This window comes from Notamacropus eugenii, chromosome 2, assembly GCF_028372415.1.
Source record: "Notamacropus eugenii isolate mMacEug1 chromosome 2, mMacEug1.pri_v2, whole genome shotgun sequence".
In the NCBI taxonomy this organism is placed as follows: domain Eukaryota; kingdom Metazoa; phylum Chordata; class Mammalia; order Diprotodontia; family Macropodidae; genus Notamacropus; species Notamacropus eugenii.
This window is the reverse complement of record NC_092873.1, coordinates 132,204,123-132,348,301: the sequence shown is the minus strand read 5'-3', so window position 1 is coordinate 132,348,301 and position 144,179 is coordinate 132,204,123.

Here is a 144,179-nt window from a genome sequence, read left to right as displayed (position 1 = left end):
AAATGTAAAAATCATAAGCTATACTTTTTTACCAGGAAAAGTGATCAAGGAATGAGATAATCTGCCTAAAATATGGAATTAATATTTAAGAACTAGAGCATGAAAATTCCTTCTCAACTTCATTTGTTCTGTGCCAAAAATTAGACAGAAAATAAAGATAATTCTGAGATTATGCAATTTACCTTGATTTTGAATACACTTTTATTTTTTTATATATATTTCCTTTGTAGCTTGGCACTAACCTGAGTCAGAGAATAGTCTGCAAAATAATTAAGATATTTAGAATTCTTTTTGGAAGGAGCATTTAATTAGATAACATGGTAACACATAAAGTATTTATGTTTCAAAATGTTATGGAATATTGCTCACTTACATGATGCCTTTTGCTATCTTTTCTTGAGTTCAGTTAGATAGCCTGTGAAAGATATTTAAAACCTTCAGATACTAAAGGATATTCTACAGCACAAAAAAGCATCCTTAAAGATTATTGATAGATTGTAAAATCCTTGAGACTAAAGCACATCATTAAATATACCTCATTCACTGAAATACAGTAGATAATCATTTATAATTGTTGAATCAATATGAATAGGAGATAAAAAAAACTCTGAATTGAGAATTGAAATTCATTTTATGTGCTAAGAAGTATGTAAATTTAAGTTATCAAGAAAACAGAAGGAACCTATTATTTTTACATAGAACATTAGCAATGAAAAAGATTTTAAAGATTATCAAGTCTAGAAAGATTCTAAAATGCTACCCCTTATGTAGAGAGATTTCAGTATACTGATAAAATCTCATATTCTTTCTGTAATCACATTTACTTTGCAAGTGAAAATAAGGCTAGTGTTTTTTGGGTAAAAGTGTCTATCAGAGAGGGGTGTTTTTATGCCTATTTATTCCTTTGCAAAGTTTAAATATATATTCCACCAGTATCCCAAGCATTTAAATATTCCTAACCAGTTTTTAAGTTTTTCTTTTAAATAATAGTTTTCCTTAAGTTGTTCTTCTTTGGTACTAAACCAAAACATCATTATTTCTGCAGTTGAAAAAAAGGTGAGGCAGCATGATTCCCTCACCCTCCCCTCTAGAGATCCCTCCTTTGTCTTCATCCCCCTACCTATCCCCTTACCATTTTATTTTTTTTCTGAATTTAGAAGACTTTTATGGTCTTCTAGGTGTATGTGTGGTGTTCCCTCTTAAACCAATTCCTGATGAAAGTAGGTTACCAGAGCTACTAGCCCTCCTTGCCTATCTAGTTAATTAGTATCAGTTCTTTCTCTTGAACTTTATTTGTATAAAAGAAATACTCTTTTTACCTGTTCTTTAATGGTTTTACTTTTTTAAAGTCATATCATACTCCATTCTACCTAAATCCTTCTAATGAACTACCCAATTGCTAATGACAATCTTAAACACACATTTTACATATATAAAAAGCAAATGGTCTGTCTTTATTGAATCCCTTGCTACAGTTAGCAACAGTAACTGTGAAGCAAGTTTCTCTGATAAAGATCTCATTTCTCAAACATATAGAGGATAGAGTCAAATTTGTAAAAAGAAATGAGGGTCATTTGCTAATGGATAAATGATCAAAAGACATTATCAGCTTTCAGATGATCAAAACTATCTATGGCAATGTGAAAAAATACTCTAACTCACAAGTGATAAATAAATGCAAAATAAAACAATTCTGAGGTACTACCTCATACCCATTATATTGACGAATAGGACAGAAAAGGTAAATAACAAATTTTGGAGAGGATGGGGAACAAATAAGACATTAATGAACTGTTGGTTGAGTTACAAACTGATTCAACCATTCTTCAGAGAAATTTGGAACTCTGTCCAAAGGGTTATAAAAACATGCATACCAATTAACATACCAATTAACATAGCAATCCCACTGCTTGGTCTGTTTCCAAAAGGAGATTTTTGAAAAAGGACCTATAGGTACAAAATATCCATAGCAGATCTTTTCTGGGATCAAAGAATTAGAAATTTTCTCTTACCCAAGAGAAAAGTGGGGGAGAGGGAATACAGGGGAGGAGGATGATAAAAGGGAGGGCAAATGAGAGAAGGGGTCAATGAGAAGCAAACACTTTTGAAGAAGGACAGGGTCAAAGGAAAGAATAGAATAAATGGGGCATGGGATAGGATGAAGGGAAATATAGTTAGTCTCTCACAATATGACTTATGGAAGTTTTTTGCCTGACTACAAATGTATAACCTATATCATATTACTTGCCTTCTCAATAGGGGTGGGTGGAGAGGGAGGAAGGGAGAGAATTTGGAACTAAATGCTTTAAAAATAAATGTTAAAATTTATTTTTGCATGCAACTGGGAAATAAGACATACAAGCAATGAGGCAGAGAAATCTAGCTTGCCCTACAAGAAAATAGAGGGGAAGGAGGTAAGAGAAGGGGAGGTTATAGAAGGGAGAGTAGATTGGGGGTGGGGGTAATCAGAATGCATGACATCTCAGAGTGTGGGTGAGAGATGGGGAGAAAATTTGGAATTGTAATTCTTGTGGAAGTGAATGTTTAAAATTAAAAATAAATTGATAAAAAATTAAAATAAATGAATAAATACAAATAATTTTTTAAAAATAATTCAAAATTGATCATCAATTGGGGAATGGCTGAACAGGTTGTGGTATGTGATTATGACAGAATACAATTTAACTATAAGAAATAGTGAGCAGAATGTTCTCAGAAAAACCTGATAATAATTACATGAGCTGATGCAAAGTGAAATGTACTGTGTACAAAGTAACATTAATATTATAAGATGATCAGCTGTGAACAGCTTAGCTCTTCTCAGCAATACAATGACCTAAAACAACTTTGAAGGAAGTAGGATGAAAAAATCTCTCCTTCCCAAGAGACAGAACTAATGGTGTCTTAGTACATATTGAAGCAAAATGTTTTAATTTTATTTTTATTGAGTACCTTTTTTGTCTATGTTTTCTTTTACAACATGACTATTATGGATATATTTTGCATGACCACACATGTATAGCCTTTATAAAATTGCTTGTTTTATCCATGGGATGGGGTGGGGTAGAGGAAGGGGGAGAATTTGAAACTCAAAGTTTTAAAAAATAAGTATTAAAATTGTTTTTATATGTAACTGGAGAAAAATAAAATACTGAATAAATTGAAGAAAAGAGCTTTACACAAATTAAGATGGAATAGTTCTATAGAGAAAATGTAATGGAAATAGAAAGGAACAGATTTTCTTTTGGTAGTATACGGCACCTTTAAGCCTAGAGGTTTAAAAACCTCTAACCAAACGAAAAAAGAGGAAATATTAAATGAATCTTTCTCAGATCATAACATAATAAAAATTCAACAAGTCACCAAAGAAATATAGACAGAAAATCAATTGAAAACTAAATAATTAAATCATGGTGAGTGAGTGGGCCAAATAGCATTTCATTTCAAACAACAATTTCAACAACAATTAAAGAGAATGAAAACAATGAGATAACATATCAAAACTTATGGGAAGCAGTCATTTATGGGAAAATTGTATCTCTTAATGCCTACATCAATAAAACAGGATAAGAACAAATTTATCTATTTGGTGTACAATGAAAAAAACGAGGGAAAAAAAGCATTAACATTTCCTAACTAAGTCACAAATGAAAAATTCTGAATATCAAATGAGAGATTAATAAAATTGAAAGAAAGAAATGAATAAATAATAATAGCAATTGGTTTTACAAAAAAAATAAAATAGATCATCTATAGGTTATTTTGATTTATAAAAAGAAAACCAAATGATGAGTATGAAAAATTAAGTGGATTATTATATCAACACAAAAGAAATTAAAGCTATTACTAAGAGCTATTTGTCTAATTTTATGCAAATAAATCTGAAAATCTACAAAACTTAGGTAAATATATATGAAAATATAAACTGCACATGTAAAGAGGAAATACAATACTTAAATAGCTCCATCTTAGTTTAAAAAAAAAAACTGAACAAACCATCAATGACCAACTAAGAAAAAAATCTCTTGAGCCAGATGTGAATTCTACTAAAAGATTTTTAAAAATGCATTTCTGTAGTACATAATATATTTAGAATAAAAGACAAGAAGGAATTCTACTAAATTCATTTCATGACACAAATGTGTTTCTGATCCCTAAATCAGAAAGAATGGGAACAGAGAGAAAATCACAGACAAATTTCTCTAATAATTGTTGATACAAAATGTGAATATAATAGCACCAGGGAAATTATAATAATATGTCACCATTACTGTATAGTATGATCAGGTGGGATTTATAAAAGGAATGCAGAGCTGATTTAACATTAGGAAAAGTATTAGTATAATTAAATATATCCATAACTAAACCAACAGGAATCATATTATCTCATGTAGAAACTACGTTTAATAAAATACTGTAGCCATTCCTATTAAAAACACTAGACAGCATACAAATGAATGAAGCTTTCCATAAAGAAGTAACCTCTGTCTAAAACCATCAATAATGGGGATAGTCTAGAAGTCTTCCAATAGCAGTAGAATTGAAGTAAGTATGATTATTATCACCACTAATATTCAATATTTAACTTAAAAATAATAGTTCAAGGAATAAGAAAAGAAAAAGAAATGAAAGGAATTAGAATAAACAACAAGGAAAAAAGCCTATCACTCTTTGCAGAGGATGTGATGATATAATTAGAGAGTCCTAGAGAATCAACTAAAACTCTAGGTCAAATAATTAACAACCTTAGAAAAGTTGTACAATATGAAATAAGCCCCATAACTAATTCATATTTTTATATATTGGCAACAGAGTCCATCAGCTAGGGTTAGAAAGACAAATTCCATTTCAAAACTGTAATCAAAATAAAATACTTTGAAATCAACCTATTTCGACAAATCCTATAACTATATGGGCACAATTGCAAAAGATTTTTAACATAAATAAAGTCATATATGAACAACAGGAGAAATGCTAATTGATCATGGGTAGGATAAACAATGTAATAAAAATAACAATTTTGCCTATGTTAGTTACCTATTCAGTGCCATACTAATCGAAGTTTCAAAAGATTATGGTATAGAGTTAGGCAATATAATAATAAAGTTTATCTGGAAGAACAAAATATCAATAATACCAAAGAGAATACTTGAAGAAAAAATGTGAAGCAAAGTGGCCTAGCCATATCAGATTCCAAAATGTTTTCTAAATTATTAATCATCAAAATAATCTAGTACTGGCTAAGAGATAACAGTGGTAGATCAGTGCAATAGATTAGGTACACAATACACAGTAGGAAGTGATCATAGTCACCAAATGTTTGATAAATCCAAAAATTGATGCTTTTAGGACAAGAACTCACTATTTAAAGGAAAAAAAAAACTTCTTGGAAAACTAGAAAACAGTTTGGCAGAAACTAGGTATAGACAAACATCTCATACCATATATAAAGATTAGGTCAAAATGAGTACATATTTTAGACATAAAGTGATATTATTAGTAAGTTAGAGGAGCATGAAATATTTACCTGTCAGATCTACGAAAAACAGAAGAATTTAGGATCAACCATGGGACAGAGAGCATTAGATGTAAAACGGATAATTTTCATTATATGAAAATGCTTTGCACAAACAAAACTAATGCAGCGAAGATTAGAAGGAAAACAGAAAGCTAGGGGAAACAATTAAAGCAAGTGTCTGATGAAAGCCATATTTCTTAAACATACAAAGAACTTAGTAAAGATTACAGGAATGTAAGTCATCTTCAATTGATAAAAAAAAATATGAGAAGGCATCATTAAGATGAAGAAATCAAAACTATCTATAGCCATATTAAAATGCTGTGAATAACTATTGATTAGAGAAATGCAAATTAAAACAACCCTGAGGTATTACCTCAACTTTATGAGACTGGCTATTATTTCAGAAAACTTAAAAGATAAATATTGAAGAAAATGTGGAAAATTAGGGATACTAATTCACTGTTGGTAGAGTTATGAACTATTCCAAATATTCTGGAGAGCAATTTGAAACTATGTCTAAAAGACTATAATATTCTACATACTCCTGGATCCAGCAATACCACTGCAACTGAAAAACATAAGAAAGTGGATGTGGTGGGGGAAGGACCTATTTGTACAAAAATATTTATAACAGCTTTTCTGGTGGTGTTAAAGAATTGGAAATTGAAGGGAGATCAATCAACTGGAGAATTGTTGAACTATTTGTGGCATATGGTTATAAAAGAATGTTATTGTGTTATAAGAAAAGAAAATCAGGGCCATTTCAGAAAGACCTGGAAAGACTTACATGAACTAACACAAAGTGAAGTGAGCAGAACTAGGAGAACATTGTACACAGTAACAGTAACATTGTACAATGATCAATTGATCAATTCACAAGTGACATCTATTTTCATCCATTCAAAAATCTGAGACAATTCTAAGGAAATTATGGTGATAATTAATGCCCACTTCCAGAGAAAGAACTGTTGGGGCCTGAATATAGATAGAAGCATACTATCTTTCATTTTTAATATAATTTTTAAATTGTTTGGTCTTTCTTAATTTTTTATCACATGAATAATATGAAAATAGATTTCTCCTATTCACACATATATGACCTACCTAAAATTGCTTAATATCTTTGCGGGGAGGAGAGAAAGGAAGAAAATAATTTGGTACTGAAAAGATTTTTAAATTCGCTTTAAATTGTTTCTTAAATGCAATTGGGGAAAAAAGTGTTATTTTAAAAAGTAGTGATGAGTTTATGATGAGGGAGCCATCTTGTTCTTTGGATTTGAAACTAAGCAGGGAAGCAGAAAATGGTAATGAGTCACTCAATTATATTGTCTCACATGTATCTATAAATGTTTCTGTATGTACTTTTAAAATTATGTATATATGCACATTTATACACATATATGTATGTGTAGATATGTATGCATACAAATATAAATACACATATTTTTAAACTTATTCAGGCTGCCCCCCCATATCTGAAGTGATCTCCATTTTTACCTCATTCTCATGGAATCTATAGATCCTTTTAAGGTTCAGCTCAAATGTCAATGAATCCAGGATATATTTCCTTACTTCCCCATTCTTTTGTGTTCATAGACATTTACTATGTGCTTCCTCTTCTTCTCCCTTATCATCTCACAACTTCTTTATTCCTTCCTTACCTACTTTTTCTTTTACACTAGTAGCTGATTAAGAGATATTCCTCTTCTTTTTTAAGACTAATACCTCTATATGTGCCCTTAATTACATTTACTTTCATCTTCTCCATCATATTGTTCTTTTAACTAGGACCTCCTGATTCTCATACTATACTCGCTTTAGTTACATGTATTTCCTTTGAAAAACTATCTAAAATGCTGTCCTATATCCTCTTCAAGTAAACTTCTGTAATTGGCTTCAGAACTCAATATTCAACTGAAACTGATCTCTCTAAAATCACCAATTAGTTTTTATTTCTATATCTTATGGCTTTTTGTCAGCACTCATCCTTTACAATCTCTTTGCCACATTTGACACTATTTGGACAATTTTTCATCATAGACATCTTTTCCTTTCTAGGTTTTTATGGCACTGCTCTCTTGGTTCATCTTCTACCTATCTGACTCTTCCTTCTCAGACTCCATTACTTGGTTATTATCCATGTCTTGCCCACTAAGAATAGGCATAACTGAATTCTTTGATGGAGCCTTTTATTTTTATTTTTATGCCTTCTCATTTGGTGACCTTACCATCTCATTTGATTCAATTATTTCTATCTAAATACCTTTCAAGTGCATATATCCAGCCATATTTCAAGTTCAAGTCCTACATCACAAACTGTATATAGACTATTTTAACCCAGATGTTCCGGTACTATCTCAAAATCAACACATTTAAAACAGAATTCATTTTCTTTCCCCACAAAGTCATCCCTATTCTAAACTTCAATGTTATTTTTAATAGTATCAATATTCTTTCAGGTATTCAGACCCACCAACTTAGGGATATCCTCAATTCTACACTCCCACTGATATCACATAACCAATTACTTGAAAAAAAATGTTTTATTTAGCTCTAATTTATCCCATATACATTTCACCTCTCCACTGACACAACCACTTTTATAGAGGAGCACATAAACACTTCTTACTTGTATAACCTTAATAATTGCCTATTTTGATCTCTGTTCTTCAAGGCTCTATGCATTTCAATTTATCCTTCATACAGCCACCAAAAAAAAAAAAAAAAACTTTTCTAAATAGGAGGTCAGACCACATATTCCTAACACATATCCCTACCACCATGCACCAGTGTGTGTTACTTAATGAAGACCTACTGAATAATCTCATTTATTACACAAAATTCTATTAGTTTGAAAAAAATAATTCAAGTATTTTTATACTTAAGTTAGTTTAAAATTATTTGCTTAAAATTGCATGAAAAAACATGGACAATCTTTAGCACAATTCATGTAACATTAAAAATTCTCTATTTAAAAATGCTGTATAAGACAGTGGAAGACAATGATCTACCATGCTTTGGCAGGCAAATATAAAAGGGTGACCTGATAGGTCTTTTTTTCCAACTCAGTGATCCTATAAAACAAAAGTTCCTTTTGTCTGCACCAGTGAATATTAAGATGGAAGTTAAAGATCTTTTGTATTATTCAAAATGACTGACCTTGGTCTCCTGCCCAACATCTACTTTCTCATTAGAAACATCTGAGGCAAATATTCAGAGCTGCCAAAAATATGTCAAGCTAGTATTTAAAAAAAAAAAAAAGCACTGCAGTCTTCATTTGTTTATTCTAGTGACACTATGACCATGTCATGACAAACAGATAAGTTATAACTATCTTCTACATACCTGCAAAAAAATTAAATACATAATGGCTTGTCATGAAAGGCAGTGTAGTTCTTGGTTTGCTTAGTATTTGAACAACTGATTTTTTTTTCTCAATTGGTATTCTTATAAATGATATTGTAATCTTGAAATCATCAGATGTTAACCTTTTGTTGAAACACAATCCCTGTGGTTATGAAGTTGCATTAGTAAAGTCTCTGCAAAGTGGGTGGTGACATAAGTTAATAAAAAGAATCCATTAATAATGATAAAGGATGAAAGAAATTATTAATGATAACTAGTATAACATGTGGCCATTTTTTAAAATAAAAAGTGAAAATAGTTTGGAAACATTTCATTCAACAAATGTCTTTTAGAAAAGGGTGATGCTGCATAGAAATGTCTACAGTTTCACCAAAGAGAATGTGATTAACTTCTACAACAAAAATGATTCTCCTCAGATCTTATATCATGCAAATAACATGGCTTTTGAGATTAAAAATTAGTTTTTTTCTATAATTTGAAGTTTAAAAGACACCTTTGTTTATAAAAACATTGCCCATAAAAGTCCTCTTTTTCCTTTACTTGAAGCAAAAAATTCAATTTTATCCATCCAAATCCTGTGTCATACGTTTTGGGGATTATCTCAAGAACAATGAAGGGAGTTTTCATTTTTAAAAACCAAAGTGAGTTGAGGTTTTTCAGGTCATTTTTATTTATCATTGACTTATGCAAGTCTGATAACTCAAGAGAGAGGTGACAAAATGAGCAGAAAAATTCAAAAGTATTCAAGATACCTGAAACGCAACTGAAAGAAAAATGTATTGTCCTCATTTTTCATTTTAACAAGTTATGATAATCAACATTTGTTCACAATTAGAGTGATAACAGGAAAATCAATGTCTCAGGTGTATTTATAATTATTAATAATTTCTTTCGATTGTACTTTTGAAATCTTTTAAAGCACATCTTTCTTAAGCTAATGAGGAATTCATGTTAAGTGCATTTTTAGAGCAAGATGACTTTTGTAGTAAGCTTTATTCCATGGCACGCATTACAATATTCACATAGTCATAAGTGCTTGAGTGACACATTGATGCTGAATATGACACTCTATGTATAAGCCATTATTCAATAGGTCTAACAGTGATCATCTGTGTGTTTGATTTACTAATCTTCTGAAACTGTTTTTTATACAAAATTAGTAAATGCTAACAATACAGCACTGAAAAGCTTATAACTATGCATTTGCTTATTTGATGTAAGTGGGCTTTTCATTGAAATTTTATTTTCTTTTTATAATAAAAAAATAAACTCTCTTTTCCCCCTTTTTGTGAATTCTTAGTGGATAACTTGGTGTGGGGTACTCAGAGTTCAAGAAACAACTAATCTAAATGGTGAAAGGAAAATGAATGAGGAAATGATAAAACTAGGGCTGGGAACCAACAACAAACATATATCACCACAGACATGAAATCATCATGTTATTCCATCCATCTCAGTCACTACCTGTCAGCATGCACAGTGTGGAATAAATCTTTCCCTTAGCAACAGTTTATAGGGTGAGATCACATTTCCAGAACCTATAAATCAAGCAAAAGTGTGACATTTAAAGGAGGATACACTGCTACAATTAATATTAGAGAAAGTGAGTAGCACATAGGCTCTATTATATACAGAATTTTGTTTAGGGAATTATTAGTGATATCTACTTATTAAACAAATAAGTTAATATTTATGTGGTATAAGATGAACTTCTATTTTGTGGAACAGAGTGGAGATGAGAGGGTTAGGTAGTTTGAAAAAAAATTTCAGATAGCATTTGGAAAAATCAGTTTCCCAGGTAAAGGCCTAATTTTGTTCACAGGAGAATAGATTGCTTTAGTAGCAGTTTTGAATAAGGAAATAAATGTTAATCTAATGGATTTCTAAAGGAATTTGACTGCATTTAATGCAATTTTTAATATTGAAGAAATGAGCAATTTTAAAAGAATACAAGGAAAGTACAGATTGGTAAGTAGAATAAATGGCTGTTCCCTGTTTCCCTATAATAACGAGAACATAGATTTTGATTTACTTGAGTATTACTTATTAAATGGGCCTCTAAAATATTATTTTCAAAAAAATACTGAAAGTTTATACAACGATAATCTGCTTAGATGGTGTAATTACATACCAGTTCTTTATTAGTAAATACACTAAAGTTCTGATGCAAAATAATTAGAGCTATTATTTGATTGAGAGGAGGCAGTAGAGATTGTTGGGTGGAGAGCTAGGCGTTAGAGCAGGAAGAACTGATTTCAAATCTTGCCCTTGACATTTGTTAGCTGTGTGACTTTGGGTAGGTTTCTTAACCTCTGCGTGCTCAGTATAATAATGTAGAACTTCTCTAATAAATGTAGGTGATGGAATCTTTCTTAATGGAGCAATCTGCATAATAAGTAACTAGTTGGTGGAATTGATAAAGTACTGGGTCTGGAGTCTGGAAAATCTGAGAGAGTTCAAGTTCAGACTCAGACACTTACTATCTGTGTGATACTAGGAAAGTTACTTTATCTCTGTCACTCTTAGTTTCTTCAAATGTAAAATGGGAAAAATAACAGTGCTACCTCCCAGGTTGTTTTGAAGATGAAGTGAGATAATACATGAAGTACTTTGAACTATATACCTGCCACATTCTTGTTCCCTTCCCCATTATCATGATGAGAAGATTGATTTTGATTTACCTAATTATGTATTACTTACTTATTATTACTTTAAAAAAGAACTTTGCAGCAAAGAAAACCTCTTCTACCCCAAATAGTAACAACAAATAATCACATGACCAAAAAGAATTCATAGAATAACTTTAAAAAGACTTCAAAAATCAAATGAGAGATGGTAGTAAAACTAAAAAGACAAATAGAATAATCCAAGAAAAATTAGACTATAAAGAGAAAATTAACCAATTAGAAAAGGAGATCCAGAATCTTAAAAAAGAATATGACACATTGAAAATTATAATTGGGCAAGCTAATGTCAGCAACATTATGAGATTAAGAAATAATTAAACAATACATGAAGAATGAAAAAAAGAAGAGAAAGTGGAACATTTTATAAGAAAAACAACTTATCTGAGGAACAGATCAAGAAGAGAAAATATAAGAATAATTGAACTACCTGAAAGTTTTGATAAAAGAAGAATCTTGATACAATATTAGAAGAAATAATCAAAAAAATTTGTCCTTAAGCAATAGGATAAGAAAGAAAAAATCATCAGTCATGACTTTAAAGAGATACAACGAGGAAAACTCATTAGGAATATGATAGCCAAAAGCTGAAAACTCCACTTCAAGGATAAAATACTAAATGCAAAAAGAAAAAAAAAAAGCAATTTAAATATGATGCTGCCACAATTAGATTTTCGCAACACCTAGCAGTGGAGAAGCTGAAGAACTGCAGATCTTAGAACACTACGTACTGAGGAGTAAAACCACTGGGGCTTCTGGCCAACAATATCACACCCAGAAAAGTAAAACATAATTCTGAATGAAAAAATATGGAAATTTGATAAACTGCCAGATTTTCAGGACTTTGTTTAAAACAAACAAACAAACAAAAAAACCTGAACTTAATAGAAGATTTAGCATACAACATCAAAAGAGAAATATATGGTATATAATGTATTTCTCTCCATCCTATCCCCCCCATTTATTCTATTCTTTCTCTCTCTCTCTCTCTCTCTCTCTCTCTCTCTCTCTCTCTCTCTCTCTCTCTCTCTCTCTCTCTTTCTCTTTTCCTTTTGACTGTCCTCAAAAGTGTTTTCCTTAGGACTACCACATCCCATCCCCCAATCTGCCCTGGCTTTTATCTCACACTCCCTTCTCTTACTCCCTTCTCCTTCTACTTTCCTGTAGGCTAAAATAGATTTCTATAGCCAACTGTGTGTGTGTTTGACATTCCCTCCTTAGGCCAATTCCAATGAGAGTAAGGTTCACTCACTTCCCTTTATCTCCTCCCTTATCCACTCTAGTGTAAAAGTTTTTTCCCCCTCTTTTATGTCAGATAATTTATTTCTTTCTACCTTTCCCTTTCTCTTTGTCCCAGAACATTTCTCTCTCACCCCTTACTTTTATTTATTAGATATCATCCCTTCATATTTAACTCATGCCTGTATCCTTTTTCTACATTACCTCCTTCTAACTATTCTAATAATGAGAAAGGGTTTATGATTTACAAATATCATCTTACCATGTAGGAATGTAAACAGTTTAAATTTATTAACTCCCTTATTATTTCCCTTTCCTCTTTACCTTTTTATGCTTCTCTTGAGTCTTGCTTGCTGTCCTGGGAGTGGGGACTTAAGGGCAGGAATAACTCAAGATGCTATAAAAAATGAATGTTAAAAATTATCTTTATGTGTAATTAGAAAAAATAAAATACTATGAATGTGAAAATGTAGGGACCACCGTATTTTTCATTAATATTATCCTTACCCTTAGCACACTACCTGCCACCTAGTAGGTGTTTAGTAATGAATTTATGGGATATGCCAAATTTAAAATGTGAAAGCCTTCAATGAGACAACAAAAGCTAGTTAAAATCTCCTTGTAGCCTTTTTTGTGGTGGTTTTTGCAAGGACCCACAGATATAAAGAATGGATTGAGTATTCACTAGGGATATTCAATACAAATGTAAACTGAGTCCATAATGGTCATTACCAACTATATAAGCTAGGAATTTTCTGCTAAGCTTAGAGATAATTATATTCCTTTCAAAGGAGACATCCTGGATAATGATGGATCCCAATCCTTTGGTCCTCTCCATATTCCCTCTTTCCCTCCCTGTAAAGAACCCTTTCTTTGGAGCCAGAACTTTAGCCCTTCATCAACTCATTATAATGATAGTAATGATAAAAGTAATAGTGCTATAAATTTCTTCATTTATCCATTAATGAAACAATGAAAATAACAAAATTTAGTGGCATATATAATTAGCTTTAATTTGCTATAGAAAATATTAAAATCATAGAATCATAAATTTCATCTGTTCAAGTATCATTGAAATTGAATTCCAGGAGGTGGAGCCAAGAAGGCTTTAAGACAGATCTGCTGTAGCTCTCCCACCATAGCCCATAAAATAGATATAAAAATAACACTAAACAAATTCTAGAGCAGCAGAAGCCACAAAAAGACAGAATGAAAGAGAATTCCAGCCCAAGTTAAGCTGGAAGGCAGACAGGAAAGGTCTAATGCACAGGGTTCAGGGTGCAGTGCATTCCAGCTTTGGCCACGTGGCAGGGCACACAAACAGGACAGAAGCAGGTTTCAGGGCACAGAATCATGGATATCAACTTCAGTTCCCCAATTTCTCAACCCAAAACCACCAAAGACAGCTTCCAAGGTCAGCAAGAGAGCTCCTTCACCTCGGAGAAGGATGTGAGGTCTGGCCTCAGCCCCAACCCCAGGGCGGTAGAAGCAGCAGTAGCATCCACTTTTGGAACACTCTCCCTAAAGTCCCTGGGGGAATTGAGCAGCTGAGAGGAGTCTCAGTTCTGAGTGGTAGTCCTGGGATAAGGAGGAGCATTGGTGTAGTGGAGCTGGTGGAGACTCTGGAGCAGCAATCCTACTCACAGATCCTGGAGAGAAAAGTATGTTGTTGCTCCCAGACCAGTGCACTGGCCAGGAGAGGAGTAAACTCCTCTTCCTTAATTGTGCCACCTTGGAGGAACTGAGACCTTACAGTTCCCTAGAGTATACCCTCCACTTGACAAAGGACTCAAAAGTCAAGTAACTGACTGGGGAAAATGCTCAAAAAAGTGAGAAAAATAAAACTATAGAAGGTTACTTTCTTGGTGAAAAGGTGTTTTCTTCCATCCTTTCAGATAAGGAAGAATAAAGCAGACCATCAGAGGAAGACATAAAAGTCAAGCTTTCTCCATCCAAAAATCTCCAAAAAAATATGTAACGGTCTCAGGCCATGGAAAAGCTCAAAAAGGATTTTGAAAATCCAGTAAGAGAGGTGAAGGAAAAATTAGAAAGAGAAATGATAGTGATGCAAGAAAATCACGAAAAGTGAGTCAACATCTTGCTAGAGGAGACCCAAAAAATGCTGAAGAAAATAACACCTTTAAAAACAGACAAACTCAAATGGCAAAAAAGGTCCAAAAGTCAATTTGGGAAAGAATGCTTTTAGAAAGCAGAATTAGCCAAGTGGAAAAGGAGTCTCAAAAGCTCACTGAAGAAAATAGTTCTTTAAAAATTAGAATGGAGCAGATGGATGGTAATGACTTTATGAGAAATCAAGAAATAATAAAACAAAACTAAAAGAATGAACAAAAAGAAAACACAGAGAAATACCTCATTGGAAAAACCACTGATCTGGAAAATATATCCAGTAGAGATGATTTAAAAACTATTGAAATTGAATCCAACTTTCTTGTCTTGTAAAGGAGAAAATTAAGGTCAAGTAAAAAAATCATGGTGACATAGAGAGGCAAAATTTAAACTTAGGTTAAATTACCCCAAATCCAGTACTCTTTGGAGATATCTTGCCTCAGGTCATATAGTATCAAGAACTGTAGTAGGAAGAACTAGGTTCTAATCCCAGAAAGGCTTAAGACCATGATCATATCATTTAACTTCTCTAAGGCTTAATTGCTTTATCCATGAAAATAGAGTAATGATTCCACAAGGGATGTTTTCATCATTGAATGAAATGTTAAAAGTACAAAATCCTCTATAAGGCTTAAAACTGAAGTTGTTTGCACTAATTTTAGTGCATAGAAGGGATATTTCTCACTTCCCAAATGGACCAAGAAATAGAAGACAACGGTAATTGCTTAATCTTCCTTGAAGTAAAATAAGATTTTTTTTTTAATTTTTATTTCTTTATTTTTAATTTTTAATTTCTTTATTTAACTTTTAACATTCATTTCCATAAAAATTTTGGGTTCCAAATTTTCTCACCATTTCTCCATTCCCCCCACCCCAAAACAACGATCATTCTAATTGCCACTATCACCAGTCTGCCCTCTCTTCTAACATCCCTCCCTTCCCTTATCCCCATCTTCTGTTTTCTCCTGTAGGGCCAGATACCTTTCTATACCCCATTCCCTGTATTTCTTATTTCCTAGTAGCAAGAACAATACTCGACAGTTGTTCCCAAAACTTTGAGTTCCAATGTTTCTTCATCCCTCCCTCCCCACCCATTCCCTTTGGGAAAGCAAGCAATTCAGTATATCTGTATAATTTTGCAAATGACTTCCATGAGAGTCGTGTTGTGTAAGACTAACAATATTTCCCTCCATCCTATCCTGCCCCCCATTGCTTCTATTCTCTCTTTTGATCCTGTCCTTCCCCAAGAGTGTTGACTTCAAATTGCTCCAGCCTCCCATTGCCCTCCCTTCCATCATCCCCCCCTCCCTGCTTATACTCTTCTCCCCCACTCTCCTGTATTGTAAGACAGGTTTTCATACAAAAATGAGTGTTATTCCTTCTGTTAGTCAAATTGATGAGAGTAAACTTCATGTTTTTCTCTCACCTCCCCTCTTTTTCCCTCTACTAAAAAGTCATTTGCCTGTCTCTTTTATGAGAAATAATTTGCCCCATTCCATTTCTCCTTTTCTCCTCCCAATATATTTCTCCCTCACTGCTTAATTTCATTTTTTAAAGATATGATCCCATCCTATTCCATTCACTCTGTGCTTTCTATCTCTGTGTGTGTGTGTGTGGGTGTGTGTGTATGTAATCCCACCAACTACCCAGATACTGAGAAGTTTCAAGAGTTACAAATATTGTCTTTCCATGTAGGAATGTGAACAGTTCAACTTTAGCAAAGTCCCTTATGACTTCTCTTTGCTGTTTACTTTTTCATGCTTCTCTTCATTCTTGTGTTTGGAAGTCAAATTTTCTTTTCAGCTCTGGTCTTTTCATCAAGAATGCTTGAAAGTCCTCTATGTCATTGAAAGACCAATTTTTCCCCTGAACTATTATACTCAGCCTTGCTGGGTAGGTGATTCTTGGTTTTAGTCCTACTTCCTTTGACTTCTGGAATATCCTATTCCACGCCCTTTGATCCCTTAATGTAGAAGCTGCTAGATCTTGTGTTATCCTGATTGTATTTCCACAGTACTTGAATTGTTTCTTTCTAGCTGCTTGCAATATTTTCTCTGGAATTTGGCCACAATGTTATACAGAAGCCTTGACTTCTGTGTCGTTCCCTGATGGTAAGCATTATTCTTCCTCATCAGAAAGGAAGGGAGGAAATATCTTTTCACCAAGAAAGTAACCTTCTATGGTCTTATATTTTTTCCCTTTTCTGGGCATTTTCCCAGCCAGTGATTTAACTTCTGAGTGTCCTCTTCACACCCACCTTGCCTCCAGATCTGCCCAGCCAGCACTTGAGGTCTGAGATTCAAATGCTGCTTCCCAGACTCAGGGATTTGGGTGGAGGCAGGGCTGCTAATCAGTGTGAGATTAAATTCAGGTGCTCAGGTGGGGGCAGGACTGCCAGGTGAGGCTCAGTTCCCTCAGGGGGTTTGTGCAGAAACCTTCAACAATGGATCCAAGCCCCTGCCTGCTTTGGGAGCCCCTGTTTGCTGCTGCCTCTGGAAGGGGCCTGAGTTATGGGGACACCCTGCTCCCCTCTTGGCTGGCCAAAAAGACCCTCTCACTGACCTGTGTTTGGAGGGACCTTTGCGCTGCTGGAGATTCTGTCCCTGAGGCCTGCTCGGATCTGCTCCTCTTGGTGCTGCGGGACCAAGGCAGGGCTGGGCTCCGCTCCAGATCCAGGGGGTGACTGACCTTTATGGTCAGTTTTTCAGGTCTCTCTGGAACAGAAATCTCCTCTGCTCTGTTATTCTGTGGCTTCTGCTACTCCAGAATTTGTTGGGAGTTCTTTACAGGTATTTTATGGGCTGTGGGTTTGGAGCTAGCATATGTGTATCTTTCTACTCTGCCATCTTGGCTCCTCCCCCAAGTTAGATTTTTATTGGTCGATTTGGAGGGCATTGGGCACATCCCACTTATGGCTGCTTGAAGAATACCAAAAGATTTGAAAATATGTAATCACATACATTATCCCATCTAACCTCTTGTCAAAGGAAGCTTTAGATTTGTAAGAGTCAGACAATGCTTTATTAGTATGGATATTTTTATCAGTAACTCATTTAAATAGTGGGATTTTAGGGAGATTTCAAAGCTTAGTCAGTTTAAGATTCAAAGGATTCTTAGTCTATCATCTTGCTGCCACATTTAGCCATATAGTTGTTCCATGAGAATATATCTGCTACCATTTAAAGGAGTCATGAGTTTCCTACATTTTTGGCCTCCTTTACAGATCCATGGTCTTTGATGTCAGGGAAAGTCCGGCTATATGTCAACTTCAGAGTTCTAGAAGTACCCCCAGAGTGGTTGCATGTGCCTTTCTCTAATGTTTTCATCTTGACCCCCCCTTTTAATGTATTCACCTACTGTTAACTGCCAGTTATTAGTATGCCAATTCTATTAATACAACTTACATTAATTAGTTCTTACAAGGGAAATTTAATTCAAAGATAGAGCAAGAACATTTTTAATCAATTCTTGGGCATACTCTGTGGTCTATATCTCTTTAGTCACATAGGAGAGAAATTTCTGGTATAATACAGTCTCAACAAAACATTCAACCTGACAAGTTCACTTCTAAATGTGGAATGGGCAAATGAGTTAATTTCTCTGCTATTGACCAGCTAGGATAGGCAGATTATTCTGAGATTTTTTCCTTAACATCTGGCTTCCAGAAAATGTTTGTATGTACTCTAACTCCTAAACTCCTGTGACACACTCTTCTAACCTTCCAAAGTTCCTAAGTAGTAATGATTTCCATTCTCCTTTACATAGTAAAAGTTGGAGGGGGAAAATAAAAGAACAAAGACCTGTATTTACAGGTCATACCCTATATTCAGATTCAGATGGCCCAAGGCATATCCCTCACCAAAATACATTCAGGAAAGAAAAAGACTGACTAAGGAACTGGCTCTGGCTGAGAAGTATTTTTTGAATGCATTCCTTTTCTTTTACAGGATGTCATTGTATCATGTGGTTACCAGACAAGATACAGTTACAGAATTTCTTCAGACACTCAGAGAGTAAGGTGTTTACACTTACATGCAAACATAAACACTTATGCATACATATACACACATATATATCTATCTGCATATACCCATATAACGATAGATGTGTGTGTTTGTGTATGTGTGTGCACATATATATATATGTGTGTGTGTGTGTGTGTGTGTGTGTATGTGTGTGTATGTGTGTGTTTGTGCATCTATATATGTATTATAGAAGCAGGCTCCCTATATTCTCATACATGGAGGACTGTGCAAGCCTTTCATTATATTCACTTGCAGAAGGATACAAGAAATATAAAAATAAGAATATTGAGCCTCCAACTTAGTGCCTGTATTTAAACCAGGATATGAAAAAGGGATGGATGAAATCAACATGAAAAGTTTGATGTTTTGGGGAGATATTACAAAACAAAATTGAAAGAAGTTTATGGTACATGAAACAAATGCTTCTACTTTTATTACCTTTCAGCTACTTCAATTAAACTGTTTACTAAGATGCTTGAGAGTTGTAAAAGGAAATAAATGATTAGTTAACTAGAACGCATGAATCCAATGGCTTTATTGGTGAACACATATGCACATATCCTCCAACTTAAACATAGGTTAATCAGGAGGCAAAATCAAATTGATAAGTGACCACTATTTTTTTCTGAAAATCCTGATTGAGAGAAAGAGCTACTTGACTAATACAGTACTTACTGATTTCTGAATGCCCAATTGTATGACATAAAGACTTCATTGTATACCTTGTCCTTCTATATCTTATTTCCTTTGTGGAGTTCAGCAAAATCCCCTTCTGTGATAATGCATTATTTTTGTAAATATCAATGGTAGAAGACAAAATTAGTGGAAACATGTTGCAACTCATATTGTAAATCTAGTGGTCTTCATGATGATCACTGAAGTGGTCTGAATTATTCAAAACACTATTTCCATATAAAGAAAAGCAACAGATGGTAGTACACAGAATATCAACCAAGAACATAAGTTCTTCAGAAATTTAACATAACTTAAAAGTTTCATTTTAAATGAACATATATAGCTAAGTGCTTATAAACTGATTAAGAGGGAAGAAAATGCACATGTTCACTAGAAAATAAGAAGAGTGTAAAAGTTAGTTTAAAATAAAATGGGACAAAAAATGCAAGGTTTCAGTGTCTCCAAGATACCTTGATTTTCAAACGCAATACGCATCCTTTTACCTACCTGACAAAATGAGGAACAACAGAGAAATGATTTAGTTTGTTTAAAATAATCTCAAAATATTAAAAGACATATAAAAGATGCGATTCTACACTCATTTCCTAATAAATGAGATGTTATTTCCCCTTATATCCATGTTGGAAGAAATAACTCTTATTTCATTACCAAGCCAATCAGTCAATCAATGATAATGTGTTGTAAAAAAGATTGCCTATACATTAAGGTAAAAATGTCTTTGAATAGCTTGTGATATGGCCAATATCCATGACAGCTGTCTACTCAAACTCCGCCTCGCACTACCCAACATAGTTAATAAGAAAGATGACAAAATCAGGGTTTCACTGACTTACAAGTATGGCAACATTCAAAATGCCTTGCTTAATGCATTAAAATCTAATATGTTCTATTTGTGTTGATATGACTTCCTGGTCACCTATTCCATCTACTTGGGTCAAGGGTGCTCTAATTTTTGGATTCCTGAAGATATCCAACATGAGGAATCATGCCCTGCACTACCCACTAGATGCATGTCCATGTGGTGATGGTAGTGGTGATAGGAGTATCCATAGAAGCTAAGTGCCACTCTATCTTCCTTGTATAACATTCCTAATGTTTGGGCTAAGTAAACCTGTTGTTAACTGAGCAATAATTAGCTATTGGTTCATATCAATCCAACATCAACCTGAACAAACAGGTTGCTAACAATGTGGATCAAGAAGAGGAGAATTGTGTTCATTAAGCAAATAAGTTAATCGTGACTCTGGGTGCTTTAAAAATCAATAGAAATTCAGTAATTCCTCAGTATAGAGCAGTGGAGACTAGCTATGGAAGATGTCAGCTCAGGAGTTGAAGCTTCCAGTTTTGGCCAACTTCATCAAAGGTAAATGCCCATATGCCCATTAACTACATCATCTGTGAGACTGCACAGTGTGTCTGACTGAGTTGAGACAAATATGAAACATTGACAGAAAACACATACAAAAAAAGAGAAAGGAGAAACACTCTGGGGACAAACATGTACCACAAAAGACATAAATGGTTACAGAAACACAGGTACTTGAAGAAAGAAACAACTTCAAGTAGTGTGAACACATCTATTAATGAATGGTGACCATGGCAACAAGTAAGGACTTTCAGGTGATAAAATTCTAGGAGCTGTCAGTTGCACTTTTGCCATATAGATATGCCTATATATATGCCTCATAAATGAAGGACAAACAACCACAAACAAGTTCCAGGCCAAGCCCCACTTAGTCATTGTTTGGGTCTTGATTGGCTCAGAATGAATGTAAATAGCAATTTAGCAATTGCTTCTACTGAATAGGCATTGCCTCAATCAAACTGGGAAATATCTCAGCTTCAAAAAGCTAAGGTTTCCCTCTGCATTCAGGGCCATTTCCAGTCCTCTTAATCTATATCTTGCCACTGGATTCAGATATTTATGGAGGGAAAAGTGAGATTAGTGACTTTGTACAACCCACCCTCACTTAAATACAATTCACTTGCATATCGTGGCATCACCTTCCTGATGTCATGATCTTCTTCCAGAATGAAAAAGAAATAATAACAAACAACACCATTGTACTCAAATTTTGAACTCACTCATCTCATGAACCTGTATGTATTTTTGGAAGGGTATGCCTCATTTATTTCAGGGATGTTTTATACTCATTTCTCTTTTTACATCAATTCAGTAATTATGTTTGCTAAAACTAAATTTTATCTGATCAGCAAATTGTTAATGTGGAGCATATCAATGGATGAGTAAAAGTAACACTACTAGAAATCAAGCACTTCAGGTTTTTTTTTTTTCCGATAAAACACTGAGTATAAATATTTATCACCCTCTCAAGATATAACCTGCCACTCTTAATGAGATTGGGGAGGTAAGCCAGAGATGGCATCACACACATTTTTTTTTCCAAATTGTTTCCAAATTGTTATCCAACATGTTATACCCACCTACTTTTTAAATTTGGAAGTTTTAATTTTATTTAGATCACTATTGAATGGGAAGATGAGATAAAGGGATTTCAGTCTGATAAGGAGGTAAATATTACAATGAGTTCTAATTTCCCAGTAAAAATTAGCTTATACATATATGTATATGTATACATATGTGTCTGTTTTGATTATTTATGTATTTTGGGTACTGAATGCTTATCAGATAAATTTAATACAAACACATAGCTAGATATTACTTATGTATATATATGCACGTCTTATAGTTGTGAATGTATCTTACGTTACAGAATTAGTTGAGAAATTTGATAAAAAAATTTTCCACAAATGTTACTACTTCCCTTTTTACCCCACACACATTATTTTTTTTGAAGAAGTATTTCAGTTTAACGATTATTGATGCTATTTTTCATATTTTATCTGTCACTTGTTTGATTAAGACCTCTAATATCCAGAGTTGTGAAAGGTATAACATGTGCTTATTTCATTTTGTATTATAGCTTAATACATTAATATTGTTGCTATAAATTCTGTAAGCTGTTAATTGCTATAATTTGCATGTTTGCAAATTCTCTAGAATTTTTAAGTAAACTGTCATGATTCCAGGAGGTAGGGATTTTTTTTTTTTTGGTCTTGTACCTTTACACTTTTAATTTCTCTCTCTCTCTTTTTTTTTTTTGCTCTTGATAGTATTTCTCCAAATATATAATTATAGGGAGAGTAAATATCCTCTCTTTATTATCACAGCTCTTGAGAAAACTACTAGTTGTATCCATATTAGACATGATGTTTGCTAGTGGTATTAGATAGATTTAAAATACATATAAGCATATGTTGTACATTTTGAAATGCTTCTTTTTGCATCATATAATTTGGGATGTTTTCATTTTTAATATGATTAGTTATGTCAGTTACATTCCTAATGTTGACCAGTCCTTGAATCTCTAGCATAAATCAAACATACTCATAAGAAATATGTTCTTGTATGAATTTTCACATTAGGTTTGACATAATTTCATATAAAATTTTGAATATTAATTAATGCTGTTGGGTATAGTTCTTTGTTTTATTCTTTTGTAGGTATTGGAAACTAATACTATATTTCCTCCCTTACTGGTATCTAGTAAAGTGTTTTCTTTCTCAATTTACAAAAAAAAAAAAATTGGTATAGCACTGATATTAACTGTTGTTTAAAAGTTCTCAGAATACATTAGGACCTGATTTTTTTTTTTTATTCAAATGTAAGTGTTCCTTTACAGGTAACATAATTTCTTTTCTGAAACCAAAATAAGATCTTTACGTGATATTTTATTAGCTTGTTATTTATTTAAAATATATTTTGCAAGGCAATAATATAATCATCTTGTACTGAATTTTATTAGCTTATAAATAAATAGGAAGTATTCATAATATTTTATATTCTCTACTTTATTGAGATTTCAACAGGTTAATTTCCTTTTCTTTATTTTTTTCTTCCTTTTTAATAAGTTTGACCAAGTCATTACCATTTTGTAGTCTTTTCAATGTGCCAAATTTAGGCAATATTTATCTTTTTATAGTGTTTGTTCCTAATTTATCAGTTTTATTTTCTGGTTTTTCACATTTTCTCTCAATTCTTCTGGCCTTAATTACTTGTTGAATTTTGGGTTTGTTTGTTTGTTTGTTTGTTTTTGAAATATATATTCAGCTCACTAACCTTTCCTTTTTTATTTTTAATGTCATGACTGATAAAATTTCCTCCTGTTTTAAAAGCTGCGTCTTAGAAATTCTATTCTTTCTTCTGTCGTTATCTCTATTTTGTACTTAGCCCCACTCATTATTTAAGATTTCACAGTTAATCTCAATTTGTATTTGGGTCTATGTGTGTGTTGTGTGTGTGTGTGTGTGTGTGTGTGTGTGTGTGTGTGTGTGTGCTCATTGAACTGATTACTACTTTTTGTTGTCTGTAAACGTTGTGTTTGTTTTGTCAGCCTTCTTCACATTTATTTACATTCCTATTACAATTTAGTCCTATAAACAAAACATTGATTCACTTGTAGGCAGGTTGTTTTGTGGTTTAGTCTGATATTTAAACTGAGGATTAGTGATATTTAATACCTGTTTTCCACCATCATTTTTACTTGACTTATGCTTTCACTTTTGTCTCCTTGTCAACATTTTGAAAGAAACCTTTGGATGGTCTCTCTGTTGTTATTGTTTTATTTTATTCTGTTTTCAAACATTTAGGGCAGGTTGATTGCATTATTTCTTGAATTTTTGTTCAGGTAGCATTCTTCTCTGAAAGTGTCTAGTACTCCATCTTGATGGTCACATGCCACAACAGGTCTTTGGTCTTTAGGGGAGTGTTAGGATCTGAGAAAAATATCTGTCCTTCCTTTTTAATTTTCTTTTCCCTTTATTTCCAGTTCTTGCTACCTGGCTTCCTAAAAGTAGAAGTTGAAGACAGGCCAGTGTCTCCAGCTGAGTGCATTTACAGACAATTTTACCTTCCCTTCCTACCTCACAAATCTAACTAGATGTAGGTGAAAAGTCTTTGTAGTGATTGAAAGAGGAGGAAAAAAAGAACTCAGCTCAATACTACTAGTCAAAGATTCAACATTTATAGATCAGTACAAAAATTATCCCAGAGACTTCTGGAGCACAGTTAACTTTTCTCACTCATATTCTATTGGGTTGATTTTGGGTGACTTAATAGAAGACTAGTTGCAGACCCCTCAAATCTATTCTCATGAGACAAACACAAGAGAAGAATCCAAATCACCTGGTCTAATAACATCTTCTGAATGCAGAACAAAGTACTTCCTTCTCGATAGTCAAGTCTGTAAATCCCTGTTTAACAGAGTAGATCACTACTACATCATATCTGATGGCAGTGAAAGTATTTTTCTTTAACAAGCTACATAACTACATACTTATTTACTATTTTACTAGAATATTTTATAGGTTTTGGGCAGAGTACAGACCATGGCTATACTTAGTTAAGCCTTAAGAAAAATAGAAGCTAGAGAGTATAGAGCAGAGAAGAGGAATTATATTGTTCTCATTTATACCTTACACAGTTGTCCTGTTTTTTACTACTGATAAAAACATTGAATACCTCCGGATCTGTGAGGTCTGTGTTTTTTTTTTTCCTTCAAGGAATAATCAAACAAAGAATTTGCAACCATTAATGATTATTCATTTCTGCTTTCTCACTGCTATTCTGCACATTTTTCATACTTCATTATTAAAGATTTTATTTGCTATAAAATATGTTTGTTATAACATTGAACTCCAGTTTTAACATATCCTTAACAACCATGGATTCCCAAATAGTATAATTTATTTGATCTTACTAATGCATTAGTTTTTGCAGTTTGACTCTGAAAGTACTGTTTGTCCATGGTCGGTGCAGAGTTATGATCTTCTGCAATACTAAAACTGATCTTGTAAAAAAATACATATTTTTGAGCATGAATCAGCAATTGGCTTATACTTAGTTTTAAATTAATCATGATTTCAGTAGTATCATATCTAAAGCCATGCTATTCCTACTGAAGTAACCCAACAATAAAGGAAAATAAAAGAGATGCAATATAAATGTGTGTGAGTGTAGGGTTTTTTTTTGTTTTTGTTTTTTGTCGTTTTTTTGACCTCATTCTCAAAGAGGACCATGAAATCAGGGAGGTAATGTCATGGCATGCAAGTGAATTGGGTTTAAGTGACAGAGGGTTGTACAAGTCACCAGTCTCACTTTCTCTTCAAGAGCCATCTGGGTCCACCGCAAAATATAGAGCAGTACAACTGGAGATGATCCTGGATCCAATGAGAGATCTTAGCCTTTTAAAGCTAAGGTATTTCCAAACTCTCAGTTTGACTGAGGCAATGCCCATTCAATGATTAAGGCTAGGTAAGAAATTAGGCAGAAAATGCCCTTTTTATCTGCTCAAAATATCAATCTGGGAGGGAAAGGTTTTCTGGGATTTTGGTCAAATCCACTTTGAATCAATCAGGGTCCAAACAATGACCAAAGAGGGGATTATCCTGAGACCTATTATTAGCCAATCTATGAGAACCACAGTGAATTGGTACACACATACATAGACAGAGAAGGAAGAGGAAGAGAAAGAGAGAGAGGGAGGGAGAGAGAGAGAGAGAGAGAGAGAGAGAGAGAGAGAGAGAGAGAGAGAGAGAGAGAGAGAGAGAGAGAGAGAGAATCATCATTAGGGTAAATATCCATATGCAAACTATGTCAAGTCCTGTTCTGCTTATAGATGAGCTAGATTCATTCTTCATTCAGGGGTTGTTTTATATTAATAATCACTACGACTCATTTTCCCATCCATTCACCCAGGATAATTTTTGAGGACATCAGAGTCTGGCTCATAGTGTTCTTTTGTTTTACTCAGCCCCTGAAAATGTCAGGTTAACAAAGATATTAATTATATTAAAGACGGAAAAAACAGAAAAAAATATATTTATAGCAGAGATAAAGTATACCTCTCACTTTAAGGCCACAAAATTCCATAAGCTAAAACCTCATAGATAACAGCACATTTACTACAAACTCAGTTGCTCCAATAACAGGTATTAAGTGCTTACTCTGTGCTAGGCACTAGTAATGTAGACTGTAGATTGTCTTCTAGGAGTTCATAATCTATTGGAGATTATGAACAGATACCCACATATACACACATACACACTACACACACAGGCGTAACATATTTCTTTTAGAAAGAAGAAGGAATTAGCAACTAGGGGAAGAGGATAAGTGCAGGGCTTAGGTATAGTGCAGAGTAGCAATCAGCAAAATCTCTGCTTTTTCAGTGGCATCAGACATGCATTGCAAGTAGATGTTTAGAGTTTTTGGTCTGAGTATCAATTTGGCACTTCACAGGCTGCAGTGATTTGATAATATTCCAGCAGGCTGTGGAACTGTCCTCACTACACCATCTATAACTCCCAACTCAGTTCCCTTCCTCTACTTTCTTGGCATAGCACACCAGCTAACTATGCAGGGCTCTGTTGATGCTCAATTTTGTCCTGGAACTTCTTAACATTCATCAGAAAGCATGGCCACTGACCAGTTGGATCTCTTTCCTTATGTTTGTTTCAACTTGAATGTTCTTCTTTGGATTTTCCTCAACTTCTCCTTCTATTCTTTTACTGTTTCACTCAGGAAAAGGGAAAGTATCACTTGAAATCTTCCTGAGATGATCAGGTACTTTTAGGGTCAGTAATTTTGGTGCTTCTTATTTTAATAAGAGTGATCAAGACAACACTCTATTTGCTGGACTGAGGTAACTCTTGTTCAGTTTGATGGAATCCCAAGCTTCTTAATGAGGAAATGCAACTTACTAAGATAACATAGAGGAATGTATATTTTTTTCTCATGGACTAGGGACCTACTCCAGTTGAATTTTTGTAGGGGAACCATTTGCTCTACTATGTATAAACTGAATATTATTTTGCTCTCTTTGCTTGGATTCTTCTCATTGTATAAAGAAAAGAGTTTTCATAGTCTCCCTTCAATAAATCTATCACTCAACAGAAAAAATTAAAGCTTTAAAATGAGGATATACAATCATTCTTGTGTATTTATGAGATCCCTTAATGTAATATGAGCCTTGCTGATAGGATACAAATCAAATAGCACAATTCAGTTCCAAAACAGTTCAATGGTGTATGACTTCAGGTTCATGAATGACTTGAGGAAGTGCACTTTTGCATCAGTACTTTAAAACATTAAAGCAGAAGGGAAAAGAAAGGGAGTATTTCATTATGTACTTTCCACCTCATTTAACTTGTTATTAGAGGAGAGTAGCCAACAGAACCAGAGAAGAGCAGAGAAAATCACAAAAAGGAAAGACAAACACATATAGAATGGTGGTTACCTAAGGGAAGAAGCAGCTTTAAGGACCAAGATTCCTTAAGCGAAGAAAAGAAACAATGAGCTCTACAGAGGCACCAACCCTCAGAGTTACATATAAGAGGATTTGTAGGGGTTATATGAAGGGAGAAAAGGATAGTTTGCAACCAAGACTTGAATTATCACTTTTTAACATGTGTCCTCTACAAGTATACTTCAGTAAATTATTATTTTTATAAATTTTGAATCTAAGGATCTTATATTTGCAAGGGAAGTTGCACCGCCACCTTGGAGAGAGTGTTTCATACAAACTGGACTAAAGCACTTTAGTTATTATATGTCTCTATAAATATATATCTATATCTCCATCTATGTATATACCTATGTATCTATATCTGTCTGTCTGTCTGTCTCTCAATATACATATACATATATATATACATATATGTATATATGTGTGTACATATGTATATACATATATACACACACATATCTTTCTGGTTACCAAATAATTATATGCTACAGATACTCATATAGTTGGTTGCTGCCCTTCATCTTGGAAGAGGACCAAAAAGACATCACCATTGTAAAGTGAAATTTCAGTGTGTTTGACTGTGGCTGATCAGAGCAATATGAGCTCAAAATGCTCTACCACAGGTTGGGCACAGATAGTCTGTGTGAATATTTGGGGTGGATATCCCAAGTTTCCACATTCTGAGTTTACTTTGTGCTGTATCAATTCTACTTTGCTCAAAGAGCATAGCACCTTTTCTTATGTGGGCATGTCATGCTGAGTGGTCCTGTGCCAGTGTTTCCCATGCTGCACAGTCATATCCAAAGTTATTGAGAGAGACCTTGAGAGTGTCCTTGAATTGTTTCTTCTGGCCATCATGTGATCACCTGCCCCTTGTAAGTTTTCCATAAAATAGTCTCTTTGGCAAGTGTACATTTTTCATTCAAACGACATGGGCAGCCCATTGGATTTGCACTCTCTGAGGCACAGCTTGGACACTTGGCAGTTCAACTTGAGCAAGGACTTCAGTGTCTGGTACCTTATCATGTCAGGTGATCCTCAGAATCTTCCTAAGGCAGTTCAAGTGGAAGTGATTCACTTTCCTGGCATGGCACTGGTAGACTGACCATATTACACAAGAATATAACAATGAGGTCAGCACAACGGCTTTGTAGACCTTCAGGTTGGTAGTCAGTCTAATACCCCTTTTCCTCCAAACCTTTCTTCCAAGCTGCCTAAACACTGAGCTAAGTCTGAAAATGCATGCATCAACCTCATTGTCAATGTGTACATCCCTGGAAAGTACACAACCAAGGTAAGTGAACTTATCCACAGCATTCAAAACTTCTCCATTTCTTATGACTGATGGTTCCACATGGTTGGTGTGGTGGTGGCTGGTGGAGGATCTGTGTTTTTTAGTGTTAATTATTAGGCCAAAATTAGCACAGACAGCAGAGAATTGATCCACACTTTATTGTATCTCAGCTTCAGAGGCTGCATTGAGTGCACAGTCATCTACAAACAGAAAATCATGTACCGACACTCTCTCCACTTCAGGGGAAAAATGGTCTTTCAGTGAAATAGAAGACTTTCAAGCATTCTTGATGAAAGACCAGAGTTGAAAAGAAAATTTGACTTTCAAGCACAAGAATCAAAAGAAGCATGAAAATATAAACAGGAAAGAGAAATCATAAGGGACTTACTAAAGTTGAACTGTTTATATTCCTACATGGAAAGACAATATTTGTGACTCTTGAAACTTTTTTTCAGTATCTGGGTAGTTGGTGAGATTACACACACACACACACACACACACACACACACACACACACAGAAAGAGAAAGAAAGAGAGAGAGACAGAGAGACAGAGAGACAGAGACAGAGAGAGAGAGACAGAGAGCACAGGGTGAGTTGGATAGGATGGGATCATACCTAAATAACTGAAATAAAGGGATGAGAGAGAAATGGAATAGGACAAATTATTTCTCATAAAAGAGGCAAGTAAAAAACTTTTCAGTGAAGAGAAAATGGGGGAAGTGAGAGAGAAAACATGAAGCTTACTCTTGTCACATTCGACTCAAGGAAGGAATAAAATGCACACTCATTTTGGTATGAAAACCTATTTTACAATAGAGGAAAATGGGGACTAAGGGGATAAGCATTGTGGGAGGGAGATGGAAAGGAGGGCAATGGGAGGAGGGAGCAATTAGAAGTCAACACTCTTGGGGAGGGACAAGGTCAAAAGAGAGAATAGAAAAAATGAGGGGCAGGATAGGTTGGAGGGAAATATAGTTAGTCTTACACAGCACAACTATTATGGAAGTCATTTGCAAAACTACACAGATATGGCCTATATTGAATTGTTTGCCTTCCCAATGGGGATGGGTGGGGAGGGAGAGAGGAAGAGAAGTTGGAACTCAAAGTTTTAGGAACAATTGTTGAATATTGTTCTTGCATACAAATAGGAAATAAGAAATACAGGTAATAGGGTATAGAAATTTATCTTGCCCTACAGGACAAAGGAGAAGATGGGGATAAGGGAAGGGAAGGATGTTATAAGGGAGGGAAGAGTGGTGATAGGAGTCATTAGAATGCTCAGCGTTTTGGGGTGGGGGAGGGGAGAAATGGAGAGAAAATTTGGAACTCAAAATTGTGTGAAAATGAATGTTGAAAACTTAAATTAATAAAAAAAGAAGAAAAGAGAAAAAAAAAGAATTTACCAGCATGACAAAAATTTGAAGATTGTCCCTAAAATCAAGCATTCTCAATGACAATCTAGTATATATTTTGTTTGTTTTAAATGAGCTTTTTCAACATTACACTTTGAGATAACTTAGACAGATAAAAAACTTATATAAAATGGTGAAAAGAGATCTAAGATTTGGCCCTGCATCAGACACTTATTAGTTGAGTGACTATGAACAAGCCAATTGATCTCTTTGAGTCTCAGTTTCCTCAACAGAAAAATGGGCACAGTAATATTTATTTCAGAGAGCTTTTGGGGAGGAAACTCCTTTGCAACATAACCTCAAAGTTTTATGCAAATAGGACTACTTAATTAAAATCTCACAGTTATCTCAGCTATGTAAAGACTATCTCTACTCTTTCCTATCCATCATATTTTATCTAAATTTTATAGTGAATAAAATTTACTCATTTTTTCAAACAAAACAGATAAAATTGAACACAGTTTGTTTTTAAATGAGAATCTCTTTTAAACTCTGTTTAAAAATTGAAATATTCTTTTAAATGAAAATAATTGTTTGCCCTTAATATAGCATTCACAACCAATATGATTTTTACATTGTGTATAAGCTTCTATTTAGCCTCCTTTTTTGCATCTAACAATTATTATGCTTATTGATACATAATTTGCCTTTAATCAGCAGGATGACTTTCAAAGTATGTCATAGATACTCATGCCCATATTTATTGGGGCCTACTTTTAGATTCACAATTCTTACCCTCTTCATCTCCCCAGAGTTTGATATCAAAACCAGTTTTCCACTAACTTTCTTCTGTTATTAGGAAACAGGCTTTGATAATCTACCTTTCTCTCCTCCTTAGCATCATTCACTAGGTCTCCTTCCAAGTGCTTACTTTTTCTTGTCTCATAATTATTACCATTACATTTCACTGTCCTCCATTTCAATTTATTTAATGCTCTTCTGCATGCTGCATTTCTCAGCAGTAGACTTATAAAAGGGAGGAAAATTTGCACTACATAAGATATGATTGTTCTGTCCAGGGTTCCATAAAAGTATATTTTAAAATATTCTTGCCTATTGGAAATATATGGAAAAGATTTTTTTTATTGTTGTTTTGAAATAGACTTTGTGCCTTTACTTCCTTCAAACACTTTTTAGCACACAATGAATTTATAAATATCTAAATTCCTTCTTTATATAAAAGCCAAGCACAACTTATAAACATATTTTATAATGTGGCTTTAAGTCTCTACAGAATTCAATACCTTCATTTTGTTATAAACTCTTACATGTTCTCAAAGCACTGAATAATCTTACTCTTTTCAATTATTTTGCAATCTTCTGTAGGAAAACAGAAATATTAGAGTCTGATTCAATACAAAACCAAACCTTTGTTCTGGATTTTATCCTTGCATGAACTCTACTATATTCCATCAGCATGAGAGCAGAGAAAAAAATAACAAAATAAAACTCTACTTTCTGATTACACATGGTTATGGATTAGAAAGAATATAACTTTGGCCAAAAAAATGTTCAGCTTCCCAAAAGATCTAAAATTTCCATGGGAGATAATCTTCCGTGTGTGCATATTAGGTTTTCATTTCCTTTCCCTCCCCTTTTAATAACTAATGGAGAATTTAATGTTCACTCTACCTGCAGAAGGAAGAAAGAAATGCATTTAGAGACCTATTAAAGTGTGATCCATTTAAGTGTAAGAGTGTTAAAATGTAAATGTTGATATGTCTTGCAGTAGTAGATAGAGTGTAGAAATAATACCCATAGCAAATATGTGCCTTGAAGGCAGAAATTTTGGTCTTTGCATCCCTTATCCCAGTGACTGACATAGTAATTTTTTAATTAAATATGAATGGTGTGTTGATTGATTAATTGATTGTCTTGACATCAGGAAGATCTGGGCCAAATCTTACTTCAGATTCTTACCTCACATACCTTTGGTAAGTCACCCAACCTCTAGGAAACTCCTTTTCCTCATTTGCAAAATGGAGATAAAATTGGGATTATTTCAATCACTGGTGGTAATGTGAATCAAAACAAAACACACTTCATGTGCATTTTAAGGCTTTTTTCCTTAATATTTTACTTTTACATGTTAAATGTAAAAGCAACTTTGACATTCTCTTTCTCAAATTTTGAGTTCCAAATGACCTCCCTCCCTCTGTTGCCCCCTCCTCACTGAGAAAGCAAGTAACTTGACAAAAGTTATACATGTGTTGTCATGCAAAACACATTTCCATGTAAATCATTCTGTGAAAGAAAACAGATTAAAAAAAGAAAAGAAAGAAAGTAAAGGAAAATGTTTTTGATATGTATTCAGGTTCTTCCAATTCTTTTGCTGGTGATGGACACCACCTTTCATTGTAAGTCCTACAGAACTATCTTGGATCATTGTATTGCTGAGAACAGCTAAGTTGTTCATAGTAGATTATCATAAAATATTGCTGTTACTGTGTGAAATGTTTTACTGGTTCTGCTGATTTCACTTTGCCTCAGTTCATGTAAGCCTTTCCATATATTTTTTTATGAGAGCATCCTGCTCATCATTTCATAAAGTACAATAGCATTCCATCACAATTATACACACCAACTTGTTCTTCCATTGACCAACTGATGGACTCTCAATTTCCATTTCTTTGAGAACACTGAAAGAGCTGTTATAAATATTTTTGTACACATATATCTTTTTCCTTTTTTTTAAATTTCTTTGGGATGCAGACTTGCTAGTGGTATTACTTGGTCAAAGAGTATGCATGGTTTTATAGCTGTTTGGCGATAGTTCCAAATTTCTCTCCAGAATGGTTGAATTAGTATACAGCTTCACCAATAGTACATTAATATTTTAATTTCCCTACATCCCTTCCAACAACTGGCATTTCTTTTTCTATCATAATAGTCAATCCTCCAGGTGTGAGATAGAAGTTCATAGTTGTTTTAATTTATATTTCTCTCAGTAGTGGTTTACAGCATTTTTCACATAAGTATAGAAAAAGTGCTGCTTTATATTTTTTGACCATTTATCAATTGAAGAATGACTTTTATTTCGATAAATTTCGCTCAGTTATATTTTTGCTTGAGAAATGAAGTCTTTATCAAAGTAACTGACTGTAAAAATAAAAAAAAAATTTCCCAGTAATGATTACCCACTATCTATTTCTCTCTATCCTTTTTCCACTTATTTATCTTACTCTCTCTGTCCTTCTAACTTGTGCATTCTCAAAGGTGTCTTTCTTCTGACTTTTACCTCCCCAAAACTGCCCTCCCTTCTATTGGCTCCACTCCAACACTTTTCTTACCCCCTTCCCTTCCTACTTTTCATTACGATAAGATGAATTTGCACACCCAACTGAGTATGTATTATTCCCTTTTTGAATTAATTCCTATGAGAATAAGTCTCAGGTGCTCTCCTGTCTTTCCATGCTTAGAATCTGCTCATTTTCTAACCTATTTCTTGACTTTTAACTCTCTACAAAGTGAGGTTCTGCTTCCAAAGTGGAGGTGTACTTTCCCAACCTTCCCGGTTTTTGTGTAGCTGTTCTCAGAGTTAATCTAGAGAATTTATGAGTTTTAGACTCATCTAAGGTGCTACGATCTAGGAAGAGGTATATTTACTACTTTCCTGTGCTGTTGACTGGTTTATGAGCAGCCACAAGTGCTATTTTCAACCATGAAATTCTGAAAAGGGTTCCTACTTCCCTGTGGCTGCAGGCTCTTCTGTGCTAATGCTCTTCCTTGCACGGGAAGGACAAAGACTGAAAACTTCAACCCAAATCCAAGTATTGGCAATGCAACAGAGTCCAATCTCTGGTGCCAGCAAAAGTATCCCTGTAAATCTCCTTTTGACCCAGTGTCCAATACTCTTACCATCTGTGCCTGAGAGTTTTGGAAGCAGCACCACCACTGCAGAATCAGTAGTTTCCAAGACCTGCTCCTGGTTTGCTGGGGCCAGATGTCTACTGGGATGTGGCTTTAGTTGGACTGTGTTCCATTCTCACCCTGATGCAACAGACTTTTCCTGTTCACCTTCTAAATTGTCATGGGCTGGAAAATTGTTTCACCCCATCTTTATGGAGGTCCTGCCAGTCTAGAATCTTCTTAGATTTATTACTGAAATGCATGTTTAGGGGTTGGGTGGAAGATTTAAGCAAGTCCCTGCCTTTATTTTGCCATCTTGACTTTACCTTTCTTTGTAAGTCTTAAAATGCTGTTGCAATGATAACTATAACTACTGCTACCAACATTTGATGTTCCTCTATAAAACTCATGTTTGATAGTATTATAATTAGAAAAAAGTTATAAATTAAAATTTCTTGTTGTAAAATGTATTGAAATGTAATACTAAAATACTAATGGAGGTAATCAAGGTGAAGCCCCTGACCAAATATTTATTTCCCTGTCAAACTGATAGAATTTCAGGGACTTACGGAAGTACAAGTCTTCTCTAGCAACTTCTTCAGAAGACACAAGGACCCATTTTCAACAGTTCCCAGTGACTTCTGTTGCCTCCAAGATAACTGACAATGGAAATGTGGATTTTGGAGGATCACTGAGATCCAGAAATGTGAACTGCGAAATGATAACCTCTTTCCTTTTATTTTCTCTCCTTCAGACTAAATAATGGAAAAGGGGGAGGGAGGGAATAATCCCCAATCTCATACTTAACACCACCAAGACCAACCAAAAAATTAAATTCTACTAGGAAAGGGAAAGACACAGTGAACTGTCAATTTTTGTTCAGGTGGTTTGAAAGGGTTAATGGACCTCAAATCCATGTTTTTCTACTGCCTTTTTTATTCTTTTTCTGAAAACAAGACGTAACATTTCCTGAATATAGTCTTCTCATACAAATTGTAAGGTTCTAGAAAAATTAAAAATTCATAAATTCAAGGTGCAAAACTATCCTCCTAGAGGGAGATTTCTTCAATAATAACCTTCAAAGAGGAAGAGGATGCTCATAAGATACTCACCTTTCAGTTGAAGAGTTTGAACCTCTAACCCTAGCCAACTCTGCTATTGCTCAGAGTAATTCTTTTGCTGTAAGTATAAGGTTAATGGGGAATATTTATTCAATAGCTTCCCAAGATCTTTTAAGGGGAAATGTAATGGGCTATTTAAGTGCTGTATGTTTCTGCATTTGTTTGTAGGTTCCTGTGAGCTGTTGCATTTTAGACATTTTCAGTGGAGAAATTAAGGCTGTATTTTAGCTGATACTCATACATTGATTGTTTTAGATATCCTGAAAGATATTTGGGGAATTCTAGATATAAACCATGCCAAGGTTTATATCTAAAATTTTCCAAACTGTGAGATGAGCCCAATAAGTCAAATATAGAGAGATTAACCTTTGTGGAGATAGTGCCCATGGTCAAAACCTATTTTATGACCCACAGCTTTTCAGGACCACTGAAAAATGGGTAATGGCCAATTAACATTAAGTGAGTTTGCCTAATCATCCTTTTTATGAAGTCAGTGTTTTATTTTAAAGTTATTTGTTTTTTATTTGTACTATCCTGACCATTTTCTCACACTGTAAAAATGGTGATATATTAATATAGTTGTTTAGAGTTGTTCTGAAGGCTAAGAGATTCATTCACATTCTGGGTTCTTTTAGTATATATAAAATTTTCATTTTTATGCCTTGTGTGCATAACCTGACTTCTGATGTTTTTAAGAAGTTGTTTTCCAATTGTGTCTCTGTTTTCATTTTAAGCAGTTTCAGAGCTGCTACTAATAAATTATTCAACTGCAGGTTTTATACTTTATAGTTGTGTAAATTTAAATCAGCCTCTTCTGCAGTTCCTAAAAGATGAGAACAACAATAAGGAGGTTAATGCATCTTTTCTCACTGCAGTTCAGGTATCACTCTGCATACAAGTATATGACTAAAGAATAAATTATCACTTTCATATCTGTGGTATAAATACATTTATGATTTCTCAAAATTAAAAATAATGAATTTGCCTTTCATAATATTCAGTTTTCTAATCTGCTCAATACTTTGGCATCTACTTAATAAAGAGGTTATAGCATTGTTATGCATAATTAGAAATGTGAAGGTGATAGTTGCTATAGAGTGGATTCCCAGGAATGGTAATGGGAATAAGAGTGTGATCTCTTTCAAGTCTATTTTTTTAACTCAAGATGTCCCAAAAACACATACTGAAAAAAAAAAATCCTTGAAGTATATGTGGTTTCCTTTTCTTCAGCTTTACAAAGTTTAAGTTCAATGACTCTTCAGTAAGAATCACTTCAGGATATTAAATTAAGAGATATTAACATTCAATATTAAGTTTTTAACCTAAGTTGTTATTTAATATTAAGTTTCTATTGAATGTTAACTTAAGATATTAATATTTAGCAAATGCAGAAATCTTTGTCTGACTTTACATTTTGTCTGTATCAGTGGTGTTCTCTCAAATATTTACCTGTCTTTCTGAGGAGCTATATACATATATTACATTTTAAGTTTGCCCTGTATTATTTACATTTTCTCAGTCACTTTTTAAAGTCTAAACAGTCAACAACACAATAAACAAACAATAAACGATCAATCAATAAACAAAAAAATAAATAAATTTTAGCACTTGCTGATTTCTGAGGTATAAATGAACACTACAAATTTCCTAATTGACACTCCAGAGCCCATACTAACTGGCTGTAGCACACCATTGGTATATCTCTATCTAAACCTTACTTCCTTGCAGATGAAGAATACTCATGTTACTGGAAATGTTTGTGTAGCAAAAGATCAGATCATAGTGTCTATGGATAGATAAACAATGGGAGGGGAATTTAGGGAAAGAGATTTCCCTCAGCCTGACTCTTTGTAACATCAATTCCCAGGACCTACTGTGGCCATGAATATACTGGTGCAATTCTGAATCACGATATACCACAGACTCCCCACGTGGAAGGCAGAACCAAACTATTTATTCAGACACCAGAAAGTCAAATCCATTATAGTAAGAAAAATCTATACACAACAATGCAGAGAACAACATCATCCCCAAGTCTTCCCCCTGCTAAGCTTCCCACAAACCAGGTCCATTAAATAAATCACAAGCAGGCTTCCTTAAACAAAATCACAAACAAGCTCTTTCACTCATGCTGCCTGTACTCTTCCTAGCTCTGACTGCTCTCCAGACTAACTTCCTCTCAGCTCTGCTCTAGCCCCATGTCTTCCTATTCCACCCATTCAGCAAACTCCTCCCACCACTGGTTCCATGTGACTCAGACGCATGTAACCCAGGCAGGTCACATGGGCTCATTAATGAATGAGAAAGATCTCCCCATTTTAAATTACCATTGTATTCTTATGATCAGAGATGTCAAGAACAGATGGCCACCTGGATTTCTCCCTTCTCTGTTGCAACTTACTCTTATATTTACTCCTAATGGACATGCTGGAATGCCACAATAGTGCCAATTTCAGAATTATTCCTGTCCAACTTACCTAATAGTTTTTGGACTATCCCTGGGCCATTGCTATTCCCTTGGAACATTTGCAATATTTATATAGTCTTTTTAAGGTTTTCAAAGTGCTTTACAAATATTTCACTTTTCCTTCCCAAAAATCAGTAGGGGTAGGCCTTATTATTATACTTATTTTATAGTTGGGGAACTGTAGCAGACAGGTTAAATGACTTGCCCAAAGGCATATAGCTATGCCTTTCTGTATCCATATGAAGCTCTCTATCTAGTGTGCCGCCTAGAAACCTAAGCTGAGGAAATCAGTATCTCCAACCTTGCATAGTCATCAACCTCCTCTCCCCCAGAAAAGATTAAAAATTAGCTTGAAAACATAACTGTCTTTCAGAATAACTGGAATACATGGAGGGTCATAGACTTGGAACTTTGAGAAACCTTAAACATTTGCTAGCGCAACCCACTCATTTGACAGAAAATAAAATTGAGGTCCAGAGGAGTTAGGAACATAGGATAATAGTTCTGTAACTGAAACAGACCCCACAGGTCATGTAGTCTTAATCCTTTATTTTACATATTTAAATAAAAAGAGAGCTCCAAAAGAGGTTATGTGCTTTTTTTTCAAGGTGACACAGGGTAAACGTGGAAGAGCCAGAATTTGAACCCAGGTTCCCTGATTATAGACTCAGCATTCTTTCTACTGTACCAATTCCTCCTCTACCAATTCCTCCTCATTCTGTATCATAGTTTTATTCTAATAAAAAATATATTTTCTGGAACATTTTGTTCCATTATGGGTACAAAATTTTCAGAAGAACATTGAAAAACTGGAGTGTCTAAAGAAGGACAAGGGCAGTGAAAAGCTTTAAGATACAGAGATCAGCTGAACCAACTCAAGATATTTAATATGGAGAAAAGACAATTTAGGGAGCTAGACTAGTGTGCTTCAAATATTTGAAGAGGTTTCATGTGAAAGATATATTGGAAATGATCTAATTTTTTGGGACAAAAAATCCCAGAAATAATAGGATGAAGTTACAGAAAGACAGATAAAATTGAAATCTGTTTTTTCTTAACAGTTTGAGTTATTCAATTATAAGTAGTCTATCATGGGTCATAGTGGATTCCCCCATCTACAAGTGTTTAGCAATCTGTGAATGGTTCCTTTTTGTTAGATTGTTTAGAGGGTACTTCTACAGACACAAGTTCATTCCTAAACCTCTTCCAACTGAGATTTTGTGATTCTGTTAAATTCATTTATACAGACATTCAAGCAGAGGATATTCTGACCACCATGAGTCTCAAAGAATGAATGCCAGCTCTAATGAAAAATCTCATACCTACAATAAAAAAGTAAAGCATCAACACATCACCCCCTCCCCCTTCCTTTAGGAACTTCTATTCCCCTTGCCTGCAATCTCAGAGCAATTATATTTAAATAGTAAATAAGAATAGCATAGGAAAACAAGGTCCTAGAAAACCCTCAGCTCTTACAAGTTGTGCCTCTACAAATGAACACAGCTTGAGTCAAACTAATAGAGTAGCAGGTGTCTGTCCTTTGGTTTCCATTCTTCCTACTCTCTTGCATCCTTCTGAGAGTTAAGTATTTGCAAAATAACATATTTGATTTACCCAATTCATACATGATTCCCCTCAGTCCTCTGGTTTCCAAAGCCATATACAACTTCAGCATGACAGACATCCTATCACTCTCTAATTTTATGATGTGCTTATGGTAAGACAAGTATTTTTCCTATACAACTTCTTTTTCTTCAGCTTTCCTAATGCAGCTCATTTCCCCCTTACAACTTGACTGACCCTAGCTTCCCAGCTACTTGGTCTAGGGGCCTAAAACCTCTACATCATACAAAGTCAGGGCCTCTCAGCTTTGGTAGGTGCCAAGACCACATGACTCACCATATCCTAATGACTTACTGGTCAGATGTATTTCCAGGTGGAGGTGAGGTTTTGTGTTATGATGTCCAGTGTGATATTCTTCTCAAGGGCAAGGCTAACTGAGAAAAGATAGAACCTGTCCTGATAGCAGCCAAAAACAACCTCTCCAGTTAAGCTTTAAAAGTCATTTGTTGGGACCTTGACTTTGGTGGAATCTCCTCTAATATGGTTTTCCCATCAATCAGTTACAAAAAAGCAAGATTTTCTATTTTATTGCTTGTCAAAACAAAACATTTAGCTAGACTGCTGAAAACTTGTATTACTCTTTACTGCCCATTCATGGTTTTTACTTACTCTTTTATACAGTCATAAACCATTGCACCTAAATCTTTTCACCATTTATCAATTATATAAAAGTATATCAATTATTAGATAAGTTTTACTGTGAGATAGGACTTCAACAGAAATTTGTATGTATGCTGGCCATGGCTTATGGCTGATGTCTGGAGTAGTCAGTCAGTCTCTGGTCTGTTTCCAGGATGTGAACTGAACTTTAGAGTCTTACAGGAAGGGGTAACACGGGAATTGCAATAAAAATTGGGTTTAGGAAAGCTGAACAGAATGCTCATACCAAGAATTGAGTGCTCAGGATTATTTGTCAGAAAGAGCAAGAAGTAGAAGGCAACGCCTGTGATGGAAGCTAGATCAAAACCCAAAATTCTGAACTCAATTTGAGAGGACGGTAGATAAGAATCAAGTTCCAGATATAAGACCGTATGTGTTTAGAGACTAATGACACAAGCTGAAAAGTATGGATTTACATTGTCGTAATTACAACCCTATTTTAATACACTCATCTCTTTTAATCTGTCTGTATGACATAGGCTACTCATCTATGCAGTTGTTGTCTTAACCTATTTTGATATACGGTGTAGTGGCTTCCTAAAACCTTTCTCTACACTATCCTCTATATTAATATTCATATAATATTAAATTTGAAATAATCTAGTGAATATGATCCTACTTTAAAGATATTTTAAAATATTAATTCTTGCCTATGACACTAGTATTCCTAAAATAAGGTTAACTTGGTGAGATACAACCTGTGGCAGCTTATTTGACTGCTGTTAGTAAAAGTTTAGGGAAAAAATAACACTCCATGTGAACCATGTATCACTTCATTGCTCACTGCTCTTATTTTACTTTACCACAACCTGTTCCATACTTGTTGTTTTTAAATTTCCATATAATTTCTATTTTATTTTTTTCTGAATTACATGTAAATAAAATTTGAACATTCTTTTTAAAAAAAATTACAAGTGCCATATTATCTCTGTCCCTTCCTGCTTTTACTCTCTCCTTCTTCAAAAAGGTAAATATTTGCTATAGATTATACATGTCCAGTCATACAACAAATTTTCGTATTTGCTCTGTAGCAAAATCAAGTGCAGAACAAAAAGAAAAATAGCAAAGAAATTTTGAAAAGTATATTTCAATTTGCATTCAGACTCCATCACTTATTTCTCTGGAGGTGGATAACATTTTTAATCATAAATATTTTAGAACTCTCTTATGTCTTTGTATTGCTGAGAAAAAAATGTTATTCATAGTTGATAATCATACAATATTTCTGTGTTTTTATATTATTATTTGGATTCTGCTTATTTCCCTTTGCATCAGTTCATGCTCATCATTTTTCATGCCACAATAATACTCTTTTGTAATCACATACCACAACTTGTTCAGTCAATACCCAAATGATTATCTTCCTTTCAATTATCAATGATTTGCCAACCTCCCCCACCACCACCAAGAAAAGAGCCACTCCAAATATTTGTGTACATATAGGTCCTTTTCATTTTTACATGATATCTTTGAGGAATAGACCTAGTAGTGGTATTGTTTTGTCAAAGGCTATACACAGTTTCGAGCATAGTTCCAAACTACTCTTCAGGGCATTAGTGGCCCTATTTTTCTACAACCCATGGAATATTTATCATTTTCCTTTTCTTTTATATTAGCCCATCTGATAGGTCTGATGTGGTACCTTAGAGAATCAATAGTGCTTAAGAGCACTTTTACATGACTATAGTTTACTTTGATTTCTTCATCTGATATCTTCATGTTCGTAATTTTTGACAATTTATCAATTATGGAATGAATTTCTCTATTTATTTTACAGGTGAAGCCTTTATCAGACAGACTTAATGAAAAAGATTTTACAGTTTCCTGCTTTTCTTCTAATCTTGGTTGCATTGGTTTTGTTTATGCAAAACCTTTTCAATTTGATATGATCAAAATTATCCATTTTGCATCCTATAATGCTCTTTATATCTTCTTTGGTAATACATTATTCCCTTATACATAAATCTTACAGGTAAAATGTCCCATCTGCCTCTCATTTGTTTAAGGTATCACCCTTTATGTCTAAATCATATCCATTTTGACCTTATCTTAGCATGTAGAGCCAGGTGTTGGTTTATACTTAATTTCTGCCAAACTACTTTCCAATTGTTCCACCGATTTTTGTTAAACAATGAATTCTTGTCCCAAAAGTTTGGATCTTTGGATTTGTCAAAAACTAGATTACTATGGCCACTTACTTCTGAACAATGTATATTATTCCATTGACCTATCACTGTATTTCTTAGACTATACCAGATTATTTTAATGATTACTGCTCTATAATAGAATTTTAGATTTGGTATTATTAAGCTACCTTCCTTTTCTTCTATACTTCTTGAAATGCTGACAAAATTACCATCTCTTCTCAACTTATACTCTAGCTAGTATGGGTGAGTCGCCAGATCTCTTGTATCTTTTGTCTTCACTCTATAGGCTTACTTAAATTCCCATTGTGTTCCCATTCACCCTTTATAAATACTTCTATGTTGAAGAATGAGATCTAGCTCATGAAATATTAATTTCTATCTTTTTTCCCTTCTGTTTTTATCTGATCCTCTTAAATCTTTAGCTCATTAAATCTCTTTGGTTCCTTGAGGGCAACTGTTTTTAAATCTGTTGATTTCTTTCAAAACTACAGTAGCCTAGAATCACAGTTTCCCAATTTTGGACTATATACTTATACCAGGGAGGTCATGACTTCACTAGATTCAGTAAAACAATTAAACAGTTGGAAGGTGGATTGGATCTCAACATCCCCATGATGATCCATCTTGAGGTTTATCTTTATCTTGCACATAATCTCCCTTACCCTCATGTGCCATTGCTTCAATATTCAGACCACTTCCTCCAGCAGGAAATTTCATAACTCCTCATTTCTTCCCTGGGCATCACTATTCAGATTGGTTCTGAGCCTCTTTGTCAGGTTTCTCATGGAGGTTGCATAGGGAGAGAAGAGAAGAGGGACTTGAATAGAACCTGTTGGAATACTTGAAGTTGGGGTCATTGTAAGATGATGAAATAGGATAGGAGAATAGTCAGACAAATATGGGGAGAACAAAGACAGATGTGTCATGGAAACCCAGAGAGGAAGAGTACCAGTATAAGGTTATACAAGAAAACTGGAAACAAGAAGATTGATACAGGTTTAAGAAGCTTACAATGATACAGTTGTGGTATTCATGGATCTTTCAGTCATGACCTTTTTGATGTTACTTTGTCTCATACCAGCAACTAAGTAACACAGCTGAGTGACTGCTATTCCTGGAGTCAGGAAGACTTAAATTCAAATTCAACCTTTGAATACTAGCTTTATAACCCTGAGTAAGTAAGTTAAATATTATTTATCTCAATATTGTTGTTGTTGTTGTTAATCATTTCAGTGGTGTCCATCTCTCTGTGACCCCATTTAGGGTCTTCTTAGAAAAGATACTGCAGTAGCTTGCCTTTTCTTTCTCTGACTCATTTTAATGATGAGGAAACTGAGGCAAACATGGTTAAGTGATTTGTTCATAATAGCACCTATGTCACAGTGTTGTGAGTTTCAAATGAGATAACATTTGCAAATTACTTTGTACTGTGCCTGACATAAGGAGATTCCATGTAATTGCTGATTCGCTTATTCAACTGAGAGGACAATCATTGAAGATCCTATATGAGGGCCATATTTTCCTGGGGAAATTGTATGATCCTGAAGACCTTAAGGGTCATAGAGGAAAGTTTAAAGGAAGTGATCATACAGTAAAAAGAATAATGACTTTGCAACCAAAGGATGCATGTCATAATCCTATCTCTGCAACTTATCACTATGTGAACTTAAGCAACTCTTTTGACATATTTGGCCATCAGATTTCTATTCCTTCAGAGAAAAGCTGTTAGTTAGAAAAGCTGAGCACTAAATTGCTTTCTACTCTTATCCTATTGTCCTAAAATAGTATGATCAATTTACAGAATAGAATCAAAGTAATTTTGGGTAATAATAATAAACTTGGAAAATTTAACTTCAGAGCTTTATTTTTTTATATGATTATTCTTATCATTTGTCACAACTAAATTTAATTCCCCATCATTGGCGTATCTGCCCCAATCAAAGCTATTGTTGTAGCCAATTGATACCTTGCTTAACCAACTATTATATAAATTATCTAAGGGCAGACATTGAAAATACACTACTTCGCAATCTTATAAAACATAATATAACATTATAAGGACAACCAAAAGTACAATTTTTTTTTGATTCAATTATGTGATTTTTGGAATTTAGTAATGATGAGTTATAAAGAGTAAGATGAACAATCAATATTGTGAACTCTCAATAAGATAGCTTTAGTTTTGGTTTTATTATAATATGCATTGTAAAGACATTGTAAAGACAACTGGAAATCTACTTCAATTTTCAATAATTTAGAAGACATCCAAAATAAAGATTCAATGTACTGTCTCTTAAAAGTCATTATACCATTTAGTCAGACCTTTCCTGTACCATGAAAGGTCACTATGTCTTACTAACACTTAAAATCAGATCACATCTTGTTACAGGTAATGATTATCCAAATGGGAATTCAGAATACAATGCAGTGCAATCTTTCCAATTGTTTCTGACAAAAAAGAAAAAAAAAAAGCTTTACCAAGATAGGAAAAGGGGTGTGAGACTGAAGAATTCAAAAAATTCTATTGTCACTGGAGGGAGAGTAGGGATCATAAGCTTTTCACACTAATTATACAAAGAAGGGTAATTTTTTTCAATGCCTTGGTCATCAAATCTCGAGGAACACTTCTATCATCTTAATCTTTGCTACTTGGTATTTTAATCCAATAAGGGTTCTCAGAGATAATCAGCAGGGTCTTTCTTTATGCCTATAATTGCTTGACTTGAATATTTATAATTATATGGTAAGTAAAGCTCACAGCATAGAGAACAATGGGATACTTGTGTATAAAACGCATTTTATCAGCAGGACAGAAATGAAACTAGCTTGTCAGTAGCTTTATTTCCTATTACAATTAAACTACTTTTTCTATGAATAAAATTCAAAAACAAATTTTAAAAGGCATAAAACAAAATTGGTGCTATAGTTCTATTTTATTTTCTCCTTAAGCATACTGAAAGAGTCAATTTTAATTTATATTAATTTCATATAAATTAAATAAATATTTACTCTAAGAAGTCAGCAGTTATGTTGAAAGATGAAGTAAATCAACTTTCATTTGGAATTGACTGCACTATTACTATGCTTTTAGAAGCATCGAGATGATAAGTCATCTCAAGTTTATTTGAGGAATGTTACTAACTATTGGACCAAATATTCATTATAAGCTGAGAAATGAAACAAGATTGTTGCTGTGGAATTACCTTTTTTTCTGATTATAACTGTTCGAACAACTATCCATCAATATCTAGTTTCATGATATATTGATCTTAAAAAAAAAAAAAAAAACAGTTATACAGGGACAGAGCCAAGAGGGCAGAGTAAAAGCAAGGAATTCTAGAGCTCTCCACCCAAATAGCCAGAAAAAAACGACTGTAAAAAAATTCCAGGTCTGCACAACTCACAGTATGATGAAGTGAAGCGAAATTCGTTGGGCTCTTGTGTCATTTTGGGATCAAAGAGCAATCTAGCGTGGTCCATGCCTACAAAGGCAGGACCTAAACAAGCATGGGAGGGAACATAATCTCTGACACCTGTGGCAGTTTCCAGACTTCACAACTGCAAAATTCTAAGGACAAATTGGAACTTCAGTGGAAAAAACTTGTCAGACCTGTGGGACAGTAGGGTGGTTCAGTCCTAGCCTCAGGGCAGTGGAGGGGGTGGAGGAAGCCACAGTGACCACAGGAACAGCAGGGACTGTTTCTGGAGTGCTAGGCCAATAGATTATGGGGGGAAATGAGTGGCTGATTGTACATGCCCCAACCCCACTGGAAGCAGAGGCAAAGAGCTAAAAAATCAAGTTAAATGGATGGGAAAATGAGGAAAAACCAGAAAAAGAGTCAAACTACAAATTCTTTCTTTAGTGACAAGGAAAACCAAAATATATAAAGTGAAGAAGACAACAAAGTCAAAGCTCCTATGTCACAATCCTCCAAGAAAAATATAAACTGTCTTGGGCCATGGAAGAGCTCAAAATGGATTTTGAAAATCAATTAAGAGAAATAGAGCAAAAATTGGGAAGAGGAATGAGAATGAGGCAAGAAAATCATGTAAACTGAGTCAACTGCTTGCCTCAAAATGCTGGGCCTCAAAAGGGGCCTCAAAAATGCTGAAGAAAATAACCTCTTGTAGCACCAATGCAATATTCATAGCACCTACAGCAGCCTTGAATATTCCAGCCTAATTCTGAATCAAGAAATAACAATCACAGCATGTGAGGATTTTTTTCTGGTAGACTTAGAACTTAATTGCAATGCAAGGACTTAAAAAAATTCCCAGTGGTCTCTTAAGGCAAAATGACTTCCACATCCAGAGAAAGAACCATGGAATTCAATCCCAGAAGGTAGCAGATCATTTTCCTTTGTCTTATGTTTTGGTTTGTTATATTATTTCTCCCACTCCTTTTAATTCTTCTAGGCAACATGGCTGTGGTGAAAATGTATTTCAAAGAAATGTATGTGTAGAACCTATATAAAATTGTATGCCACCTCAGGGAGGGAGGGAGGAGGGAGAGGGGAAGGAAGTGGAGGGAAGGGAAAAAAAATCTAAGTTGTATGGCAGTAATTGTAAAAAATAAAAAGCTTGTGGAATTAAAAAAAGAGATTAGAATCAAGCAGATGGAAGCTAAACACTTTATGAAAAAATCAACAAATTATAAAACAAAACCAAACAAAGGAAAAAATAGCAGACAATGTGAAATAATTCATTGGAAAATCAACTGACCTGGAAAATAGATCTAGAGGAATCAATTTAAAAATTGATCAAAAAAAAAAGATTCTAGATATCATTTTCAAGAAATTGTCAAGGAAAACTGTCCAGATATTCTAGAATCAGGGAGTAAAAGAGATACTGTAGGAATCCACCCATCACCTCCTGAAAGACATCCCAAAAGGAAAATTCCTAGGAATATTGTAGCCAAATTCCAGAGCTCCCAGGTCAAGGAGAAAATACTGTAAGCATCCAGAATGAAACAATTTCAGTATTGTGGAAACACAATCAGGACAACACAAGATCCAGCAGCTTCTACATTAAGGGACTGGAGAGTTTGATATATGATATTTCTGATGTAAAAGGAACTAGAATTAAAACCAAAAATCATCTACTCAGAAAAACTGAGTATAATACTTCAGGAGAAAAATGGTCATTAAATGAAGTAGAGGTTTTTCAAGCATTCTTGAGGAAAAGACTAGAGCTGAACAGAAAAGTTTATTTCAGAAACAAGAATCAAGAGAAGCATGAAAAAGTAAATAGGAAAGAGAAATCATAAGGAACTCACTAAAGTTGAACTGTTTACCTTCCTACATGGGAAGACAATATTTATAACTTTTGAGACTTCTCAGTATCAGGATAGTTGGGATTATTTATATGGACAGAGGGTACAGGATAAGTTGAATATGAAAGGATGATATGCAAAAAAAAATATTAAGGAGTGACAGAGCAATATATTGAGAGGAGAATGGAAGAAATAGAATGAGGTAAAATATTTTTCCCATAAAAGAGTCAAGAAAATGCTTTTTCAATGGAAGAGAAGAGGGGAAAAGCAAGAGGGAAAGAGTGAATCTTACTCTCATCAGATTTGGCTTAAGGGAGGAATAACATGCACACTCAATGTGGTATGAAAATCTATTTTACACTACAGGAAAATAGGAGGGAAGGAGATAAGTGGGGGTGTAGGTGAATGATAGAGGGAGGGCAAATCAGAGGAGGAGGAAATTAGAAGTCAACACTTTTGAAGAAGGACAGGGTCAAAAGAGAGAATAGAATAAATGGGGGACAGGATAGGATGGAGGGAAATATAATCTTTCACAATATCCCTGTTTTGGAAGCATTTTGCATGACTATACATGTGCAACCTGTATCAAATTGCTTGCCTTCTCAATGAGGGTGGGTTTGGTGGGAGGAAGGGAGAGAATCTGGATCTTATACTTTTAAAAACGAATGTAAAAATCATTTTTACATGCAACTGGGAAAAAAGATATACAGGCAATGGGGTATAAAAATCTTTCTTTCCCTACAAGAAAATAGAGGGTAAGGGAATAAGATGAGGGAGGGGTATAATAGAATGGAGTGCAGATTGGAGAATGGGGTAAGCAGAATGCATGCTCTCTTGGGGTGAGCAGAGGGGAGAGATGGGGAGGAAATTTGGAACTTAAAATTTTATGAAAGTGAATGTTAAACATTATAAATAATAAATAATTACACAGTCATTAAAATTTTCCCCTAAAAATTCTATCTGGAAATATTTGACTTTTTTTCATCTTAATTGTTTGAGAAAACTGAATTCTTGAGATGACTTGCATTTTCAACTTCCTGTGGGGCATTACAACCTGGATGTAGCAGGATAACCCTTCATATTCTAACGACTATCTAGCCACCTGCACAACTCTGCAATTCACACTAAATATATAAAATACTGAATAAAAATCCTGGGTGAATAAGGATTGCACCTGTATAGAAAATGTGTTTTAAAGTCTGATGCTTTAGACAACTTGTCAGGAATCCAGGACATAAATTAAAAAAAGGAACATTTCTTTCTCTAACCCTGAATTTACTGAACCATGGAAACTCACTAACACCCAATGAGGCAATACACACACACACACACACACACACATATACACATACATATCAATGTGAAAGAGTAACAGGAGTAACAGGTAATATATTTTGGGAAATTTATAATTTCTCATCCTACTCAAGAGCATGAGATTAGATAGACAGATTTATCAATAGATGAAAAGGAAGAGAGAGACAGAGAGACAGAGACAGAGAGAACTGGAGACAGAAAGAAAGAAACAGAGAGACAGAGAAAAAGATAGAATGAGAATTTTAAAAATATCACTAGAATTAATTGCTCACTTTATGTCAGTCAGTGAATGTTATACTAACTACTAGAGATCTATATGAAAGCAAATAAGAAAATTCCTAACTCACAAGGCCTACATTTCTATTCTGGAAAGCAGTGATATGATGGGTAGGATGCATATTTGGGAAGAGGCATAGTGAAAAGATTATTAATAGTAAGGTAGCAGCCTTGTTCTTACATAAATAAGGCAATAGACTCATTTTTCAGTACTAAAGAAACCAATAGCGTCTTCCTAGTTTCTGGTAGAGTGGAAGTGGTTGGATTGTAGGGACAAGGTGATTACACTTCAGGAGGAGCAAAGGGCCAATAAAAAAGAATAGAATTAATAAACATGCAAAGTCAATTATCAGTAGTCAGTAAATGATCCCTCCCACTCATTTTCTACTAGCTTTGTCTCTTTAACTCATTAAAATGTTTAATGATTTTAAAGTGAAAATCTTCTTTGATTACAGCAGTATCTTCTATTAGCAAAGATCACTGTCTTAGAAATAATGAGAACAAAGGAGAACTTTCACCAACATGCATCAAAAATGCGTGTTGGCCCATATCAAAATGGGAAGGGAAACTGAGAAGCCATATCATACCTCATACAGTGCTGGAATGCACAGATTAAAGCAAAAAAGAATCTAGAAGAATTACACTTGCCATATCTTTAACCATTTCCTGTTAGCATCAATTATTTCAATTGACGGTAAAAATTTCCTTCAATAAAACTAATTAGCCAAGTTCTAACATTTTGTGAATGAGTAATCTTTAATCCCTTTGTCACAGTCAGTTAATAACTAGGAAACCATCTATTTAGAGATGATTTATAACTAAAAGTTAGAGAAAATTGCTAGAAGAATTCTATCAGCTCTGTTTTATTCAAAAGCTCTATGAATCCCGAATAAACTAATTCTCATCTTATACATTAAACTCAATTCAAATATTTGTGTAGAACATGAAACTTTTAAGCCATATATAACTATTTTCATAGGTATTGTTGAATGTACCTGATAAAAATTCATTCTACCCAGTGTGTCTTCTTTACTGAAATAGTTACCAAATATTGCCAAATTGTTTTTTAAGTAGTTCTCAAATATATTGTCAAATATATTTGCTCACAAATGCCATGTTATTAATAAGCTAAATATCACAACCTTGGAATATCATTTTAGAACAATCTCATTTTTCAGATATTCATCCTGGAATTTGTTTACCCATTCCCCAACTGATAGACATCCTCTCAATTTCCAATTCTTTGCCACCATAGAAAAAACTGCTATATATAAGTTTAGTGACCTTTCTGCTAAACCACAGTGGTGTTCAGCAATTTCTGTAAGCTCCAAAAGTATATAGAATTCATTATATATTTAATAATGTTTAGTTTATTTTAAATTGAATAGCCAAAAATATCAACTCTGTTTTTATATAACAAAGAAAATAATATCAACATTTAAAATTTTTATTGAAGAAATATATATATATATACATATATATTATGTGTGTATAGATATGAATGTATATATTTGCATATAGATCATTTCCAATTTACTTTTCTCTCTTACATATATGGATCTAGTAGTGGAATTGGCTGCATCAAAACATGCAGTTTTATTGATCATTTGCCATAGTTCCTAATTGTTCACCAGATTGATTAGACAAGTTTATAAATTCACCAGCACTGCATTTTTTCCCAATCTTTCTACACATCCTCCAATATTTTTCATTCTCTTTTTCTGTCATGTTAACCAAGAGGGTATCTCAGATTTGCTTTAATTTGCATTTTTCTACTCAATATTGATTCAGATGATTTTATCATGTCATTATTGATAGTTTTGATTTCTTCTTCCAAAACCTGCCTGTTCATATCCTTTCATCATTTGTCAACCTGGAATTGCAACAATCTTCTAGACTTCACACTTCCATATCTCTTAATTACTTATCTTTCTGCAACTATTCCTAACATAAAATTTATTGACATATAAACTATGGAATGTTACCCTTATCCTCAAAACTGTTCAATGAGTTCATATTGCCTATTCAAAAATTCCAACTTTTTAACCTTAATTTTAGCTCCATCTACTACGGTGAAGCCAATATACCTTTCCATTTTGTAAGTATATGAATCTCCTCAATGTTCCAGTCACCTCAGACAAATTAGCACCATTGAATATCATATCTCACATTTTCCTTCCTTTGTTATTTTTTATCATATAACTAGCAAATGGAAGAGTCAAAATTTTGAACCAGGTCCAGTGATCTTTCCGATCACTGTTTTCTGTTCACCAGTTGCTGTGAACTCCAAAAGTATTTGGAACTCTTTGTGTGTTTAATGATATTTAATTTACTTTAAATTGCATGGATTAAAAATTAACCAACCTTACTTTTACATAACAAAGAAAATAATATCAACATTTAACATTTTTATTGAAAGTATTAAAAAGTATGTCTTCTATCAAGTAGGTACACATTTGGAAATATGGACATTTTTATTTGAGACCATTGAAATGTAGTAACACGCACAAGAAGAGGAAAGCTCTCATTATGAAAAAAATAAATAAATTTATGCTCTTGTCACATATCCAACCTTAACACTTTTGGGAAATTCTTATAATTATCAGACCTAGAGTGTCTAAGAACTTCTATGTTTCAGTGATTAGATTGTGAGGACTTATAATGTTAATATAAGGTTAATGGTGAGTGGGGGAAGATTTTAAGATCTTCCCAGCCCATTAATAATCCTCAGATACCTTTTGCTAATTTGTAATGAGGCACTGGATTAAAAGGGGTCATGCCTTTCAGCTCTGAAAAGTACACACACACACACACACACACACACACACACACACACACACACTCAGAGGTGAGGTTATACTTTGAGGCTTATTTTTTTAAGAAAGTTTGTGTACCAGATGAGACTCCAGGGAGACACTAAGGAGTCCCTTGGCTTTGAACACCCAGACGTTGGTGCTTCTCTCTCTGGTAATGATCTATATGTTGTCTATGGTCAGACAGATAGAAGCCCTGTTTATTGGTCTTTCTTTTTGCAATTTCTGCTTGTAATTTCTTTTTGTATTTTCCCTGAAGTTCAGAATATTGACTTCTTCCCCTGAACTAAGTGAATGATATATGTGCTTGATTAAAGTAGATTGCTGACCCCTCAAACATGGCTTTCCTTTCAGAAAAGTATATCTAAGAACCTGTACAACAGGCCCTCCTGTGTATGCCAGGGTCTGTACTGTCACAGGGCTTCAAGTATTAACAATACTATTAAACATATTACTAATAACCTAACATGTGAGATGGAATGTAACAACAGGCCAAAGCTTTCCTTCCTAATATGATCATGGGAATCTCTATATGTTCAAATGATCTGTGAAGCCATCTAATCTTATATATATATATATATATATATATATATATATATATATATATATATATATATATATATATATATATATATATATATATATATATATATATGTGTGTGTGTGTGTGTGTGTGTGTGTGTGTGTGTGTGTGTGTGTGTGTGTGTTTGTGAGTGATTTCTGACCCTAGATAAGCAAGTTAATCTATGTGATTCTAAGTTTATTAGTCTCTAAAGCTGAGGTCTTGTTGCTCTCTAATACCCCTTCCATCCTGAAATCCATGTTCCTTTGCCTATACTCTTGTCATTATTTTCACAGGCTTTCCAAATGGATAATTTCCTTGTATGAAAAAAGTTAACTCCTTGGGCTACAATTTCCCTGTCTGTAAAAAGAGGACTAAATGGACTAAATGATTTCAAGTGCCCCTTCTACCTCTAATACACTATGATTTTATTACATTCACAATATTAACAAATAGCTTTTCTGCACATCATTAATTAACTGTGTAAACTATTAGAAGTAACTTTTCTTCTATAAGTTTCAGCTTCTAATCTGTAAAAATATGTCTGTTAGACTAAATGATCAATATGTTAATTTTTATTCTCATCTTATTATTTCAATACATTTTTTGTCACAGAAAGCAAAAGTTCAAGCAACGTGATAAAATATTTGTAAATAATGTTCCTCTACCTGGCAAATTGAACTGCTTTAGTTCACTAACTAAGACAGTCATTAACATACTGATGCTTTGTTCTTGTGTGAAAGAGAGAAATTACAATACAAAATAAAGTATCAGAACATTAGGGGGAAGTTATCTGACCAAAACACATAGATGGAAATGATTGGAATTCAAATCACTCTAACTGCCATCTGGCATTTACAATTTTACAATTCCCCACAGATGCTACAGAGAGTGGGAGGATGAAAAGTAAAAGCAAAAACTAGTACCAAAATGTCCAAATATAACACAGATTAGAAACTCAAACCTAATACATTGACTGTGACAGGCAATGTTAACAGAAAGACAAAGGCACTTTTTTATTTGGCTGGACTATCATTGATTCCTTCAAATCAAAGTTGGATTTATCAAGATATGGTACATTTTTGTGCATCTTTGGTAGAGATAAAATTGGGAAATATGACTTCAGAAAAAGATGTTAAAGATTTTCTTACTGTGATATATATATGTGTGTGTGTATGCACGTAAATATATATGTGCATATATACACACATGTATATGTGTATATGTGTACACATATACACATATGCACATCTATGTGTGTATATGTATATATGCATGCATTATGTTCACATGTAAGTATAGGTACATATCTGTATGTTTATTACATAAACACATATATATTTATATTATTATATTATTTGGATAATATAATGTGTGTATATATTTATATGCATGTATGTATGTATGTACACACATATAAAGAGCTTTGGACTTTGAGTTACAAAGAGTGAATTATGTGTCCCAGTCCTACCATATTATTTGTTTTACATTAGTTACAAAAGTTGCCTTTTGTAGGCTAAGTTTCCTTTTTTACAAAATTAGCATAATTATACTAGTATAGTAGTACAATCTATTTCACAATGTTGTTGTTAGAATCAGTTTTGATAATGAATATAAAATACAGAGTAACTATTGTTTATTATCATTAATATTATGTTTTCTATGATGACTTCCTACTACCAAAGACTACATATTCATTTGTGTTCCCTGATTATTTACTAGTACAAAAAATTATATTTTCTGCAAAATAATGAGAAATACATATGAGATTGGAGAGTACAACAAGATTATAATATGTGTTATCTAAAGCCAAAGGGTTAAATTTCATCCAAAACTCTCCCATAGATGATACAGTTGAGGCCCAGGGAGTTTAAGTGATTTATCCAAGATCAAACACTTAGTAGACATCAAAAGCAAGATTTTATCTAACATCATCTAATTCGATCAACAGTTTTCATTTGATGGAATGTGGGTAGTAAAGTCATGGTAAATAAGGAGAACATTATGAGCTAGGAGACTGAAATAAATATCTTCTTTCTGAATCTGCCCTATGTAAACTTAACTCTTCTCAAATATCACTACGTGTCTCAGTCACATGATCAAAAATCTTAAATGGTTGCTGTAGCTCCAATGTAGTATTAACAGCACCTATGTTGGCCATGAATATACCAATGCAATTCTGATTCCTGAAATACAACAGACTGTCCACATGGAAAACTGTAACAGCAAGGAACCTGACATGCACAGCAGGGACTACTATACAGTTCCTTAAATCTGCTCTTCTAGAAGAAAAGTAACTTTTGAGGGGTTAACAGTCCACTTTAATAAAGTGCATATATCATTCACTTAGTACAGGGGGAAAAGCCAACACCCTGAACTTCAGAGAAAATACAAACAGAAATAAAGACCAAAAGACAGGGCTTCCAACTATCTGACCATAAGCAATCCATACATCACAGATCAACAGAAAAATCCAACTGTCTGACCATTACATACATGCATACATACATACATAGTTACCAGAGGAAGAAACACCAGCATCTGTGTTTTCAAAACCAGGGAATTCCTTAGCAGCTATCCAGAGTCTCATCTTGCCAAACAAATACTTCCCATGAGTAAACCCCCAAACTAAAACCTCACCTCAGAGTACACATACACTTTTCAGAGGCAGAGGGCATCAGAACCCTTGAGAATCAGTGAAAACAAATCTCCTCTAAGCTTCCCTTAATGTTCAGGCCCAATAATGGGTAGGGAAGATCTTTAACTCTCATTAACATAATTAACATTACAACCATGGAACCAAAACATTTATTCAGACATCAGAAAGCAAAATCCATGATAGTCTATACACAATAACAATGACAGAACAACACCACCCCTAAGCCTTCCCCTGCTAAGTTAACCATAGAACAACTACATTAAACAAATCACAAACAGGTTCCCTTAAATAAAATCACAAAGAAGCTCTTTCACTGGTGCCAGCCAGCTGCCTGCTTGCCTGCATGCTTCCTAGCACTGACTGAAGTGTCACTAATTTCCCCTCAGCTTTGTTCTAGCTCTGTCTCCGCATGTTCCACCCCTCCTGTTTCATTCATTCACCAAACTCCTTCCACCACAGACTCCATGTACCTTAGTCTTCCATGTGACCAGGAAGGTCACAAGGGCCTATTAGTGAATGGAAAATATCTTCCCATTTAAATTACCTTTACAGTTGCCAATTGACAGAAGAATAAAATTCAATTAAGTAAGCCTAGCAGCCAAGGCCCTCCAAAATTTACTTCCTATATAATCTCTTCAAAGTTATGTTGTTCTCCTCAGTGAATTCTTTTTTCATTTTGTCAATTGTATTTTAAAAATCATTGGCCAATTTTTCTTATACCTCTCTAATCTGGTTTTTAAAATTCTCCTTCAGCTCTCACAAGAATGCTTTTTGGGTTTGAAACCAGTTCATAAACCTAACTAGGAAATTTTGACAAATGGAAAAGGAAGTACAAAAGATAACTGAGGAAAACAAATTATTAAAAATTAGAATTGAGCAATTAGAAATTACTGACTCTGTGAAACATCAACAATCATTCAAAGAAAATATAAAGAATGAAAAATAGAAAAAAATGTAAAATATCTCATTGTAAAAATAACTGAACTAGAAAATCAATCCAGGAAAGAAAATCTAAGAATTATTGGTCTACCCAGAAAGTCTTGATGAAAAAAAAAGCCTGCACAATATCCTCAAAGAAATAATCTAGGAAAACTCTCCTAGGGTCCTAAATTCAGGTGACAAAAGAGTCATTGAAAGTATTCACCAATCACTTCCAGAAAGAAATCCAAAATGAAAATGGTAAGGAATATTGTTGCCAAATTTCAGAACTGTCATGTTAATGAGAAAATACTGCAAGCAGCCAGAAAGAAACAATTCAAATACTGAGGAACTACAGTCAGGATGACACAGGACCTTGCAACTTATACATTAAAAGATCAGAGTGATAGGAATATGATATTCTGTAAGGCAAAGTAACTTGGACTACAACCAAGAATGAATTACCCAGCAAAACTGAGCATGTTCTTTCAGGCAAGGAGATGGGCATTCAGTGATAAAATGGATTTCCAGAACTTCCTGATGAAAATTTGATCTTCAAATAAAAGTCGCAAGAGAGACATAAAAAGGTAAACAGGAAAAAAAGAAAAAAAATTGTTATTCAATGTGGGCAAACTGTTTTCATCCTATATGGGAAGATGATACTTGTTAATCTTGAAAATTATATATTTATTATGGCATTTTAAATAGACATACATAAATGGAGTAGGTATAAATTAACAGATGTGATGATAAAAAAAACATAATGAAAGATTGTGAAGGGATTGTAACAGTACAAGGGAAAAGGAGTAAGAATAAAAACTATATTACATCACAGGATGAGGCAAAAAAACATATTATAATAAAAGCAAGAGGGGAGAGAGATGAGTATTGTTTGAGTTTTACTCTCTTGAGATTTGGTTCAAGGAAGGAGCACCATACCCGGTAAAGAACAGAAATCTTACTTGCCCTGCAGGAAGTAGAAAGGGAAAGGAAAAAGAAAAGTGAGTGTGGTGATAGAAGAGAGGGAAGACTAAGGGAGGCAGTGGTCAAAAGTAAACCTCTTTTGATGAGTGAAAGAAAGAAGGGAGAAATAAAAGCATAAACAAAGGGAAAATAGAATGAAGAGAAAAACACAGTAGTGATCACAACTGTGAATGTGAATAGGATGAATTACACCAAAAACTAGAAGCAGATAGCAAAATGGATTAAAAATCACAGTCCTACAATATGTTGTTTACAAGAAAAGCACTTGAAAGTGGGGAATACACATAGGGTAAACCTAAAAAGTTGGAGCAGAATATATTATGCTTCTGGTAATATATTAAAAAAGCAGGGGTAGCAATCCTAATCTTAGACAAGGTAAAAGCAAAAAGAGATCTAATCAAAAGAGGTAGGAAGTGAAACTACATCCTGCTAAAAGCCACCACATACAATGAAGTAATATTGTTACTAAACACCCATGCAACAAGTGGTATAGCATCCAAATTCATAGAGGATAAACCAAAGGAGTTACAGTAAGAAATAGACAGCAAACCTATACTAATGGGGTCATTCAAACTTCCTCTCTCTGTACCTGATAAATCTAATCCCAAAATAGACAAGAAAGAAGTTAAGGAGATAAATAGAATTCTGGATAAGATAGATATGATAGACCTCTAGAGAAAATTGAATGAGGAAAGAAAGGAATATGACGTTTTCTTAGAGGTACAGGGCACATACACAAAAATTGACAGTGTACTAGGGCATAAAAACCTCACTATTCAGTGCAGTCAGGTAGACATAATCAATGCATCCTTTTCATAGTATGATACAATAAAAATTAAATGTAATAAAGAGTGATGGAAAGATAGACAAAAATTAATCAGAAACTAAATAATATAATACTAAAAAATGAGTGTGCTAAACAATAAATCACAGAAACAATTATTACCTTCATTCAAGAAAATGACAATAATGAGACCAGCTACCAAAACTTATGGGATGTAACTAAAGCAGTTCTTAGGGGAAACTTTATGTCATTGAATGCTTACCTAAATAAAACAGAGAAAGAGGAGATCAATGAATTGGGCATACAGCTGAAAAAGAAAAATTTAAAACAAAACCTGGAAATCCCCAATCAAATATCAAATTACAAATACTAAAAACAAAAGGAGAGACTAATAAAATTCAAATTAAAAAAAAAACTTTTGAATAAATAAAACTAAGATTTGACTATATTAAAAACACCAACAAAATTGAAAAGCCGTTGGTCAATATGATTTTAGAAAAAGAAGAAAACCAAATTAGTAATATTAGAAATAAAAAGGGGGAAATTCACCTCCATTGAAGTGTAAATTAAAATATTAAATTTAATAAAATTAATTAATTAATAAAATAAGCAAAAAACTGGATAATAGTGTGGTGAAAACTCTGCATAGACCAGTCCCTGACAATGTAAATTCTGTGCCCCTAAATTTGACAGCCTAAGGGAAATGAATGAATATTACGAAAAATATAAATTGCTCAGATTAACAGAAAGGAAAGTAAAATATTTCAATAACACCATATCAGAAAAAAAAGAAATGGAACAACCCATCCATGAACTCCTTAGGAAGAAGTCTCCAGGGCCAGATGGATTTACAAGTGAATTATATCAAACATTTAAAGAAGACTTAATTCCAATATTATGTAGATGATTTGGGAAAATTAGTGAAGGACTTGTACCAGATCCTTTTTATGATATAAACATGGTACTTATATATAAACTGGGAATAACCAAAATGAAGAAAGAAAATTATAGATCAACTTGCCTAATGAATGTGGATGTAAAATTTTTAAAGAAGATATTTGCAAAAAAGAATACAGGAACTTATCATGAGAATAAAATACTATGATCAAGTAGGATTCATACCTGGAATGCAGGTCTGGTTCAATATTAAGAAAACTATCAGCATAGTTGAACATATTTAAAACAAAACTAACAGAAACCACATAATTATCTCATTAAATGCAGTTTTTTTTTTCCAAAATACAACACCCATTCCTATTTAAAACACTGAGGTGCATAGGAATAAATGAGTCTTCCCTTACAATAATAAGTAGTATCTAAAGAAAACCATCAGCAAGCATTATATGTAGTAGGAATAAGGTAGATCTATTTCTAATAAGATCAGGGGCTAAACAAGTTGTCCTTTATCACCATTTTTATTCAGTATGGTACTAGAAATGATAGCTTTAGCAATAGGAGAAGAAAAAGAAATCAAAGGAATTAGAATAAGCAAAGAAGAAACTAAGTTATCATTCTTTAAAGACAATATGGCCATAATGCTTAGAGAATCCTAGAGAATCAAGTAAAAAAAATAGTAATAAACAAATAATAAAGAACTGTGGCAAAGTTGTAGGATTAAAAATAAACCCACACAAACCATCTGTGTATATACACACGCACTCATATATGTATGTATGTATGTATATGTATGTATACATATACATACATATACATACATACATACATATTACTGACAAGGCCCACCAGCAAGAGATAGAAAGAGAAATACAATTATGGTAGATGCTATAAAATGTTTGGAATCTTCCTGACAAAACATACCCAGGGATTATAGGAACATAATTACAATATACTTTTCACACAAATAAAGACAGATCTAAGTAAGAAGAAAAACATCAGTTGCTCATGCTTAGGCAGATATAATAAAAATATCAATTATTCCTAAATTAATTTACTTATTCAGTGCAATACCAACTAAACTACCAGAAAATTATTTTCTTGATCTAGAAAAAAATATCAAAATTCATCTGGAAGAACAAATGGTCCAAAATATCAGGGGAATTAATGAAAAACAATGCCAGGGAATGTGGCTTACCTATACTAGATATTAAACTGTATTCTAAAGCAATAATCATTAAATAAATTGTTACTGGCTAAGAAATTGTGGGGCAGATCAGTGGAATAGTTTAGGTACACAAGACACAATAGTCAGTTATCATAGCAGTCAACTGTTTGATAATTCCAAAGACCCCAGTTTTTGGCATAAGAGCTCACTGTTTGACAAAACTTATGGGGAAACTGAATAATAGTGCAGTGGAAACTCAGCATAGACCAATGGCTGACAATGTAAATCACAATTCCAAATGGGCACAGAATCAATTTACAAAGGTTGATAATGTAATTAAATTAAGGGAACAAGAAATAGTTAATTTGTCAGATTTATGGAGATTGGATAAATTTATGACCAATCAAGACATAGAGAATATTATGAAATTTAAAATGGATAATTTTGATTACATCAAATTGAAAAGGCTTTGCCCAAACAAAAATAATGCAACGAAGTTTAGGACGGAAGGAGGAAACTGGGATAATTTTTCCAACTAATGTCTGTGAAAAAGTCCTCATTTTTAAAACATATAGAAAACTCAGTCAAACGTACAAGAATATAAGTCATTCCTCAATTTATAAATGGTCAAAAGATAAGAACAGGCAGTTTTCCAAGGAAGAAATTAAAGCTATCTCTAGTCATATGAAATAAGGCTCTGAATCACAATTGATTAGGGAGATGCAAATCAAAACAACTCTGAGGTTCCACATCATCCCTATCAGATTGGCTAACATGACAAAACAGGAAAATGATAAACGTTGGAGAAGATGTGGGAGAGTTGGAACACTAATTCATTGTTAGTGAAGCTGTGAGCTGATCCAACCATTCTGGAGGGCAACGTGGAACTGTAACCAAAGGGCTGTAAAAATGTGCATATCCTATGACCTAGCAATACCATTTCTAGGGCTGAATCCCAAAGAGATCAAAAATGTGGGAATGGAATCTCTTTTTGCAGTGGCCATGATCTGGAAATTGAGGGGATGCCCATCAATTGGGGAATGACTGAAGAAGTTGTGGTATTTGAATGCTATGGAATGTAATTTTGCTATAAGAAATGACAGAAAGGCAGACTTCAGAAAAACTGAGGCAGTGGTGAGGCAGAACCATGATTGTGGAGTGAGAGCAACTACTCACCTAAGCTCTTAGACAAACTCCTTCAGATATCTCTAAAAAGAAAATCTGACCAGATTCTGGAGGGGCAGAATCGAACAGAGGAGAGACTGTGGCAGATTCATAGCCCAGGATAGAATGAAAGGTCGAAGAAAAGAATCTGTTCTGGGGGCCTGGAGGAACACACATCACACAGGCTGTACCAGCGCATCCCAGCCATGGCAGGGCCAAGCAGGAAGCCCCGGGCACTCTGAGGCAGCAGCCTCACTGTGGAATCTCGTGTATATCAGCCCAGGACAGGAGTCCAGTGGAACCGAGCAAGTCAGAGCCATGGAGCCCCAGGTGTCTACAGGGGCTGCTCCTGTGACAATTAGTCCTCAGATTAAATGTCTGTAATTCTTCTACTAGAACTTTTGGGAGCCAAGATGGCAGAGTGATCAGTAAATGCTCTCCCCTTCTCCCTGTTGACCTTGGAACACCCCTAAAATGTTTCACCAGAAAAATCCTGGAAAAGTGGGATCCACAGAAGAGGCAAACATTTTCTTAGCATGTGAGGCTAGGAAAATCGCTAAGGAAGGTCCCTCTTGCTGTGGCTGAAGGGGACCAGTGAAGAACCAGAGCTGTTCCAGACAGGACCACATGAGCAAACTGGGAGGAAATCCTGAATCTCAGAGATTCAGAGAATCCCAGAATCTTCAACACCAGGACCCCAAGTGTGCCTCAGGACCCCTGGTGTGCTTCAGCATCCCAGGTGAATTAGAAAGACACCAGGGAAGCTGGGATTGCCAACCTCTGAGTTTGCGTATGCTCTGGCTGAGCAGAGGATACCTGCTGTAGCTAGACCACCCCTCCCTCACTCTTAACACAGCTAACTCCAGGACAATTCTGGGGAAACCCAGAAAGACTTCACCTGACCTCTGTTATCTCACACCAGCCAGCTTAGCACCAAGTAAGCTGCAGCATTTTAGCTTCTAGATGAAAGAACCTGAGATCACAGCACACAAAGCCTCAAGTTGAAGGCACAAGAACTGTGAGACAGAGCCCTTTGTGCTCTAGAAGCAGAGATCTCCTTTAAAAGCCAGGAAAAGGGTGACCAACATCATCATGAGTAAGAAGTAAAGCAGAAAAGGAAAGACCATAGAATCTTTCTATGGGGACCAGAGTCAAAACATGAATACCAAAGAGGTCAGCATTGAGACTGTATTCCCATCTGAAACTTCAGAAGGGAATATGGACTGTTTGCAAGCACAAAGAGCACTCTTGGAAGAGCTGAAGAAGGATTTTACAAGCCAAATTAGAGAGATGGAAGAAAAAGTGGCTAATGATTTTTAAAAATTTGAAAAAAAGAATTCACTGAACAGCTCTTTAAAAAGGAAAGTTGGACAAATGGAAAAGGAAGTGCAGAAACTGGTGAAAAAAACTCCTTAAAAGGACCAATTGGACAGTTGGAAAAGGAGATGCAAAAGTTAACTAAAGAAAAGTTTGGAAAGTCTTATATGAACTGATGTTGATTGAAATGGGCAGAACCAGGGGAACATTAGTCACAGTAACCGCCACAGTGTGTGAAGACTGTTTCTGATAGGCTTAGCCCTTCACAGTAATGCAAGGATCTAAAACATTTCTAAAGGACTTGATGCAAAATGCCATCCATATCCATAGAGTTATAGAACTGGAATGCAGAATGAAGCAGACTATTTTCTCTTTTGTTATGATTTGTTTTATTTAAATTTTTCTCATGACTTCTCCTATTTTTTTTAATTCTTCTATGCAGGATGACTAATGTAAAAATGTGTTTAATAAGAACACATGCCTTCTTGGCCAGGGAGAAGGATGAATGGAAAGAAAATTTAAAACATATGGAAATTATTGTTGAAAACTGAAAACAAATAAATAACACACACACACACACACACACACACACACACACACCAAAGTTTCATTATACTACTGCTTTGCATGTATTCCTTCATGGACTATTTTAAATTACTCACTTTCAAGGCATTACTAATTCATAACTAATTCATTAAATCATAATTAATTCACAGTGATATTGATAGCTTAGGATCATAGCTGTAGACCTGATAGGGAACTAGTTTATCCAACCCTTTCTTTTCACAGATGAGATTTATATTATTGAATTAATCCCTATGAACAGAGTCTCTCCTGGGACATTTTCCTACCATATAGAGAAATTATCAAGAAACTTTAAAAGATTATTTTTCTTTTATAAATATGTGTCAATATAAATTCAATATCCAATTCAGTGAATTCTCGGTGTTCTCTGTACAATTCTGGTTAAGTTATCATTTCTTGGAGCAGATTGAGAAATAATAACTTGCATTAATATAAAGGTCTTTGTACTTTGTTTTTAATTTTAATATTTATTTTTTTCTAATCAAAAGTAAAAATTTTCAGCATCATTGCATATTACATATTAAAATTTTTATTTCCAAATTTTCTCTCTTCCTTCCTACTCACTTGCTGTATTGATAAGGTGACCATGTTGACAAAAGTTATACATGTTTAGTGATGAAAAACATATTTCCATGGTATTCATGTTGCGAAACAAAACACAGAACAAAAAAAATAGAAAGCAAAAAAGTATGCTTTGATCAGTCTTCAGATTCCATCACTTCCTTCTCTGAAGGTAAATAGGGTTTTTCAACATAGGTCTATAGAATCATTTGGATCTTTGCATTGTGGAGACTGTATATCACTCACAGTTGATTGTTAGGCAGTGCTGCTCTTATTGTATGCAACATTCTCTTGGTTCTACTTTCGTCACTTTGCTTCAGTTCATTTAAGTCTTTCCAGGTTTCTTTCCAGGTAGTGTACTTGTAGTACAATAGCATCTCCCCATAATCTTATACTACAACTTCCTCAGTTATTCCCAAATTGATGGGCTTCCTGTCAATTTCCAATTCCTTGCTACCACAAAAAACAGCTGAAATAAACATTTTTACATCTAATTCCTTTTTGTTTTGTCTCTTTTGGATAGAGACATAATGTAATGGCAAGTAAAATAGGATCTCTTGCTGGTTTTGTTTTACTAAAAGTGTCTCTGATGGAATAAAGTGATTATGGAGGATCTTTCCCACCCATTTGGTTGGCCTGCCCATTGTGGGAAGTTTGATTAAGGCAGTCATTTTGTAGGAGGGTCCCAAGAACTTTTTTTTTCCCTATTAGGCACTAAATTAGAGGGTTATGCCCTCTGGCTCTACTAGGTGTGTAAATACTCTGAGGGTGATATTTTATGTTGCAGCTTACTGACTGGAAGTGTTTCTTTGGTCAGAGAGACTCTGAGAAGCCTCTAAGGATCCCCTCTCCTACTCTCCTATGTATGTATGTAATGGTCAGATATTTTGGAAGCATGTCTGTTGACTTTTGTTTTCTCTGTATTTTCTCTGAAATTTTGCTTTCCTTTTATGAATGCAGATCTAAGAACCTGTGGTAGCAGGTCCCACAGTGTAGGTTAGGTGCTTATTGATATATACAGTGATGGTATTTCTAGATTCAAAGTTATGTATATAGTTCAAATTTACTCTGCAGAATGGTTAGAACTGTTATGACTCCACTTAGTGCCTCAATTTCCACATATCACCTCCAAGATTTATTGCTTTTCTTTTCTCTCATATTAGTCAAGCTGTTTTGTGTTGGGTGGTACCTCAGAATTTATTAAATTTGCATTTTTCTAATTAATGGTTATTTAAATTAAGAAGTGAGAGAGGAATATGTTGGGAGGAGGAAGGGAGAAATGAAATGGGGAAAAATATCTCTCATAAAAGAGATGAGAAAAATCTTTTTCAATGGAGCAGAAAAGGGAGGAGGTGAGAGGGGAAAAGTTAAGTTTAGTCTCATCACATTTAGCTTAAGGAGGGAATAATATGCACACTCAATTTGGTATGAAAATCTAGCTTATACTAAAGGAAAGCAGAGGACAAGGGGACAAGTCGGGTGAGCAGCATGATAGAAGGGAGGGCAAATGGGAGAAGGGAGTAATTACAAGTAAACACTTTGGTGAAGGGACAAGGTCAAATGAGAGAATATAATAAATGAGAGACAGGGTAGGATGAAGGGAAATATAGCTAATCTTACACAATATGACTATTATGGAAGTCTTGTGCAAAATGACACATATATAGTCTGTACAGATTTTCTTGCCTTCTCAGTGGGGATGGGTGTGGAGCGAGGAAGGGAGAGAAATTGGAATTCAAAGTATTGGAAATATATGTTGACAATTGTTATTGCATGTAACTGGGAAATAAGAAATACAAGTAATGGGATATAGAAATCTATCTTGCCCTTCAAGAAAAGAGAGAAGATGGGGATAAGGGAAGGGTAGAGTGTGAGAGAAGAGAGGGCATATTGAGGGAAGAAGTAATCAGAATGCAAGTTTTTATGGGGTGGAGGGAGGAGAGAGATGGGTAGATAAATTGGAACTCAAACTTTTGTGGAAATGAATGTCAAAATTTAAAAATAAATAAATAAAGCTATATAAAAAAGAAAATTTCCATTTAATCCTCTGCTTTCTAAAGCTTTTTTTTTTGTGGAAATGAGTGTTGTATTTTGTCAAAAGCTTTTCCTCCATTTACTGAGCTAATCATATGATTTATTTTAGATTGCTGTTGATATGGTCAACTATGCTGATATTATTTTTTCCTAATATGGATCATACCCTGCATTTCTGGTATAAATCCTGTTTGTTCATATTGTATGCTACTTGTGATATGTCTTTGAGTTTTTTCAAAACAATCTTCCAGCAATAAATTATTTGATTATCACAGTAACCCTATAAAATAAATAACCAAAGTATGATTATCTCTTCCTCACAAATAATTCATTTCAGTCTAACTGGTCAAATGACCTACCTCTCTCACTTGATTTTGTACATGTGTAAAGCCAGGGAATGGAACTCAAAGCTTTCAAATTCAGTGCACTGTCTACTACACCGCACCATACTGCTTCAGGGTGGAAACTGAAGAGACATCATATGAGAGAATGAATTAAATATGTTTCACACTAATGGTGGTTACTTGGTAACATTATTATGAGTTTAGTGTACTTGCTCTTCTCATTTCATATGATTGTTTGAAATGGTTTACTTTGATCTAATTTCCTTTTTTTTTTCTGATTTAGTGTAGATTGACAATATCTCTTATATGAATGCACCATGCATGTACAGGGATTAAAAAATTAGAAACAAAACAGTCTTTCTCCTAGTAAGCTTGTTTTTTCTTCTAATAAACTTAATTTCTACCAGAAAAATACAACACATGTACAATTGAGGTAAGGGATTATCAGGAAAACTGAGGAAAGGGAGGCATAGTCGATGGAATTCAGGATGAAATGGGACGGAGATGTGGCATGGCGATATAAGGAGATGACAACTGTGACGAAATTTGAGAGGAAATTTTTTGAAATCTGAGAGGTACAGGAGAGGAAGTGTTCCCTAAGCATGGGGAATTGGTTGTGTGAATTCACAGAGGTAGGAAATATGGGACAAACTGTTCAATTAGAGGAGCAACTAGTAGTTTAGTTTGGTTAATAATAAAATAATAATAACAGGTAGTATCTATATAGGACTTCAATGTTTGCAAAACACTTGAAAAATGCTAACTCATTTCATTCTTACAACATGGAACCTGAGGGAGAGAGAGATTAAGTGACTTACCCAGTGTCACACAGGCAGTAATAGTCTGAGATCAAATTTGAACACAGGTCTTCTTGACTCCAATCAATCAATCATTAAGCGTTTATTAAGATTCTACTATGTGACAGCCGCTGTATGTGTTAGGGCTACAAAAGGAGGCAAAAGATTGTCACTACCTTTTTTCTGTTTCACCACATAGTTTCATAAAAATAATGAAAGTAGGTAGTATGAAATGGAGGCAGAAATTCAAGTGCAAATAGCATCATGGAAAGTCTTAAATGTCAAATTGAGAAGCTTACATTTTGCCATATAGTCAGGCGGCCATTGAAGGTTTTTGATCAGGGAAGTAACTTGGTCAAACCTCTGTTGCTGTCATACTATGACCTGAAATTTTAAAAGTATTCTAAATGTACGGATAATTTAATTGTCATGGTATGAGAAGGAACAAAAATAACCGGAGTTAAATATTGGGACTATTCTGACTAAACATATTTTGTCCTGTCACTCTAACAAGTACATGAAGGATTATGTCACTTAGTAAATAAGCATAGGAGTAATAGAATTCTCATTTAATGCTTGTCCTGTTTAAATACTATATAAACTGGATATATGCATTTAAGTAACTGAACTGTATCTCTATTGGTCAATAATTTCTATGTAACAGCTGTTTGCAGCCAGAGGAGATTCTTTGTTCCAGTCTCAGATATAGTTAGAAATGGCAATAACTGTCCAGCTATGTAGAGCTACAATTCATTTCTTTGAATGCTTAAAGTAATATAATCCACTGACCTATTCTGCATTTTATTGGTTTCCTGCTATGACAAAGTAGTTTATCAATAAAGAGTTTTATTAAGAAACCAGTGTAAAGCAAAGTACCGGAGGGTTAGCAGTGACATCAATATTTTAAAGAATAATTTCCGATACTGAGAAGTATTCATTATGCTGTATGCAAAAAGAAGGAGAAATTTATGCCTCAAGAAAGGTGTCATAGAAGCCAAATCTGAAGGATGGGACACATTCAGTCCATTCTGAACCACCATAATCAATCAGGAAATCAATGGTAAGATGTTATTCCTGTGGTTAATAAAAACAAAACTAAACAAACTAAACTTCATGCAAGACATAGTTAGTCTTAAAAATAAACAGCTTAGGGTACTATTGAATATAAACAGAAATAAACAAGATCATTACAACAGGATAGAAATCACAATGATAATCAGCTTCCACGGTTTTCTCTAAACAAAGTACTTGTATTTGAAAGATAAGGCCTAACTAGCGTGAATATGATAGGTCCCATGTAAATGCTTACAGTTTATAACTACCCCACTAACCCATTGTTGGAATGAAGATTCAAAAGGAAGACAGATACTTTTTTTTTTTTATGATGGATATTATAAGGCTTTGGGGTAACATCTGCATATAGCTTTGAAGTAAAATCAAAGGAATGTGATTTAGAAACTTTTTTCTCCTTTTTTGGCAGTATATATGAAACTGGTAAATATGATATTCATTTTTAGATTCTGAAAAGTCATCCATTTTGTAATACAAAATGATCTAAATGCACAACATCCCTTCAGTACTTTGGCTTTTGCTAGAAAGATTATCGACCAAAGAGTTTGGCCGATAAAAACATTGATCATAAAGTCAGTTTCAAATCCAGCCTCATATACTGACTGGCTGTGTGACCTTGGTCAATTAATTCTGGCTCTTTGAGTTCTATTTATGAATCTACAGAATGGAAATAAAAAAATCTGTAATACTTACTTCACAGGAATTTTGTTAAAAGCACATGATTCAGCACATGCAAAGCATCTTGGAACCCTTGAGGATACTAAGTATGTTTTAGGTATTATCAATGTACTATGTCTCTCAAGGATTCTTAAACATTTATACTCAAATTCAGTACAACCTTCTTGAGCCTTAAGACAAAGAATGAACACAGAATCACCGCTTAAAGTCTCATGATCTTATTTTATTCATTGGTACAATTAAAAAAAAATTATATCTTTCAGCTTATCAATTAATCAAGCAATCAACAAACTTTCATTTAGAAGCTATTAGCTGTGAGGTGATACACTAGGCATTTGGGATGCAAATTTGGGAAAAAAATAGAAAAAGAAACAATTCTTGCCCTCAGGAGGTTTACATTCAAACTGTAGGGAAGAGATGACCATAAATATTCAATACAAAATATATCAGAAAATAAATTTAACAGAAGGTTCAAGCCTGGTGCATTTGCTTAATATTCTCTTTACCTGTGAAGAGAATGATTCTTCAGAGCTGCATGCATTCATGATGGGAGGAAGTATCATTAAAGGTTGACAGAGTTCTAATTCTTGCTACAATTGTGAAGAAAGAAAGCATGCAACTCCAAGCTGTCTTCAGGGAGAGATCCAGGAAAAGAGAAGGAATGTAGGAAGTCACAGACATGTAGAGGTGTTAGGTATACAACATGTCCCTATTTTCCATCTTCTAGAATTTGAGGAATTCTTCCCTTGAGTTTAAATACTTTTTCTTCTCAATTGACCAAAAAGACCCTACTTACAATGAAAGACTTCATTCACTCTGTATGGTCTGGGACACACTAATCTGTGCAAATTATTTTACTTTTATGTACGATTTGCTTAAAAAAAATTGATTTACTACCTATACACTCTCTGTAATGATGGTTTTGGTGAAAAATATTTGATAGGAAAGGAGCTGAGCTTTCAGTTATAAGTTGAACATTCCTTTCCCTTTAAGTGGTAGCATTTGCGAAAGCAGTTTAAATCCAAGATCAAAATCATTCTTCATTGACTGACAAATATTTATGGTGACTGATAGATATATTTCTCTTCTGGTATTCCCTCTAAAAGAGGAGTAATCAGACTCATGAGACCTAGTCTCATAGAGTGTTCTCCTCCATGTAGGAATCAAAGTCTCCCTTAGAGATAGGTGGATGAGAATAAAGAGATATCAACCGATGCCCCCTTCATGGGAGGCATGGATACATATCTAGATGAACATTTAGACAAACCCATATCAACTTACAGATAACTTGCTTGGGTAAAAACACACATATCCCTTTTACAAATAAAATTAATATGGGGGAATTTGGGGAGAGTTGCTTCTAGAAGAGGGTTCAGGGGGTAAAGGTGCTTCATGAAGGTGCTGTTTAAGCTGCTTCATAAGAGAAAGTAAGCATTACAAAGAGATAGTGTTAGGAAGGTGTGCTTTCTAGGTGTGAGAATCAGCCATTGAAAAATGATGGAGTGGTGTGTGTGTGGGTGGGGGATGGTTGCATAAAAAGTAGTATCATTACTCGTGAGCTCATGCACTTCAGGTCATTTTTTTTTTAAAGACATTAAAAGCATCTTCAAAACTTAGTTGTCTCAGATTGTTAAAGACTCAGGCTTTGGACATCACTTCCTAGTTAACTCAGTACAAAACATCCACGAGAAACTCTAGAATCTGTAGTGTTAATTGGTTGGTAGAAAATAATGGCAAATCACATACTACACTCAGCTGAAACAACTCAAAGTGTCTTATCTGTTGTTGAGCATTCTTCTCCTAATAAGGCTAAATAAATTTCATTTTGCTAATTGCTGAATAACATATGGGTGTCTCATTTTAATGTAGCATTTAAAATAAATTGCCAAGAGACTGGACCATATGACAAAAAGTTAGAAAAGCGACAGGAAATAACAGTGCAAAGATAGATGGGAGCTACTTTGTAAGCGTTTTAAGGGTATGTATTACGGGTATTAAGGGTATGTAAACATATATTTGAATAATAACTATATGAATACAGCTATAAATATGTGCATATTTGTATATATATAAACATATATGTATATACATGTACACAAATGTGTGTATAAATTTCAAATAATTTACTAAGTAGTTCTGACCTGTCTGTGGAGAATTATTACCTGTCCCCTTTCTAACTTTTTGTCATACGAACCACTCTCCTCATAGTTTATTTTGGCTGCTAAATCAAAACGAGAGACCCATACGTGTGTATGTGTGTGTATGTGTCTGTGTATGTGTATAAACTCCTGAGTTGCTAAATCATACAGTGATCTAGCACAGAGAGCTGTCCTTGGCATCATGAAGTATGATTACTTTCTCAAACACTAGCACAGTGACACTAGGCATATCATTTAATTATCTCAGCCTCAGTTTTCTCTTCTGGGAGTTGAGACGATATTAATAATACCTAATAATAGGGGAGTTGTGAAGATCAAGTCTGTTAAAATAATATATGTACACAACTTTGTAAACTTTGAGATAATACATAAAAGTTGCTTTCATTGTGATTATCATCCTAAAGGCAATAGGCTATCATTGAAGTTTACTGAGTAGGGGAAATGACGTGGTAGGATTGAGCTTTAGAAGGAAAATCCCTCTAGGAATTCTGAAAATGATTGGAGTGGAAAATAAATGACTCAGGGAAACCAGTCAATCAGCTGTTACAATATTATATACAATAGATAACAAGGGCAAAAGCCAGGATGGTAGTTTACGTATGTGTATATATCTATATATCTACATCTATAGCTAGCTAGCTAGCTAGCTAGCTAGCTAGCTAGATAGATAGATAGATAGATAGATAGATAGATAGATAGATAGATAGACGGAGAGAGAGAGAAAGAGAAAGAGAGAGACAGACAGACACAGAGAGAGAGACAGAGATAGATAGATAGATAGAGAGAGAGAGAGAGAGAGAGAGAGAGAGAGAGAGAGAGAGAGAGAGAGGTGGCAGTTGTTGTGAAGGTACAAATAAGTTTTAACAAGTGAATGGTAAGTAATGGTAGAGAGAATGGGTAGGCAATGACCATGCTGAGACTGCAAATCCTAATGACTAGAACAGGGGTGGGGAACCTGTAACCTAGAGGTCATATGTGTCCTTCTAGGTCCTCAAGTGTAACCCTTTGACTGAATCCAAATTTCACATGACAAATCCCTTTAATAAAATGATTTATTCTATAAAATTTAGACTCAAAAGGCCATATCCAGGGATCTAGGAGATCTCATGTGGCCTTAGGTCTACAGGTTTCCCACCCATGGACCAGAAGGATCATAATATTTTTTACTTTAATACAGAATTTTGGAAGAGAAATGGAAGGTTAGGGAAAGATAAGAACTTATTTTTGTACATATTGAGCTTACAATATCCATGGGACTTCATTTTAAAATATTCAACAGGTGGTTGGACTGGAGCGATTGGAGGTCAGGAGAGAGAATAAGATTGGATATAGAGACCTGGGAATCATATTCACAGAAATGCTGAGGGAAGCCCATAAGTGACCAAATGCGTGAATGTCAAGAGGAAAGGGAGGAGTCTTCAATTATCTTCAGTAAGTGGCTGGGACATTTAGTCATTTCCCAAGAGATGTTCTTCTTAGTTTCCATCTCTTAGTTTCCATCATAATTCTCTTTCAATGAGTCCATCAGGCGAAATCACTTCAAGGTGTTTTAATCAGCTTTGATTTTTGACACCTACTTACTACATTTGGTTTCCTCTCCCCTCCAATTGGAGGTATAGAAAGAGAAGCAATAAATGCCTCTCAAAGTCTCCATAAAGGGCTCAGAATTTTCCAACTCATTTCATTCTCCATCAGCTAAGCTGTTTGGTTTTGACTCCACACCGGGTATTGATACCCTCCCTTTTCACTTTCTTTTTATGTCGTGTCTTACTCCTTTAGATTATAAGGTCCTTTAGGTTAAGGATTGTATTTCTTTCTGTTAGTATCTCTAGTATTTAGTATAGTGCCTAAGTAAGCAGTTGTTGTTGAGTTGTTTCAGTTGTGTCTGACTCTTTGTGCATTTCTTGACAGAGATTCTGGAGTGGTTTGTCATTTTCTGCTCCAGCTAATTTTACTGGTGGGAAAACAGAAGCAAGCAGGGTTAAGCAGCTTGTCCAGGGTCACAGAGTTAGGAAACTTCAGAGACTGGATTTGAACTTCAGGCTGGAAATCTGTCCACTGTGCCACAAAGCTGCTTATTGACTAATGACTGTTGTTATCAGTAATAAACAAGAAAAAGTGACTGAGAATAGGCAGTTACACATGTAAGAGAGCCAAGAAGAGTCTCACAAAAGAGTCAGGAGAAAGTTATCTAGGAGATGGGGCTTAACAGTATTTAAGACTTCATAATGATCAAGGACAATGTGAATTAAGAAAGTTCATCTGGTTTATTAATTAAGAGATTGTATAAAACTTTGGAGACAGTAGCTTCAGTTGAGTGAAGAACATAGAAAGAATATTGTACCTGTTTGAGGGTAAAGAGATAATGAAGTGAAAGGAATGGGAATAGACATTTATTTATGTATTCCTAAGAACGTGGTTGTACAAGAAAAAAAGTGGGGACAATTGATTGAGCAGTTTGTAGAATCAGTGAAGGGTCTTCCAACACTTGAGAATGATAAAAATATCTTCTTACTTTTTCAAGTAGCCCTCCTGACATTCCCACAGGAATTTTGTTTTATTCTCTAGTATTCTATAGAAACCTTTTCCTCCCTGAAAGCTCTCTCCATGGTTCAACTACTTCTTGAATACTGGAATTATTCTCCACCTTTGACTCCTTTGCCCTCTGATTGGCTGTTTCCTCTAAAGTCCTCCAATTTAAAGACCCACACAGAAAATGTCTTCAACAGTCTTCAGGATGCACTGCTGATTCATCTCCAAATAAATTTCTCCGTAATTTCTGATTATCTGTTATTTACCCCCTTTCAACTTCCTTTTAGGTGATATCTTTCCTTATTAGGATATAAACTCCTTGTACACAGAAACTGTCTTTCCTTCAGCTTTTGTTTGTATTCCCAACACAGTACAGTGCCTTCCAAACAATAAGTCCTTACTAAATACTTGCTGACTGACTAACAGGCATAATTTTAGGGAGAGAAGCAGTTTAAAAGCAAAACTGCACACTTTCTAACAATAAAATTCTGTGACTATCAATCTGCACTTGAAAACATAACAACATTAATAATCTAAAAATATTTGAAATTTGCCAATTAATGAACATGCCCAAAAGCCATGGGAATGAATAGGAGTTCAATATTTTGAGTTCCATTAACATGTCAGTACTGCTTAATATATATTTAAATCAGAACCAGATGGCCACACTAACACTACTCACCCAATGGAATTTTTGTCAACTACATATGCTACACGTTGCCTGAACCTTTTGAGGTTTTAAAAGTAAAACCCAGAACTTTATCTTTTTTTCTGTATTGCTGTTGTTATAATTTATTTAGTTAAAGAAATTCATTCTACTAATGTGTATTGACAACTAATACACACACACGCATGCACACACACACATATATAAATATATAAGCATACTTTTTAATCTTAGATAGATATCTAGGGTTTTGAGAGTTTAAGTGACTGGCACATGGTCATACACAGCTTACTTATGTTAGAGGCAGAAGTGGAACCTGGATCTTCCCAGTAACTCCAAGGTCAGCCATCTGTATACTATGGCACATTCTAGTTCTCTGAGTTACCTCTCCATGATGTTGTTGATTTATCACAAATAAATAACCATGTACCATAAAGAATGAAAAATTTTACTCTAATAAACATGTATTGATGATATAAAATGGAATTATTGGGAATATTTGACAATTAGGATCATGCCATATATCTTTACATCCAACATGTTGTTTCTAAGGCTGTTATCTTGCTATCCAGTACTTTACTGTATATGTGAAACTGGTTTATGATAGCAACCCTCCCATGAAAATCAGTTACTTAAATATTCATAATCTTCCTCATGTCTTTTTAGATCAGCAAGTTCAAAGGGGTCCATGGACAGTTTTCAAGTTGTCTATGAACTTACATTAGAAAAATACATCATTATATGAATTAGTCTCCAGCTAAGTATTTCATTTGGTTATAAAAAATAGGCAACAAAGCACAATAATATTAGTAGTACCTGTTTCTTTGTCACTAATAAAATTACAGATATTGTTTTTGCATATCATTGTTTGAAATTATTATAGGTATTAAACCCTGTACAAGACTACATGAAATCACAGTATTCCTGTGTTGTTTGTGCAACACAGCTAGCCCATTTTTAGGATCTAGAGGATTTGCTAGACATTTAAAGGTGTTCATGACCCAATAAAGTTTTAGAATCCCTCTCTAAAGACTTCTTCCCATCCAAGTACTAAATCAAATAAAATATTGAACAAATTAATAGATTTATTAAAAAAGAAATAATAACAATACCTAGTAGAAATAGTCCCTTGCCCCTTTTGGTGAACTCTATTTCATATATGTGTCTATATGTATATTTGTATATGAGTATCTATATTCATACATGCATATGCATATACATGTATACATATATGTATATGCATGCGTGTATTTTCATAACACAGTAGAATAACAATATGATTGTATATGAAACTGTAAATCTGCTATGCACACCTTGCTCTTCCATTCAAATATACAACAAAATCATCATGTAAGTCTTTTTTTCTATTTTTCTTTCCCCTCCTGACCCTACAAAGATGACTACCATTAGACACAATGGGTAGATAGATGATAGATTGATAGGTAGATTAGATAGATAGATAAATAGAGAGATAGATACATAGATAGATAGATATATGTAGGTTTGTATGAATGTATTCTATACAAGCTTCTGTTTATCAGTTCTTTCTCTGTATATAAATAACTTTTATTCACATGTCTTTTATAGTTTGGCATTTATAACAAACAAAATAACTTATTAGCTTACTGTGTATAATATTTTCTTGGTGATAATCTCTATCCAGAACTTGCTAGTCAACTCAAATTCCTGTACTTGGTTACAGACCCGAATCTGTTCAGTGGTCTCCAAGACCTGAGAAAACGAAGCAGCATTTCCTTGATGTTTATCTACTTCTGTCTTGGGTACATCCCTGCCTATGCCTTTATTGCTGCTGTTGCCTTCACTCTAGGCATCCCACTCTCGGACTAGAGTTTCTCATCTGCAACATAGCCATTTTCTTCTTGTTGTCTATATAACTGGGAAGCAATCTTAGATACAATCAGCACCAGTTCTTAGATTTCTGCTGACTAAATGATCACTTAGTGAAGCTTCCCAAGGACAAATCCCATGTTAGTTACAACTGACTTGAAATCTATCACACCATAAACATCCTGAAAGTTCTTTATCTGATCTCTGTCTTATAAAATGGGAGGGATAAATTTAATAATTGATCTACTGGATAGAAAACTCCAATTCTCTGACTATAAATGTCCTCAGATTTGCATCTTCCCTGGAAAATCTTAAGTTCTTTGCGGGAGCTTTTCAATGGAAACTTCCATTGTGATCATGCTTAACCCACTCAGGACAAAAGGAATTGGGAAAGAATTGCCCAAGTGAGTTGGCCCTCTGTTTAATTCATGTGCCTTCAGCTTCTTTTTCCTGTAGCAAGCAGGAAGATTAGAAGATAGGTCCCTATAGTGTGGTCACTTACACACAGAAGGACTGTCCAATAATATCTGTATAGAAGATACATGTAATAATGAGTTTCAATGGGGATTCAGATGTCTTCAAATGCTCTTAACTCTGAATACTTCACTGTGGTCTTATATCCACTACAACTACTTCAAGTTCCAATTACAGCTTCTAGTTTTTTAGAACAAGAATAAACATGAAATTTCATTTGACTGGATGATTCCAAATTCAGATTTTTTGAAAGAGACATTGGATTCATATAGTTAATGAAAATTGATTTTCCCTGAATTCCCAATGCGGAGAAAATAACATGTTTTGTTTCTGTAAATGTGTGTGATATAATTCTTAATTCCTACCTTATATCCATGTTTTCAAAAGAAATATAGCAATCATTTTTTAAAACAACAAAATCCAGTTTACAACACAATGGGGGAAAAATGCACACTAATGCCATAATATCTAAAGACAGAGTTCTTTGTCAACATCGATCTCTACCATACAAGATTACAACTATGCTATAGTAAATGAATAAGTTTAGTTTTTCATTTTTAATTACTGCCTGCTCATATGGTTTATAACATTAGTTTTTGTTTCTATAACTTTTTAAAAGTTTTTAACTTTCAGTATTTGATCATTTGTTCCACAAAATAGATAATCAGATTTGAAAGCCTAGGCAAATATGTTTCTAGTAATTTCTGCATTTTGATAGTTCTATATTTGCCTTTTTAGCATTATTGGTATTTTATTAAAAGTTATAAAAATTAAAAGTAAATTATCTGGTGCAAGAAACAAAGCATGTAATGAATACAGAAAACCATGGAGAAAGATGTGTGAATTCATGCAGAGTGAAGTAAGCAAAACAAAGAAAACAATATTCACTGTGACTACAATGATTTAAATAGAAAAGAAAAGCTACATAAAAATCAAAATTGAACTTTTCAAAATTATAGAGAATAAGCATGGCGCAAGAGAAGGGATGGAAAAAACTTCTTCCTATCTCTTTGTAGGGGTGAGGCTTTGACAAGGCTGTACATTACACATGTTTTCATAATTTTTTGATGTACTGTTTAGTTGTGTTGATTTTTCCCTATGTTTTCCCTTTTCCCTTTGGTTTTCCAAAATACTATTATATTCTTTCAATTGTCTGAGGAAAAAGAGAAAAATTGGAGGAAATTATGGTGAGGTCAAAAATAACAAAGGTCATAAAAAATGTTTACAAAGTAAGCATTGAAGATTTTATTCTAATCTCTAATATAGGAAATTTATCAATAAAGTCTCATCTGTTAATTTGTTTGTTGCTTTAAGTAATAGGTAAGTTTTTGTTCATATTTTTTGAATGAGGTGAATTTTCCAGGTATAAAAATTATTAGCTTTTAACAAGCAGAAATTTCCACTACAAGTTCTGGTAATTGAAATCTTTCATCATTATTTGATCATTACTCTCTGCCAGGTATATGATCTATTTTTTTTTCAAAGTATTCATAAACTTCCTTTTTCTGTCCAAGTGGTCTGTAGAATACACTAATGACAATAATGTCATAATATGAGGTTATTTGTGTTACTGGATCATACTTCACTATTGTAATGAGCCAAGGAACAATACAGGGCCTTCTCAATGAGATGCACAATCAGTAAAAATTCATAGCATTTGGCTTAAAAATAGAGACATCAAAAGTGGAGTAGTGGAAAATTTTATTTCCCCCAAAATGATATTCATTTCCCAGCTAACCTCTTGTTTTACTTCATCAAGTCATCTCACAAATTCAGTTTTCTCAAACAACTAAGATGAAAAAAGTCAAATATTTCCAGACAGAATTTTTAGGGGAAAATTTTAATAACTGTGTAATTATTTTGATTTCAAAGAAGCAATATTTAAGGGAGGTCTAAACTTTTTATTTGAGACATTAGATATCAAAGGGGCAAAATAACAATATTTACTTTCACATGCAGTCAGGGCATAAAATAAATATATTTTGCCTGTGTATGCTCCTAGTTCACATCCATCAACCCCAAGGTAGATTCATGGGACCATTGTTCTAGGGATCATTGAAACAGGGTTATCAAAATATGTTCACTCAAATATTTGTCCAAAAATGATCACAAACTCAACTCAAAAGCCCCTTCTCTGGAAAAAATTGATTTCAGAGAATAATTGACTAATTGAGTTCTAAAGTATGTGGTATTGAGTAGGGAGGAGTGTTGGGATTGAAAGTTCAAATCCGTGTGGACGGTCTCGGGCGGGTAAAAGTGGGACTTCTAAATCTTAGAGTCTTACGAGGCCCTCCATGAACAGCGGAGATTCGAGAAGGTCAGACTGAGCTAGCTCGGCTAGCTCGGGTATTTCCGCCTCTCCCCGGGAGATACGTGATGGGTGGAGTCTCCCTGCCCTCGAGGTCGTCCCGGATCTGGGCACACTATTGTTATCTAACAGCACGGTATTTAGATGCAAACTATGCTGCTGGAAGGTTAAGTAGGATTGAGGAAGCCTGAGAGCTCTCTTAGCACGTGAGGAGCCAAGAGGATAGTAGGCTCCGTTTTCTTCTTTCCTCTCTCCCCTCCCCCTCTCTCCCCGCTTGTACTTCTACTTCCAATCCCTTAAGATCTTAGCCTCCTTAGGAAATCTCCCCCTCTTCCTCCTAAGGAAGACCCCCCTGCACTTGTAACTAGACCCTGAAATAAAGCTTAACCCTTGTTCGACTCTGGAACGTCCTTTCTCTCATATGTGCATCTGGCGTGGCCAGCCGAAGACCTCAGAGGTGAGGTAAGAAAGACTCGGGTAGCCCACACAGGCCTCTAGGCCTGGCAGAGGAGGGGTTTTGATTGGGCCCAGAATAGATAGGTGAAGTATTGGGGATATTTTAAAGGTGTCATATGTACCCTGGTACTAGGAAGTGAGAACAAGCTCCAGAAAAAGTGTGCCACATCGAAAAATAAGGATAAAAGTTATCATGGCTTGGAAGGTAAAATTCCTTTTTCTTTTCTTTTTTTTCTTTTTTTTCCTTTTTTTCTTTTTTAATTAATTTATTTAACTTTTAACATTCATTTTCACAAAACTTTGGGTTCCAAATTTTCTCCCCATTTGTCTCTCCCCCCACCCCAAAACACCAAGCATTCTAATTGCTCCTATCACCAATCTGCCCTCTCTTCTGTCATCCCTCCCTTCCCTTGTCCCCATCTTCTCTTTTGTCCTGTAGGGCCGGATAAATTTCTATACCCCTTTACATGTATTTCTTACTTCCTAGTAGCAAGAACAGTACTCAACAGTTGTTCCTAATACTTTGAGTTCCAACTTCTCTTCATCCCTCCCTCCCCACCCATTCACTCTGGAAGGCAAGCAATTCAATATAGGTCATGTCTGTGTAGTTTTGCAAATGGCTTCCATAATAGTTATGCTGTGTAAGACTAACTATATTTCACTCCCTCCTATCCTTCCCCCCATTTCTTCTATTCTCTCTTTTGATCCTGTCCCTCCCCTAGAGTGTTGACTTCAAATTGCTCCCTCCTCCCATTGCCCTCCCTTCCATCGTCCCTCCCATCATGCTTATCCCCTTCTCCCCCACTTTCCTGTATTGTAAGATAGGTTTTCATACCAAAATGAGTGTGCATTTTATTCCTTCCTTTATTGGAATGTGATGCGAGTAAACCATGTTTTTCTCTCACCTCCCTTCTTTTTCCCTCCACTAATACGTCTTTTGCTTGCCTTTTTTCTGAGAGATAATTTGCCCCATTCCAGTTCTCCCTTTCTCCTCCCGATATATCTCTCTCACCACTTAATTTCATTTTTTTAAGATATGATCCCATCCTTTTCAATTCACTGTGTGGTCTCTGTTTCTGTGTGTGCGTGCGTGTGTGTGTGCGTGTGTGTGTGTGTGTGTGTGTGTGTGTGTAATCCCATCCACTACCCAGATACTGAAAAGTTTCAAGAGTTACAAATATTTTCTTTCCATGTAGGAATGTAAACAGTTCAACTTTAGCAACTCCCTTATGACTTCTCTGCGATGTTTATGTTTTCATGCTTCTCTTCATTCTTGCGTCTGAAAGTCAAATTTTCTTTTCAGCTCTGGTCTTCTCATCAAGAATGATTGAAAGTCCCTGATTTCCTTGAAAGACCATTTTTTCCCCTGAAGTATTATACTCAGTTTTGCTGGGTAGGTGATTCTTGGTTTTAGCCCTAGTTCCTTTGACTTCTGGAATATCCTATTCCATTCCCTTCGATCCCTTAATGTAGAAGCTGCTAGATCTTGTGTTATTCTGATTGTATTTCCACAATACTTGAATAGTTTCTTTCTAGCTGCTTGCAGCATTTTCTCCTTGACCAGGGAACTCTGGAATTTGGCCACAATGTTCCTAGGAGTTTCTCTTTTTGGATCTCTTTCAGGTGGTGATCTGTGAATTCCTAGAATACTTATTTTGCCCTCTGGTTCTAGAATCTCAGGGCAGTTTTCCTTGATAATTTCATGAAAGATGATATCTAGGCTCTTTTTTTGATCATGGCTTTCAGGTAGGCCCATAATTTTTAAATTGTCTCCCTTGGATCTATTTTCCAGGTCAGTTGTTTTTCAAATGAGATATTTCACATTATCTTCCATTTTTTCATTCTTTTGGTTTTGTTTTGTGATTTCTTGGTTTCTCATGAAATCATTAGCCTCCATCTGTTCCATTCTAATTTTGAAAGAACTATTTTCTTCAGTGAGCTTTTGAACCTCCTTTTCCATTTGGTTAATTCTAATTTTTAAAGCATTTTTCTCCTCATTGGCTTTTTGAACCTCTTTTGCCAATTGTTAGCCTAATTTTCTTTTTTTTTTTTTTATACTTTCCTATTGAGTATATTTTCACTATAGTCATGCTATGTAGTCAGACTAAGATAAATGAAAGAAATCGTATAACAAATGAGAACATGATACACAAACACATACACATACACAAACATGATCTGCTATAATATGTGAGTGACTTCCATATTTCTCTCTCTGAGTGTGGCAGGCATTTTGCCTTGAGATCCTCCATTGGGATTTTTTTTTTTTTTTTGGTAAGAAGTTCTTGTGTTATTACAAAAATCTAAGTCTACCAGAATAAACTCTCACACACTGTGGTTGTTGCTGTGCATAAAGTTCTCCTGGTTCTGCTCCTTTCACTCAGCATCAGGTCATATAAGTCCTTCCAGGCCTCTCTGAAGTCTTCTTGTTCATCATTTCTTATGGCACAACAGTACTCCATTACATTCATATACCATTATTTATTCAGCCATTCCCCAATTGATGGACATCCCCTTGACTTCCAGTTTTTGGCAACTACATAGAGTGCTGCTATAAATATTTTTGTACATGTGGGACCCTTTCCCATTTTTATGATCTCTTTTGGATATAGTCCTAGTAGCGATATTGCTGGGTCAAAGGGTATGCACATTTTTGTAGCTCTTTGGGCATAGTTCCAAATTGCTCTCCAGAATGGTTGGATGCGCTCGCAGCTCCACCAACAATGAATTAGTGTTCCAACTCTCCCACATCCTCTCCAGCATTTATCATTTTCTTGTTCTGTCATGTTTGCCAATCTTATAGGTGTGATGTGGTACCTCAGAGTTGTTTTGATTTGCATCTCTCTAACCAATAGTGATTTAGAGCATTTTTTCATATGGTTATAGATAGCCTTAACCTCTTCCTCTGAAAATTGCCTGTTCATATCCTTTGACCATTTATCAATTGGGGAATGACTTGTATGATTATACATTTGGATCAGTTCTCTATATATTCTAGAAATGAAAGTTAGCCTAATTTTCAAGGTGTTATTTTCTTCAGCACTTTTTTTGGGTCTCCTTTAGCAAGGTGTTGATCTGCTTTTCATGCTTTTCTTTCATCTTTCTCATTTCTCTTCCCAGTTTTTCCTCCACTTCTCTAACTTGATTTTCGAAATCCTTTTTGAGTTCTTCCATGGCCTGAGCCCATTGAGTGGGCTGTGATACAGAAGCCTTGATTTCTGTGTCTTTCCCTAATGGTAAGCATTGTTCTTCCTCATCTGAAAGGAAGGGAGGAATTATCTGTTCACCAAGAAAGTAACCGTGTATAGTCTTATTTTTTTCCCCTTTTCTGGGCATTTTCCCAGCCAGTGATTTGACTTCTGAGTTTGCTTTCCACACCCATCTTTCCTCCAGACTGCCCAGCTAGTGCTTGCAGTCTGAGATTCAAACTCTGCTTCCCAGCCTCAGGGCTTTGGGTGGGGCCAGGGCTGCCATTCAGTGTGAGATTAAGTTCAGGTGCTCAGGTGGGGGCAGGGCCACCACACAGGGCTCAGTTCCCTCAGGGGGTTTATGTGGAGACCTTCAACAATCAATCTGGGCTCCTGCCTGCTTGAGGAGCCCCTGTCCGCTGCCACCCCCACAGCTGCCTCCCGAGGGGGCCTGAGTTATGGGAAGACCCCACTCCCCTCTCGACCAGCCAAATAGACCCTCTCACTGTCCCTTGTCACCTGTGGGTGGAGGGACCTGTGAAGCTGCTGGAGATTCTGTCCCTGAAGCCTGCTCAGATCTGCTCCCCTCAGTGCTGCGTGGCCAAGGCAGAGCTGGGCTCTGCTCTGGGTCCCGTGTGCGATGGATCTTTCGTGTCAGGTTTTCAGGTCTCTCTGGAATAGAAATCTCAATCGTTCTGTTGTTCTGTGGCTTCTGCTGCTTCAGAATTTGTTGGGAGGTCTTCTTTACAGATATTTTATGGGCTGTGGGTTCGGAGCTAGCATATGTGTGTCTTTCTACTCCACCATCTTGGCTCCTCCCCCAGAAGGTAAAATTCTAAACTCAGTGCCTTCTTAGTTCAGATGTGATACTAGGACTGGGTGAGACACTCACTGATCATTAAACATTTAACAAAGGAATACGTTTACTTTGCTTTGACATACCAAATGAATGCAACAAGGAACATAGTTTCTCTGGAAGTAACCTGCCCCCATCCCCATCTGGAAACGTGTGTAGTCAATTGGTAATCAGGGTTATAGATTTCCTTGGCCAAAGGCACTTGCAAGTCTGAAAGTTAGGACATTTTATGCCCTTAGCCCACAAAACTGCATCAGGGAAGCTGGATTCAATCAGTTTCACAGGGAGAGGAAGCTGTGTTAAAATATCACTATTCATAACAAACATGAGGAATATTTGCTGAGTCTCCTACTTTGTTTATGACACCTTGTGAACATGATAAAGTTAATCCCTCAAATCCTTATATTCCCTCTATTTTAATCAAATTAGGGATTTTGAAACTGCACTGTTATAAGCTATTGGATCATAGAATTTAGAACTTAAAGAGATTATAGATTTCATCTGATCCAGGACATTCATTTCAAAAGTGATGCAATGACTATCAAATGACCAAGGAGAAATGAGGAGAAAGCACAAAAAAATAGAAGCTACAGAGAAGTATCATTTCTAGTTACTCTGGGATACAAAAGTGATTATGGTACAGAGGGATTATCACACCATTATATATCTTACATGTACTTTCATGCACACATACACATCTATGTGTGTACATAGATGTGCATGTGTATATATGCATGTTTGTGTATGTACATATGTCTGTCTATATATGTATTTATACATGTATGTGTAAGTATATACACACACATGCATTTATATAGTATAAGTGCCAAGTGTGCATGTGTATATTTATATGCAAGTGCATATGTATGTATGTGTCTATTGCATTGATGAAATAGTATAGCTGCATCTGGTCACATGAAATCATCCAAACATGCACAAAATAAACTAAACAACAGCAGTAGCTACATGAAAGAAAAGAAAAGTTATTCTCATAGACCATATCCATTCATCATCATCATCATCATCATCATCATCATCATCATCATCATCATCATCATCATCATCATCATCATCTTGCTTTAATGGTAAACTATAACAGTCAATGGACAGACAATTTATTAAGACAAAGCAATGAACATTGGAACATGACAACTCTAAGTCCAGAAATTACCTGTTATATTTTTATCTATATGTCTTTCTATCTATCCATCATATATCTACCACATATCTGTTCCATTGTCTGTTATCAGCTAAACAATCAGATACTTCTTATAGTTACTTCATTTACTAAGTTAAATATATGAGCTCAATTGGGTATTTATTATAACAAAGGAGAACTAAAAATTGCCCTAAAGAGATTGAAACGTTGGTGCTATTGCCTTAAATGTCCGCTTATTTGTGGACTTACATTTATGTACCAGATTAAATCCTGAAGGACCTTGGTCCTTAATAAATGGGTTCATGTCCTTTTCCCCAAAATCTCGATCTGTTAACACCTTAAAAAACCAGTAATAAACTTGCAAACATTTAGCTTATATATTGAACATCCCCTGAAATGAGAATAAAAAGATCCTCAATGTAAATGTAGGCCATGTATAATGTAGCTATTTTCTTTCACAAAAGAAGTTCTACGAATTTAAAGTTTTAATGTATGCATCAACAATGACTAAATCATGATCATGAAATGTATAACTCAAATTATATTGTTTGTAGGAGAAGATTCCTTAAACATTGAAATATGATGATATTTATTGAGATTTTTTCATAGGCATTTAATTGTTACCTTAATTCAGGATTTCCTCAAAGTTCGTACCTTCTGGTTAGAAATGACTTATGCTCATTCTCCTGCCATTGTTCATCTTCTCTAAGAACGGTGTAGTTGAAATAACCAATAGACTTATGAGCTCGCAGTCACTTTAATTTATGAATTCACCTCTAAGACTGGATATGTAAATTATGGGAGAATGATACTTGGTCCCTGAACTAATGGAAACATTATGAATGATGATGAAGCAGTAAAGAAGTCCCTGAAGCTCAGGCTAAGGTACACACCTAGCCAACAATATTGGCTGAAATCATCTATAAGAATTGATTATAAGTATTAGAATGGATGGATTGAGAAAGATACACTTTTTACCCCGACATGAAGTTACAGAATGAGAACACCACATCACATATCCAGATTGAGAAAAGAATACAGAGAGAGAAAAGAAACTGCCTCTCCTTTTGAAATGAGAACACACTTCCACTCCTACTACCATCATGGTGGGGAATAGAAGGTAGCTAACACAGAAAGGAATAATGTATACAAACCAAAGGTTTGTAGAAGCATCCTATGACAACTACAACTGAGTTAGAGCACACGAAATGTACCAGAAGTGTTCTTAATGTCAAATATATGGGGAATTGTTCATCTGATTTCCCTATTACAAAAGGATCCAATAATTGACTGTCATTTAGTAATCTCTTTGTTGCTGTTGTCATAATCAATGCTATACCAAAGTGTTTGATAGACATGTGGATTTTCCATGACCACTACTTAAACAGTGATTCTTATAATAACAATCTCAAATTTAAAAGATGTTTAAAGTTAAACCTTCTAAAATTATTGAACTCAGAAACTGTCCCCTCATCATTTGTTATGCTAATTTTTTCAATAAAATATCAAATTACAAAAAGCATTCATTAACTATTTATGAAGTACAAGCAGTGTGTACTAGGTTCTGGGTGAGAAAGGGATAATTTAGAGAGTGGACCTGTGATTTCATTAATATAGAGAATTGTCAGGTGAAAAGAAAATCCTCTGCAAAATACAGTTTAGCACCGTCTCTGCAATTTATTCTTATTTTGGCTAGGATGCCAAGAAGAAAGAATAGAATTTAACGATAAAAATGGATGGGGAAAATTGAATGTAAATGTCAGACTTGTCTGACTTTCATTGAATTCCTCCATGGTAGGAATGATTCCTTTCTTTGTATTGTATCCTGAGCAGTCAGGACAGGGTTTGACACACCACAGTTATAAATATTTGTTCATTAGTTTCTTTTTGTTGTTGTTGTTTTCCTTTGTTAGATGATATGATTCACTTGGTCGTAAAAAAAAAAAAAAAAAAAAAAAAAAAAAAACAAGGTGGGGATGAGTATACACTTGGGAAAAGTAATGAAAAACAAAAGTTAATCCCCAAAATTAAAGGAAAAATCTAAAATGTCTTTTCCCAACTCTTTTTCTTTTAAATTTTCTAGAGATGAAGTGTGTAGTTGTGATATTGCCATAAAAAATATCTTTCTCTATAGTATGTGAAATCAAATGGTGAGAAGTTTCTCTGTGTGTGTATGTTTGTGTGTGTGAGTGTGTGTGTGTTTATTTCCCTTCCAAAGAAAAGTGATTATAGTCTACTTCATGATCTTGCCTCCAGCAAGGCAGTTGCTGATGGCTCTATGAATTGGCCACTAAAAACTGAGTAAAGCCAGTAGCAACTCTGCAGAAAATTGATGATAGAATCTTTTAAATTTTCATGTATGGCCAAGTTCATAACCAAAATCATAGAGTTCACTATAGGAAGAGACTTTAGGTGAAGACATTCAGGCTTTCTACTTAGAGTGGAATCCTACATCTGGAATTTCAGCAGTACATTTGTTTGCATAGTTTACTGTACTTTTCTTGAAGAGATTGCTATGTTTTAGAATCTCAATTAGTTAACTTTCAAAAGGCATATATATATATATATACGTATGTGTGTACATGTATGTATATTTATACAACATGTATATTTATACATATATGTATATATGCATGTATGTATGTATGGGTGTATACACATATATAGTGACAATGACTTTTCTAATGAAGTTGAATACTGAGGGATTATTCAGTTATCTATCTCAAAGACGTTTTTTAACAAAAAAAACTCACAAAAGTATTTTTTTTTACTATTACTTGTGCAATTAGCAAGTCATTATTTTTATTCAGTCTTTTCCAATGTGAACATTTTATAATTAATTAAATCAGTTTCAAGGTTGTGAAGTATTTTGTTTTGTTTAATTTTAGGATAGAGAAAAGCACCTAGACTATGATATAATTGCTTTTGAGAATTCCTCGAAATGTGGGACAACAGTTGCCCTGTAAATTATAATACTAGATGCTTGGAGTTCTAAGCGTTTAAGTATATGTGTCAATCGTCTCTTAGGCCTCAGTCTTCCTCTACTATGGGCTTTCTTTTGATTCTAATGTGATGTATATTTTTCTTACTACATGTTTCTGAATTCTTTGCGATTTTTAGTATTAAACAAATGTATATTCTTGTTTGTTTTTTTAAGAAGGTCATATATTTTAATGAAATATTATTCAAATATGGTAAAAGACAATTAGCTCCTTTTCATACTTTCAATGTGGGATGAAGAATTTTGCATGAATGGATTATTTCCCAGTTACATTTGAATATTATGAAATAAACCAAGAAAGTAATCTTGGAGTGGCTGGCTTTTTAACACAATTTGTGTGTGACTCTATACAAAAAAAAATGATATTTTTGTTTTCATTTACTATTTTTATAATTTCCCCTTACTTCATTATAGTCAAAAATACAATTTCTGTACCTTTGTATTATTTTTATAGCACTTTGCGGAATTTGGGAATACCATAACCTATTTCCTGCTTCTTCCAGGGCTATATCTCATTTACTTTTGGGGCCAGATGTGAGGAATTGTTTTGTCATAATAAATCATTTTTGTAGTTGTAATCATTATCATCATGATCGTCAACAACATCATGATCACAATTATCATACATCGTCATCTTGGTTTTGTATTGTGTACCTTTGATTATTTCTGTACTGGGTGGTGGAATTTTTACTTGACTCTGTTCTTTTTTTGCCTTTTTTTAAAAAATGGTGCATTTTTAGAGCATTTTTAGGTTAGTTTGTGGGATGGAGAGAAGGTTGGCTTCTTTAACTCCCAAGACATCTCTATTTTCTTAAATTCCACTGCTATCTAAATTCAGCACCTGATATTTGGAGGACATAAGTGTATATTTCTTCTAATGGATTGTGAACTGATAGAAAATTCTATGCAAACAAGTGTCCCACAGCACTACAGTGTTAAGAATTTGAAACTCTTAATGTTATTTCCCAGAACTATACAACCATAGTTATCTTTCAGACCAAGTAGACTGTAAGTTTTTCAATTTCCCAGTGGCAAGGCAGAGCAGGTTAAATCATTAAAAGTTGATCTAGAACAGAATACTAAGAAATATTAGTACATTTGCTTTTATATAACTCTCTCAACCTGTGGAATCCCAAGAGAACACTAATGTGCCCCTAGTTCTATACCCAAGCATGTCAAAAGCACTAATAACAGGAGTACTAATGCCCAAACGTGTCAAAAGCACTAATGACACCTCCTGGATCCGTGAAACCATGTATATAATATTTTAGCAGTATAAAAAATGGAAAATAGAAATCCAGAGGATATTCTAGATCAGAAGTTCTTCACCTTTCTATTACCTTGAGAGACTTTGTCAGGCAGGTGAAACTTAGGAACCTTTTTTCAGAATAATGTTTTTAAGTGCAGAAAATCACACACACACACACACATATTTCCGTGGAAACGAATATTCTTAACTATAGTTTTAAAAATATGCTCACAAACTTCATGGTAAGATCTTTCTTATAGAGGGTAAACAGTCACTACTATATTTTTAGAATAATTTTCCATATATGTGGAAAATTGACCTCTGCTAAACTCTTCCTTAGGTCACTGGAGCATGGTGATGGTCCAGCTTTTTTGAAGTCTATTTTAACAGACCACAATCTCTATTTATTTATACATGCTACTTTTCTAAAAATGCTTTGTACATGTGTGGTGACTGATGATTTCATTTGTCTGAAGAGATCCTAACTATGTGTGCAGGTAATCATCATTAATTTGCCTGCCAAGTGATAAATTGTTCAGCCATGTCCACTCAAAAAAGAAAAATAAATGCTAAATTATGTAGTGGTTGTGTTCTGTATTGACTGAGGGCAAGTCCTAAGCGAAGACATCATCTACCCTTGTAACATTACACTAAGCTCAATAACTGAATTGGGTTTTATATGGATAACTTAAAAAACTCAGAATGGAAAATAAATGAACAAAAAGAATTCATGAAGTACTCCCTCTATGCCATGTTTCTTTTTCAATTTATTTATTTATTTTTAGCTTTCAACATTCATTTCCACAAGATTTTGAGTTTCAAATTTCTTCCCTGTCTCTCCCCTTCCCTGCCCCAAAACACTGTGCATTCTGTTTACTCCTTCCCCCAATCTACCCTCCCTTCTATCACATACACCCCTTCCATTATCACCATTTTCTTTCTTTTCTTGTAGGGCAAGATAGATTTCTCCACCCCATTACCCGTATTTCTTATTTCCCAGTTACATGCAAAAGCAATTCTCAATATTTGTTCCTAAAACTTTGAGTTCCATCTTTTCTCCCTTCTTTCCTCCCCACCCATCCCCACTGAGAAAGCAAGCAATTCAATATAGGATATAAATGTATAGTTTTGCTAAAGACTTTCACAGTAGTCATGTTGTGAAAGACTAACTATATTTACCTCCATTCTATCCTGCTCCCCATTTATTCTATTCTTTCTTTGATCTTATCCCTCCTGAAAAGTGTTTATTTCTAATTATCTCCCTCCTTTTATTTGCCCTCCCTTCTATCATCCCTCCACACTCCATTTACCCCCATCTCCTCTACTTTCCTGTAACATAAGAATGATTGAGTGAGTATATTATTCTCTCCTTAAGCCAAATGTGATGGGAGTAAGCTTCACTTTTCCCCTCGCCTTCCCCTTTTCCCTGGCATTGAAAAAGGTTTTAATTGCCTTTTTATGAGAGATAATTTACCCCATTTCATTTCCCCCTTTATCCTCCCAATATATTCCTCTCTCACCCCTTAATTTTATTTTTTTTTAGATATCATCCCTTCCTATTCAATTCCCTCTGTACCCTCTGTCTTTTTAAATATGTGTATAATCCCTCAAACTACCCATATACTGAGAATAATTTCAAGAGTTACAAACATTATTTTCAAATGTAGGAAAGTAAACAGTTCAACTTTAGTAAGTTCGTTACAATATCTCTTTCCTGTTAACCTTTTCATGCTTCTCTTGTTTCTTGTGTTTGAAAGTAAATTTTTCTATTCAGCTCTGGTCTTTTCATCAAGAATGCTTGAAAGTACTCTATTTCATTGAATGACCATTTTTTCCCTTGAAATATTATACTCAGTTTTGCTGGTAGGTGGCTGACTCTTGGTTTTAATCCTGGTTCCTTTGACTTCTGGAATATCATATTGTAAGCCCTTCGATCCCTTAATGTTGAAGCTGCCAGATCCTGTGTTATTGTGATTGTATTTCCACAATACTTGAATTTATTCTTTCTGGTTGCTGGCAATATTTTCTCCTTGACCTGGGAACTCTGGAATTTGACTACAATATTCCAAGGAGATGTTCTTTTCAGATCTTTTTCAGGAGGTAATCAGTGAATTCTTTCAATATTTATGTAACCCTCTGGTTCAAGAATATCAAAACAGTTTTCCTTGCTAACTTCATGAAAGATGGTATCTAGGCTCTTTTCTTGATCATGTCTTTCAGATAGTCTTAAAATTTCTAAATTGTCTCTTCTGGATCTATTTTACAGGTCAGTTGTTTTTTCCAATGAGATATTTCACATTGTATTCTATTTTTTTCATTCTTTTGATTATCTTTTGTAACTTCTTGGTTTCTTATAAAGTCATTAACTTTCATCTGGTCCATTCCAATTTTTTAAAAAAACTATTTTCTTCAATGAGCTTTTGAACCTTCTTTTCCATTTGGCTAATTCTGCTTTTTAAAGCCTTCTTCTCCTCATTGGCTTATTGGACCTCTTTTGCCATTTGAGTTAGTCTATTTTTAAGGGGTCAATTTCTTCAGTATTTTTTTGGCTCTCCTTTAGCAGACTGTTGACTCTCTTGTCATGATTTTCTTGTATCGTTCTCCTTTCTCTTCCTAATTTTTCTTCCACCTCTCTTACTTGATTTTCAAAATCTTTTTGAGCTCTTCAGTGGTCTGAGACCATGGTATATTTATTTTGGAGATTTTGGATGCAGAAACCTTGACTTTTAGATCTTCCTCTGATGGTATGTATTGTTCTTCTTCACCCCAAAGGATGGGAGAAAATACTTGCTCCCCAGGAATGTAATGTTCTATTTTCTTATTTTTTCCCCTTTTTGGGGCATTTTTCCAACCAGTTATTTGATTTTTGAGTTCTTTGTTAAGAGGAGGGTATACTATGAGGATTTTTAAGTTCTCAACTTCTCAAACGTGGCACAAATAGGAGTTTAGTACTCTCCTGATCTGCTCTCATGCCTGGGAGCAACTACAAGTACTCTTTTCTGCAAGTAGAATTCCCTCTCCAAAACTTCTGCAAGCCCCACCATCAGCTCTCCTTCTCACCCCAGAGACACTACTCTAGGCTGAGATCGAGATCTGTTTCTCAATTCCCCCAGTGTCTTTAGGCCAGGGCTCCAACAATGGAAGCTGCTACCACCTGGGACTGGGGCTAAACCACTGTGTTCACTTGTAACCCAGGTGAAAGACCTTTCTCACTGACCTTTGAAGCTGCCTTTGGCATTTGTAGGTTGAGGAGTCTGGGAACCACAGCTGTTGCCAATGGTGCCTTGAAGACTACTCCAGTCCTGTCCTTAATGTATCATGGCCAATGCTGGGCTGCACTCCATTCTGAGCCTTGTGTGATAGACCTTTATTGTTGGCCTTCCAGGCTGCTTCGGCTGGACATCTCTTTCACTCTGTCGATTTGTGGCTTATATTGCTCTAAAATTTGTTTTACAGGTATTTTATGGGCTGTGGGAGGAGAGCTTCTAGAGGAGTATCCTTTTAGTCCACCATCTTGGCTCTGCCCACTCTATGCCATAAGTTTTGAGAAGTACCTGGTATCACAAATAGAAAAAGGAAACAGTCAATACTCTCAAGGACCTCAATCTCTACAAGAGGAAGACAACTCATGTCCACCAGGGGAAAGGGAGGATGAAATTGGGCCACAATAGATATTATATCTTGCTGGATTCCCCTCAGGTATACCTATAAGGACAGACTTCACCTACATTACTAGACAAGGTATGGGGTTCTTCTTCTGCTGTTGCCAGAATAATTATTCTTAATCCTTATGAAGATAACACAGAATAACGAAACAGGTGCTGGCCATAAAATTAGAAAATTGAATCCAAATTCTAGTGGTGGCATTTATACCTGTATAACCACAGGCATGCCATTTGAATTGCATGAGCATTACTTTCTTCATCTGCAGAGTAAGAACAAGAAAATTTGTACTACATGCATTGCAGGGTTGCCATAAAACAAACAAACAACAACAACAACAACAACAAAAAACCTTTTGAAAACCATTTGGAAACGTCAAAGGTCTAGAAAAAAATGATATTGTTATTTTGAAACAGATGTGCAAATAGGACGGAAAAGCTCTATTAAGTTAAAAGCATATCAAAGTATATTTTAAAAATAAAATACTTTTAAATAATGAATGAACAAGTAAATAAATCATGTTTGAAACAGGAGTAACTCACATAGTACATGGCATATTGAGTTTAAACGACGACTATACTTTAGAAAAAACTAATGTTCCACCCTTGAAGGCCATTCAATCACTTCATATAAATTTGAGGGCAAGGGGCCTCAATAAAATCTCCACAGAGAAGCTAGAAGACCTGGCTACATGGATTACTGACCAACTTTAAACTCACACAAATCTGGATAGAGATCAAAAGTGTATCATTTCATGGGATGGAAATGTTTCCTGAGACATTAGTTAAAACAGTTAATTAACAAGCATTTGATTAGAGGCTACTATGAGAAAGATAGTGTGCAGACACTGGAGATATAAAAATAATGAATTAAGCAAAACCATTTTTCAAGGAACTTAGATTATACTGGTGGAGCAAAACTGAACTTCCTGAAACTTAGACCCAATTATGCTTCTCCTGTATTCTTTTACTTTCTACATCCCAAATTTCACCCAATAGAGTATAGAAAAACTGATATTTTAGAGTTTTCCAATTCTTAGGTAAGAGCTATAGCATTTATATTTTGAGTGTGGAAAAGACTATTAGTCTTCCAATGACAACCATTGTCAATGACTTCTTCAAAAGTGAAAGAAAAAAATTCCCAGATTTATCACATGAGGAATTGTATTTTATTAATGTACAATTGATCATAGTTTCATCTTTTCCCCTTAATGTTGTTTGGAAAATGCTTCGTAGAGAGAAGTTGAAAATAAAAAAACCCACCTTAAAACATTGAAAGTAAAAATGTTCTTTTCTTCTACTTAAAGCTATACATGTATATTAAAAGTTCAGTGATTATCTCAGTTCTAAAATAGTTTTAAAAATTTTGCGTGATTTTTGCATGTCATGATATGAATTTTTAATTCTAAAAGAAATATTCAAAATCCATATTGTATTAATATCAGAATAGGGCTAATAAGGCATCTCTGGGCTGCACATAAATATCTACTGATAAATGTTTTACAACCAGCCTTTGGGAGGAGGGAGAGGTTATGCACGTGAAATACTATTAAGTCTAATATGCATTACTAGTACTTTCCCCATTAATTTCCTGATTCAGTATAATAATACATAAATCCTTAGTTTATAGAACTTAAAAATTTCTGAGGGATAAATATTCACCTTTAAAAATTTTAGAATCGATTATCCTCAGTTGGTTCACTGTAGCACACAGGATCTGAGACATTGTTATATTCTTCCAAATGTCTTCACAATCTCATAAAATTTGAAATCAGGTGTAAAGCTTATAAATCTATATACAACTTCAAACAAAATGTTGGGCTATTTTCCCTTTAGCTCTATTAATTTAATTAAGTTTTAAAAATTTTGACTAGAGCAGTGTAACAGTAAGCACCCCAACATACATGGAGGGAGGGGAGCTGCTATCACAGGTTCTTTGATCTGCTTTTCTAAAACAAAAGAAAACTATCTCCTTTAATCAAGCACATATATCATTCACATAGTTCAGGAAATCAACAGACAGTGATTTCAAACTGTCTCACATAAGCAATACATATTTCACAAATCAAAACAGGTCCAACTCTCTGACCATAGTTGCCAGAGAGGGAAGCACCAACATCTGTGTTTTCAAAGATGGGGCTCTCCTTAGTGGCTACCGAGAGTCTTGTCTGGCACATCAAGCTTCTTCCAACAACTAAGCCCCAAAGTAAAACCTCACTCTTAGAGTACCCTTACCGTTTTTAGAGTCACAGGGCATACCAACCCATGAGAACTAGAGACTCATTAACAAAAGATGTGAGCCGTCTTACAAATCTTTCCTAATCAAACTCCCCATTAGACAGGCCCATTAATGCACGGGAAAGATCTTTAATAACATTAACAATACAAATACATACACTGTTTCTAGCTAAAGAAACTCTTGTTTCTGTACTTTACTCCTAGTAAAGACTCTTGGTTGATAAAGGCAAGATTGAATCACAGCCATTTGATTATACTAAAACAAAAACAGCAAAAGATTCCACTTTTCTTGCCATCACAAACAGTGATTTGATAAATTAAGGAAGTATCTACTGAGGGACTCCTTCTATTCATACAAAAAGGAAACTTCTTTGCAAGTTATAGTCTAAGAGAGTTATCTTGGGCTGTGAAAGGTTACGTGATTTCTCTAGGTCATAAAGCTAGTAGATGTCAGAAGACTGGATCCGCACCTAGTTCTTCCTGACTATGCCTGGCTCTTTACAACATTGCTCTGTCAAACTTAAAAGATTAAAGAGGTAAAAACATATAGAGTTAAGAAATAGTAAACATTTTTCTCTAAGGACATAGCAGTAGAAACAATTTTTTTTCTTGTTTATGTTTCATCTTCTTGCATTGTGAAGGCTGCTAATGGAAATCACAACTCGGTGATTTATCTAAAAATTCAATGCAGTACAAGGATAATTCATTTAGAATATATGATTTTCACAGTCTTTCACTGAAGATGAAGGAGAAACAGGTCTAACTGGCTTTACATTTTACTTATTATTTCAGTGATAATATATATTATGTCACTGTGAACAAAAAAATCAAACTTAAATCTAAGGGATTCTTCAGGTATTTTTTTTCACCAGTCTTTCAAAGGGGTACAGAGATAATACCTATTCTCAAATAGAAAGTCCACTCCTCAACCTGACTTCCCAGAATCTAACTTGTAGGCACTGAATACTTTCTGATTAGAAGAAAAAGCAAAATTCATCAATAGTCTGATCAAAATGAATATGGGGAACTTGGTATGGAGAAATCACAGTCTGAACACAATTGGCATATAGCAGTGAATCATATAAAGACTTGTGTGGTCAATATATATGAAAAAACAGCATGTTTAATCTTGAGAAATGATTTTCTAAAATTTATTCTTGAAATAAGCATTTGATGATAATTGAATACTTAGGTGTATGATTGAAGGGTAAACAAGCAAATTCGTTATCCTTTTAGTAATTAGGTTTTTGGGGGGGAAGGGTTAATAATTGTAAAAGTGTGTATATATATCTTAATAATTTTTCTTTTAAAATCCATACTGCATATGTATGAATATGTATTATGTATCTATTTCTGAAAGATCTTTTAAACATGATATAATAACATGGCAAAATGAAGGAGATAGGAGAATGCATCTGGTATAGGAATGGCATATTCATTTATACGCCTGGCAAAATGACCATAGCATGAGACATAATCGAAATTCTTGAAAATGATCAGTGAATGAATGGCCATTCTCTATCTCTTATCAGAAATTACAGCCTTATCTTTTCCCACATAGATATGGTTCTTTAATAACTGAACATTTGCTATACAAAGAAATCTTTAGAACATGACTTGTACTGTCTCATATTTAAATTCTTTACTTTAAAAGTACTACTACACAAATGACAGTTTGCTTTTATTGCTTTATTGTGTTTGAAATTTCTGTGACGCATGTATCCTGGAATGTAAAGCACAATTCTAATTTTAAATTTCCCAATATCCCTATTTAGCTTTTCTAAGTATCTAAACACTTTCTTAGAATTCATTTAGGTATTTCAATAGATGGTGACTGACAGAAAATGGGTCCACTGGTATGAGAGATAAAGGCATAAAGAACTGAAAAAGGTAAAATAAAAATTATGACAACACTGAATAGAAAAAAAAATTTGCTCTCCAAATACAGGTCATGCACTCATATATACATACACTAATACACTCCCTGTATGACCCTAGAAAAACAACCTAACCTCTGTCATAATTCACAGGAGAAGGAAATGGCAAACCATTCCAGTATCTTTGCCAAGGAAATTCCATATGAGATAACAAAGAATCAGACACTACAAAATAAAAGGAAGAAAAATGTTTCTTATCAGAAGGTTGGAAAGCCAGCTTGTAGTATTTCTCAAGTTATCTTGAGTGATTTGGGGCTATCAATGAGAAACATGTTGTTGTAAAACAGTCTAAAAATGGCATTATTTTCTACCAAATCATGTAGGGTTTTTTTTTAAACCAATAAACCCTACTATATACATTGATTTTGTATTATTCGTGTCATTCATTTAAATGTGAAATGGTAACTATGTGGTCCAATTTTCAGTACTGCTTACTGGATTCAGTTGTTTTACAGTTGTGTCCTGTACTTCATGTCCTATTGTTCATTTGAGACTTTCTTGACGGAGATATTGAATTGGCTTGCCATTTCGTTTTCCAGTTCATTTTACAGATAAGGAAGTGAGGCAAAAAAGGGTGCAGGGACTTTTCCAGGGTCACACAACTAGTAAGGATATACACACATGTTGTTATGTATGTATTTATACACATACACATATTATCTATATTCATATTATTCATGTGTTGTGTATACATATCATTATGTAAGCAAATAAACTATCAACAAACATAATAAAAAATCAGATAGTCTTCATGATTGATAATTAACATGTTGGTCAAATATGCATACAAGTGCTTTATTGATGGTTTTGATTTTTACATCACCTTCATTTCACGAGATTTAGCCCCCCTGCTTCTGTCCACCATTAATGAGAAACAAGCCCTTGGAACAGAAATTATTAAGAAAAAATTAATTTACACAGTGATTATATTGAATAATGTATGCAACATCCCATACCTTAGCCACAAACTTCTCTGCAGATAGGAATGGTTTTCATTTCTCTACCTATTCTGTAGATTCAAATTGGCCCTTCAAGCTTTGCAAGTATATATGTTAAAACGGTCAGATTTTTTTTTAAATTTCAGCACTTAAAGCTGAACTTTATTTATTCTATTTTTGTGGAATAGCCTATTTCCTAGAGAGGCCAAAAAAATGATGTATCATCATCATATCAGGCAAAAAGACTTTCTAAGAAGACAATTAGGTTTTTCATATCAAATGTTTATAATATACTATGTTATCAGATTGCAAATGGAAAAGTTTTATAATAAATGAAGTAGTTGACATGATCTAAGATACTTATATCTTGGGCTATTAATGAAGCAGAAAACAAATTTTTGGAGGTTAAATAGGGTACACAAACATTTGGAAAAATTACTAAATACATTTCTTTTAAAAATGTATTTAACATTTATTTTCCCCAATTACATGTAAAAAAAATTTATTTTTAAAACTTTAAGTTTCAACGTATCTCCCTTTATGCCTCTCCACCCCCCTCATTGAGAAGACAAATAATTTGATATATGTTATTTATGTACAGTCATGCAAAACATATTTCCTTCTTAGTCATGTGAAAGAAAGTTTACACCAAAAAACAAAAACCCTCAAGATAAATAAAGCTAGTGAAAAAAAGTATGTTTCAGTCTGTATTTAGAAACCATCAGTTATTTCTCTGCATTTGGACAGAATTTATTTTTTTTTTTATCATAAGACATTTAGAATTGTCTTGGATCATTGTGTTGCTGAGAATAGCTAAGTCATTCACAACTGATCATCTCACAACACTGCTGTTACTTTCTACACAGTACATTTAACTTTGCCTCAGCTCACATGAGGTTTTCCAGTATTTTTTTTTTCTGAGAACATCCTGCTCATCATTTCTTATAGCATAACGGTATTCTGTCACAGTCATATACAACAACTTGTTCAGTCATCCCAAAATTGATGGGCATCCTTCCAATATCCAACTCCCCATCAAAAAAGAGGTATTATAAATATTTTTGTATGTAGAGATCCTTTTCCCTTTTTGCTTTCTATCTCTTTTTGGATATAGACCTAGTAGTGGCATTGCTAATTCGAAAGGAAAGCATGATTTTATAGATCTTTGGGCAAAATTCTAAATAACTCTCTAAAGAATGGTTGAATCATTTCACAACTCCATCAGTAGTGAATTTTAAGTGTCATTTTCCCCACACTCCCTTCAACATCTGTCTTTCTCTTTTTCTGTCCCACTAGCCAATTTAATAGGTATGAGGCAATACCTAAGAATTGTTTCAATTTGCATTTCTCCAGTCAATAAGGTCTTAAAGTACCTTCTCATATGAATATAAATAACTTTTTTACTATTCATAACTATTCATGTCTCTTGGTGATTTATCAATTGGAGAATGGCTCTATCTTTATATATATATATATGTTATATATATATACATATATAAGTATATATATGTACACACACACACACACACATATATATATATATTTGACTCAGTTCTCCATATATTTGAGAAATGAGGCCTTTAGCAGAGAAACTTGATTCAAAATATTTTTCAAAACTATGATTGTTTGTAGAGGGTCAGTACTGATGGAGTCTGGAATGTGAGATACTGTCCAGGTTTCACTTGAGACTTGTACTACCATAAAGGCTGACTTTCTCAAGATAATTAGCTCACCATCCCATTCTTGATAAATAAGGATGAGAACATCCTGACCCTGATTGTGTACCCGAAGCTGTTACACAGAAGGAACTGATATGGGAGTAAAACTTGTAAACCAAAAATGTTTTCATGGGAATAACCTTGCTTGTTTGCTTAAGAGAGTATATAAATCTTTACCCTCATATCAGTAAACCAATTAAGTGCAGATGGTATAGGCTCACCTAGACTCTGCTGTTCTTATCTCTTTCTTTGCTATAACTGCTGTACCTCTGATCCACCAGTTGCTGGCAATTGTTAAATGTATTTCCTTCCATTCTTTACTCCCCCTCCCCCCACTTGTTCTATTCTCATTCTCCTTTCACTCTGACCTTCAAAAGTGTTTTGTTTCTGACCTACCTTCCCCCTTCTATCATTCCCCCCCACCATATATCCCCTTTTCCTTCTACTTTCCTATTGGGTAAGATAAATTCTATTCCCAAATGAGTGTATATGTCATTGCTTCTTCGAATCAAATCTTTTTTAAATTTTTTTTTAAATTTAATGTTTATTTTTTTTCAACATATGAAAAAATATTCTAAACCACTATTGGTTAGACAGATGCAAATCAAAGCAACTCTGAGATACCATATCACTCCTATCAGATTGGCTAACATGACAAAACAGGATGATGATAAAAGTTGGAGAAGATGTGGGAGAGTTGAAACACTAATACATTGCTAGTGGACCTGTGAGCTGATCCAGACATTTCATTCTGGAGAGCAATTTGGAACTATGCCCAAAGGGTTGCTAAAATATGCATACCCTTTAACCCAGCAATACTCCTTCTAAGACTGTATCTGGAAGAGATCATAAAAATGGGAAAGGGCTCCACATGGACAAAAATATTTGTAGCAGCACTCTTTGTGGTAGCCAAAACCTGGAAATCAAGGGGATGCCCATAAATTGGGGAATGGCTGAATAAATTGTGGTATATGAGTGTAATGGAATATTATTGCGATGTAAGAAATGATGAACAGGAAGACTTCCGAGGGAACTGGAAAGACTTATATGAACTGATGCTGAATGAAAGGAGCAGAAACAGCAGGACCTTATACACAGCAACAACCAGAGTGTGTGAGAATTTTTTCTGGTAGACTTGGAACTTCATTGCAATGGAAGGACTTAAAACATTTCCAATAATCTCTTAAGACAAAATGTCTTCCAAATTCAGAGAAAGAACTACGGAATTCGACCACACAATGTAGCAGATTATTTTCTTTTGTATTTCCTCTGTTTTGTTTCAGGATTTCTCCTATTCATTTTAATTCTTCTATGCAACATGAGTAAGGTGAAAATTTATGTAGTAGGAATTTATGTGTAGAACCTCTATAAAATTTCATGTCTTCTCAAGGAGGGGCAAAAATCTAACTTATATGGAAGTTATTGTGGAACAGTGAGAACAAATAAAGGACCATGTTCCCTAGCATTTGTTTTCATTAGTTCCCTTGATATTCTGAACTTTTTGTTTTTCCTGATGAATTTTGATATTATGTTATCAAGCTTACAAAATAATTATCTGATAGTTTGATCAGCATGCAATGAATAAGTAAATTAATTTAGGTAGATTTGTCTTTTTTATTATATTGGCTCAGCCTAACCATGAGCAACTGATGTTTTAACACTTGTTTAGATCTGACTTTACTTGTGTGAAAAGTGTTTTACAGCTGTGTTCTTTTGTTTTTTTTTTATTTTTTTATTTAACTTTTAACATTTATTTTCAAAAAATTTGGAGTTACAAATTTTCTCCCCTTTTGCCCCCTCCGCCCCCCAAACACCAAGCATTCTAATTGCCCCTATGACCAATCTGCTCTCTCTTCTATCATCCCTCTCTGCCCTTGTCTCCATCTTCTCTTTTGTCCTGTAGGGCCAGATAGCTTTCTATACTCCTTTACCTGTATTTATTATTTCCTAGTGGCAAGAACATTACATTTCATCCTAACACTTTGAGTTCCAACTTCTTTAGCTCCCTCCCTCTCCACCCCTTCCCTTTGGAGGAAAAGCAATTCAATAGAGGCCAAATCTGTGTAGTTTTGCAAATGATTTCCATACTAGTTGTGTTGTATAGGACTAACTATACTTCCCTCCATCCTGTCCTGTCCCCCATTACTTCTATTCTCTTATGATCCTTTCCCTCCCCATGAGTGTCGACCTTGGATTGCAATCTCCTCCCCATGCCCTCCCCTGTATCCTCCCCCCCACCCTGCTTGTGCCCTTGTCCCCCACTCTCCTGTATTGTGACATAGGTTTTCCTATCAAAATGAGTGTGCATTTTGTTCTTTCCTTTAGTGGAATGTGATGAGAGTAGACCTCATGTTTTTCTCTCGCCTCCCCTCTTTATGTCTTCACTAATAAGTCTTTTGCTTGCCTCTTTTATGAGAGATAATCTGCCCCATTCAATTTCTCCCTTTCTCCTCCCAATATTTCTCTCTCACTGCTTGATTTCATTTTTTTTAAGATATGATCCCATCCTCTACAATTCACTCTGTGCACTCTGTCTCTATGTATGTGTGCATGTGTGCATGTGTGTGTGTGTACTCCCACCCAGTACCCAGATACTGAAATGTTTCAAGAGTTACAAATATTGTCTTTCCATGTAGGAATGTAAACAGTTCAACTTTAGTAAGTCCCTTATGACTTCTCTTTGCTGTTCACCTTCTCATGCTTCTCTTCATTCTCGTGTTTGAAAGTCAAATTTTCTTTTCAGCTCTGGTCTTTTCATCAAGAAAACCTGAAAATCCTCCATTTCATTGAAAGACCATTTTTTCTCCTGAAGTATTATACTCAGTTTTGTTGGGTAGGTGATTCTTGGTTTTAGTCCTAGTTCCTTTGACTTCTGGAATATCCTATTCCATGCCCTTCGATCCCTTAATGTAGAAGCTGCTAGATCTTGTGTTATCCTGATTGTATTTCCACAATACTTGAATTGTTTCTTTCTAGCTGCTTGCAGTATTTTCTCTTTCACCTGGGAATTCTGGAATTTAGCCACAATGTTCCTAGGAGTTTCTCTTTTTGGATCTCTTTCATGCGGTGTTCTGTAGATTCCTTGAATATTTATTTTGCCCTCTGGTTCTAGAATCTCAGGGCAGTTTTCCTTGATAATTTCATGGAAGATGATGTCTAGGCTCTTCTTTTGATCATGGTTTTCAGGTAGTCCCAGAGTTTTTACATTGTCTCTCCTGAATCTATTTTCCAGGTCAGTTGTTTTTCCAATAAGATATTTCACATTATCTTCCATTTTTCCAATCTTCTCACTATGTTCTGTAATATCTGTCTTTCTCATAAAGTCCTTAGCGTCCATCTGTGCCATTCTAGTTTTGAAAGAACTATTTTCTTCAGTGAGCTTTTGAATCTCCTTTTCCATTTGGCTAATTCTGCTTTTGAAAGCATTCTTCTCCTCATTGACTTTTTGAACCTCTTTTGCCAATTGAGTTAGGCTAGGTTTCAAGGTGTTAATTTCTTCAACATTTTTTTGGTTCTCCTTTAGCAGGGAACTGATCTGCTTTTCATGCTTCTCTTTCATCCCTCTCATTTCTCTTCCCAGTTTTTCCTCCACCTCTCTAACTTGATTTTCAAAATTCTTTTTGAGCTCTTCCATGGCCTGAGTCCATTGGGTGGGCTGGGACACAGAATCCTTGATTTCTGTGTCTTTGTCTGATGGTAAGCATTGTTATTCCTCATCAGAAAGGAAGGGAGGAAAAGTCTGTTCTCCAAGAAATTAGCCATCAATAGTTTTATTTCTTTTCCCTTTTCTGGGCATTCTCCCCAGCCAGTGACTTGACCTCTGAATATTCTCCTCACACCCACCTCACCTCCTGGTCCTCCCAGCCAGCGTTTGGGGACTGGGATTCAAATGCTGCTTCCAGCCTTAGGGCTTTTGGCGGGGTCAGGGCTGCTATTCAGTGTCAAAATTAAGTTCAGGTGGTCAGGTGGGGCAGGGCCGCCTCTCAGGCTTAGTTCCCTCAGGGGGTTTATGTACAGACCTTCCACCATGGATCCAGGCTCCCGCCCACTTGGGGAGCCCCTGTCTGCAGCCGCCTCTCAGCTTCTATCTCCCGGAGGGGCCCGAGCCATGGGGGCACCCCACTCCCCTCTCGACCCGCCAAAGAGACTCTCTCACCGACCCCTGTCACCTGTGGGTGGAGGGGCTTGTGCCACCACTGGAGATCCCGTCCCTGAAGCCTGCTCGGATATGTACCTCTCGGAGCCGTGGCTGCTGCAGGTCTGGACTGGGCTCCGCGTCTGCAGCGCGACAGACCTTTTGCCAGAGGTTTGCAGGTCCCTCTGTGGGTGGAGGGACCCGCGTGGCCACTGGAGATCCCGTCCCCGTAGCCCTCTCGGATCTTTTCCTCACAGTGTCAAGGACGCTGCAGGCCTGCACTCAGCTCCCAGTCCCAGCGCCCAGTCCGCAGCACAAAGAACCCCCCGTGAGAGGTTTGCAGGTCTCTCCAGAACAGAAATCTCCCTCGCTCCAATATTCCGTGGCCTCTGGGTGCAGAATTCACCGTGAGTTTGTCCCCTCTAGCCGTTCTGTGGGTTGTGGGTTCGGAGCTATGTGTATGTGCGTCTTTCTACTCCGCCATCTTGGCTCCGCCCCGACTACAGCTGTGTTCTTATGGCCCCTGGGTTTTTTTGGCAGGTGGATTTCCAAATATTTTATAGTATCTACCCAAGATTTTAATGGGATTTCTCTTTCTATCTCTTAATGTTTGACTTTGTTAGTAATATACAGAAATGCAGAAGATTTGTGTGGGTTTATTTTGTAACCTGCAACTTTGTCAAGGTTATTTATTGTTTCAAGTAGGTTTTTACTTGATTCTCTGGGATTCTCTAAGTATATTATCATATCACCTACAAAGAGTAGTAACTTAGTTTCTTCTTTGCCTATTCTAATTCCTTCAATTTCTCTTTCTTCTCTTACTGCTACAGCTGACATATCTAGTACCATATTGAATCATAGTGGTGATAATGTTCATCCTTGTTTCATCCCTGATCTTTTTGGAAATAAGATCTAGCTTATCCCCATTGCATATAATGCTTGCTGAAGGTTTTAGGCAGTTACTGCTTATTATTTTATGGAAAGTTCCATTTATTCCTATATTCTCCAGTGTTTTCAATAGGAATGGGAGCTGCATTTTGTGAAAAGCTTTTTCTGCATGTTGAGATAATCATGTGCTTTCTGTTAGTTTTGTTGTTGATATGATCAATAATGTTAATAGTATTCCTAATATTGAACCAGTCCTTCATTCCTGGCATAAATCCTACCTGATCATAATGTCTTGTTTGCTGTATTGTTTGCTAAAATCTTATATAAAATTTTTTCATCTATATTCATTAGAGAAATTGGTCTGTAGTATTCTTTCTCTATTTTGGCTCTTCCTGGTTTAGGTATCAAAACCATATTTGTATCACAAAAAGAATTTGGGAGGACTCATTCTTCCGTAATTTTCCAAAATATTCTATATAGTATTGGACTTAGTTGTTCTTTAAATGTTTGATAGAATTCATTTGTGAATCCACCTGGTCCTGGAGATTTTTTCCTAGGGAGTTCATTGACGGTTTGTTCAATTTCTTTTTCTGAGATGGGGTTATTTAGGTATTCAGCTTCCTCTTCTGTTTGTCTGGCAAATTTTTATCTTTTAAAATAATCATTCGTCTCATTTAGATTGCCAAATTTATGGTCATACAGTTGGGCAAAGTCATTTCTTATTGTTTTAATTTACTCCTCATTGGAGGTGAGTTCTCCCTTTTCATTTTTGATCCTGATAATTTGGTTTACTTTTTTCTTTTTTTAATCAAATGGACAAAAGGTTTATAATTTTTTTGTTTACTTCACAAAACTAACTTCTGGTTTTATTTATTAGTTCAATAGTCTTCTTAATTACAATTTTATTAATCTCCTTTTGTTCTCAGTATTTCTAATTTGATATTTATTTGGGAATTCTCAGTTTGTTCTTTTTCAAGCGTTTTCAGCTGCATGTCCAATTTATTGATCTCCTCTTTCTCTGTTTTATCCATGCAGGCCCTCAAAGATCTGGAACTTGCCCTAAAAACTGCTTTTGCACTATCCCATAAAATTTGGTAAGTTGTCTCATTATTGCCTTTCTCTTGAATGAAGTTGTTGATTGTTTCTATAATTTGTTGTTTAATCCACTCATTCTTTAGGACTAGATTGCTTAATTTCCAATTGATTTTTGGTTTCTCTTTCCATGGCCTTTTATTACATGTAATTTTTAATGCATTATGATCTGAAAAGGATGCATTGATTATCTCTTCCTTTCTGCCCAGGATTGTAAGGTTTGTATGACCTAGTATATGGTCAATTTTTTTATATGTGCCTTGTAGTGCTGAGGAAAAAATGTATTCCTTTCTATTCCCATTCTGTTTTCTCCAGAGATCTGTCATATCTACCTTATCTAGAGTTCTATTTACCTCCTTAACTTCTTTCTTGTTTATTTTGAGGTTCGATTTATCAAGTTCAGAGAGGGGGAGATTGAGGTCACACACTATTATAGCTTTTCTGCCTATTTGTTCCTGTAACTCCCTTAACTTCTACTCTAAGTGTTTGGATGCTATAACACTTGGAGCATATGTGTTAAGTAAGCACATTGCTTCATTTTCTATGGTGCCTTTTAGCAGGATTTCATTTCTTTCCTGATCTCTTTTGATTAAATCTATTTCTCTTTTAGCTTTCTCTGAGAATAGATTTGCTACCCCTGCTTTTTTTATACCAGCTGAAGCACAATAAGTTCTGCTACAACCTTTTTACTTTTGCCTTATGTGTATCTCCCCTTTTCAAATGTGTTTCTTGTAAACTACATGTTGTTGGATTATGGTTTTTAATCCATTCTGCTAACCATTTCTGGTTTATGAGAGACTTCATCCCATTCACATTCACAGGTATGACTACTATCTGTGTCTTTCCCTCCATCCCCTTTTCCTTTGTTTATGCCTTTATTTCTCCATTCTCCGTTCCCCTCCATAAGAGTTTTGATTTCTGACCACCACCTCCCTCAGTCTTCCTTCCCTTCTTTCAGCCCCCCATCTTTTAATCCCCTTTTTCCTTACTACTTTTTTCTCTCCCTTTTAGCTTCCCCTCCCTTTTCTTTCCCCCTTCCCCTCCTATTGCCTGTACAACTCGTTGTATTTCTATACTTAACTGAGTTTGTTGTACCCTCTTTGAAACCAATCAGATGAGAGTACTTCTCAAACGATAATCATGTCCCTCTCCTCTTTTCCTCAACTTTAATATATTTTTGTGCCTCTTCCTGTGATTAGATTTATACTTTTTTCTGCCTCCTCCGTTTCACTTCTTCCATTACAGTCCCTTCACATCCTTAAACCACATTTGTTATCATCACATCATTTAAGTTATAATCATTTCCTCTATCTAGGTATATCTGTTTTACATTTCATAATACAAGTATAATTCTTAAGATTAACAAGTGTCATCTTCCCTTATAGGGAGGTAAACAGTTTGGCTATATTGCTTAACAGTTGTTTTGTTTTGTTTTGTTTTTCCCGTTTACCTTTTTATGCCTCTCTTGAGATTTGGGTTTGAAGAGCAAATTTTATATTGAGTTCTGGACGTTACATCAGGAAGCTCTGGAAATCCCTTATTTCATTGAATGTCAATCCCCTTGCTTGAAATATTATGCTCAACATTGCTGGGTCCCAGTTCCGTTGGGTTATGGAATATTATATTCCAATTCCTTTGATCTTTTAAGGTAGAAGCTAAAAGGTCCTGTGTGATCCTGACTGAAGCTCCTTGATATTTGAATTGTTTCTTTCTGGCTGCCTGCAGTATTTTCTCCTTCCCTTGATAATTCTGGAATTTGGCATTGATATTCCTTGGTGTTTTTAGTTTGGGGTCCCTTTAGGAGGTGAACAGTGGATTCTTTTGATGACTATTTTGCCCTCTGGGTCTAGCACTTCTGGGCAATTTTCCTTGATGATTTCTTGGATGATATTGTCCAGGTTCTTTTTTTCTTCTTACCTTTCTGGTAGACCAATAGTCCTCACATTTTCTCTCCTGGAAGTATTTTCCAGGTCAGTTGTTTTTCCAATTAAATATTTTACATTTTCTTTTTTCTTTTCATTCTTTAGGTTTTGTTTGACTGATTCTTGATGTCTCACAGATTCATTAGGTTCTACTTGCCCGATTTCTATTTTTTATCAAATTGTTTTCTTCAGTTAACTTCTGCATCTCCTTTTCCATCTGTCCAATTGTTCCTTTTAAGAAGTTATTTTCACCAGTTAGGTTTTGCACTTCCTTTTCTATTTTTCTAGTTTTTTTTTTCTTTTCAAGGAGCTATTCTCTACAGTGAATTGTTTTCCATATTTTTTAAAATTATTGGTCAGTTTTTCTTCTATTTCTCTCATTTGGATTTTAAATTCCATCCATTCTTCTAAGAAGGCTCTTTGTGCTTGTGACCAGTTCATATTCCCTTCTGAATAAAGGGTACCTGTTTGGTATTTGTGTTTTGCTCCTTGTCCCCACTGAAAAATTCTATGATCTTTTCCTTTTGGCTTCACTTTTTAAACATGGTAATCATCCTTTTCCTGACTTTTCAAGCAGATCTCTGCATCTGTGACCCAGTGAATTCTGTCCCACAGTTTTTGTGCCTAAAGTCTGAGGTTTTGTGTGTTGTGTGCTCTGTTTTTTTCAAGTACAATTTAAATGCTAATTCTTACCTGGTATTGAGCTGACTGGTGTTTAGGTCTTTTTGGGTTTCCCAGGAGTTACCCTGGAGGTTGCTCATTAAGTGTGGGCAAGGTATGATCTGGACTTCTGAGCATCCTCTGCTGAGCTAGAGCATTGGCAAGCTCAGTTTTATACCCTAGTGACTTCTTGATTCCACTGGGCTGTTGAGACATGCTGGGGGTCTTGGTGCTGGCAGTTGTTGGCTTCACCACCTCTGAGTTCAGGATCTTCTCTTTGTTTGTTGAGGTGGGCTGTCTGGGACAGCTCTGATCCTGCACTGGTCGCATTTGGCCATAGCAACAGCCTATTTCTAAAGGTGCTATTTTCTTCAGCATTTTTTGAATCTCCTTTAGCAAGCTGTTCACTCACTTTTCATGATTTTTGCTCTCATTTCTCTTCCCAATTTTTCCTCCACCTCTCTTACTTGATTTTCAAAATCCTTTTTGAGCTCTTCCATGGCCTGAGACAATTGCATAATTATTTTGGAGGTGTTGGATGCAGAAGCCTTAATTTCGTGTGATGATATTCACTGTTCTTCCAAAAGAATGGAAGAAAATACCTGTTCACCAAGAAACTAACCTTATATAGTCTTATTTTCCCCCCCTTGTGGGGAATTTTCCCAGCCAGTTACTTGACTTTTGAGTCCTTTGTCAAGAAGAGGGTATATTCTGGGGACCTGTAAGTTCCCAGTTCCTTCAACGTGACACAATCACGAGAGAGGTGTTCCTCCTCTCCTGGCCTGTGCATTGGTCTAGAGCAACCAAGACCTTTTCTACCCAGACTCTGAGAGCAGAATTCCCTGTTCACATCTGCCTCCAATTCCACCAAACCAGCTCTCCTCTTCACCCCAGGGCCATGCTCAGGGCTGATTTTCAGATCAGTCACTCAGTACCTCCAAGACCTTTAGGCAGAGAGTTTCAGAAGTGGATGCAGCCTCTTCAGTGACTGTTGCTGGCAGTTCAGACAGCCTTCCCTTCTACTGAGTGAAGGAGCTTTCTCACTGGCCTTTGAAGCTGTCTATGGCTATTGTGGGTTGATCAATCTGGGAACTGCTGCTGCTGGTGGCTCCCTGAAGTTTGTTGAGTCCTGTCCCTGCTGGGCCGTGAACTCTACTCTGGACTCAGTGTTATAGACCACTCCTCTCGGTCTTTCACACTGTCCCGTGCTGGAAATCTCCTTTGCTCTGTCTCCCTGTGACTTATGATGCTCCAGAATTTGTCTAGAGTCATTTTCTACAAGAATTTTATGGGCTATGTGGGGGAGCTTCAACAAGTCTATCTTTTCCACCATCTTGGCTTTTTCCCACCCACCCCCAGCCAATTCTGATGACAGTAAGGTTCACTTCTCCTCGCTTCCCCCATGTTCCCCTGCATTCTAAAAGCTTTTTCTTGCCTCTTTTAAGTAAGATTGTTTATGTCATTCTGCCCTTCCCTTTCATTTTCTTCCAGTGCATTTTTCTTTCTCAACCCGTAAATTTTTTAGATGTCATCCTTGCATATTCAACTCAGACCTGTGGCTTCTGCCTATATATACTCCTAACTCCCCAAATAATGAGAAAGCTTTTTTGAATTAGAAATATCAATTTTCTGTGTGGGCATTGAAATAGCTTAACCTTATTAAGTCCTCTATGTTTTCCTTTCCTGTTTACCTTACTATGTTTCTCTTGAGTCTTATACTTTAAAGTAAACTTTTTTTTTTTTATTATTCTGCTCTGGTCTATTCATCAAGAATGCTTTAATATCCTCTGTTTTATTGAATGCCCATTTTTCCTCTGAGGTTTTTCCCTCAGTTTTGCTCGTTAGGTGATTCTTAGTTATAATCTTAGTTTCTTTGACCTCTGAATCATCATATTTCATGCCCTGTCATCCTTTGGAGAAGAAACTGGTAAATCTTGTGTTATCCTGACTATGGCTCCACAATAATTCAATTGCTTCTTTCTGGCTGTTAGCAATATTTTCTCCATGACCTGGGAGTTCTGGAATTTGGTTATAGCATTCTTGGGAGTTTTCATTTTGAGATCTCTTTCAGGAGGTGATCAGTGAATTTTTTCAATTTCTCTTTTACCTCCTGGTTCTAAAATATCAGGGCAATTTTCTTTGATAATTTCTTGAGAGATGATTTCTAGGTTCTACTTTTTTTTCATCCTGGTTTTCAGATATTCTAATAATTGATGCTAAGGGAACTTTCCATCATTTTGATATGTGACATTGTAATAGCTATGTCCCTCCTTTTCTTTTTATAGCAAATTTCTATGATCAAGACAATTTATGAGTACAAAACTAAATTTATGAAATAATTGGTTTATAAAAGAATATCTCTGTGTTGTAATAATAGAATGTATGTGTGGACATTTTTAGAATTTTAACCTTTATTTGTGGTCAGATCATAATATTGTAAGTATACCCTCCTAAGAGTAAAATGATTAGAAAAAGTGATAAGACAAAAATCTAAAAGTTGTCTAATTAAATGGAAGAATACATTTTGAAAAAGCAGCAGGATTAGACTTTTCCTTGAAAACTATTTACAGTTGTATATTATTGGCTTCAGAATTTATCTATCATGGAAATACAAGTTTTGAATATGTTTTCATAATAAGTTTTCAAAATTGGCTTAATAATTTTGCACATAAATTGTATTGCTAATGGTAAGGAAAGTAAAATTATTTTCCCATATTTAAAATAATTGATAATTTTACAAGACAGAACAGCTCATTTTGCAGTTGGACTCTCATAAATTTATAAAGATTCTTACATCAGGTACAGGAATCAGGTAAGGATAGAAATGACGAATATTATATAAATTGACAATATCTGAAGTTTCAATATTAAGGAACCAAATTTAACAAATAATATTGTCTTTTTAGTAGCAGAATTGTATAGGGACCTCCAAATTTGTAACCTGATAAGCAGAGTCCCCTTTAGAGCTATCCTGAAAATAAAACCTATTGTCCAAGAAACAGGATCTAAGGACCAAATTATTACATGAGACATTCAGGACTCAAAATTTGCTGATTAAATGGATATTGAGAATGAGTCATTTAGATATGAAAAGATGATATTAATTAATATAGGTGATTATCATTGTATTCGTTTGCATAATTTTTAAATATTCTTGCTTACCTTGGTGATATGTAAATCTCACTTTTCAAAACTAGCCAATAGCAAGCACTCTAAATAGTTAGATCTATGACCTGGCATTATTTTCTCTGTAATTTACACTCTTCTTTGTCCAAACTCTAGTGTACTGAGAATTTGCATCACATAGCCAATACTATGTGCTAAAAGTGAGATTTTAACTTAGGTCTTCCTTAAATAAAGCCTGATTCATTATGTTATGTAATTTCTTCTTTTTGTCAATAGATTTAAAAATAAGTAAGGTTTGCAGTAATTCTATTTTTATGAAATGGTTTATTTTTGCTGTGGACATGTGTTTAGGAAATATTGGTCTATTCTATTGTATGCTGAATATCTTTATTCTTTTTTATGAGAAAGAAGTGTTTTTTGACAACCAGATTCATACATTTTGACTTCTAAGTGGAAACTGTTTTCTCAATAGCTATAACTCAGAAGCATTTTTCTGAGGGCAAATTCTTATAAACATAGCAAAGTTGGGAAAAGGGCAGCAGGGCATGGAATAAATGAACCAGGGATAAGAACATTTTGTCTTTGGAAGTAGGACAGGGTTGGGAGAGCTGTGCCAAAAGAAGACTATCATAACATTAGAACTCTGGGGGTGTTAGAATGGACTTTTTGAGCATCACAGTGAAATTGGTCAATAGAAAATAGAAAAACAAGTCATGGAGGATGGCTGGCCATTATATACACAAAGTTTTATCCTTCTATTCATGACACTGTCCCTCTTGCATACTCTTGAAAAAAGGAGTAACCTAGGTCAAAGCTCAGCTTACACTACACTTATTCTGGCTCTGACATTGACTAACATCATCACCATCATTATCTATAGCATCTCAGCTGGTGTTGTCTTGGTATTTCCTATTTTAGTAATCGATCCAATTTTCTATTTTTGTCCTTTCTCTGGCTGATTAACTAAGATAAATTAAGTTTATCTTTCTGGGAATATAGAAATTTTTATGTCATAATAAATGTTTTTTGTCCCAATTCTGTTTTTTAAATATCACAGATTATAACATTATCCATCCCTGCTTTTCATTGAGAACATTAGTAAAATATGTTAAGAAATTTTATGACAGAAAGAGAAAACGGACTGGTCATGTTACAAAACAGAGGTATGGCAGTTGGACATCCAAAATGTTCCACTGTTCAGGAAAAGGAAAAAAAACGACTTCAGTTCATTTTTTGACCTACTCAAATGAACTTTGGGAGATTATGGTTGGGAATCTTATGGGACAGGTAAACATGGATGGATTGTGGTCTTAATTATGGAAGGGAACAATTAAATTGATGAGATCACTTATGCATTCTAGTTCCTAATTCTTCCTAACTATTCTTTTTGAATTTTTTACATGTACCTTCTCCCGGTAGATGATATCAATTTTTTAAAATGTAGAAATGTATTAGATGATCTTTAGCATTCTTACTTTAAAATCTCTGAGTCGTCCCACAGATTAGCCATTACTGATTTTCTGTGATCTACAAAATATATTTTCAAGTGAAAAATATTTAAGACAGACCTAACATATTTTAACACAAAAATTTCACTCTCTATTTTTAATTCATTTGAAAATTATAACGTTCATAATCATTTTCATAGAGGGAATGTGTTTTGTCATAATCAATGCAGTGCCATGCATATCAAGTAAGGTAAAGAGTGTGAGAGAATTTTGAAAAATGTGAAATGTTATGCATGCATAATGCTTGCTTAATTTGAAACAATGTAACATTGTTAAAATTGTTAATGTAACACTAAATTGTAGCAATGTAACATTGTTAAAATTAAAATTTTTGCTGTTTTGATGAATTTGAAATGAAAAATATTTTGTAGTAGAAAGATCACTAGATTTTTAGGCAAAGAACTTGAATTCTAATTCTTGCTAAGACTGCTACTCACTATGTGACCTTGGGAGAAGTCCATTACCATTTTTGTCCTTAGATTCTTCAAGTATAAAATGAAAGCATAAGATAAAGTGATCCTCACCTTCCTTCCAGCTCTGAATCTATGATTCTATGATCTTTGTTATATTTTTATAGTTATTTTGGAAACTTATATTTCTCATATTGCAGTGTGAAATAGTGGAAAAATAAGATTTAGTGTACATAATTATCACTGTACTCAGATTTTAAGGAGTCTATCTGCAAAGTATTATTGTTCTAGCCTTTAATCATTTACTTGAAAACTATTTGAATTATCTCTAAATTATATATCAGAATCCCTCAGAATATGAAGACATATTCACAAGATCCACTGTGAACCTAATCTTTAAAAGACATTTTGACAATAATGTTAGAAGTGCCAAGAAATATGAACTTGAGTTGCCCTATTAGGCATTTGATAAAGAGTGAGGCTCATGTAAGATATTATGACATTTTACCATTTGGCAATTCAAACCTCTCCAAGTGTGTGAGATAATAGAAATGATAAAATGAAAGGTGATGCTGAATCCATGTGTAACAATGGGATTCTAAGTGAAAGTTTTTTGTTAGAGAAATGGGAAGATGGGATCATATTTTGTAATGCAGATGTAAGCCAATTGTACCTTTAGTAGAAAAATGTCTCACCAGCTATACAGGAAAGGGTTTCTTTTCATTCAAAACTGATATTGCACACAGTCATTGAGAACTTTTTAAATTAAAGATACAGAATTTTACAATGAGACCACACTTCATGACTTAATTTTCATGAATGCATGGTTCCATATATTAATTCTTAGCTAGAAAAGTATTCCTCAGCAAGATTTTTGAGAAAGTCTGATAAATGCTCATGTCTTTTTTCATGTAAGTACATGATATAAATATATAATATAAATGTGACAGTATAACTTTAAGTAATTTTTCTCTTAATTTTTTCACTCTAGGTTATTTAAAAACTTTTATTTCCAGGGGGGAAATGCCCCTTATGTACCTTTAATTTTTTTTAGCAAAATAGGTGTTAAAGTATATTTTAATAATTGACTAAATACTTACGACATAATATAAACGTGTTTCCTGATTCACTGGAAATTTTCAGTGAAACAGACTGACTTGGTTTATATTGCATATAGATTTTATAGTATATGCAGGAGAGATAACAAAATGATGAGAGTTGTGTCTATACATCTGGTTTTCACCGATTTAGCCTGCCCCCATATATATGACACCATTGCTACCAGGAATCATAACTTTTACTTGATTGGGGACTTGAAACTCTTGCATTTTTCGTATTATGGTAAAAATTAAATTAAACATGCAGATTGGAAATTAATGTAACTTTGTTGGAAAAAAGTGTCTAATCAGCAGCAATTAGTGGAATAGCAAACAAAATACTTAGGATTGGAAACTGGAAGACATAAGTTCAAAGCCAGCTTTCAGACATTTACTGGCTGTGTGACATAGGGAAAATCATTTAATTTCAGTTAATCTCAAGTTCCTCAACTGTAAAACTCAGATAATCATAGAACAAATCTGATAAGATAATCACGAGGATCAAATGAAATATTTTATAAGGAATGATTATCACAGTACCTGGCACATCCTAAGCAGTACATAAATGCTTATTCCCTCTCTCCATCCTATTGTCTTTCTATGAAAGTGCTTTGAAAACTTAACATTATTCCTATTATGAAGAGAGAATATTATTTTCTAAAGGATATGTTTTTTCAGAATTATACTTCAAATGTAATAATGTACTATTCATTTAAACTTACAAACCAAGGGTAAAAATATTATTTTCCAAAATTAATCTGAAACAGCTATGTACCATATCTGGTAGAGTTGTGGTGATGAATCAGAAAGATATGAACTCAAATTCAAACGCAGCCACTTCAAACTCTGTGATCCTAGGAAAGTCATTTACCCTCTCTCTACCTCAATTTTCTCAACAGCAGAATGGGGATAACAACAGTGTGTATTTCCCAGAGTTGTTGTGGGCTCAAAAGAGACAATAATTGTAAAGAACTTAGCACAGTGCCTGGCATATAGTAAATGCTGAATAAATGTACGTGTTATTATTGTCATTTAAACCCTCCCTTCCTTAATTTCTTCATCTGTAAATTATGACACACAATTGCACCTACTTCACCTGGTTGTTGCAAGGATCAAATGAGAAAATACTTGAAAAGGACTTAGGCTGGTAGCTGTTATATTGTGGGCACTAATAAGTTTATTCTCCTCTTTCTGCATTAAATAGAATAATAATTAAATAAAATTAATTCTTCTTTAACCATTGTCTAACCCCAATCACGAATATTAAGGAAATCAAATTTCCAGAATTAAATCATTCTGTCATTATATTTTATAATGGATGATGCATTTCTAGGCTTTCTATTTTATGACAATGAAAAATAAGAGAACCTTTAGAACTGGAAAACGTGCAAACTGCAAGGGACATTATCAATCAAAACCAAGTTTCCTAACTCCTCACCTGGAGCTTTTTTCATTAAACCCATACTAACACAATAAACTAAGACAATTTCACATTAAATAGGATGAGACTCCACAGAAACTTCAAAAAAGATTAATGGAAAAGAGAATTTTCAAAATGAAATAAATTCTGATGGCAAAAAAATGTATAGAGTAGTTCAGTAATTATAAGAAACATGAGTGTTGCTCCTATGTAATCTTCAAAACTAAAGAGGAAAGCCAGCAAGTGAAGGTACAGTAATAGCATCAAGAGCTGCACTTATATCTAACACTGGGACATTTATAGAAAAGCTATCAAGTGTACAAAGTATGATAAAGGAGTACATAGAGAAAAAAATAATTCAATGTCTATCATAATTTTTATTTGTTCCCTCCTTAGTTCTCTGCAAAGTCTACTAAATATTTATTTTCTATCTTTTCCAGAATGAGCTCCCATAGAGGAAATTCTGAAAGATGGGTTAAAACACCACTTTTAAATAATCATCTAAAAGGATAAATAAGTAAAAATCACATGAGGGGATTTTATCTGTATGTGTATATTTATAGATATAAGGACTAAATGTTTCTCAAGCTTATTCTTTTCAGAGGAAGAAACAAAGGGCAGATTCCTTGTTCATTATACTCTTCTTGAATTACTGAAACAGCAAAACAATTTATTCCTCTTGTTGAACAAAATGATAAATAGTAGAAATAGTATTACCAACAATTCACATTTATATAATATTTTAAAGTCCATTATGATGTTTCTTCACAGTAAACATGTGACAAATTTTCTAAAAAAAAAAAAAAACCCACTAACAACTAAGTCATATAACCTTTTAAAGTTTGAAAAACATGTTTTGTATTCATTATTTCCTTTTTATCCAAAATATTTTTAGTGACGTTTGAGGGGACTATTGAGGTATCAAGATGTGTGTTTCATTAGAAATTTTGTGTACTCCCCACTGGACACTGGGCCGTGGTTTACAATTTAGTCTAAGACAATTATCCTTTTTCTTTTGACCTTCTGGGTGAAACAAAAGCCAGTGTGGCAGGTATATAATTATTGAATAAATTCTCAATTGATTTTGATGAATAGTTAAACATTAAACATGAATGAACTACATGACTTCATCCATCAGAGGATAAAAATGGCCCTGAAATTGAGAAGAAAATCCAAATGTAGGCAAATTTATATATATATATATATATATATATATATATATATATATATATATATATATATATATATACATAATATTTAAAAGAATATATTATACAAACAAAAATATATGTACATATACATATATTTTTTGCGTGTATAATGTATTCTTGTAAAAATGAATGAAAAGAAAATATAAAGGTTATAATTTTAAAGGATTATCTGTTGCATTGTGAAATTACCAGTCTTGCACTTGTTTATACAGGTAACACATTTCTGAAGAGATATTCAAACTTGAGTCATTCTATGGAGTTAAGCAGGGAAAGTGTAGATAAAACTGAGATTCATATCAGGCAGCAAGCCTGTGGCAAAGCTGGGTCTGGAGCATAAGTTTCCTTGCTAACTCTTGCTGCAATGATCTTTCTTCAAATCTGAATTTTTGGACGTTTTTTTTTTTTTATAATTAAATTTATTTATTTAACTATTAACATTCATTTTCACAAAATTTTGGGTTCCAAATTTTCTCCCCTTTTGTCCCCTCCCCCCCCAAACATCAAGCATTCTAATTGCCCCTATGACCAATCTGCTCTCTCTTCTTTCATCCCTCTCTGCCCTTGTCTCCGTCTTCTCTTTTGTCCTGTAGGGCCAGATAGCTTTCTATACTCCTTTACCTGTATTTATTATTTCCTAGTGGCAAGAACATTACAGTTGATCCTAACACTTTGAGTTCCAACTTCTTTACCTCCCTCCCTCTCCACCCCTTCCCTTTGGAAGGCAAGCAATTCAATATAGGCCAAATCTGTGTAGTTTTGCAAATGACTTCCATAATAGTTGTGTTGTATAGGACTAACTATATTTCCCTCCATCCTATCCTGTCCCCCATTACTTCTATTCTCTTTTGATCCTATCCCTCCCCATGAGTGTCGACCTCGAATTGCACTCTCCTCCCCATGCCCTCCCTTCTATCATCCCCCCCCACCCTGCTTGTCCCCTTATCCCCCACTTTCCTGTCTTGTGAGATAGGTTTTCCTACCAAAATGAGTGTGCATTTTGTTCTTTCCTTTAGTGGAATGTGATGAGAGTAGACTTCATGTTTTTCTCTCACCTCCCCTCTTTATCTCTCCACTAATGAGTCTTTTGCTTGCCTCTTTTATGAGAGATAATTTGCCCCATTCCATTTCTCCCTCTCTCTTCCCAATATATTTCTCTCTCACTGCTTGATTTCATTTTTTTTTTTAAGATATGATCCCATCCTCTTCAATTCGCTCTGTGCACTCTGTCTCTATGTATGTGTGCGTGTGTGCATGTGTGTGTGTGTAATCCCACCCAGTACCCAGATACTGAAATGTTTCAAGAGTTACAAATATTGTCTTTCCATGTAGGAATGTAAACAGTTCAACTTTAGTAACCCTTATGGCTTCTCTTTGCTGTTCACCTTTTCATGGTTCTCTTCATTCTTGTGTTTGAAAGTCAAATTTTCTCTTCAGCTCTGGTCTTTTCATCAAGAATGCTTGAAAATCCGCTATTTCATTGAAAGACCATTTTTTCCCCTGAAGTATTATACTCAGTTTTGTTGGGTAGGTGATTCTTGGTTTTAGTCCTAGTTCCTTTGACTTCTGGAATATCCTATTCCATGCCCTTCGATCCCTTAATGTAGAGGCTGCTAGATCTTGTGTTATCCTGATGGTATTTCCACAATACTTGAATTGTTTCTTTCTAGCTGCTTGCAATATTTTCTCCTTGACCTGGGAACTATGGAATTTGGCCACAATGTTCCTAGGAGTTTCTCTTTTTGGATCTCTTTCAGGCAGTGTTCTGTGGATTCCTTGAATATTTATTTTGCCCTCTGGTTCTAGAATCTCAGGGCAGTTTTCCTTGATAATTTCATGAAATATGATGTCTAGGCTCTTCTTTTGATCACGGCTTTCAGGTAGTCCTATAATTTTTAAATTGTCTCTCCTGGATCTATTTTCCAGGTCAGTTGTTTTTCCAATGAGATATTTCACATTATCTTCCATTTTTCCATTCTTTTGATTTTGTATTGTGATATCTTGCTTTCTCACAAAGTCCTTAGCCTCCATCTGTGCCATTCTCATTTTGAAAGAACTATTTTCTTCAGTGAGCTTTTGAATCTCCTTTTCCATTTGGCTAATTCTGCTTTTGAAAGCATTCTTCTCCTCATTGGCTTTTTGAACCTCTTTTGCCAATTGATTTAGGCTAGGTTTCAAGGTGTTATTTTCTTCATCATTTTTTTGGGTCTCCTTTAGCAGGGAGCTGATCTGCTGTTCATGCTTTGACTTCAAGTCTCTCATTTCTCTTCCCAGCTTTTCCTCTACCTCTCTAACTTGATTTTCAAAATTCTTTTTGAGCTCTTCCATGGCCTGAGCCCATTGGGTGGGCTGGGACACAGAAGCCTTGATTTCTGTGTCTTTGCCTGATGGTAAGCATTGTTCTTCCTCATCAGAAAGGAAGGGAGGAAATGCCTGTTCACCAAGAAAGTAACCTTCTATAGTCTTATTTCTTTTCCCTTTTCTGGGCATTTTCCCAGCCAGTGACTTGACCTCTGAATATTCTCCTCACACCCACCTCGCCTCCTGATCCTCCCAGCCAGCGTTTGGGGTCTGAGATTCAAATGCTGCTTCCAGCCTTAGGGCTTTTGGCGGGGGCAAGGCTGCTATTCAGTATGAGATTATGTTCAGGTGCTGAGGTTGGGGCAGGGCTGCCTCTCAGGCTCAGTTCTCTCAGGGGGTTTATGCACAGACCTTCCACAGTGGATTCAGGCTCACACCCGCTTGGGGAGCCCCATTCTGCAGCCGCCTCTCAGATTCTACCTCTTTGGGGGGGCCTGAATTATGGGCGCACCCCACTCCCCTCTCGACCCGCCAAAGAGACTCTCTCACCGACCCCCGTCACCTGTGTGTGGAGGGACTTGTGTGGCCACTGGAGATCCCGTCCCTGAAGCCTGCTCGGATCTGTTTCTCTCTGTGCTGTGTCCAAGGCTGCGGCAGCTCTGGGCTGGGCTCCACGTCTGCAGCTCGACCGACCTTTTGTGAGAGGTTTGCAGGTCCCTCTGTGGGTGGAGGGACCCGTGTGGCCGCTGGAGATCCCGTCCCTGAAGCCCGCTCGGATCTTTTCCTCTCAGTGCCTCGGCCGTGGCAGGGCTGTACTCAGCTCCCAGTCCCTTCGCGCAGTCCACAGCGTGAAGGACCCCCCCCAAAGGTTAGCAGATCTCTCTGGAACAGAAATCTCCCTCGCTCCAATGTTCCATGGCCTCTGGGTGCAGAATTCTCCATGAGTTACTTCCCTGTAGCCGTTCTATGGGTTGTGGGTTCGGAGCTATGTGTATGTGCATCTTTCTACTCCGCCATCTTGGCTCCACCTCCCCTGGACCTTTCTTAAAAAAGTAAAATTTAACTTCCTGAATTATATCTCTACTATTAACAGCTCATTATGAATATTTGGGTACTTTTTGGGAGTGAAGGAAAGTATTTCAGAATTTATCTTAGTCTAACATAGAAAGTACAAAATTATGTTCGAGTAATATTTTTATTTTTACAAGAGCTTACATTAAGGTTAGATTTTTATTGGCTCTATTGCCTTGCCTGCAAGGATTAACTAGAAGATTTCAATTTCCAGGCTCAAACCACTGCATATTAATGACAACTCTGAATTTTTTAAGTTGCCATAAAATAGAGAAGTGAGTTCCATGACATAAAAATAGGCATCAATATCCTTAAATGGATAATTTAGCTTGATCACTCAATGTATATTTGTCATTTACTAGTGATTTATTTAAAATTTTTAAATGCTTATTTTATTGATTACTATGTGCCAGCGAAAGTTCTGAGTTCTAAATATACCAAGAGAAAAAAGAAAAGCCCCTGCCTTTGAGGAGCTCACATTCTATCACTGAACTTTGATAATTAAGAAAGAGAGAATGAGAATAAAGACTTCAATGCCTCACTTAAATCCAATTCACACTGAAGTCAAAAATGAGGGACTAAAACATTGTACCAAGGAGACATGTGCATCTATCTATACATCTATCTATGTATCTATCTGTCTATCTATCTATCTATCTATCTATCTATCTATCTATCTATCTATCTATCTATCTATCTATCTATCTGTCTGTCTGTCTGTCTGTCTGTCTGTCTGTCTGTCTGTCTGTCTATCTATCTATCTATCTGTCTGTCTGTCTGTCTATCTGTCTATCTGTCTGTCTGTCTGTCTGTCTATCTAACTACATATATAGAAATATATAGATACATGCTGATAGACAGACAGACAGATAAACAGACTGGTAGATAGACAGATATAGATATATGACACATACAAAGATGCAGCATGGATAGTAGGTCATCAACAGCTTAAAGAACCAGGAAGGACCTGAAAGGCTGGTATTTTAGATTTTCTTGAATGAAGCTAAGAGTTTCAAAAAAAAGTGAGGTGCCAAGAAAGGATAGCTAGAATGAGGGAGAGGCACTACAAAAGTCTGTACAGTGGAAATGGAGTGTCATTTTAGTAGAAAAAATTGTCTTTTATACCTAGACAATACAGCATGTGATGGGGAAAATGTGTAAGAAGAACCATTAGAGAGATAAATTTATACTTCATCTTATTCAAAATAAAAACCCAGTAGGGAGTAATGAGTTAGGGTGGTATGTAGTATGACATTTTCAGGCTGTAATTCATGGAAATCACTTGGACAGCTCTGTGAAAGATGTAAGAAAAAGTGATCAGTACTTTTTTAGTACTCAGTACTTTAACTTAGGTTACTTAGAGTTCATCACAACCAACTTTAAGGGTGACATGTGGGTAAAATATTCTAGTCAAGGCTCACCCAGAAACTGTTTTTTTTTTTATCCCCCTGTCCAAAACAAAAACAAAACTAAGTGCAAAGTGGGTGAATTTCCCTTCAAAAATAATATTTGCACAACAAATGTTTCTTGGGAGGATAGTGACTATTTATGGAAGCTGAATGAAATTAGGTCAGGCATATTTTCAGATTTACATGTATCAAAGAAGAAAAGATGAGTAGGGTAGGGATAAACTTTAGAATAATTGGATATCTTATTAGAAAAATGTTCTCAAGCCTAAAGAATATGAGCTTTCCAACTTAAAAAAAAATGAATATTCTCTCCCACTCTGTAATAAGTCAATTTTCAGGACATTTCTTTTTACTTAAATAATACAAATGAGTGAAGAATTCTCATGAATAAAGTGTAATCCACTCAACTATGAAATGTTTTGCTATAAAAATAATAAAACCACCTACAATGGTACTAAAGAGTTGTAGTTTGTATTACTGGAAGGAGTAATCATTTGGATTAAAAAAGACATTTAATGAAGTGGAATTTTTGTTATTGATATTATTACTGTCCTGTGATTGCCTCTTTGAAAAACTTAAAAACACTTTTTTCTCAGTAAATCCTAAAATTTTCAGCAATAAATATTGGAAAAATTGTAAGACTTTTCTGAATGAAATTACTTTAAAAGCTATGTTGGAATTCTCCTGGAACAAGGAAAATAATTTTTTAAACTCTGCACTGCTCAGACACCTCAACACTGGTCAATGTGACATTGAGACAATGCGTTTTATAATCCTAAATTTTAGGACCATATCTTTAAAGCCAAAAGGCACTACAGGGGCCATGTATTGCGACTTTCATATTTTAAAGATAAGTAAACTGAGGCTAGAGAGATTAAATAGTTTGCCAAAATTCACAGAGGTAAATGAAGAAAAAACAGGATTTGAAACCAGAGTATCTCACTACAAAATTGTTGCTTATTTCATTATGTGGTCAGGCTACAGGCTATTTCTGATCTCCCAGGCTGTTGGTGTGAGATTTACATTACATCATTTTATGTTTTGTTTACATATCTATAAATGTACATATTGTCTCCTTGATGGAATGTGAGATCCTTGAAGACATGGCATTACCTCTTATCTTTGTACTTTCAGAACCTGTCACTATCCCTGGCACATTATAAGCACTAACTAAATGCACATTCAAAGATCAAGTTCAATCATTCATTTCAGGATATTTGTGTTGTGGGATGAAGTCACGTATCTAATTCTATTTTATGTTGTGGGATCAAAGTCACGTATCTAATTCCATCTATCTATCTATCTGTGTGTCTGAATGTATGTGTTTGTGCATATGTGTATATGTATGCATAAATATATGTGTAGTATATCTCTATATTTACATGTGTATATATAAATATATATGTACATACATACATTATCTTACAATGTACATAATAACATTTGAAATATAATTTTCGACCTTTCCTGTATTTTTCTTGGTTTTCAACAGAAACACTGAAATTGCACTGTGATTTGTATTAACATCACGGTTTTATATCTACCACAGTAAAGAAAAATATTTATGAAAAAATTGAAACTGGTATATTTAGAGCTCTTCTTACTTTCCATGTTACTAAGCTCAAAACAATATTATTAGAACAAGTTTTGTATTAGACTAATTACAGGTTCCTCTCCAATGTAAAATATAATACTAAGATGATGATGATACCTCCTTGAAAGCTTAAAAAATATAGTAGAATATATATTTTAAAAAATGAGAAGGAAGGAGATGGTCCAGATCTATCACCTATGACCTTTGAGTTCATTGGTTTGGAAAAATAACAGCGTAGAAACTCACTACCCTGCAATTTTGTATTCTTACAAAGATGCCTGGTGTCATACAACTAGTATGTATTAGTGGCAGAACTTGAACTCATGAGAATTTCCTGAATCTGAGGTTTATTTTTTATTCTCTATTGCACTAGAAAAAGTATATTTTTTCTTTCTTTGTCTCTAATTCAGATAAATATGTTTTCCTATTATTCACAATTTTCATGACAATGTTCTACATTTATAGGATATACCCAAATTTTGTAAAAAAAAGATTTGAAGGCAAAAGAAATATAAATAGCTGATAATTATATGACACTTTAATGTTTCTGGATTGCTTTTCATACTTTACTTTTTTAATTAAAAGTACTTAAAAGACTCATGATTTTATCCATTTGTCTATTCCCCCAATGGTGATTATAACCATTTCTAGCCCCAGTAGACAGTATAATGAACTGTAGCAATTAAACATGTTAATCATCAGGTGGGCAGACCTATCATGCTGAGTCTTTCTAAAGTTAGTAAGGCTAGCCATTAAGCAAAATACATATAATAATCTATTCATTCAAATGCCTGTCTTTAGGGTCATAACTAAGGAAGGAAAACTATAGCTTTATCTTGGGGTTGAGAATGAAGAGAGCACTGGATTTAGGGCTTATGCCAAAAGTGAACTGCTTAAGTACTGAGGTAATGGCTACAGGATTACACATAGGATGGAGATAATGAAAGAGTTGATATTCTGAATAAAACTTTCCCATTCAAAAGGGAAATCCCTCTGTCTTGCAATTTGTCAATATCCATAGCTAAAATTTTATACCTGTCTCCTGCAGTCAACATGTCTTGCTTGTCGCAGTAGAGGCTCTATTATTGGCAAAACCTGCCTATTATTAAGGTTTCGGGAAGGGGAAGCAAGATGTCTCCTCTTCTCATGGATCCATAATTATCAGAACAAACTCTAGACATATTTACCACCCAAGCCAAGGAAGAAAAGAGAATGTGGAATTGAAACAGAAGATAATCTTTAAATTTCTAAACCTCAGTGGTAAGATGCACCCTAATTCTGGTAATCAGTTTTAAGATAAAGAATGGGCTTGTTCAAATATAAAGCACAAACTATTTTCCACCCTTGCTCACTTGACTTGATCTTTCAATTCAATTCAATGATTCAATTCAGTAAACATTTATTAAATGCCTACTATGTGCCAAACACTGTGCTAAGTACTAGGGATATAAATTTAAAAAGTGAGAAAGACAGTCTTTACCTTCAATGATCTTACAATCTAACAGGGGATGACAATACACCTAAGGGGAAGTGAGATAGCTGCATTTACATTCACCAGAATATAACTTATGGACTACTTGGTGCAGGACATCCTACAGAATTCAGATTGATCAAGGATGTTCATAGAAAATTGAGATTTACCCACAAAATTCTTAAAGTTCAGAGTCCTTTATAAAGGAAGGTTTTGAGAAGAGTTTATTGTTGCATCCTCCAGCCCTCCATTCAGGAGAAAGGCAAGTGCAAGAAGAGAAAGTATCCCAAAAATTGAGTTGGAAAACTTGGTAATGAGGTTTCAGGTGATCAGTTAATCCTGGGAGTGGCGGTGGTGGAGGTGTGTTGTTTTACGGAGTCAAAACCTATCCTGAAACCTTCCCCTGAGACAGAAAGAAGACTCCAGATCAGGCAGTGGTGATGTCAAAAATGAATAACTTATAAAACAATGGGAAACCAGCTTTAGGGAAGGGAAAAGGCAAGACTGTCCATTGCAAAATGCAGCCACTCTAAGTTCACATCTTCTTCTGCCTTGTGAGAGTTCAATTCACCCTGTAAGGGGAGTACTCTGAAGAACATGAGAGATAGTAGCCTGGGTTGCAGGCAAGGAGCACCTCACTCTCTGGCAAGATAGAACAGAGCCCAGCTGGAATGGACCTACTACTACCCCTTTCTATACCATTACAGTTAGTGGGATTTCTGGAACATGAGTATCCAGGATAAGAAACCTGGTGCCTTGAGGTCACATGTAGTCCTTTAGGTATTAACATGTAGTCCCTTGACTAAATTCAAACTTCACAGAACAAATCCGTGGGGATACTATATTCTAAGCCCTTCAATCCCTTAGTGTTGAAGTTGTTAAATTATGTGTTCAGGAAGGCAGCATTTAATTATATCAAAAGCAAAGTACAAGCAAAGTTTAGAGAGAGGCAGGATTCCTGGCTCAGTAAGAAGGCAGATGAAATTCAGTTTTGTGCTGACGGTAACAATCAAAAGCTCTTTTATGATTCCCCAAAAACAGTTTATGGACCAAATATCTATGGTGCATCACAATTACTCAGTGCTGATGGAGGCACATTGACTAGTAATAAGGACATGATCCTAGATAGATGAGCTGAACACTTCCTTAATATTCTCAACAGATCATCATCAATCAATGCTGAGGCCACTGACCTCAGGTTGAAGTCAATCCTTTCTTACCTGAACTTCCAAATGAAGAAGAACTTTTGAGGATCATTAAACTCCATTCACATGGCAAAGCACCTGGTACTGATTCTATTTCAAGTGAGATTTATAAGGTAGAGGGACCATTGCTTATGTAAAAGCTGACTGAAATTTTCTAGGTTATATGGCAAGAGGAGGTTATTCCCCAGGAGTTCAAGGATGCCTTCATTGTTCATCTCTATAAGGGTAAAGGGAATAGATTGTCCTGCGACAATTACAGGGGGATCTCTCTCTTCGTCATTACTGACAAAATGCTTACTAGAGTCCTCCTTAATAGGCTAGTCCTTCACCTGGAAGATGGTCATATGTCTGAGAGCCAGTGTGGCTTCAGAAAGGGCTGAGGAACAGTCGATATGATGTTTGCTGCACGACAACACCAGGAGAAATGCCGGGAACAGAACAGAGATCTGTACACAACATTTGTAGATCTGACCAAGACCTTTGGCACTGTCAGTCACGAGGGCTTATGGAAAATTATGACAAAATTTGGTTGCCCAGAGAAGTTCATCAACATCGTACATCAATTTCATGAAGACATGTTTGCCCAGGTTCTGGATAATAGACAATAATCTCATGCCTTCCCAGTCACCAGTGGAGTGAAACAGGGCTGTATGTTTACTCCCATGCTTTTTAGCATGATGTTTTCATTCATGTTGACAAATGTTTTCAGTAAGGATGAACACAGCATCCAGGTCAACTACTATACTGATGGTATATTCTTCAATTTGAAAAGGGTACAAGCCAAGACCAAAGTGTTGGTACATGATTTTCTCTTTGCAGATGATTGTGCACTCAATGCAGTCTCTGAAGCAAAGTATGGATCAATTCTCTGCTGTCTGTGCTAATTCTGGCCTAATAATTAACACCAAGAAAACACAGGTGCTCCATCAACCACCATCACATCATCCACAAGGGAAATCATCAGTTACAACAAAGGGAGAAGTTTTGAATGCTGTGGATAAGTTCACTTACCTTGGTCGTGTACTTTTCAGGGATGTACACATTGACAATGGGGTTGATGTACACATTGCTAGAGCTAGCTCAGTGTTTGAGAAACATTCCAAAGAAAATTTTGGGAGAGAAGGGGCATTAGACTGACTACCAAACTTAAGGTTTATAGAGCTGTTGTCCTGACCTCATTGTGATATGCTTGTGAAACATGGACAGTCTATCAGAGCCATGCCAGAAAACTGAATCGCTTCCATTTGAACTGCCTTAGGAAGATTCTGAGGATCACCTGGCAGAACAAGGTACCAGACACTGAAGTCTGTCTCTAGATGAACTGCCAAGTATTCAAACTATGCTTCAGAGAGCGCAACTCCAATGGGTTAGCCACATTGTTCAAATGCAAAATGTACACTTGCCAAAAAACCTATTTTATGGAGAACTCACATGGGGCAGGCAATCACATGGTGGCCAGAAGAAATGATACAAGGACCCTCTCAAGTTCTCTCTCAAGAACTTTGAATTTGACTGTACAGCATAGGAGAAATTGGCATAGGACCACTCAGCATGGTGTATGCACATCAGAAAAGGTGCTGTGCTTTTTGAGCAAAGCAGAACTGAGACAGCACAAAGTAAATGCACAATGCCTACATTTGGTATATTCACCACAAATATTCACACGGACTATCTGTGTAAACAGTTCAACTTTAATGAGTACCTTAAGGCTTCTCTTTCCTGTTTACCTTTTCATGCTTCTCTTCATTTTTGTATTTGAAAGTCAAATTTTCTATTCAGCTCTGGTCTTTTCCACAAGAATGCTTGGAGGTCCTCTATTTCATTGAAATTCCACTTTTTCCCTGAAGTATTATACTCAGTTATACTGAGTAGGTAATTCTTGGTTTTAATTCTGTTTTCTTTGACCATGGGAATACTATATTCTAAGCCCTTCATTCTCTTACTGTTGAAGCTGTTAAAATCTGTGTTATTCTGATTGTATTTCCACAGTACTGGAATTATTTCTTTCTGGTTGCTTGTAATATTTTCTCCTTGAACTGGGGAGTTTGGAATTTGGCTACAATTTTCCTAGTTTTACTTTTGGAATCTCTTTCAAGAGGTAGTTGGTTAATTCTCTCCATTCCAATTTTACACTCTGATTCTAGAATATCATGATAGTTTTCCTTGATAAGTTCTTAGAAGAAGATGTCTAGCATCTTTTTAGATCATGGTTTTCAGGCATACCAATAATTTTTTAATTATCTCTCCTGAATCTATTTTCCAAGTCAGTTATTTTCCCAATGAGATATTTCACATTGTTTTCTATTATTTTTCATTCTCTAGGTTTTGTTTCATAATTTCTTGGTTTTTCATAAAGTCATTTGCTTCTGTCTCCTCCATTCTGATTTTTAGGGAACCGATTTTCTTCAGTGACCTTTTGAACCTTCTTTTCCATTTGTCCAGTTCTGCTTTTTAAAGCATTCTTCTCCTCATTGGCTTTTTGGACCTCTTTTGTCATTTGGGTTAGTTTGTCTTTAAAGGTCTTAATTTCTTCAGCATTTTTGGGGTCTGCTTTAGCAAGCTGTTGACTTGCTTTTCACGATTTTCTTGCATCACTCTCATTTTCCTTCCCAGTTTTTCCTCCACCTCTCTTACTTGATTTTTAAAATCTTCGTTGAGTCCTTCCATGTTCTGAGACCATTGCATGCTTTTTGGAGGCTTTGAATGTAGAAGCCTTGACCTTGCTGTCTTCTGTACTTTGCTTTTCCTCATCTGAAAGGATGGAAGAAAATACATTTTCACCAAAAAAGTAACTTTCCATAGTCTTATTTTTCCACTTTTTTGTCATTTACCCAGCCAGTTAATTTACATTTTAGTCCTTTATCAGGTGGAGGGTAACTACACTAGGCTTCAAAGATTTTCTGCAGCTATTCTCTGAGATATCTCTGGGAACCTGTAAGTTCTCACTTCCTCCAAGGTGGCACAATCAAGCTAGAGTAGTTTATTCCTCTCCTGGTATGTGCTCTGACTTGTGAGCAACCAAAATCATTCTTTTCTGTCCTGGAACTGTGAGTAAAATTCCCTCTCCACAGCTGTCTCTAGCTATGCCACATCTGCCAGGCCTAGAGGCCTGTGGGCTACCCGAGTCTTCCCTTACCCCTATCAGAGGTCTTCGGTTGGCCAAACCGGATGCTCGTATGAGAGAAAGGACGTTCCAGAGTCGAACAAGGGTTGAGCTTTATTTCAGGGTCTAGTTACAAGTGCAGGGGAATTCTTCCTTAGGAGGGAGTGAAGAATCTCCCAAGGAGGCAAAGATCTTACAATAAGAGATTGGAAGTAGAAGTATAAGTGGGGAGAGAGGGGGAGGGGAGAGAGGAGAGAGGAAAAGTGGAGCCTTGTTGTCCTGTCCGCTCCGCGCCCCTCCGCCCAAGAGCACTTTCAGGCTTTCCTGATCCTACTTAAACTCTCCAGCAGCATAGTTTGCATCAGAATACCGTGCTGTTAGATAACAATAGTGTGCCCAGATCCGGGACAATCTCGAGGGCGGGGAGAGCTCTCTCCCATCACGTTTCTCACGGGAAGAGGTGGAAATACACGAGATAGCTCGGTTCACCTCGATTCCCAGTCCTTTCCTGGGGGGTCTCGTGAGAACTCTAAGATTTAGAAGTTCCCACCTTTACCCACCCGAGACTGTCCACATGGAATTGAGCTTCCAACCCTAGCACACATCAACACTCCTCCTCACCCCAGAACCACCACTCAGTACTGAAATTTAGATCAGTCCCTCAATGCAAAGTGGATACTGCTGCTTCAGTGACTGCTGGTACCTGGCAGCTGAAACTGGGGCCAGACCATGCTCCTCTCTCACCCAGGTGAAAGAATTTTCTTACCGACATTTGAAGCTGCCTTTGGAGTTTATAGGTTGAGAAATCTGGCAACTACAACAGCTGTCCATGAAACAGAATTGGAAGCCTGCTTCAGTTCTATCCATTCTGCATGACCCATGCTAGGCTGTGCTCCCGTCAGAGTCAGGTGAGCTAGACCTTTCCTGTGGAACTTCCAGGCTGTCTTGGCCTGGAAATCTATTTCACTGTGTGATTTTTTGGCTTCTGCTACTCCAGACTTTGTTTAGAGTCATTTTTACAGGTGTTTTATGGGCTATGCATGGGAAAGCTAGAGCAGGTCCGTCATACTCTGCCATTTTTGCTCCACCCCAGTAAGCATATTTCATAATTACAATACAAGTATGCATGTATACTCATAGCATTCCACTTTGTCATGAGAATGTGATACTCCACACTAAAGAAAGAAATCTCTATTGATAATTTGAACAAAGGCAATAATAAGAAGCAGCTAGGTGGATGACATGCTGGCCCTGAATTAAGGATAACCTGAATTAAGATTCAATCTCTTAATAGCTATGTGACACAGGGCAAGTTTCTTAAACTCTCCCTGCTTCAACTTCCTCAGCTGTAAAATGGGGATCACAATTACACCTACATCAAAAGATTGTTATGGGAATCAAATGAGATGGCATTTGTAAAGTGCTTAGCATAATGCCTAGTATAGAATAGGGACTTAATAAATACTTGTTTCCTTCCTTCTTTTTCTCAAATCTTTTTAAAATGTGACTCTTTTACTTAACTGAGGAAACTACCTTACTGCAACTTTTGATACCCTCCTCTTCTATCTTCTCTACTCAGTTGTTCACATAGTCATTCATCTAGTAATAGATTCAATGGATAGAACACTAGTCCTGGAATCAGAAAGACCTGAATTCAAATTTTTCTCAAATACTTACTAGCTATATGATATGATACAAATTATTTTACATCTATTTGAATCAATTTTTCATCTGTAGAATGGGGATATTATATACCTTAGCAGGGTGTTTTAAGGAACAGTGATGGGCACATAGTAGATGTGAAATTAAATTTTGTTGTTATGATATAGATGGCATGTCTGTCAAATTTGCAAATGATATAAGTCTAGGAGGAATAGCATGATGGACTCAATATCAAAAAAAAAAAAACTCTAGCAGGCAAAATAAGGAGCTGAGTCCAATGACATGAACCTTCATGGATGTGAAATTTGAATGTTACCTTTGTGCTCTCTCTCTCTCTTTCTCTCCCTCTGTATAAATATATATATATATGTATATAATATATATGTGTGTGTGTGTGCTTGTGTATATATATATATATATATATATATATATATATATATACATACACACAGAATGGTAACATATACACACATATACACATATACATATATATATTCATATATACACATACATATATGCATGTATATACATACACATACATACACATGCGCACACCCATATATGTATATGTCTATGTCTATGTCTATGTATAGGTTGGGAAAGATGGATATAGAAAGATACAAAAGGCCCCAGGAAACAGAATTAAAAGTTTTGATAGACTCCAAGCCCAATTTTGCTTAACAGTTTGGGATAGCAACCAAAAGAATGATTTCTGAGCCTATATTATTAGAAATATCGTATCTAGATTGAGGGAAACAAGCCTCACTGTACTCTGACTTGAATAGATCACTTCTGTTATTGTATTCAGTTCTGTCTGTGTAATGAGTGCTTGTTGTACTTCTAGCTTGGGTGAGGCACAAGGATCTAGTCTAGAAAGAAGGAGAGAGGGTGTTGGGCAAATTCATTCATCAATCATTCATACAATAATCTTTTATTAAGTGGTATTATGTGTTAGTCACTCCACTAAGTGCTAGGGCTACAAACAGATTCAAAAGATAGACGCTACTCTCAAAAATCAAGGATCTGATCTGAGGGAGACAGCATGGAAACAACTATAAACAGTCTATACACAAGATAAATGAGAATGAATTAAGAAGTAAAGAACCTAAATTAAAGCAGGGTCAAGAAATGGTCGTTATAAAAGGTGAAATTTTAGATTGAATTTGAAGAAAGTTATTCAGCCAATATGAATTTATCATACAATTTTCTATGTGCAACCAGTAAATAAATGGCACAACTAAAACACTGCCCAAAAGCTGAGCCCATAGGTATCAAATAAATAGGAACAGAAATTTGAGAACTCAGACATAGTTATAAAGTTGGAAGAAAAGCTGCTGATGCTGGCTGACTCATTGATGTCATAACTTGGGGTGTCTGGCTCCTGTTTCTCTTGTTTCCACAGTACATCTCCACTATTAGAGGTAGGACTCACAGAGAGAGTGAGAGTGGTTGCCTATAATTACTTTTTAAAAAAAAAAAAATTTATTTTTATATCAACATTTCTTCCAGTATCCCTTTACCAATGATGCCCTAGAGATTTTCCACTTAAAATATACTATTTTTAAAGACATATAAAAGAAACTTATGAGAAGAAAAACCGATAAATATATTTTTTAAAACTTTTAATGTATATGTTACTTATCATATATATGGATCTCCCGCATCTGAAAAGAAGTTATCAGCTTCTCATATCTTACCTGACGTCATCCTTATTGTTAGTATTTTTGCAAAATACATGTTTTACTATGTTGTGGTTTTTTTTCTATTTACATTTTTTCATGCGTGCATATATACCTGTATGTAAATAATAATCCACTATCTGACAGGTGCATTACATATGCATATACATATATGCATATATTTTCTATTTGATGACTTCCTTTCTTCTTAAGAGACTTTAATTTTATTTTTTTTTCCTTCCCTCTTCCCCTCCTTTCCTAAAGGTGGCAATTATTAAACGCAAATAGGTGTGTACATACATACATGCATATATATTTTATCTATTTGCTCAAATTGATCTGTATTGCTTTTTGCATTTTTATTTTTAATATTTTCCTTTCCATTATTGCTTCTTGAATTTTTTAACCAGCAACTTTGATAAAGCTGTCATTTATCACAGTTAATGTGTTTGTAAATTTCATGGCATTTCCTCAGTGAGCTGTAACATCATCAGCAAATACAAAAAAGTTTAGCTTGTATTTACCTGTGATTATATCTTTAATTCATTTCCCTTGTCTAACTGCTAGCATTTCAAAAATTATACCAAGTTAGAGTAGTGAGATAACCGTGCTTGATTTACTCCAATATTTACTGGGAAAGCTTCTAATTTATCTCAATTCTGTACGAAGTTCTGTCATTTTAGATGAATAGGTTATTTTTAAGATATTAAAATAACAAGTCTCCCATGACTGTGTTTGTGGGGTGTGACTTAATATTGCACCTTCCTAAAGGCTTTAAAATTTATTAAGCTATGTATTGAATATATATTGATCTATATATTAAAATTTTCAAAATGATCAAAGATAAATTCTGTTAATTATTTTTTTATGATGTTGAACCATATTTCACCATCTAGTGCAACTGTAACATCTTCATAATGAATGATTTCTTGGATGTATTGCTGTATTATTTTTCAGGATTTTATATCATTTTTGAAAATCAGTGTTCATTAATGACATTGGACTCTAGTTCTGTTCTTTATTCATTCCTGCTTTAGATACTATACATGCAAAGACATATACACAAACATAAATATTTATACATTTATGCACATACATGTATTTGTGTGTATATGCATGTATGTATACATACACACATATCCAAATATACTTAAATGGAGTTTGGTAGAGTGCTTTTATCTTACCATTTTGAATAATTTGTTTGCTGCTGATGCTATTATTCCTTTACATATATAATAAGATTCTTCCGTGAATCACTCAGAACTAAAATACCCCACCCCTGCTACATGCAAGTTCCTTCATAGCTAGCTCAGTCTATTTTTTTCTGAAATTACTTAATATGCCCATTTGTTAAATTGATTGTTAGATATTATTTTAAAGAATTTTTAATGTCTTCTGTGTTCTCAGTTTTAACATATATAGATAATATATCTATACATAATATATACATAATTCAGAATTAAGAGGAAAAATTAGATTTGTTGTGATATCACCTTGCCATTTGGTATTTTGTTGTTTTGAATTTCTGCTATCACCTCTTTAATTATGTTGCCAAAAGGTTTATGGATTTTTTCTAGTTATTTCAAAGATTTTTAACAAAATTTTATTTCTAGTTTCTATAATCGTTTTAAAATTGCTGCTTTATCTATTTCTCCCCTAATTTTTGTTATATAGTTTTAATTTTATTTTTTTTCTTATTTAATGCCTTTCTTCTTTTTAAGTGGATATTAAAACCAGTAATCCCCTAATGAAATCTTATTTAATTGATACATATTTCATGGATATATGTGTATGTATGAATGAACATGTATACATAAAATGCATTATATACACACACATTCAAAATACATATACATACAGAGTTATGTATACATATACACACAGAGTTATGTGTACATATACACACAGAGTTATGTATACACATACACAAACACACATATCCATGCAATAATTACTTTGCATCCAAAAGTTTTGGTATATTTTTTCATCATTTTCATATTCTTTCATAGGAGAGAACAGGTATTAGTAGGGAGGGTATTAGGTTAAGGCTTCCTTAAGCCTGGGCTTTTCTCCAGTTTAAGAAACTTCCAAACTGTAGATATTTTGCCCAGAATGTCAAACTCACATTCCTCAAAACTGTTAAAAAAAAAAAACAACAACAACAACACAAAACACTGATGCTGCAAAGTATAGAAGGAAAGAATGGACAAACCTGGATCAGGGAATTGTTGTGGATAGCTAAATCAAGAGAGAGAAAAATCTGCCCCTTTCCATAGCATAGCACCAGAAAGCCACTTAGCCCCTGCTAGTCCTAGAAATTCCTTATTGCACACTTTCAAAGCTTTTGAAATATATCTCTTTCTTCAAGGCTCAGTTCAAATGTCATTTGTTTTGTCTTTTTATTTGAAAAAGTGTCTCTTTCATGAAACCTGTTATATCATTTCATTTGTATATTTTTATTACTCTTACATTATTCTAACTTTTATCATGCTTATTTCTTCATGGAGTTTTGTGCCCATAAGTATAACTTCTTTAATGTTAGGAACTGCATCTTCTATTTCTTTTTTCTGCATTTCTGTATCATCAGCATCTTTTCTTGCAAATTAGAGATACCTAAACATTCATTAAATTGACTTGATTGTGAGTGGCCACAATGTAATGTAATTCTAGCTATTCCACTAACTTTCTGCTTTTGAGCATTAGACATCAGCGAAAATATTGTGATTATGTTTTTCTAAAATAATTTTTAAAACTCTAGAAAAGCAAAAAAAAAGTTTATGAGAAATGTTCTAAATTGCCTTATGAGAAAGGCAATTATGTTTTTGGCTTAGGTATTCAGTACTCCTTGAACACCCACAATATTAAAATTTTGAAAGAACAAAAAAAATCATATAATTTTCTCTGTCAAAGACCATAATAACATAGTTATTATTATTTTCTTTATTTCATCCATATGCCATAAAAAACCTGAATGCAACATATAAATAAGTATTTATACTTAATTTGTCAACTTTTTCAAATTAATTATATGCTTAGATGTTTTATAAAGTTTCAAAGCTGCTACTGCTAGCCATTTTACTGTTCTTAAAGTTGATATCTTATTGTTATTGTTTTGTTTTTTAATAAAACCTCACATTTACATTTACCACATTAACACTTCTTTAAAATAGTTGCAGATTGATAAACCTACATTTCAAAATAAATAAATAAATACATAGCACCCACTTATTTGAAGAATTTTAGAAAACTATCATCTTATTCTTGTTTTTAAGTATTCAGTAAGACACAAAATGAAAAAGGTTAATAATCTCTCTTGGAAGGAATTAGCCTCTCTCACATATATTAGTTCAGCCTAGATCTTATTATTTTTGACGTGTTTATAATTGTCTTTGAAAAGAGTATGACCGATAACTAATAAAAATGGGTCACATGAACCTCTTCACATTCTATTAGTACTGGGTGCACTGTGGCAAGGTAGCTCCAGTGGGTTAGAAACTTAATTGACAGGAGCAGAGGTGATTTGGAGAATTGTGGAGACACAGACCACGGAAGTTTTTTTTCACAATTTCAAAAAACCTACCTCATTTTCCTTTGTTCTTAGAGATCATCATGTCCACTTTGTTTTAACCAAACCAAAATATATAATTCAAGCACATAAGAGATAGAAGAAATATGCTTATCAATATGTTACTCACAATGCATTTGGCCTATTTTCAAAAATAGAAAATTGTGTTCATTTTTACTTCAGATGATGTTAAAACGATTCTTCATAAATTTAAATCATGTGTGTATGTGTGCAAACTTCTGAATAGTTCAACTAAAAATATTTAAATACTTATATTTGCTACATTTTTCTCTAGGACTTTTCCCAGTCCCCAAAGTTTCAAGAAGGATTACACACACACACACACACACACACACACACACACACACATTTATAGACATATATGTGTATATCTATAAATGTGTGTATGTATATTTACACAGGAACTGCATGTTGTGATATATTTTAAATTCCTTCTTTATTTTCTTTTCTATTTGTTCTGCAAATCAGAATGACTTCAAAAGAAATAATATAAGTTACTTGGGACATTCCATGGAATAAGATAGATTATCTTTGTAATTTATGTTATGTTATTTTGCCTATAAAAATTTACTTTCTGCAAATAAAAGATCATAGAAATTCACACTTTTGAGTAAACAGATAATATATAGGTTATCTTGGTATGAATAATATTTATTTATTTTTCAGGTTCATACATGTAGAAGCATTGACTAGTGCAAGTAAATTGAATTTGTCTTTCTGACATTTTTAGGAAAAAAGCGTATATATATATATATATACATATATATATATGCACACACAAATATATATATGTACCTATTTGTGTGTATGTATATATGCACATATACACATGCAGATATACATATATATGTGAATACATATATACACATATACTCACATATATGTGTGTATGTACGTATATTCTTTTATATGTGTATATGTGTGTATATACATATGCATGTGTGTATACATATGTAAACACATACATATATGTATATATACAGGCATATATATATATATACACACACACACATAAAATCATTTTGACAGACCAGTTTAGCAGTAGTAGACAGGCATACCTAATCAACAACAAAAAAGATTCCACAGTTGTACAAAGAGTTGCTGAGTATAAGTAATTCTCTGTGGAGAACCCCCTCTGACTAATCTAGAGAGTTTAAGAACATTCTCCTCCAGGAAAGCAAGTCAGACAGTACAGTGGATTGAGTCCCAGGCTTGAAACTGGAAGACTTAATTTCACTTGGGTTTCAGTTAACTAGCTGTGTGAGCCTGGTCATACCTCTTACCCCTCTTTACCTGAATTTCCTTACCTTTAAAATGAACTGGAAAAGGAAGTGACTACTCCCTCCAGGATTTTTGCAAAGAAAACTCCAAAAGGAGTCATGAAGAGTCAGACATAATTGAACAACAACAGCATTTGATGGAGTTATTGTCTTTGGCAAGGTTGAGGTTAGTACCTTATCATCATCAGACAGATCTTCATGCTGAAATTTTGTTCATATTATGCTGCACATGCTTTGAACAGTGATATAATTGGAGTCAATAATGACATTTCTATTGTATATATACCATATTTCCCAAATGATGCCGTAAGTTTTATTTTATACTTGATAATAATAGGGCAAGAAAAGAGAGAGGACTTGTAGAGATTAATAGCCAACATATCTTTCAGCATTAATAAAATTCTCAGCAAATTATGTGTGAATATGGAAAATATATGCTATTTTATGCTTTTGTATGTGCAGTGAAAAGATCTCTAGCCTATGTGGCATAAGATGTAGATATAGCATTCTAACTCTTTCCCTTCTTTTTCTGTAATTATTACTAGAACACAAAGTTTGAAGAATGATTTCAAGTACATGTGTATGTATGTATATATCCATATACAGGAATTGTATGATTTCTTATTTATATTGTGTTTTTCTATATGGTTGCAGAGAGTCAGTGACCTTCTCTGCCTTGGTTCTCCCTTTCAGTGTAGGGTAATGCCTACCCATTGTTGAAAGGTATGTAGATTTTGGGATCTGCATAAATGACAGATCTGAATCATACCCACTTATGAGTCCTGCCTCCTTTTGAACTCATGCTTCAGTGAACCTTAATCATGTGTGGTTGTTAAAATGGCATATGTTCCTCAAGAGAAACAGATTAAAGTCTGGGTATTATATAGAGTTTCTTTTGTTCTTAGCATAGAATTAATACATATATAAATTGTACATGCTTATCATTTATCAATGGATAAAAAAACCAACAAAATATCTAGCAAGTATTCATAAATGAGTGCTTAGACATCAAAATTACCTAGCCGGTGGAATTGATCAAATTCAGGAATTCCAGGAAATACAATACAAATTAGATTAATTCCTTATAGCCACTCCCCTAAAAGTTAGCAAAAACTGAGCTAATACAATAAAAATGACAATTCTACTAAGTTAATCTACTTATTCAGTGCTATACCAATGCAACTACCAAAAACTATTTTATAGCTCTAGAAAAAACAATGACAAAAGTCATTTGGAAGAGCAAAATCTCCAGAATATCAAGGGAATTAATAAAACGAAATGCAAGGGAAAGTAGCCTAGTTATACCATATCTTAAATTGTAGTATAATGCAGGAATTATCAAATCTACTTGGTACTGGCTAAGAAATGAAGTCCTAGATCATTGGAATAAGTTAGATATGAAAGATACACACAACAACTATAGTAATCTACCATTTGATAAATCGAAAAACTCCAAAGAATGGCATAAGCGATCACTATTTAACAAAAAATTTCTGGGTAAACTGGAAAATAGTACAGGAGAAACTAGACATAGACCCACATCTCATACCCTATATGAAGATAAAGTCAAAATGTGAAAATGATTTAGATACAAAGTCTGTTACTATAAGCAAACTAGGAGAGCAACAAGGAGTTTACCTTTCAGATCTGTGGAGAACGGAAGAATTTATGACCAAACAAGAGATAGAGAACATTATGAAATTCAAGATGGATGATTTTGATGACACTAAATTGAAAAGTATTCTGTACAAACAAAGTGAACACAACCAAGATTAGAAAGGAAGCAGAAAGCTGGGAAAAGATATTTATAGCCACTGTCCCTGATAAAGGTATATTTTCTAAAATATATGGAGAATTGAGTCCAGTTTATAAGAATACAAGTCATTCCTCAATTGATAAATGGTCAAAGATATGAACAGCCAATTTTCAGAGGATGAAATTAAAGTCATCTACAGTCACATAAAACGTGTTCTAAATCACTATTTATTAAAGAAAATGCAAATCAAAACAACTCTGAGATGCCACAACACATATCAGATTGAATAACGTGATTAAACAGGAAAATGGTAAATGTTAGAGAAGATATGGGAAAATGAGAATACTAACATTATTGAAGTTGTGAATTGATCCAAATATTCTGGACAGCAAAGGGCTATAGAATTGTGCATACGCTTTGACCTAGCAATACCACTTCTAGACTTGTATCCCAAAGAGATCATAAAACCAGGAAAAGGACTCACATGTAAAAACATTTAGCAGCTTTTTTCTGTGGTGGCCAAGAATTCAAAATTGAGGGAATGCCCATCAATTAGGGAATGGCTAAACAAGTTATGGTTTATTAATATAATCGTATTCTATTGTGCCATAAGAAATGATGAGAAGGTGGACTTCAGAAAAATTTGGAAAGATTTATGTAATTGAAACCGAGTGAAATGAACAGAACCAGGAAAACATTATACACAGTAACAGCTACATTGTGGAATGACTGACCTTGACAAACAGCATTTCTCAGCAATGCAAGGATCTAAAACAACTCCAAAATACTAAAGATGGAAAATGTTATCCACATCCGGAGAAAGAACTTTTGAGTCTGAATGAAAATGGATGCATACTATTTGCTCTCCTTTTGTTTTATTTTATTTCGTTTCATTTCTTCTTTCTTGTGGTTACTCACATCAGTTCTAACTGTTCTTTATATCATTAGTAATGTGAAAATATGTTTAATATGAATGTATAGGTGGAACCTATATCAGATTGCATGACATCTTGAGGGGGAGACGTGACTGAGGGAGAAAATTCAAGATTGAAAATCTTATGGGAGTGAATGTTAAAAACTAAAAATAAATAAATTAGTCATAAACAAAGAAAGTTAGCAAAAGAGTGCTCACTTGATACTTTGCTCACACTCCCAGTAAGGTGGGTCATCAGATGCCAAAGTAAAAATTGTAGAATAATTCTGGGTTAAAAAGTTAAAGTATGAGATGAGCTTACGTCAGTGGAGACAGAAGAAAAAAAAATAGAAGGTACTTCAACCAAGGATGAAATGACTAAGCAAGAATGAGAGATTTGTCTAGTTTTCTTAAAAGAGTTGGAAAATCAACCCAGATTATATGCTAATTCACAAGACCTTGCGCTATTTGACATTTAAAAAAATACTGAATGAATTGTAGGTTCATAGAGAGAAGAAATAGCAAAACAAACAAACAAACAAAAAGAAAACTAAGAATGGGATATAGCACATTTTACAACTGAGTTATGATCCAAAAGATCTCAGAAAGATAGAAGAACTGAGTTTAACAAAATGAAAATTAATAGCGATTTAAAGTTCTACTAGCGGGTCTAACATATCAGTGTTACTTATCTGTGAAGGGACATAGATGACTTGAAGAAGATTTCTTAAGCTTTTTGTGTTATGGACTCCTTTCCCATGATAAAGTCTATGTAACATTTCTTAAAATAAGATTTTTAAATACCTAAAATAGGATAGATAGGTTTACAAAGGAAACCAAATATTTTAAAATAATCATCATCATCATCATCATCATCATCATCATCATCATCATCATCATCATCAACATCATCTCTCTTTCTCTCTCTCTCTCTCTCTCTCTCTCTCTTTCTCTCTCGCTTTCCCTCTCTCCCTCTGTCTCTATTTCTTTCTCAATTCCTCTCTCTCACTTTTTCTCTCATAATATATATATATATTCTCTCATAATATATATATACATACATTTATATGCATATAAATACACACACATATGTGTGTGTGTGTGTGTGTGTTATATGTGTATGTGTTTTAGTGGATTGAATTTTTAAGATGGATTGGGACAATACATTTGACATCACAACCAAAAGAAATCTCACATGGTCTTAGGCTAACTAACTAGAAAGTACTATTTTCCAGAGTGAGGGAGGACACAGGTCATTTTTATACTTTGCATTGATAGAAAACATCTTTGTGTTCACTTTTAGGTGGCATGATTTATAAAACAAATTAGAAAACTAATGTGGGTCTAAAGTAGGACAGCTGGTTTTCCAAAATTATTAATCAGTATCAGTTGGAGGAATTGGAGTTATTTAGGTTGAAGAGAGAAAAATCACATGTCAGGTGCCTTCCAGTATGTGAATGAACATTATTTGGAGAAGGGAGGCTTATTTTGCTAGGCCTCAAAGGAAAGAACTTGAAGGAATGGTTGGAAGTAACAGAATAGGTTATTTCAAGTTGACATAAAGAAAGCTTCCTATTAACTAATTCTTTCAAAAAGTATTGTAGACTACTTCAGTAACAATTTAAAAGGTGGCCAAATGACCACTTCTCAGGGATTTTGTCAAGGGAATTCCTTTCCAGCTTTGGATTGGACTAGATGACTTCTGAGGTCGTCATGCTTCCTAGTACATAGAAATCACTTAAAACATGTTTATTTTAAGTGTCTTTCTATTGAGGCCTTCTGTTTTTATATCATTGTATTTGTTACTAGTATCCTCCTTATTCCTTCTCAGAGAACCATTCCATATAGTAGTATTTTTCTTTAATTTTTAAAATTCATTTTAAACTTAAATACAAAACAAGAAAGGGGGTAGGGAGAAGAACATGCCCATGTACACAGAAGAACCTGAGAGAATTCAGTACAAAACAATAAATTTCCCTTTTAAGAAAACCTGTATAGTAAATGTTACACACTGTTTTCAAAGCTACTCAGCTTCTTTGTTGCTTCCTTGTATATATTTCTTCATTCTCTACTGCACACTTTTTACTTTATTTTTCCCTCGCCACTCCTAGCCCTAAAGAATGCTATGATTAAATATGTATTATACATACGTAAATATATATATATATATATATATATATATATATATATATATATATATATATATATATATATATATATATATGTAGACATCTATAAGGATATACATATATGGACTTATTCACATATATTTAAGACTGCAGCATGCATATTTCCACTTATGTTCTCTTTCTTGAGACTTGGATAGCATTTTCCTTCAACGATCTAAGTCTTTCCATCAACCAGACCACCATTTCCTACACCACAGCAGTATTCTAATACAATCATATCCTACCTAAGAGATTATCTACGAAAGATTTTTCCCCAAATTTTCTATATTCCTTATATTCTTGACTAAATGTGTTTTATTTACAAAACAAAATTTTATTTTAAAATTATCAAAATCAATAATTTCACACTACAACAATGTATGTGCCTTATGATACAGTTTTAGGTCTGATGCTGCTGAATCTCCTTTTCCTTTGTTTCTTTGAAATTTCTAATGTTTTGTTCTTCCAAATGAATTTTGTTATTACTCTTTTTAACTCAAGGTGATTTTTTTTTGTAATATAGTTGTGATGGTATTGAATTAATATTGTATAAAATTGTCATTTTTATTATATTGGCTTTACTAAATCATGAAAAATAAATATTATCCCAATTATTTAAATGTGACTTCACTTCTTTAAAAATTGCTTTATATTTGTGTTCTTATAGTTCTTGTATCTGTGTTGTCAGGTATACTTACAGTTGTTTTATACTGTCTACTTATTTTTAGTGGTCTAAATTAATACTGAAACACATTGGTGATACCAAATGTAGTTTCTATGTTTTTGTCTTTTTATTAAAATTATTTTATCTTTAACTTTGTCTGAGATCATGATTGCTACATCTATTTTATTACATATTAAATTCCACTCAACTCCTTTATTTTATGTGTGTGTACATCTCTCAATTTTACTGTATTTTCATGAAAACAACATATTTTTTAATTCAAAATTTTAACTTGCCTTCCTATTTTATAACCTATCTATCCCTTTAATAATCGTTCTTGGGGAGGAGTCAAGATGGCAGAGTAGAAAGACACACATATGCTAGCTCCAAACCCACAGCCCATAAAATATCTCTAAAGAAGAACTCCCAACAAATTGTGGAGCAACAGAAGCCACAGAACAATGGAGCAGAGGAGATTTCTGTTTCAGAGAGCCCTGAAAAAACCTTCGAAAGGTCTGTCACACACTGGACCAGGAGCCCAGCCCAGCCCTGCCTTGGCTGCAGCGCACTGAGACGAGCAGATCTGAGCAGGCTTCAGGGACTGAATCTCAAGCGGCCACGCAAGTCCCTCCACCCACAGGTGACAAGGGTCGGTGAGAGAGTCTTCTTGGGTGGCTGACAGGGGAGTGAGGTGTGTCCATGGCTCAGGCCCCCTCGGGAGGCAGTGGCAGGGGCAGCAGCCAACAGGTCTTCCCAAGCAGGCAGGAGCCTGGATTCATTGTTGAAGATCTTCACATAAACCCCCTGAGGGAACTGAGCCCTGTGTGGCCGCCCTCCCCTCACCTGAGCACCTGAATTTAATCTCACACTGAATAGCAGCCCCACCCCGCCCAAAGCCCTGAGGCTGGGAAGCAGCATTTAAATCTCAGATCCCAAGTGCTGGCTGGGCAGATCTGGAGGCTGGTGGGTGTGGAAAGAAAACTCAGAAGTCAAGTCACTGGCTGGGAAAATGCCCAGAAAAGGGAAAAAAAATAAGACCATAGAAGGTTACTTTCTCGGTGAACAGATAATTCCTCCCTTCCTTTCTGATGAGGAAGAACAATGCTTAACATTAAGGAAAGACACAGAAGTCAAGGCTTCTGTATCCCACACATCCAAAATAAATATACCATGGGCTCAGGCCATGGAAGAGCTCAAAAAGGATTTCGAAAATCAAGTTAGAGAGGTGGAGGAAAAACTGGGAAGAGAAATGAGAGATGCATAAGCAAAGCATGTAAAGCAGGTTCACACCTTGCTAAAGGAGACCCAAAAAAATGCTGAAGAAAATAACACCTTGAAAAATAGGCTAACTCAATTGGTAAAAGAGGTTTAAAAAGCCAATGAGGAGAAGAATGCTTTCAAAAGCAGAATTAGCCAAATGGAAAAGAAGGTACAAAAGCTCCCTGAAGAAAATAGTTCTTTCAAAATTAGAATGGAACAGATGGAGGCTAATGACTTTATGAGATACCAAGAAATCACAAAACAAACCCAAAGAATGAAAAAATGGAAGATAACGTGAAATATCTCATTGGAAAAAAAAAACTGACCTGGAAAATAGATCCAGGAGAGACAATTTAAAAATTATGGGACTACCTGAAAGCCATCATCAAAAAAAGGAGCCCAGACATCATCTTTCATGAAATTATCAAGGAAAACTGCCCTGAGAT